Source organism: Rhinolophus hipposideros, assembly GCF_964194185.1.
Source record: "Rhinolophus hipposideros genome assembly, chromosome: 10".
In the NCBI taxonomy this organism is placed as follows: Eukaryota; Metazoa; Chordata; class Mammalia; order Chiroptera; family Rhinolophidae; genus Rhinolophus; species Rhinolophus hipposideros.
In genome coordinates, this window is record NC_138056.1 from 12,277,855 (window position 1) to 12,399,750 (window position 121,896).

A 121,896-nucleotide genomic window follows, 5' to 3' on the forward strand; every position below is an offset into this window, starting at 1 on the left:
TCTGAGGTTACCCACAGCCAGAGGACGGGCCAAAGTCTTCTCCACATGTTCTTCCCACCTGATAGTTGTGGTTTTATTCTTTGGATCTGCTACCATTACCTACTTAAGACCCAAATCCGATCATTCTGCAGGAATAAACAAACTGCTCTCTCTTTTCTATACCATAGTGATTCCATGTTTAATCCCATGATATACAGCCTTAGAAACAAGGATGTTATTGCAACTCTGAGAAAATTATTACTTAAAAAATAATGTAACTGTAATTGTTGTACTGCTTGTCACAGAGTTATCAGAGAAACATTTCAAATCTCTATATTCCCCTTTTAAGATGTTAACCACTTCCAGCTTATGATGTACTTTTACATACTTTTAAACACTAACCTACAATTTACTGTGCCTGGATATATAGATATAGATATAGATATAGATATAGATATAGATATAGATATAGATATAGATATAGATATAGATATAGGTATAGGTATAGGTATAGGTATATAGATATATAGATATATAGATATATAGATATATAGATATATAGATATATAGATATATAGATATATAGTAGGCCAATTTATCTATCTTCAGTGCTCTATGTCTAAAGAAGAATAATCCTGCCTCGTGAATAAAATAGTATTGTGCATCATATTTTCCATATAAAAACTAAAAACAGAATTCAATCTGTTAAGATTTTGGCTTAAATATACCAGGAAGTGTACAAGACTATTTACCTGAATAATTTCCCATATCTTGACACTTGTACTTGTTAGTGTTCTCGCATTCTATGGCACAGACACTGGACAATAGCAGCTGAGTAATGAATGTGTGAATGAGTAATTACATGAGTGAATGGATAAATGAATATTGTTATGCCCTACCTCAGACTCCTGCCAAAATCTAGAGATTTTAGAGCATCAGTAAACATCAGGAGCATATTTATTTAACCTACTATGCAGCCATGTGAAATTACTCCAATCATAATACCTAAAGAAAAGCTTACATGACTTAGTTTTCTTCCTAATAACTTCCTGCAAAAACACATGATACAACAGAACATTCCTACCTGTCTCAGCCAGTTTGCTTGGCACATATTTCTATGTTCTCATTAGCAATTATGATCCTAAAGTAATTTGCTTTAAGTTATTTTATCTCTTTCGTAACTGTGCTTCAAACAGCTACTCCCATACCAAGTCATATTTCTGAAAGAAAACATCTATGAGTTTAAAACTGAAGACAAATGTTAGAAGTTATTTTCCAGATACCCAAAGCCCAGCACAGTTGCATTTACATTAGGGTGCCTAAGCTTCCATGTCTTTAAACTTTTCTAATGGGTTTGAAATTATCAAACCTTTGCACTGGTGTTATCAGGGAAAGGGAACATCTGTCAGCAGAACATTAATGCCTATCCTCCCAATTCCAGGTTCTCGAATCAGCAACTCTCATTAAGAAATTGTTTAGTGCATCTGTCTCTGGGAACTTTTGTTAGCAGTTTTTTTTTAACACTTATGCTGTTCTATAGTTTTAGTTATAATTGTACACCTGTGGATAAGATAATGTTAGCTCCTGCTCTATGTTTCACTTCATCAACCCATTACATCATCTATCATCTAACATGATTTACCACATTAATTTACTTATGCATTTTATTCATGACAGTATATAGATGTATATTCCTTTTCATTTAAGGTTTCATATACTTTTATACCTGGTCATGATGAAGACCATCATGATGATGAGAAAAGTGATGACAAAGATTATGATTATGGTGGAGATAGAAATGGCAGTAGTTTATGTTTCTGTAAATTTAGTAACGCTGGAATCACAATGTTATAAAAACAGTCTGTCCCACGAGTTCAGATACCTGATTTTTCATCTTCTCTTTACCAAGTTCTTGAACAAGTCATCTAGTTACTTTCCTCGTAGGGGTCTACAGGCAGATTACCTAACTAACACTGACGAGGTGATTCTTGACTGACAGATTTAAGGTTCTATTTATGGGAGACCCAAAAATGTAACTAAGTTAAGTTTAAATTTAGTTATTTGGGAATTAACATAAGCCACTGTATCGATAAGTATTATCGATTGCTGTGCACAGACTTATTTTCAAGGCCTGATACGCAAGACACACCACCACAAGCCGGGATGAAGGGGTTAAAGAGTTTTATTACAAAGTGAAAGTAAGTAAGACAAAACAGAGATTAGAGGAATATATTATCATACCACTAACAAGCAAGGAGGCAATTCATCATACCACCAGGGCCCGGTCAATTAGAGTCGTAGAAACAGCAACAGCCTTTCATCAGCAGGGCAAAATCCAAATCGAGTAAAGTTATCAGCACGGGCAAAACATCATGCGCAGAAACAGCACCGGTAAAAAAAAAAAAAATCAACACGGGCAAAACATCATGCGCAGAAACAGCACCGGTAAAAAATCAACACGGGCAAAACATCATGCGCAGAAACAGCACCGGCCCTTCATCAGCACGAGCGAAACACCTTACAGCAGCCCAGGCGGCCGGGGAACAACTGTTGCTGTTGCTCCTCCGCCTTCTGGGGTTTTGAGGACTTCACTAACACCAGCAGCAAGGAGCAATAAGCATACGTGTTAACAACACAAGGAACTGGTTTCGGATCTGGCTAGGAGCCGGGACCAGTCCTTGGTACGAGATTAGATGTATCAGAGCTCGGCCCACCTGTGGCAAGGCGAAGGCCAGGCTCCACATCCTGTAAATATTTTCTTGGTCCTTGGGAGGGTAGCCAATCCTTCCAAGGCCAAGCACGTATCCCAGCCACTGTGAGAGTTTACATCCCCAAATGTTCCCAGGCAGACCTTCATATATTCTATTCCTTACAGCCACTCCATTTGGGGCCTCTTGTCTTTAACAATTCACAATTAATAAAATGGTGAAACCATACTTTTTCTTGGGAAGTCTGGGATTATTACAAGGGTCAATCCATAACCACCTAGTATGGAGAAGCATTTGAAAAAGTTTAAAGCACCAGAAATTGAAGTGTTGGCTGGATTTCAGTAAAATTCTTGGGTCTATTGTATTTTGATGATTGGGTCGATTGTATTCTATATTCAGATTTTATATTCAGATTTTATTGTATTTTATATTGTATTTATATTTTATATTAAAAATATAAATATATTTATATTTATTGTATTTATATTTTATATTCAGATTTTATTGTATTTTATATACAGTATTTTATATTCATGATTGGGTCTATTGTATTTTATATTCAGATCCATAGAGATAATCATTATAGTGTTATTTTTGAGGAAAGAGACATTTCACAGTATCAATTACCTAGAGGGGAAACCTTATTTGTTTACACATTAGAATTATTTTCTTTTCACTAATGTTTTATGTTTAGGTTTTTTTAAATGTGCTACTCAAATTTTTTGCTCATCTAAACAGGAACTATGAATGGAGCAAACCCTTTGCTAATATTAAAGAAAATATTAATAATATGTAGATCATTATAAAATCCACTCCAATTAACCTGTGTTAGGAGTATGACTTTATTTTTACAAATTTCCTTCAGATATTTGTAGTTTCTGTTTTTAGCTCTCTATCCCTTACCTTCCCAATCTTTTAATTCACAAAGAACCAGAGTCTAGAAATTACTCTCTGGACTCATTTATCTGCTCTCCATTACCAGCAAATATAACTGAGGCTGAGTGGAAAAAAACCTGTGACATCGTTTATAAAAACAGTCATCTGACTTTACATATAATTCTTGGGCTAGTCCATGGTTGCCAGCTAGGACTCCAGACATTTATTGAAGTAAAGATTAAAAATTATTCTCATGTATTTTTCTTTTTTCTGATGTTTATATTATATCAGTGTTCTGGATAGTAGCATTTTCTGTCTTCTGGCCACTGAATATATGCGTGATCCAATATATGACTTGGTGAGCCATTGCTGAAGACTTGCATTCTCTGTTATGTCAAAATAGTGGTTTTAATACATATATCGTCAACTAATATATTTAATGAGAAAGAGAACATGGAATATTCCTGTCTGGATTCATTGTGGAGGAGTTGTTGTCTCTTCCCTACCTCTCACTGGGGCTATTGCCACGTCATTTCCTTAACAATAGTAACAACTTTGGCATAATGTCCTCCTAAAGAAAATACTTGTGAAAATTAAGCAGAATTATCCATAAGAATGTAGTAGTGATTATATTTTACAAAAGCTTACTTCATCAAAGAATTTTATGAGATGAAAAATGTTGTCCTTAGAGGATACAGAAAAGATTTTAACATAGTGACACTAAGCTATAAAATAGCATGAGAGCTCTTTTCTCTGAAATACAATTCCTAACACCCCCCTCTATCCTAATTGTCTCATTCAATAAATCACCCTCTGCCAAAGATGTAATAAATTTTAGAAATAAGAATTTAAGTTGTGGTAAATATATTCATATTTCTTTTCAGAATTCTTGCTGTAGTGCCTTGGAAGAGTTGTAAAAGAAGACTGGTTCTTAAGTGAAGATAAAAAGTACTATGTAAGCTAAAAAGTGGTAATGGCCACTGCTTTAGATGAACAATTTTATATATACAATTTACATTACAATTACATATACATAACTTACATTATGTTACATATATACCATAGTATATCAAAATATATACATACCAAAGGTCATCATATATAATATGATGCTATTATATACAATCATATATAAAGCAGTGCTTATTTTGACGTGATGGAGAATTTACACTAATGACAAGACCCATTCCCAAACAATACCAATTACACATTAAATCCACTTGAAACCATTTTCCTATTCACTTTGAATGGATTTTTGCTAGTGTAAAGCAGTATTTCAGTATTTGTCCATGTGCCTTGGTTGTCACAAATTATTGCTTGCTTCTGACCCACTAAGATCAGTGGATTTCATTTGATAATGTTTCATGAAATTTATTAAATCTTCAACTCATATGTCATATGTACATGTCACTTGATTTATGTCACCAAGGACCAATGGATTAGACAAGACAAAGTGAACATCTCCATTCACATAAAATGATATGAGAGACGTAAACCAGCTCAGTATATACCAATCTACATCTTTGATGCCATAAGAAATTAACTTTAGAGTTTGGGGATTTGAAATACTCAGCTTGCCAGCCTCCCTTCCAGCTGAGTAGATGACTCAGTTCTTCCTAATGAGATTAATGTGGATGTCAGCAAGGGCTGTGTCTTTTTCTTCCACTTCCATTCATTCTTGAAAGGTTACAGAAGTCAAATCTAAGAACAGAAAAGTAAGAAAACAAAAGAAACTTGGGTATCTGATGTCATTATTTTAAAAGCCCTGGTCTATCTACCCCATCTTCCAAATTGCTCAGACTTCAACAGCCATCTCAGTACTGATTTGTGCGAACAATAATCAGTCCTTTTTCACTTCTTATTAGACTCTTGGACCATTGTCAGTGGTCTGTCTGGTGTGCATAATGGCAGTGACAATAATTCCTTATCCAAGGTTGTCCCTTTGGAGTTAAAAAAAATCATGGTTGTTTCATAAATACCCAAAATATAAATCAAAATCACACATATATCTGAGCATACTAAAACTACAATACAAGACCTCACCAAGACAATTCTTATCTCTTTCAGAGTTTCAGATATTATCGATAGTGATAAAGTCATTTAACTTCTAAGAATACATAGTACTGGACTCTTCAAAAAGGCACTCACAGAAACTTCTATCTCCATTCCCAATTTCAGGGTGATTCACTTAAACAAGTTCCAATTCAATTAAGTGAAACATGCTTCATTTCCATCATCAGCGGGCGTTGGTGGTATAGTGGTGAGCATAGCTGCCTTCCATTTCCATCATCAGTCAAACATTAGGGTGAATGGCAGGAAAGGGTCTGACTCCATTTTTGATGTTTGAACACAGTCCCACCCCATCCTCTTCTGCTTCTGCTCATCTGGGCAAGTTCATAGAAAAAGAGAAAGAAAAAAGTGCTCTTCTTTTGGCCCAGATGTAGAGTGTCGTGAGCTGAATAATGGCCACAAAAGATATCAAGTCACAATTTCTGGAACATAAAAAACTACCTTATAAGAAAAGTTTCCTTGCAGATATTATTAAATTAAGTTCTTGAGATGGGGAGCTTATCCTCGATTTGCTGGGTGGGCTCCAAATGCAATTACAAATATCCTTATAACAGGTAACTGGAGGGAGATTTGACACACACAGAAGAGGAGAATGCATGTAATTATGGAGGCAGAAATGCAAATGATGCAGATACAAGTCAAGGAATGTCAGCAATCACCAAAAGTTGGAAGAAGCAACGAATATACCCTCTCCTGGAGCCTCTGGAAGCAACACAGTCCTGCCAACAACTTGACTTTAGCCCAGTAAAACTAATTTCCCACTTCCATCCTCCAGGCCCATAAGATAATAAAAGCAGGTGTTGCTTTAGCATTAAGTTCGTGACAGCAGCCATGGGAAACTAATGCACATGGTAACCCTCATTCCAGCTCTACCCCCTCCCTAACTACTATGAAAACCACAAGCCAGTCTTTTTCCTTTGCTCTTTCAAACCATTTTTGAGCTTCCTTGGGAGCCACCCTTCTCTCCCTAGAGAGAAGGGTGTGATTTCATCAGTCTCGACATCTGAAACAAATTTTATGTACTAGGCAGTATTCATCTGACTCTGTGACTGGATCTCACAAAAAGGATGACTCAGCGGACATTGGGACCAAGAGTCCAGAGGGTGGAGCTGAAAGCCAAAAAAAGTCATTCCCTTGGAAACTGGGGATTTGCCTGGTTGTACTTCACAATTGCTATGGACCTCTTTACATCTTCCATTTTTAACATATCTTACCAAAATATCCTCTTTCTTTTGTTGGTTTTGATGAAGCAAATAGAGATGTTGGGATCCAATGTGGCAAGGAACTGAGGACAGCCTCTAGGGGGTGAGGAGACAGTCCTCCAGCTAATAGCCAGCAAGGAAATGATGCTTTCTTCTTAGAATAGCAAAGAAATGAATTTTGCCAACAACTTGAGTGGCCATGGAAAGGAATCCTTCCCCAGTCAAGCATTCAGGTGATACCCAACCTCAGCAAAGGCTTTGATTGCAGCTTTGTGGAGAAACCAGCTAAACTGTACTCACACTCGTGTCCCACAGACTGTGAGATGTTAAATACGTATGGTTCAATCTTTTAAGTTTTTGGTAATTTGTTATGCAGCAATAGATAGCTAACATAGATGTCCTTTATCCACTTGAGAAAGTTTCCTTTCTTTTTCTAATTCAATTCAATATTTTATTTTTAATGTGTATTGAATTTGTCACATAGTTTTTCAGCATCTATTGAGATAATCTTATGACTTTTTTCTTTAATCTGTTAATATGTTTAAATAAATTAATTGATTTTCAAGTATTAATCAACATTGACTTTCTGAAATAAATCCATCTTGGTGATGTCATAAAGTCTTGACTGTTCCTGTGTTAAGTGATTTGTTTATTATTTGCTATATAGTGACTATATGAGAGATGTTCCAGATGATTTCTCCCTCCAAAGAGGGTCAATCATTCCACTAATGAAGTTAAGGCTGATAAACTCAATCCAAGCATAAGTTGATCTGGATAGGACCTTCCTTATGATTTTGGCAAGAGGCAGTGTACCTCCAGTTTACCCCTATTCCAAAGGCATGGCAATCCAGGGTTTTCACTTAAGAACTTGAGCTCTCTTTGTCTGTTCAACAAGAAGAGAACCATATAACTTCACTTACATGTGGGATATAGAACTGAAAGCAACACACAAAGAAGACAAACAAAGAAACAAAAACTCATAGACACAGACAACAGTTTAGTGGTTACCAGAGGGTAAAAGGGGGTGATGGTAGAAGAGGCTAAAGGGGATCAAATATATGGTGATGGATGAAGAACTGATTCTGCGTGGTGAAAACACAATGCAATATACAGATGATCTATTACAGAAACGTACACTTGAAACTTATATAATTTTACTATCCAATATCACCCCAATAAATTTAACAAAATTTTTTTTTAAAAGAAGAAAGTGTAACATTTCCACTCTTGTGTTTCAGTGGTTTCTGGCTTGTATCTTTCATCTTCTACCCCAAGCAAGTTTAGAAATTGGTAAATGTTGTGAAAGGAATATCGCTGTGTGTTTCAGCCACACAAGTCTCCAATTTTGGTACTCTAATCCTATACAATTACCAAAATTACTGCAAGTTTCTCTGAGCTCAGCTGAAGCCCTCTTCCACAAGCCATACATGTATTCTTTGATGCCAGGTTGCCTAGATTTTCAGAGAAATGTGGTCAATGATTGTCAGCATCAAATATATACATATACATACATATACATATATATGTATATATATATATATATGTGTGTGTGTGTATATATATACATATATATATATATATATATATATATATATATATATATATATATATATATATCTCAAAAGGTTATTCTTGAACTATATATACCAACACAACCAGTTGATAAGACAAAGCTGAATTTATTGCTTACCTTAGTAAGGAAGACCACCACTTCACAGAGTATTAGGTGTTTCTAGGGAGAAGGGCAGGAGGCAAGGAAAAATTTAAGAATTGAAAGTTTGGTTTAAGGTGGATCTTTCAAAGCAAGGGTTCGATTAGAATTAGCTAGAGGTCAAGAGATAGCAGTCCTGGCTGGTGGAAACAAGAAGACAAGGATATGGTGGTGAGAGATTCAAAAAATTTAGTAAACTGTCTGTTGATGTTTTCTGGTGAAGAGTCCATAGGTTGTTCAGGAAATTTCTGTAATGAGCAATTTCTCCCTGGGCAAAAAAACACCTGGTGAAAATTCAGTCACGCTAATGAAAACAGAAGAATAGCGAAGTCATGTTAAGGTAGACAGCAAGGTAGGTTTTAGTTCTTAGTTTCTTGGTTGAAAATGGGAGTTGACAGTTTCTATTCTACGTGATAACTGCAATTCATATCTCTTTTCTCTAGAAGTTCTCAGTGGGAGCAAAAAACTGCTAATAGTCATCACATTCTACCTCAAGTGGAAGGCTTTTGGACATTTGACGTTTTCAATGTAAGTAATAGAGGCTATTAAATTATATATATATATGTACACATATGTGTGTGTATATATATATATATACGTATATATGTGTGTGTATATATATATATGTACAAATATACATTTCTTTCATCTCTCAGCATCCATACATGGAAGATGTCTAATCAGCTGTCAATAAAGTCTTAATTTTTCTGATATCAGATAATATAAAACCAAATCTAGAAAAGCAACGTCATCTGCAGTGCAGTCTTTGTAAACTCAAATCTAGAACTGACAGCCAATATCACACTTGCCATACACCAGCTGATCTGATGCTAAAAAGTTAAATTTCAACTATACGTGTATGCCTCACCGCTGTGCTTGTCTAGAACACTTGAGTAATGAGTACAATTAGCTTACTGTGTTAAGAGAGTCCCCCTTCATCCTGCCTTGCCGTCCACCTCTCCTGGACACCACCTGGGACATTCTGAATCACACTCAAGAGTAGAGCAAAGTCCCAGGAAGTATGCAAAGATTGCGAGTGATCTCCCACAGATACGATGTTATTGTAACTGGGGAGCATAGTCCCTTTTTACAACAGCCTTAGAGGATTGGACCCCTCTGCCCACATCTGAGATCATTCAATTAGTGTTAGGTAATTACTAGCCTCTCTGAAGACTAGGAGTAGGGGACGAGAAGGGGTATTTTAAGACTTAGTGAGAGAAATTCTAAATAAATGCATTTTTAAAATGTAAATTGCAAAGGAAACATATTCAGAAAATTAGTAAAGTTTTCAAACATTTCTCAAATTATTTCATTACCATCATTATTATCACAGTAAGTAAAATATTTGTTAAATTCTCAGTATGGCCATATTATGGTAAAATGACTCATTTTTGCTAAAAGAGTTAACTTGCATTTCATCAACTCTGTCCTTAAACTGTCCCAAATGACAAAATAAGTTCACTCTTTTGTACACACAGGTAGAAGGTTCACACTGCAAATAAAGGGGGAAAAGAAATTTAGATTGGAGCTCACTCTAATGGAGATTTTTCTGAATAGTTAGAACTTCCACAGTGGATTAAAGAGAAATTCTTGCCTTTAGAAATAAAACTGAAGTTGTCTGACCATTTCTCAGTCTTGACTTAAGAGTAGAAGAAGGAGAACTGACTCTGGGTGGTGAACACATAATAGGAGATATAGATGACATGTTACAGAATTGTACACCTGAAATCTATGTAACTTTACTAACAATTGACACCCCTAATAGAAAATAATATTGAATGTCAACTGTAATTGAAAAATTTTTTTAAAAGGGAGGGATAGGTGAAGGGGAATAACAGGTCCAAATTTCCAGGTATAAAACAAATAAGTCATGGGGATGTAACATACAGCATGAGGAATATAATCAATAATATTGTGATAGCATAGTAAGTTGTCAGATGGTTGCTGGACTTACCATGGTGGTCACTTTTTAAAGTACATGAATGTTGAATAACTGGTGTACCCCTGAAACTAATATTGTATGTAAGCTGTATTTTTAATAAAAAAATTTTAAAAATATATTTGAAGTACAGGGAAACACAAAGTATTATTGTACTGCCATCTTTTGGACATACTTTGAACTACACCCTTGTATATTTAAATAAATTGTTTCTCAAAAAAAAAAAAAAAGAATAAGTTAGTGATTTCTAAATTAAATTCGTTCTTGTCACAGAAAATATTCTGAATGATTTGAGTCCTTTGAAACTTGTTGTGACTTACTTTATAATCCAGCAAATGATTAACTGATAAATTTTCTATGGGCACTGGAAAACGTGTATGCTGGTTTTGTTGAAAGTCATATTCTATAGAAACATTAAGTAGCTCAAATACAAGGTGTGATCAAAAAACATGGTGAATGTCTAAATTTATTTTTAAATTATTACAGTAAAAGATAATTGCCATTAATCTTCCTCAAAATACTCCCCATCGAATGCAAACTGGTGCAGCAGTTATGGAAGGCAGTGTGGAGGTTCCTCAAAAAATTAAGAATAGAATTACCATATGACCCAGCAATCCCTCTCCTGGGTATCTATCCAAAAAATTTGAAAACATTTATACATAAAGACACGTGTGCTCCAATGTTCATTGCAGCTTTGTTTACGGTGGCCAAGACATGGAAACAACCAAAATGTCCTTCGATAGATGAATGGATAAAGAAGTTGTGGTATATATACACAATGGAATACTATTCGGTGGTAAGAAAAGATGATATAGGAATATTTGTGACAACATAGATGGCTTTTGAGAGTATAATGCTAAGCAAAATAAGTCAGACAGAAAAAGCAGAGAACCCTATGATTTCACTGATATGTGGTATATAAACCAAAAATAACAAAAGAACAAGACAAACAAATAAGAAACAAAAACTCATAGACACAGACAATAGTTTAGTGGTCACCAGAGGGTTAGGGGATGGGGGGAGGGAGATGAAGGTAAGGGGGATCAAATATATGGTAACGGAAGGAGAACTGACTCTTGGTGATGAACACACTATGGGACTTATAGATGATGTAATACAGAATTGTACACCTGAAATCTATGTAATTCCACTAACAATTGTCACCCCAATAAACTAAAAATAACATAAAGACCAAATAAAAAACAACACAAACAAACAAAAAAAAAATATTCCCCATTCCTTCAAACACACTTATCCCATCGTTTTTGCCACTTTCTGAAGCATTTCTGGAAGTCCTCTTTCTTGAGTGTCTTTAGTTGCACTGTTGTGGCTGCCTCAATGTCCTGAATCGATTCAAAATATTTACCTTTCATGGTTATTTTGACTTTGAGGAAGAGCCAGAAGTCACACAGTGCCAGATCTGGTGAACAAGGTGGATGAGGACACACTATAATGTTTTTATTTGACAGAAATTGCCATACCAGAAGTGATGTGCGACATAGAGACTTTCTGTTGTGATCAAACAATTTGGTGAATGCTGCTGCCATCCAATAGAAGGGCAGGGATCTTTATTCAGGAAGCAGTGCATCAACCTAGTAACAGTGTGTGATAAGTTTCAACTTGTTTTGTGCAGTCAGTCAGGTGTGAGCTACGATTGAGAGAAGGTGTGTTTTTAAGTGTGCCATAAATCATCCTCCATCATAATAACATTCGGTGTCACACATCACTTCTGGTATAGGGCAATTTCTGTGAAATAAAAACATTATGGTGTGTCCTCATCCACCTTATTCACCGGATCTCGCACCATGCAATTTCTGGCTCTTCTCCAAAGTCAAAATGATTCAGGACATCGAGGCAGCCACCACAGCGCAATGGAAGACACTCACAAAAGAGGACTTCCAGAACTGCTTCAGAAAGTGGCAAGAAAGATGAGATAAGTGTGTTTGAAGCGAGTAGTATTTTGAGAAGGAGTAATGGCAATGTCTTTTACTGTAATAATTTTTTTATTTAAACATTCATTGTATCTTTTGATCATACCTCGTATGTTAATTATACCATGTTGAACTTCTGTATCCTTAGACATTCTATTGTATTGCTTGCTTACTCATCAATTAAACAAGTATGGTAAAGTCTCAGAAATTACGTTTCTGAATAAAGTGTTATAGGAGGAATACTTTTATAACTGGTTAAGCTTCTTAATACAAAAAATCCTAATGACTACAAACACAAACACACACGCACACACACACGCATATGCACACACTATTAAAAACAATAAACAAACACAGTAAAGTTGCAGGATACCAAATCAATGTACATAAATCCATTGTGTTCCAATAGACTAACAATGAAATTTTAAAAAAAGAAATGAAAAAAATATTTTGCAGTTGCAACAAAAGAATAAAATACCTAGGAATAAATGAAACAAAAGATATGAAGGACTTACACACTGAAAACTATAAGACACTGTCGCCACACAACAGCTTAACCGTTTGTACCTGCCCCCAAAGAAAGGAGAGTCTGTAAGACCAATCCTTTCAGGGACTTTGCTAAACCTTTGTGTTTGCACCTTATGCCTCCCTGTTTAGTCCCAGAAAGATGACTGGACAGTCAATGACGAGTAAGATTCCTCATGGAAGGAACAACTCAAGCCAGACGCAGTCGCATAGAGACCAACAGGAGAACCCACGGGGTTCACAGAGGTGGGCACAGCCCCCCACCTTCCTCAGGCTAAGGAAAGCCTCAGCCTTTGTGGCTGCATTCCTTCCCAGAACCTGCAAGGGAAGTGATTCGATGAGGTGCTCTCCATCTATTCATATGCATGTAGGTTTTGTCCCTTGGGGAAGTTGAGACTTAACGGTCCAGCAGTCTGCAGGCAAGGGTGATTGACTTAAATCGGTTTCCTATTATGATGTATAGGATTCACAGATCTTGAGATTTATAAGCTTTATCTCTTTTACTTCCCCACCAAACTAATAAAAGCTGATGCAAGGCTCGATTCAAAGCTTCCAGTCCTAGAGATTGCGGGTCCCTTGGTCTGCTTAAACTCTATTCATGACTACTGTCTTTTCTTAACACTGCACTGCCCTCCTCGCTCCCCACAACTCTCGTTGCGCGGGACGCAACAAAACACTTTTAAAAATTGAAGAAAACACAAAAAATGGAAAGACATCCGTATTCATGGATTGGAAAAAATCAACATAGTTAAAATGGCCACATTACCCAAAGCAATATACAGAGGTAATGCAATCCCATCAAAATCCCAATGGCATTTTTTAAAGAAATAGAACAAAAAATATCAGATTTGTATGGAATCACATAAGACCCAAAATGGCCAAAGCAATCCTGAGAAAAAAGGACATGGCTGGAGGTATCACAAACCCTGACTTCAATTTATACTATAAAGTGACAATAATCAAAACATCATGGTATTCGCAGGAAAACAGACACATAGACTAGTGGAATAGAATGAGAAATAAACCCACATATATGTGGGCAGATAATTTTTGACCAAGGAGCTAAAAACATACAAGGAAGAAAAGAAAACCTCTTCAATAAATGGTACTGGAAAATTGGAGAGCCACATGCAAAAGAATAAAACTAGATTGCCATCTATCACTATATACCAAAATTAACTCAAAGTGGACCAAAGACCTAAACATAAGACCTGAAAGAATAGATTGCATAGAAGAAAACATAGGTGCTAAACTTATGGACCTTGGGTTCAGAGAGAATTTTATGAATTTGACCTCAAAGTCAAGGAAAATAAAAGCAAAAATAAATGAATGGGACTATGTAAAACTAAAAAGCTTCTGCACAGCAAAAGAAACCATCAACAAAATAAAGAGATAACCAACCAAATGGGAGAAGGTATTTGCCAACAGCCCCTCCAATAAGGGGCTAACATCCAAAATATATAAGGAACTCATACAACTCAACAACAAAAAACAAACAATCCAATTTAAAAATGGACAGAGAACCTGAGCAGATATTTCTCCCAATAAGACATATGAACAGCAAACAGATACGTGAAAATATTCTCAACTTCACTAGTAAAATTATTAATATATAGATAACATATAGATAATATATATAGTAAAATTATTAATATATATTATTAATATATACAATTGTATATCAAGTGTACAATTGTATAATACATCATCTATATATTGAATTGTGTGTTCACCATCCAGAGTCAGTTCTCCTTCCATCACCATATATTTGACCCCCTTTACCCTGGGTGTAGTGGTGAGCACCGCTGCCTTCCAAACATGGCTCTTTTAAGGATAAATCTCCAATTATATTTCTCCATTTGAACTTCTCAAAAAATTTTCATCATACACTGTGCTATGACATTTATTTTGCCTTTCCATTTATGTATTCATTTATGTATTCAGTCTGTGTTCACTTTTTCTCCTTCACCTGTGCAATATAATGACTTACTCCATTCCATTTTGTTGTTTTATGGTGTCCAATGAGTCTTATTTTATTAAATAATTAATAAAATTTTGATTTAATCAATTATTTAAAGACTTCAATTCTAGGCTATCTAGATGCACAGAAGTTCTCTACAAACAAGAAATTTGTAGTTCTCATTTTGATGGTAATGAGAAAAAATAAATTTAAGCATGCTCTAGATCAAGTAATTTCAGCACCAGCATTTTCATTTGTTTTTACAATCCCATTGGTCCAAGTACTAGTAAGTGAAGATTCTACAATGCCATAGTTCTCAGACATTTCAAAGTAGTCAGACATCTTACTTTTCTTATACAATCCCATTAATGTCTATTATTTCTATATAATTAGAATTACACTGCCTCTTTTATACTCTAGTGTGGCTCAGTTTGGACAATAAATTATATGGCTACCCTATTTATTACCAATACTACCACTTTGTTACTATAGAAAGTGGATTTTTCTGGCAAATTTGTCTATAATTATTAAAACTTATTTTAACATGATTTTATTAAAATCAATAGAAAAACTCTTCCAATTTTCATAACCATTATTTATTACATAAATATTTTTATTGTTTAGACTCCACAGAGACAACTGTTGCTTTTTAAATTGTTGTGATGAATGTAGATAGTCATGAACTGTGTGAATTTCTGATACTCCTTTTTGATGAGAATGCAGGGAGGATGACAAGGTTATATGGACCCTCTAGGTCTAGGAGGATCAATATGAGTATAGCTTATGTACATTTGGAGACTTATTCATGGAACCGGAATACAGGTAGATTAAAAAGATGAGCTCCAGTTAGAAACTTATACATAAAATCTAAAGGGAAAAAAATCAAAGAAAATTGCAACAGAACTTGAACAAAGAAATGATGTCTCAAATTATTAGAGGAAGCTGTAAATAAGAAACAGATCAAAACAGAAAGTACGTTAAAGTAAATTACAATATTAATGAACTGACACCAATGTCTATGATTATTTTTTATTACAGCAAAGTTCCTTGTTTAGTAAACTTAAATCAAGCAAACATCATTTGAACAGCGTATGCAATGAGGAGGGAAAGTGACTTTCAGTTGATTTGCCTTCCAATCAAAAATGGTTTCTGGCACCATACTTTCCTCAAAGCATTCTTCATCTCCATGTTTCTGAGTGTGTAGATTAGAGGGTTGAACAAGGGAGCAATGATGGTGTAGAAAAGAGCAAACACCTTATCTTCTGGAAAAGTTGTGGCTGGTCTAATATAAATAAAGAAGACAGGCACAAAAAACAGGACCACAACTGTGATGTGAGAACTGCAAGTGGAAAGCGCTTTGGTACGGCACTCTGCAGGGTAAGCCCTGATGGTGTAAAAAATCATAAAATAAGACACCATCAAAATCACAAAAATCACCAGAGCAATCAGACCTGAATTAACAGTTACCAAGACACCAATTCTGTATGTGTCGGTGCATGCCAATTTCAGCAAAGGATACACATCACAGAAGTAATGATCTATCTCATTGGGGCCACAGAATGGTAAAAAAATGGTGAGAAGACACAGGCCGGCAGCGTGTATAAATCCCCCAGTACAACAAGCTATGATGATCATATTACACTTTTGCTTGTTCATGATGACCGCATAGTGCAGCGGCTTACAGATGGCCACATAGCGGTCATAGGCCATCCCCGTGAGGATAAAGATCTCTATGCCACCAAGGAAGTGAAGGATGAAAAGCTGTGTCATGCAGTTATTGTAGGAAATGGTCTTCCTTTTTTTCAGTAAATCACTCATTAGTTTGGGCATCACTGTTGATGTATAGCAAAGGTCGGCGAGTGAAAGGTAATTAAGGAAGAAATACATGGGTTGGTCAATTAGCAGACTGCATATGATAGAAATCATTATAAGCAAATTCCCCATCCAAATAGCAATGTAGCAAAGTAAAAATAATACAAAGCAAAGGATTTCAATGTCCTTGTTTTGAGACAGTCCCAAGAGAATAAACACAGTGACATTACTCCTATTTTCCATGGTCCAGGGCAGTAAAAATGCATTAACAGTTCTCTGAAAAGACATAATGCATACGTCAATGTAAGAAATGTTCATAAAGAATATTGATGATAATACTAACATCATGAAGTTATGTTTAATGGATATAATTTCCCAAATTAATATTCAATTTTAATAATTCCTTTTTCTAAATAGTCTCATGATGATTTCTATGTTGGTCTTTCAGGACATTATATTCAATTTCAACATTAATAAAAATGAATGCACTCAATCAATCAAAAGATGAAATAGTGCCATTTGTGACAATATGGATGAAACTTGAGATTGTTATGCTAAGTGAAATAAGTCAGAAAATGTCGAGAACCATATGGTTTCACTGACATGTGAGATATAAAACTGAAAGCAACAAAGCAACAAGAGAAACAAATACAGACACAAAAACTCATAGACATACACAATAGTTTAGTGGTTACCAGAGGGTAAGGGAAGAAGGGGGTAATAGATGAAGGTAAACAGGACCAACCATGTGGTGATGGAAGGAGAACTGACTGAGTGTTGAACACACAATATGATATGTAGAACTGTACACTTGAAACCTACGTAATTTTACTAACCATTGTCACCCCAATAAATTTTAATTAAAAAACATTTTTAAATTATCGTTAGCTTCCAAATATTTTCCAATTCTAAAAGAATATACAACTAAATCCTTGGAAACGACATTACTCTGGATCCTTTCAAACTCAGATTTGTTAAAGACACGAGTGTAAGGCATACAAAGTTTTTGTTCAATGACATAGAAATGAATATAAAATTTAACAGTCATCACTAGTAGAATACATACTATCTCAAAATAATTTTAGAATGATATAGAAAAATATTTAAAGATTTATAAAATGATACATCTATATTTATATAGTGGAAGGTAAAATCTTTCTGCAAGAAGTCCACGCAATTGGTCTGCATAATTTTTTGATTGCTTGTTTACTTTTTTCTTAGTGATTTGTGACAGTAAAATGCTGACATTTTATAATAGAAGTATAATATTTCTATAGGGACGTCAATAAAAATCATATACTTAAATGAATGGCAGAATAAAGCAGTTAAAATTTAAAAAGAGGAGCAGATGGCAGTTATACCTTCATGGTTTTGCTCTCGACTCGCTGTATCCTATTATGCAAGTCAATTTCTTCTTAGTGGTTTGAATCAAAGTTTGAATTTCTTTTCTATATATGTCCAATTTATGCCTTTTTCCAAACCCATAAAGAATCTTGACATACATGATTCATAGAAAAAGTTTATGGGAAGTATGTGGGAAAAGGTTTATGTGAAGACGAACAGTGGCGACCCAAGTTCTATTACTTATTATACCAGTGTGTGAATCAGGGTACCAATCACTTTACTTCTTTGAATTCAAGTTATCTCATTTGTGAAATGAGGAAACCTTCCAGGACTTTGTCACAAAATGGTCATGAAATTCAAACAAATCAATAAATGGTCATTGATTTATTAACCACAGAAGTATTCATTGCTGATTTTCTCTTAAGGTCAGTGTTACCAAATCAGTAATCTAAAGTTGTCAATAAAAGTCCACTAAACATGACTCCCATATAGAAAATGCAATTATTTTAATTTTTTTTTTTTAAGGAGGGCGTAGCTCACAGTGGCCCACGCAGTAACCACCCAACAACTTTAGTGTTATCAATACCCGGATCTAACCAACTGAACTAACCGGCCACCCCAGAAAATGCAATTTTAAAATCATAAAATTATTTTGAACAGAAAGCAAACTTTGAGATCTACTAGTCAAACCCCCTAGTTCTAAAGAGAGGTATTTTAATTAAAAGTATATAGAAAATGTATAGCATAATAAGGGTAGGTTGAATTTCTTTACTATTTATTAATTATATTAAACCCACAGGACTTGATGTATTAAAATGTAGTCAATTCAGTAGGGATTGATCATAGCTTCTACTAATTTAGCTTGCGTCTCAGTGCTGATGAAAAAATAATGCAAAACTGGTAACCACATGGTCCAATTCTCTTTACTATAATTTTTGACCCCAAGTTCTATCATTAATACTCATCACACTTTCTTAAAATTTGTGATATATCTCTGCCCTAATCTTGTAGTTATATTATCTCATCAATTGAACTAATCAGAGACAGTTTTGAGGGCACAAAGAAAAAACCGAGAGTTGTTAGATGGGAGGGGGCGGAGGGGGGTTGGGGATAAGGGGAAAGGTGAAGGGATTAGGAAGCAGCTGGTAACCACAAGATGGCCTCAGGGTTTTCTGAAAATTAATTTGGGGAACTTATTCATCAATTGATTTTTAAATTCTCTCCTTATCACTCTCTTTTACAAATTAATTGTGTCACCTTCCAAATAAAACATTCCATTGCAATAGAGCTTTAAAACAAATGAAACTTATCTCTATGGTGCAATTTTAAGATTTAGTATTAGCTTCTAGAGAAGCCATTGAAAAGTCAGGTTTCATACCTTCAATTATACCATGTAACTATTTCCTTACTTATAAATAAATATACTATTTTTTAAATAACATTTAAAATATTGGTGTTAAAATTTACTCTTAAAGTAATTGCTTGTTCATTTGAATGGACATAAACAAAAGCATTATTTTAATCATGTAAATGGAAATAACACCCACCTGAGTTTTTTTCACTTCCTTCTCCAAAATGAAAGCAGAGAATTTTGATTCATACATTCAGTTAGGCTGCTGAAGAAACTAAGGTTGTTAGAATACTCAGGCAAAGCCAATCATTCTGTCTTCATTTGACACAAAATTAATTTTCCTGAGAATTAAATGTGGTCAGATCTTCTAACCAAACAATTTTGCTAAGTATGTGTTTGAATCTCCAATTTTCTCCATCCTCAGGACCACAGATAATGCTTTATTTCCCTTCTTGTCAATCTCCTCTTTTTCATTTCAGCTTCCCCATACACTTGTGGTTTACCATGTACGAACTACCACCTACGTTTCTAGCTTCTCAATTTTACAGTGTGAGATCTCTACTTTCTATTCTTGACTCAGTCATCAATTTTAAATGTGAACTCCTAACTTTATATCTTTCAACACTTTTCTTTATCTAAAATATAGAGAAATAATTTTTCTCCTAAGTAAATCACAGTTATGAATTTCAAATTTAAAAATGTATATAGATATTTAAAAACATAAAATGTATGCAAATGAGTGTGGTATTTAGTTCAGAGCAATAATACTTTAGAGAGGAAAAAAGTACTTGAGGCTTTTCTGATAAAGTATATGTAGAACACCTAACTGGAATTTAGTAAACCAGAAGTTGAAAGCAGAGTCTATGTAGAGTCAAAGCCACAGAATAAATTGATGTTAACAATTCCACTTTTCCACAGTTACCTAATTATATCATGGAAAACCAGATAACCTCTAAAGTTACTGCCCTTGAACCATTTCAGCCATTCTAATTTTGATATGCAAATGACAAAGAGATAAAAAAATTAAGCCAAATTCTCTAAGTCTATAAAAATAATGGGTCATAATCAAACAAAACTGTGTTAACTCAATTTGTTTGTCTCTTCTACATATGGAGCCCATTCATAAAAAGTAAAAAAGTTACACTCACATACACGAATAAATTGTACTGAATCTCCTCACGCTCTCAGACAGGAGTGATGCCACTGCTGCCACAAATATTCCCTCTGGTAGAACAACCGCTAGAAAAAAAGAGATTGTAATTTATCCTCTGCTACAGCTCTACATTTACTTTAGGGACTTGTATGCACTTATTCTAGAGTTTCTATCTTTAAAATGATAAATCTAGTCTTGATGATTTATAAAATATGCTTCAGTTAAGATTTTGCATAACCCTTGCACTCTCTGCTATTGTTCAAAGATTTGAAAAACCTGGAACATAATGAAATGAAATTGCTTGGGTTTATATTCGAGTTTTGTTTTGAATGATCACATGACCTCAGTAGGTTACTTAACTACACTATCAGTAAGTAGGTCTAATCAGTCTCATATTAGCTTACAATTTCAGCATTCTCATGTGCCTAACATTCTTCTAAACATTTTATAGGCATTAACTTTTTCTAATCCTCACAATAACACTAAGAAGTAAATATTAATAGTAAATCCATTTTACAAAAGAAGAGAGTCATACAGAAATTAATTAATAGTCAAGATCTAAAATCATATACATCTCATGTAGCAAAACGTTATGCCCTTAGCAGTTTCTGATGCAGTGTGTACTCAATAAAGATTTCATACTATTAGTACTTAAAACAACGGGTCTCACTGACCTCAATATTTCACTTGTTAATCTATCCCAAAGTAAACTCTATACACCCTTAATTTGCACGAACCTAAATTCCACAAAGGTAGAGAGACTGTCTTATGTTCTGCCTTGAAATATTAAGAAACACTTACACAAATTTCATTTTGAATTCTAGCCATTTCTCCCTGATCTGTGTGATTTTGGGCAAATACTGTCTTTTCTCAAATCATCATATTGCTGATGAGTACATCTCCCAATACTGTTGGGAGAATTAACCAGATAAAGTGTATGTCACTTAGTACATGATAGGGGCGCAAAAACTATTTCCAATTAGATTACCTTTGTTCTACCTCTTGTCAAATACAGGCTACCATTCATTTGACCAATAATCAGTAAATGTTTGTTGAATGATTAAAATAAATCACTTCAATGATTTCAAATGATATATAAATAAAATATTCGATAATCAAACTCATTACCATCACAATTATTACAGGCAACAAGGGCAGGCAACAAAGTAAATAGAGATAAGGTAAACAGAGACTCAAAATTTGAGATACTTCCAGATGATTTTTAGTGACCTGCGTAGGGTCCTTGATTAACTTAACTCTTGAGCCAACTTCTTTTTTGGAGAAGAAAATAGTGAGCATGGTACTGGTTACTGCAGGGAGCTTATTTGTCCTTTCAATTTGGGTTGTCTCACTTTCTTGGTAACTAGTGAATTGCTGTTATACTTAGTCAATGCTTTGTTAATTTTTTACAAATTTCAGATAATGATTTCTTTTTATTTGAAATTTGCTGTTTAGCTAGGCATCATTTCTCTGTCACTGTCTGCCTGTCCCTTTAGAATGTCATATCATAGCTCCAACTGCCAACTCCTTGAATTTATCGTGCCCTAATCTCAAAAAAAACTAGTCTATGAAATTCAGAGAAGATGCTTGTGTTTACTTTAACTGGTAGCAAATCTGGTTTTTATACAATGAAGGCAAAAATATATTCAATTGATATCACACATTCAGGCAGGAAATTGGAAAGGAAGGAGAAATAGTTCACCACACATAGGCTTCCATTTCAATTGTCAATTTATTCCTATTCCTTCCTTTCATGGTCGTCTCTCTTTCCTCATTGAAATTCTGGTCATTCACCTGTTATTCAGAATATGTCATTTCAGCTTCTTGAATTCACATTTCACTCAGCATAGTTTCGTAGCCATTCATAGGAAAAAAATCAAAAACAAACAAACAAAAAACCCTTGTATCATTTTGATAACTGACACCTGTCACTCAACCAACGTTCACATAAGCAATGAGAGGTCTCATGCTCAGAGCAACAGTTTCAAGACAAGTGGAATAATTTTAATATTCAAACAAGTCAAATCACAACCTATATTTTCAGCACTAAAATTATGCTTAGAGACGTCCAGGCTCACATGATTAGCTACATAGCAACTTCATTGTAGAGAGAATACATTGTAAAGCTGCATTTTATTCTAGAGCATTGACTATTCCTTGCAAGACGTTTGGAATAACCCTCCCAAATCATAAGCTCACCAACTGGATTTCCTTTAGATCCAAGTTATCAGAACTGCATGCTGCTAGGATAGAATCTAGATTATAAATAGTATGTAAGCCACAATTAACTGTGCTTGCAACTTAGGAATCTCGGTCATTAGACACGCCTCCTGGGCTCCAGTGACTGAATTCCCCTGAACTTTCCTCAGAGAATTTTGTGATGAAGACAAATGTGAGGTGCTTTTGCTTTAAATACCTTATCCTTTTTATAACCTCCATAAACGAAATGAGGAGTAAAAAACAGACCTGCTCCTTATGGTAGCCAGTGGCCTTCATCTCTCCTCCAAAAATGTCTTTATTGCATTCTCTGAGAGAATTTACATGAGTTTTAGTTTATTTCTAAGTATTAGGTAGATTTCACAAACAATAATAAACTTATAACGTTTAATAGTATTTTGCGTGGCTTTACAAAGTTTTTCAAAAAATTATTTGGAAAAGAAAAGTGTCGGTTTATCATGTTTTAATCCCCCCAAGTACTTATAGCATTTCTGTATGGCTTTCTTTCTCCCTTTTCTCTTGTCACATTTGTATCCAAAGATTGAGCTAATTTTCATGTGCCGTGTGAGCAAAATAAATCGTAATAAATGCACATTGAGGGTTTGCTATGGATCATATATGAAGTGTTCTCATTTAATCTTCACAAGGACCCTATGGGATGGACATTGGGTCCTTATTTTACCCATGAGGACACTCTGTAATGAACAAGATAGATTATACTTAGCCTAAGGTACCAGAACGGCTGCTATTACCAATAAAGGTCAATAGGATAACTCATTCTAGGGGAAGGGAAGGAGTGAGGACAGGAAGGGACAGATCTTCGATTTTGTAGGTGATAGCAGTGTTCTATTTCTTGATTCATGTCATTACAAGGATATTTCCATTATAGCATTTTCTCTCTCTCTGTCTCTCTCTCTCTCTCTCTCTCTCTCTCTGTCTCTCTCTCTCTCTCTCTCTCTCTCTCTCTCTCTCCCTCCCTCTCCTCCTCCTACCCCCTAACCCCCGCACCCACCATAGGAAAGACCACGTGAGTACACAGAAACAAGGTGGCCTTCTATAAGCCAAAGAGAGAGTCCTCACTAGAAACCAACCTTGCTGGCACTTTGATCTTGTACATTCAAAGTGCAAGACTTCTTATCATCTTTTTGATGATAGTCATGCTAACAGGCCTGAGGTATTATCTCATTACAGTTTTGATTTGTATTTCCCTAATGATTAGCGATTTTGAGCACCTTTTTTATGTACCTTTGTTGTCATTTGTATGTCTTTAGAAAAATGTCTGTTTAGGACCTTAGCCTATTTTAAATTAGGTTATTTGCTTTTTGGTACTGAATCATATAAGTTCTTTACATACTTTGGATATTAACCTCTTTTCAAATAGAGGTTTGCAAATATTTCCTCTCATTCGATAAGACGACTTCTCATTCTGTTGATTTGTTGTGCCAAAGCTTTATAGTTTGATATAGTCCTACTTGTTGATTTTTGCTTTTGTTGCTCGTGCCTTTGATGTCATGTCCAAAAACTTATTGCTAAGACTGATGCAAGGAGTCTTTCCCTGTTACTTCCAGGAATTTTATGGTTTCAGGTCTTCCATTTAAGTTTTAAATATATTCTGAGTTAACTTTTGTGAGTGGTGTAAAATAAGGGTCCATTTTATTCTTCTGCACATGTTTATCCAGCATCTTTCTTTTGCCCATTGAGCAGTCCTGAATCCTTTGTCAACTATTAGTTGACTATATGATTCAGGGTTTATTTCTGGGCCCTTCATTCTGCTCTATTGAGCTATGTGTCTATTTTTATACCAGCCCCATACTTTTGTTTTGTGATTTTAAACTACTAAATTTTGAATAAAATTTTGTGGTTATAAGCAACTAATTTTTGGCTTACTGCTGTTTGTCAGTATACAGTAATATGTAATTTATATCCTATTCAGTTCACACAAGGCAGACAGTGGAAGATAAACTGTGAAATTTCAGGAGACTGTCACATGGATGGAGTCCTTAGGAGTCCTGTGTCTAGGGGATACAGAGACTTCCTGAAGAACAATAACAAAAAGTTTTCTATTCACATCTCTTACCAGTAGGCAACAGACACAACACTTGATGGGAGATAACATATACTGTATGTGAGGGTGCTGCTCCAAATCATTTATTATGTGATGGTGGAAACTGCTAGTCTTCTGTAGGATTCACTGACAAGGGCAAAGCAAGGAAGAGTCAAATCCCTTTGAGGTAGAGGTGAGTGTCACCTAAGCAGTTATGCAACTGAGAGCAAATGAAGGGAGATCAAGCCCAGCTGACTGGAGGAGTAAGTTGATGAGTATCAATTATCGCCCTGAGAACAGCTGCCGCAGTAGGAAACCCAGCTTGCTTTTCTAACCCACTGTAAGACTTCTCAGGAAACTAGAAATGGCCACTGCATTATTTTTTAAATTTTTTTTTTAAGGAGGGCGCAGTTCACAATGGCCCATGCAGGAGGATCGAACTGGCAACCTTGGTGTTATTAGCACCATGCTCTAACAAACTGAGCTAACCGGCCACCCCGCCACTGCCTTGAAAAAGTTGACTTTTACCTCTGATCCCCTCTCCATTCATGGAAGAAGGTAATGTATTTCATTCTCCAATAAGACCCCATATCATTAGAAAATACAATCTTGAGCTTATCATGCTAAACAAATAAGTTAGACAAAGTCGAGAACGCTATGATTTCACTCATATTTGGGATTAAAAATGAAAGCAACAAACGAACAAACAAAAACTCATAATCACAGACAACAGTTTAGTGGTAACCAGAAGGTAAGGGGGGGGCAGTGGTAGAAGAGGGAAAAGGGGGTCAAACATAAGTTGATGAAAAGAGAATTGACTTGGAGTGGTGAACACAAAATACAATATACAGATAATATATTCTAGAATTGTACACTTGAAACCTATATGATTTTATTAACTAGTGTCACCCCAATATATTTAATTTTAAAAAGAAAATATAAATACATATAAGTGGTGAACTAGACTGGACTACATTACACGTCACCCAGGTTTCTGTACTTGCCTTGCTTATAGCCAGCCATGCCCTAGCAATGGCCTGCACTTCACCATGATATAAATAGAACACAGATAAGACTTGGGAACTATTCTCCATCTTTAGGTCAAGCAGGGGCCTGACTTGATAGGACCTTGGCTCACACCCATGTGGGCACTTCTGGAATCCTTCCCCCAGAGATTCTCTATTGTTGCGGAGGCATGATTATAACTTAGATATGCCCAATGGCTTTCCCTTCAAGCTGGCCTCCTGCTATGAATGCCCTGATACTAATTTGGACTCTGTCTTCTCCTATAACTGCAGGAAGGATCCAGTGACATGGCCAGAAACTGCAGAGAAAATGGCCCACTGGGAGATAAACTTTGGCCAGTGGGATAGATAGGGAACTCAATGGATACATTTTCCCCTCTTCTTAGCGATTTACAGATTGTTTGGAAAAGAAATACTTAGTCTCTCTTAAAAGGTCCAGTGAGATCAAGAAATCAGCAGTGCTTACTACCATATGGTAGGAAGCTCATATTTTCCTTCTAACAGTTTCAACAAGTAAGAGTATGGCATTTGGACATTGTATGAAAAAGGAAGAAGGAGATGATATGAAGATAGGTAGGGGAAAAAAAAGAAAGAAAAGCAAGAATGAAGAGAAAGGACACAATAGGAATAGGAAATGAATAAGAAAGAATATTGGTGGTCAAGAGTCAATCTTAAAGGTTAACAAACAGAAAGTAAAAGAATAAAAGCCTACACTACTCTTCACCCCAGGTATAGGCTGGAAGTGAACTTCCCACCTATTTCTCCAGAAATCAGCAGAGATTCAATTAAAGAAAGCACCCACTAACTCCACTTCTATTCAACATAGTGCTGGAAGTTCTAGCCACAGCAATCAGACAAGAAAAAGAAATAAAAGGCATCCAAATTGGTAAAGAGGAAGTAAAATTATCATTATATGCAGATGATATGATACTATATAGAGAGAACCCTAAAGACTCCACCAAGAAACTATTAGAGCTGATAGATGAATTTAGTAAAGTAGCAGGATACAAAATTAATATTCAGAAATCAGTTGCATTTGTATATACCAACAATAAAACATCAGAAGGAGAAATTAAAAAAACAATCCCATTTACAATTGCTCCAAAAACTATAAAATACCTGGGAATAAATTTAATCAAAGTAAAAGATCTGTACTCAGAAAATTATAAGACACTGAAGAAAGAAATGAAAGAAGATATAAATAGATGGAAACACATATCATGTTCATGGATAATAAGAATTAATATAGTTAAAATGTTCATACTGCCTAAGGCAATAAACATATTCAATGCAATTCCTGTCAAACTACCAACGACGTTTTTCACAGAATAGAACATATAATCCTAAAATTTATATGGGACCATAAAAGACCCCGGATAGCCTCAGTAATCTTGAGAAATAAGAACAAAGTGGGAGGTATAACAATACCTGACTTCAAATTATACTACAAGCCTACAGTAATAAAAACAGCATGGTACTGGCATAAAAACAGATACATAGATCAATGGAACAGAATAGAGAGCCCAGAAATAAATCCATGCCTATATGGCCGTTTAATCTACGACAATAGAAGCAAGAATGTACGATGGGGTAAAGACAGTCTGTTCAATAAATGGTGCTGGGAATCCTGGACAGACACATGCAAAAAAATGAAACTGGACCACTTCCTTACACCATATACAAAAATAAATTCAAAATGGCTTAAAGACTTAAATGTAAGTTATGAAACCATAAAATACCTAGAAGAAAATATAGGAAGAAACTTCACAGACATTACCCGGAGTAGGATTTTTTACTGATATATCCCCTTGCGCAAGGGAAGTAAGAGAAAAATAAACATGTGGGATTACATCAAACTAACCAGTTTTTTCACAGCAAAGGAAACCATCAATAAAACAAAAGCGGATCCTACTGAATGGGAAAAGATATTTGTCAACGATATATCTGATAAGGGGTTAATATCACAAATCTATAAAAATACTCACTCAACTCAACTCCAAAAAAACAAACAACCCAATTAAAAAATGGGCAGAGGAAAAAAAAAATGGGCAGAAAACTTGAAGAGACAATTTTCTAAAAAGGACATACAGATGGCAAACAGACATATGAAGAAATGCTCAACCTCACTAATCATCAGAGAAATGCAAATAAAAACCACAGTGAGATACCACCTCACCCTAGTCAAAATAGCTATCATCAATAAATCAACAAACAACAAGTGCTGGCGCTGATGTGGAGAAAAGGGAACACTTGTGCACTGTTGGTGGAGTTGCAGATTGGTGCAGCCACTATGGAAAACAGTATGGAGGTATCTCAAAAATCTGAAAATGGAACTACACTATGATCCAGTAATTCTACTTTTAGGTGTCTATCCAGCCCAAAACTCCAACTCAAAAATCAGTATGCACCCCTATGTTTATCGCAGCACTATACACAATAGCCAACACATGGAAACAACCAAAATACCCATCGGTAGATGACTGGATTAAGAAACTGTGGTACATTTATACAATGGAGTATTACGCAGCCATAAAGAAGAAAGAAATCTTACCATTTGCAACAACATGGATGGACCTAGAGAACATTATGTTAAGTGAAATAAGTCAGACAGAGAAAGACAAGTACCGTATGATCTCACTTATATGCGGAATCTAAAGAAGAGAATCAGTGAATGAACTAATCAGAAACAGTTTTGGAGACAAAGAGGAAAAACTGAGGGTTGTTAGATGGGCGGGGGGGGGGATAAGGGGGAAGGTGAGGGGATTAGAAAACAGTCGGTAACCACAAGATGGCCACGAGGTTTCCAACTATAATTTTATATATATATATATATATATATATATATATAAATGTAGTTATGGGGATGTTGGGTATAGCATACAGAATATAATCAATAATATTGTAATAAATATGTATGGTGTCAGAGGGATACTAGATTTGTTGGGGTAAAAGATGGGAGAGGGTTTAGAGTCAGGGTGAAAATGGTGAAGGGATTAAGAAGTACAAATTGGTAGTTACAAAATAGTCATGGGGATGAAGGGTATAGCATAAGGAATATAGTCAGTAATATTGTAATAACTATATATGGTATCAGATGTGTACTAGATTTATTGGGGTGATCACTTCGTAAGTTATACAAATGTCTAATCACTGTTATACACCTGAAACTAATATATTATTGTATATCAACTATAATTGAAAAATAAAACAATTATTAAAAAAAAGAAAAGAAAAGCAGTGAACTCCAAGAGCATTATTGAATCCACTATTTTCCAATAAAATAGACCTTTAAAAAAGTAGAACAATTAAAATTCAATAAAGTAATACCCCAAAAAGAGATATTTAACATGTTATACTAAATATCTTATAATTTTATGTATATTTAAGCATATTAATTTAACGAACAAAATAGCAATCATAAAACAATTTTGTTTACCAAAATGCTTTGGATTAGTGTTATGGTCCTAAATGCAAGAATTCATTGGGTTTCCAATATAGCAAATAAAGAAAAATTTTAAATATTTTTTAACAAATTGAAAGGGCATCTGGAAATTAAAACTCATTGTTAGTTCTCTGATGTGGTTCTGCTTAAGGAGAGACACTAGTGGAAAGGTTCTCCCCAAGGTCATTAACATTTTGCATCATTCTCTTTAAAGAGACGTTATAAAAAATAGAGAAAAGACCATTCGATGCCAAAGATACTGTGAAATGGCAAACTTCAGTAGGTGAGAGACAGAACCTGAATAACGAATACTTGATTTGTACCTGCCTTTGAGTTTTTAGGATCTGCAGTTCTCTGGTATTAATTATTTGCAAAGCATCATTCTTACTTTATTTTGGACAGCTGCACTCAAATTATGTCAGGAGAGAGGAAAATAAAGTAAAACCCAATCCCTGGACAAGACTGGTGAGCTTTCTTTTTCTTCTAAAACTAATAGAAAAGCTTTGTGAAAAGGGGAATTCAAACAAAATGCAGTATTTTGAAAACCTGTAATATAATTGCAAGACCCTGTTCTCAAAATAAGGGGAGAATAAAATTATTAGGATGATAAGATAATAAAGTGTATCTAGACATGTCTGAGATAGGGTAGCATGATTGTGATTAAGAAATACGAATAATTTCAAAAGAACTTGAGACATCATGTTTGAAATGGTCAGAAAGTGGAGGAAGGAATTCTTTGAGATGGGTCTTGATCCAAGGAGAAGGAAAACTTCTTCTAGAACCTTATGGTATGGACAACGGAGGCACAATTCCCAGGCTTGTGTTTAAATGCCCAGTTCCTTCTAGATGAAAACAAGCAACACAATTCACAGTTGTCAAAAACTACTATAATTTGAGATCTCTTAAATTAAGGGGTTCCCTCTGAAAAATAGTACTCTTTTTTTTAAAATTCAGAAGGAAAAACCAAAGGAGAATGAGCATGTAAAAGCTGGGGATGTGCTTGAGTCGGCATTTGAATTGTTATTATTGCAATTATCACTATTATTATTATCACTACTTTGTACTGTATAAGAGAAGGTACACCTATAATGACTTTCTATCAACTCAAATATACGGACCTGAGAAAATACAGCCCCACAGTTTCCCAAAGCTAGACGTGCCAGGCACAATATTGCTGCAAAAGGAGAGCTGAGAGCAGGGTTCAGTACATGTCACAAGCACTGAACTTGCCAGAACTTGAAGGGATGTGGTCTCAGGTGGACAAAATTCCTAATTAATACCTAGACACTGTGTAATCCTATTCTAACTTAGAACTAAAAGGATCGTGTACATCTGTGACTTGGTTTGATGAATACCTTGTAGCCCTTTTAATCAAAACTATGTCCCATACCCCTTTCCACACATAGTGACCTCACTAGAGTGCCTGAAATTTCACCACTGAAGATTCATCCATTTAAATTATTTTTTTTTAATTAATTTATTTATTAGTTTCAGGTGTACAAAACAAGGTAATACTTAGACGTTCATCATTTATATCCCTCATACTGTGAACCCCCCTCCCCCCATCCACTATCCCTCCGACCTCACACTGAACCATCACATTATATATATAAAATTATAGTTGGCATTCATTAATGTTTAGCTTCTTCATCCATTTAAATTAAATGTTGTCCTCTTCCTAAACCCATTTAAAGTATCTTTCAATGATGACCTCTTCCAGAAATATTCAATTCATGCTAAGTGGGAGACCTAATATAAACTAGCATAAAACTTGAAAGATTAAAAGGATGCATGAAGGAACAGTGAGATGAAGGGCAGAGTCTTTCCTTTTTGTCTTTGTCTTTTTCTTTTTTTCACTTGTCAGATAAACATTTAGAATACAAAAGCAAAGTATTTCCTAGGGAATCCTCAAACATTGAGTTTGAAGATGGAGAAATTACCAGAGACATCAGTTCCCCTCCTTTCAAATCAATCAGGTTTCAATGTGTCCCCAGAGGTTTCTTTTATTCTGTTTTCCTCTCTTACCTCTGCCTCCTTACCAGGGTTTTAAGGCTATTCCAGGCCAACAGAATCTATTTAATTTCATTGTAGAAATAATTGTTAAAATGATAGATGACAGTGAGGTTAAAACCTCCTCATTTCACAAAAGGGAGAACAGAAGCCCCATGAAGCTAACTGATGTTCATGGGGCTTCTGTTCATGGGGCTTCTGTTCATGGAGTTGTAGCACCATTTTCTCAGAACCCAGTTTGTATAATGTTGGCCCTCTTTCTATTACAGCACACAACCTCTTGACTATAAGAACTTGCTATCAACTAGCGGACCATAAATTCATGTACACAAAGATCAGTTTCAAAAGTTTGAGAACCTGCAGAGTTCACCCTGGCCCAACTACTTGAACACTCCTGGCAATATTCAGAAGGGAAAATGTGAGTAGATGTTTTTGTTTCTGTATCATAAAGAAGGAACTTTTCCATAAATATAAATGTTACAATATCCCCAAACACAGAAGTTGTTTCAAAATTAAGTTGAGTGCATTATACAGAATAAGAACTAAGTAAATCTTTTTTTTTTCGCATTTTCTTTTTTTTTTTAATTTATTTATTTATTTATTAGTTTCAGGTGTACAAAACAAGGTAATACTTAGACGTTCATCATTTATATCCCTCATACTGTGAACCCCCCTCCCCCCATCCACTATCCCTTCGACCTCACACTGAACCATCACATTATATATATAAAATTATAGTTGGCATTCATTAATGTTTAGCTTCTGGTGTACAATGCCATGATCTGGTATCCACAGTATCCCTGAGGTGGTCTCCCAAATAGGACGCATGTCCATCGGATACCCAACAAAATCTTTACAACATTATAGAACACCTTCCCCAAATTAATTTTCAAAAAAACCCTGAGGCCATCTTGTGGTTACCAGCTGCTTCCAAATCCCTTCACCTTTCCCCTTATCCCCAACCCCCTCCCACACACCCATCTAACCACTCTCGTTTTTTCTCTGCGTCCCCAAAACTGTCTCTGATTAGTTCATTCACATAGTCTTTTCTTTAGATTCCATATATAAGTGAGATCATATGGTAAGAACTAAGTAAATCTTTAGAGACGGATGAAAAAACCTTACTAAAAAGTGAGGGAAGTAAGACTCTTGATTAGATATATGACTAAGAGGATTATGCTTTCTCTCTCAGGACTTTGTCACCTCATGGAAGTGAATGAATGAGCTATCATACTGCTGTAAGATGATCAGAATATGCACACTTCAATTTCTTTAAGAGTATATGCCAACCACAGTAAGTACTTGTTTTTTCTATTTTAAACTACTGTGATTATCCATTTGTTTTGAGTTAGAAATAAATGTTGGTCTTTGTTATGTTTTCTTTTCAGATAATTTAATTGATCTTGAGAACTTGGCCCACTAGACAAATTCCATGGAAAACATAAATAATGTAACAGAATTTGTTTTCTGGGGTCTTTCTCAGAACCTAGAGGTTGAAGAAGTGTGTTTTGTGGTGTTCTCTTTCTTCTACACAGTCATTCTTCTGGGAAACCTTCTCATCATGCTGACAGTTTCCACAGGCAACCTTTTCAAGTCTCCTATGTATTTCTTTCTCAACTACTTGTCTTTTGTAGACATTTGTTACTCTTCAGTCACAGCTCCTAAGATGATTGTTGACCTGTTAGCCAAGAGCAAAACTATCTCCTATGAGGGGTGCATGTTGCAACTCTTTGGGGTGCATTTCTTTGGCTGCACTGAAATTTTCATCCTTACTGTAATGGCCTATGATCGTTATGTTGCTATCTGTAGACCTCTACACTATATGACCATCATGGACCGGGACAAATGCAATAAAATGCTGCTGGGGACCTGGGTGGGTGGGTTCTTACACTCCATTATCCAGGTCGCTTTGGTAGTCCAACTACCCTTTTGTGGACCCAATGAGATTGATCACTATTTCTGTGATGTCCACCCTGTGCTGAAACTTGCCTGCACAGATACATACGTTGTTGGTGTTGTGGTGACAGCCAACAGTGGTACCATCGCTCTGGGGAGCTTTGTTATCTTGCTAATCTCCTATACTGTCATCCTAGTGTCCCTGAGAAAACAGTCACCAGACGGCAGGCGCAAAGCTCTCTCCACCTGTGGCTCCCACATCGCTGTGGTCATCATCTTTTTTGGTCCCTGTACCTTCATGTATATGCGCCCAGACACTACCTTTTCAGAAGATAAGATGGTGGCTGTATTTTATACCATTATCACCCCCATGTTAAATCCCCTGATTTATACAATGAGAAATGCAGAAGTAAAGACTGCAATGAAGAAACTGTGGGTCAGGAAGGTTTTCTCTGAGAAGCTAATGATAAATAATTGGAAGTAACAATTTAAACTGCATAATCTTAAATGTTCTCATGTGTACAATGAAGACAATAATAACAACCTCACAGGGTTTCATGGGAGGAACAAATGGGAGAATAACACATTCTACTGGAGCAAGGTATTATTCATCACCATTATTAGTATACTTGTTCTAATATTTCAGAAAGAGATCATTTTCTGAAATATCTAGGGCAGAAAACTCTTATTAAACTCAGAAGCTCAGCATGATCATACTCAGCACCATTATTTTCTCCTCCCTATTTTTGCCTTTTTGCCATTTTCTTCCAAGAATGAGAGTACTGTGAAGTGCGTAAGGCTATATTCTAGTGTTTAGAACTGTGACTGGTATATATAACGCACTCACTATGTATATGTTGTATGAACAAAAGAATAACAGCGACCAGAACTAAAGCACTTTGATAAAAGGCCTCCAAACCAGAGTGAAAATTAAACCCAGTTAAGTTAGAATGGAAGGGGAAGTGTGTGCAGAATGTGAAAGAGACAAAACAAAGGTTTAAAAAATAAAGGACTTGTTCTCATCCTCTGGTCTTGGGGGGAAAAAAGCTTTTCCTTTCTCTAGGACACTTTTTTTTTTTGACCCAAACAATAAGGAAATTGAAAAAAAAATGCCTTAAAGATCCCCCTTTTAATTGTACCATCCTATTAATATGCTCCTGCTAAAGCTAATCTTATAGTTTGTAGCCTGCCATTCCTATTAATGTAAAGCAATTAATAGGAAAAACTAAAGAAACTGATTGAAAATAAATCCATCTGTGGTTAATAGGTGACTAGGACTCAATCAACAGAGTAAATACAATTTGCTGAAATGCACGGTTGGTAACCGTATTTTCTCCAATGTTTGAACCAAGCAGCTCTGCTGAATACAGGGAGCCACTTGTCACCACTTCCTTGACTAACCTCACCTGATTTCCAACTGTGAATTCCAGAAAGACTCATTCTGAACCAACAAACATGCGTTTCTAATGTGAACTGATGTTTGCCCTGGTGATACTTTTCTCTTTCATTTCATACAATCTGAGCTTTATTTTTCTACAGCAAATGAACACGGCACTGATTACTTCTCTGCAATTGTTCCATTGTCTTTTCCAAAAATATGATTATTTAAGTTACTGCCTATAGTTATTCAAGTTACTGTGAGTGTGTGTATGTGTGTGTGTGTGTGTGTGTGTGTGAACTTTATGTTAAGACCTGTACATAGTGCTTTAAAAACTTATCTCTGATATTGATGCAGTCATGAAACTAAAGATTGGAAAGATCAAAAGACAGCAAGACATCTGGATTAGAAGTTATAATTAAGAAACCCTTGCCCTGGAACCATACAAATGCATTTATTGGCCCAGCTTGGACTTATACTCACTGGGTCTCCATGGGCCTCCATTTGCTCAATTTTAAAATAATGACATCAGTGCTTCTCAAACTTGGCTGGTCATTGGAATAATCTTGAGAGATTTTTGAAGATAATAGCACATATTCTAAGAGTTTCCAATCCATCAAAACAGAGATAAGGGATATACAAAACCTGTATTTGCAGTAAGTTCCTCTGGCAATTTTTATAGCCAATGGCACATGTTGGAACTTCAATTTGGAAACACTGGAACTAAATAATACTTGATGTTCTTAGAGCACAAGAAGCCTATGAGTCAATAAAATATCAAAGCCCTACCTTTGGATATATAAGCCCATCTGTTCTGCTAACCAACACAAAGAGAGCTAAACTTGAACTGAATTTAGAAAACTGGGAAACAAATAAATGTAATCCATTTGATAATTTTTTTCTCCACAATACTCTTTCCTTTATGTCTTTGCACTAAAGTCTTGACCATCCAGGAATTTTAGTGATATTAGAGGTCTGAAGTCCCTAAGAAGGTAAAAGCTGACAGGTTCATGACTCTCAAAGACCAAGTGGAATATCTGAAAAAGTATTCAAGTTTCCACCAGTGACTTTATAAACTTATTCTGATTCACAAAAGTTCCTCAGAGTCTATCCCAGTCAGAGGATGGCAGAAAACCTCTTGTTTCTTTGTAAAAAGATGACCAAGAATCATGAGAAGTGAGACTCTCCCCAGTTTCAGTGCGGCTAAGTCTGGTTAACAACATCATTTTAATTCACAGATGCATGATCACAACATCGGCTGCCAGCTTTGTAGTTTTGAAAACTTGTTACAAGGTAGAAGATGTGTTCACCACCCAGAGTCAGTTCTTCTCCCATCACCATAGATTTGAACCCATTTACCCTCATCGACCACCCCACCCTCCACTTACCCTTTGACACAATGTGATATATAGATGATGTATTACAGAATTGTACACATGAAACCTACAGTGTTTTCCCAAAAATAAGACCAGGTCTTATATTAATTTTTGCTCCAAAAGATGCATTAGGGCTTATGTTCAGGGGATGTCATCCTGAAAAATGATGCTAGGGCTTATTTTCTCATTAGGTCTTATTTTGGGGGAAACACTGTATGTACCTTTAGTAACCATTGTCACCACAATAAACTTTAATTACAAAAAAAAAAAAAGATGGAAGATGTGACTTTGCTTAGATCCTTCACTGAAGAAAATAAATGGCAACCCTTCTCATTTTCCAGATAAATAAATTAGTTTACTTCATAGCGGAAATCTAAAAATATGTCTCCCTGTATTTTCTAACTAGTTGCATTTCTGTCCCCTGGTGTTGTCTAAAATGTGTTGAATACGTTTCCACGCACTGCTCAATTAAATATGTAAAGATAGCTTTCTTGTGCCTCCATAGGTCATCCTTTTTCTCATTTAAATATATCCAGGAGATTAAAACATTTCTCACATGTCCAAGGCACCATACTTTTACCACTTTTATAGTATCTAAGTGGGAAAGACTCATTTTGACCGTGTTCTGATATATCCAATATTTGCATGGGGATCAGCTATGTTTTGTTTTGGCTTTCTTTTGTCTTATTTTGTTTTGAAGTAGAATGAGACCTTGCCATAGCATACAAATCTTCAAAATAGTCTTTATTCTACAATTTTAGTATAAAAAATCCACAAGTTAAGTGTACCACAAGATAAAGAGAGAGACATACAACACTGAACTTCCATAAAACTCAATGGTACAGTGAAACATCACAAGTATAGAACATAAAATTTCAGTGTCAGCAAAAACTAAGATATCACTTCTGTTTTATCCATGAGAAAAATCAGAACTACATGAAGTATATCGGAACCTGCAGTTAGGTCTGAAATGAAGCTCAGTCAAGCCCAACCTAGACCAGCTGACCCCCAGCTTACCCAGAGACACGTGCACAGCAATTAAATGCTTATTGCATAGGCCATGAATTTTGCAGTGGTCTTCTACATGGCATTATTAAGCTGGCTGATCAGTGAATGGAAGTTAATACATTCTGTAATGCATGTAGAGAAGTAGCTAAGAACACTTGTAATAAATATGTTTCTAAAGTAATATCTTTCTAAAGATGTATGCTAGAAAAACAGACATTAAAATAAATAAATGCATGTCATATTACTATGACACGACAGTTGTCATGTCGGTCAGCTCGCAATTCTTTTAGTTGGTCTTTTTTAAATCTCCAATGGAATATGAACATACTGATTACATACTTTAAAAAATCCCCAACTAGAAAATTTGGGATCTAATTTCTCCATGCAATTTATGTTGGGAACCTTTAAATATGAATTAAATTCAAAATCATATTCACTCCTAAGCTACCATACCCAAGAATAGTACAGATTTTTAACATAGTGACTATACCTAAGATAAAAAAAGAAAAATTGACTCCTAGGTCTTTCATACTTATGGTAGCTCTGCCTTGTATTTCATTCCACAGATTTAACACAGTTCTGTGAGTAAAGCCATCAACAGAGTTTCTCAATGAGGCATTTCAAAGATTTGAGTCTACAGAAAAAGCCCCATCGGGACAGACCTCAACTCCAGACATATTTGCCATACTTTCAAGATCCATTTTCATGGTCAAGTGCTCCTCTGGTAGGCACGTCCTGCAATTCCTTCATGTGTATCATTTCTTCCTAGAACAAGATTGAACTTTCTGGCGACTTGCCCTGGTTATGTGTTTGGAAGTGATAAGGATTAAAAGAAAGCTCATGAGGAGAACAAATATCGTTGCATGATGACTTCTTCAAAGGAGGTGACAGGGTGGTATCTAGGCTAGGGAAGACTTCTTTCCTCTTTCAAGGGAGAGGAAGCTACTTTTGACAACCATGAGAATGCAAGATGTGTGACTTCATGGTTCTCACTCTTCCCCACACAAATGTGTCTATTTTAGATCTCAGAGTCCTATTCTTTTCCTATCAGAACATTGACTTCAACAAAAAAATCCTGGTGAGGTTGCACTTTCAGTCATCTCTGCAGCTCTCTCATCTTTATTATAAAATTCTGGACCAGAATAAGATCATAATCCCTGTCTGGAAGAGATGTAGCCACATTAGCCATGGGATCTCTATATTAAAAGATGTCTGTAAGACATAAGATAGAGTGTATCTGGAGAGGCACCTAAATTGGATCCAATAGGCACTGTTTTTCATATTTCCTTGTCTTGAAAAAGAAGAAAACGTCAACTAAACTTTGCCCTCTGGATTCTACTACTGCGCAAACCTTGCAAAAGCAGAATCCAACTGCAGCAGCCATGATCAATGATAAACTGATATGGATTAAAGTTAAAATTTACAAAATCTGAAAAAAAAGAGTGATGTATATATGTCACTAAAGTTCTCTGTGGAATTCACAGGTTTCCATTCCTACACAAAGAAATAGATTACCTTTTCTCAAGCTACAGAAATTCTAAAGTTCCTTGTAAAATAAATTTAACTAAATCTAGTCATCTTAAAATAATTTAGTAATTTATAAATAGAAATAAAAGTGCCACTAGAGGGTAAGGGGGAAGGGTGTGGTAGATGAGGTCAAAGGGGATCAGCTATATGGTGATGGAAGGAGAACTGACTCTGGGTGGTAAAAATGTGATATACAGATGATGTGTTACAGAACTGTACAACTAAAATCTATGTAACTTTACTAACAGTTGTCACCCCAATAAACTTTATATAAAAAAAAGATACAGAAGTGCCAAATTAAAATATATATATATGTATATGTATATAGATATAGACATATGCATATATATATATGTATTGACTTTGGATAAAAATAAGAAAACAAATCAAAATCAGAAAGATTCTTAGTGATAATGTAATTAGAGACTGTGGTATTGACGGATGATGACAAAAGGTCCAGCTCCATTGCATTAACATATTATTCATCCAAAATCTCAGTCTCTCTCAAGTTATTCTCTTTTCTGGATTGTTTCAAAACTCACCAAAATAATTCATAGCTGTTATGCAACTCTGTTTCAAAGCTTAAAAATTACCTGGCTTATAATATTTTTGTTGAATTAGTTATTATTTTTAAATTCCCTACCATCAACTATTGTACTTTTATTTCTAGCCCACATAAATATATCTACCTTAATTTGGGCCCTCTATGCCATAATCATAACTCAATATTATAGATAAGTTATTCTAATTGTTATGATTCAAAAAAACATAATACTTCCCAAAAATTTGAAGGAATCATTTCAGGAGAAAAAGGGAATTTTTACAAAAAGGATATTGAGTATGACCACAATAGTCAAAAACCTTCCTAAGATAAAAAAAGACTCCCTCAAAAGAGTGAATTTTCTCACTGTGTTCTGTAACTGTTCTAGAAGCATCTAGGTAAACATGGAAATAATTCAAAGTGTAGTCCCAAGAAATAGAACGGAGATTACCTAGATTATGTACATTGGTCCTTAAACTATACAGAGCCTACTATTATTGAATCTGGTGCTTTCTCCTGAGTCAGGAAGAACAACCAACTTGAAGGTCCATGGTCAGACATTACGAAAACAGTGTCTAATAAATAAATCATTAGGAAGGAAAAGCTGACAGGCTGCGGATATAAGCATACAGAAGTGTAACTATAAACAGAGAACACCAGACGTCAACATGAAGAATGGCAGTGAAAACACCAGATCAAAACCACAGTGATACTAGGCAGGCAAGAGAGGCAGAGACGCAGCGGTGGTTTTTACTTGGCTGTTTGTACCTGGTGCTGTATCTTCTTCTACTTAAAAATGACTCGACACTACCTAGAGTATGTGTTCACACTGCCTATTTTCCTGAAGAAACTAATTCTCATGCCCAAGTTAGGACTATATTACCTCCACAATATTAAGATAATATTCTCTATGAACTTCTACATCAATCCAAACTCTGAAGAAATACTAGAAACTTCCATTCATTGGGTGTCATCTAAAATCAAGTTCTTGCTCCACAGCTTCCTCATGGCATTTTTCACTTCTGCATTCCTCAGTGTATAAATCAGAGGGTTGAGCAAAGGCGTTCCAAGGGTATAAAACACAGCTATCATCTTATCCATGGAGAAAGTGGTTGCGGGGCGTGTGTATATAAATATACAAAGACCAAAGAACAAGATGACCACGATGACGTGGGAGCTGCATGTGGAGAGGGCTTTTCTCCTTCCTTCAGCACTGTGGTTTCTCAGAGAATGCAAGATGATAATATAGGAGAACATCAGCATGACCAAATTCACTGTACAAATGGCCCCACTGTTGGACACCAGGAGTAGATTGATCACGTAGGTGTCTGTACAAGCAAGTTGCAACAAGGGCTGCAAGTCACATAAATAGTGATCAATTACATTGGGACCACAGAAAGGTAAACTTAAGGCCAGAAAAATCTGAGCTAAAGAATGTACACAGGACCCCACCCAGGCCACAGCCACCAACACACCACAGACCCGCCGACTCATGATGGTCATGTAGTGAAGGGGCTTACAGATGGCCACATAGCGGTCAAGGGCCATGAGGATCAGGATGAAAATCTCCAGGCAGCCAAAGAAATGGAATGAAAAAACCTGGACTATGCACCCACTGAAAGAGATAGTGATATCCTTTTTTATTTTCACTTTATTTTTTTTATTAGTTTCAGGTGCACAAGACAAAGTAATACTTAGACGTTTATCACTTATATCCCTCACACTGTGGACCTCCCTCCCCCCAACTATCTCTCTGATATCGCACTGAGCCATCACATTTCCACTGTCTCCACTCCCAATGCTGTACTCTGCCTCTTGTAAGTATATACATATATATATGTATAACATTATATATATAAAATATATGTATAAAATTATAGTTGGCATTCATTATTGTTCAGCTTCAAGTGTACATTGCAGTGATCAGGCATCTACATCTTCCCTGAGGTGGTCTCCCAAATGGGACATGTGTCCATCGGATATCCTACAAAATCTTTATAACATTATTGATTACGTTCCCCAAATTAATTTTCAAAACCCCGTGGCCATCTTGTGGTTACCGACTGTTTTCTAATCCCCTCACCTTCTCCCTTATCCCCACCCGCCCCGCCCATCTAACAATCCCCAGTATTTCCTCTTTGTCTCCAAAACTGTTTCCGATTAGTTCATTCACTTATTCTCTTCTTTAGATTCCGCATATAAGTGAGATCATACGGTACTTGTCTTTCTCTGTCTGACTTATTTCACTTAAAATAATGTTCTCTAGGTCCATACATGTTGTTGCAAATGGTAAGATTTCTTTCTTCTTTATGGCTGTGTAATACTCCATTGTATAAATGTACCACAGTTTCTTTTTTTATTATTATTAGTTTCAGGTGCACAAGACAAGGTAATACTTAGACGTTCATCATTTATATCCTCGCACTGTGGACCCCCCCTCCCCTATCCCCCCTTTCACTATCCCTCCAACATCGCACTGAGCCATCACATTATACATATAAAATTATAGTTGGCATTCATTATTGTTCAGCTTCAGGTGTACAGTACATTGATCAAGCATCTACATCTTCCCTGAGGTGGTCTCCCAAATGGGACCTGTGTTTTCTTTTAGGTATGAAACATAGAGCAGATTGACATTCTTACAATATTAATTTCTTTTCCAAAATGAACACAGACACAACAGCCACAGCAGCAACTGACCGTAAATCACCTCAAGAATAAGTGCAAACAAGACTACAAAGCAAAATGAAATTGTGCCATTATTTCTTCATTCATTTCTTTAATCCTAAAACACCTCATTGATAAAGAATGGAATCCTATCTTTTTTTGCTTGCCTCAAGCTAATTAATTATCTGAAAGGGCTTTCACAGTTCCTTAATATTTAACTGGATGTGTGAAACACACACACACACACAATCCCTTAAAGTACACAAAATGTTTCTTTAAAAATTATTTTTACTTTTTGTTTAGTTTCGACTTTTGTAGAGAGTGATGACCAGTGGGTCTTGGAGATTTCTTCCAATGAGATGTTGAAGAAAGATTCCAGGATAAGTCAGGAAGGAGGAAGAGGAGAAAAAATAGTTAAGATGTGGGACACTGGGTCAAGGTACAAAGGCACCATCTTTAGAGGGAAAGAAATTAAGCTCTTCCTGGAACTACGTGGTCATTGTGGATGCTTTAGGTACCAGAGTACCCACAAAGGTTTCAAAAATGATCTCTTCCTAGTGCTTCCTTGCAGGGCACGCTACAACAGAAATTGACCTAGGGTTCACAACTACCAGAATAAGAATGAAAAACTAACAAATGCCAAGATTTCTGTTCTTGCTATGTGACATCAGAGAAGGGTGCTAGCACATCTGAGTATGTAGGTCATGTTAATATCAGCAGTGTGTGGTAAAGTTAACTCATCATGACTGATATCTGGAATCAGCTCTGTGGGGAACATTTTGTGGGGAAGGAGGCTTCTGGGATCATGGGATCAGAGCTCCCCTCATTAGGTCAGAGGAATCCATAATAAAATGTGCTCTCAGATTGGAGTGGACTTTGGTTGGATTTGAAGTCATCATTAGTTTGCTGTTTGTCATTTTAGTATTAGCTTTGGCAAATTCTAACCTCAGGGACTATGGATTCTTGGAACAGAAGCAAATGCCATTTAACACATAATTGGGCACTTCTGCTCCCATCACAGTTGTCAAAAGTGACAAAACCAACCAGCTGTCTGGATGTAAACTTGATTAATGCTCTTAAATAACTTATTTTTTCTAACATTTGTTCATGCTTTTTGTATTATTTATTACATCTGATTTTTTTGTAAATATGATTTACCATGTTTGCTGTTGTACATTTTGGGAATATTCCTCCTTTGATATTTTGAGAAAGCACAATGGACATTTTGTTTTGTTTTGTTTTTAAATTTATCACTATCCAGTGTGAAGAATTTCCTTTACAGTGTCTTTTTCTTGAGGGATCCTGACCCAAATGTTTCTCAAATTGGAGTAAATGTATCATCCCTTTCTAAATGAAAATAAATTCTCTTGAAGGCCAGTGTTAACGCAAATTCCTTATGAATTAACATTTCTCATGTAACAAAGTATTTGAAAAGTAATAAAAAGAACTTTTAAGATTAATTAGCCAGTAAACAAATAACCATGTTGGAATACCTTCCCTACTCACCTGATCTGGCCCCAATGATTTTTTTCTTTACCCAAAGATAAAGGAAAAATTGAAAGGAAGACATTTTGATGACATTCAGGACATCAAGGTTAAAACGACGACAGCAGCTCTGATGGCCATTCCAGAAAAAAAGTTCCAAAATTGTAGATTTCCCTGTCTTCAGAAAGTGTTCATAAGTTGCGTGAATTTTTAACCAATCTGTGCTCACTTTTTAAATTCACGGCCTGGATTTCAAGGGAGCTGCCAGACCATCACACTGCAATTCCAAGGTCAGAGCAGAGATACATGGATGGCTCCCCATGGACTGCCATAGTAGAGCCATAAGGAGCTCTTCTCAGGACGGGTCCAAGAAGGCCACTAGGAAGGGTACACAATTTTGAAGATAATACTGGTTTTCTAAGGGCTAAGCAAGGAGTCAGCAGGGATCATAAGAAATAGACATTTGCTTTCTACATCAAGGTTACTAGAATTAGAAGGCTTAGAAAAAAAATCCCCAAAAAGAAGGAAACAAAAAGCTTTCAATGTCTGCCAAGCCCAGACAGAGTAAGCCAGCTTGTTAAGATACCAGGTCAAGTAAAATCTTTCTATCCCCTGACTATTTCTTCCACCCTCTTTAGTTAACCCCTTGTCTAAAATCGAAGCAAATCTGGGCTTTTTCATTGTCTAATAATGAGAATAAAATTCCTGAAGCTTTCTGGGTTTTCTTTCAGGCTTAAACACTTCTCCATTACCGTGTTTCCCCAAAATAAGACCTAGCCCCAAAAATAAGACCTAACCAGACCATCAGCTCTAACGTGTCTTATGGAGCAAAAATTAATATGAGACCTAGTCTTATACTATATAAGACCCAGTATTTATGATATGATATGATATGATATGATATGATATGATATGATATGATATGATATTTAAAAATAAGACTGGGTATTATAGTGATTTTTGCTGCAAAACATGCATTAGAGCTGATGGCCCGGCTAGGTCTTTTCGGGGAAACATGGTATATTAAATTTCACTGAGAAAGAAGAGATAAGAATTAACATTTTATTTTTATTATGTCTTCATTACTTAAAAGGCAATTATACCTAAACGTAAGTGTAACTCATAGGACCAGAATCTAATGCTTTAAAAACAGAACTGTAAGACATAAAATTAGGAAAACTTAAAGTTTTCATTTGGAAGAAGTGTGAAGCTAAATTGCCATCTGGGAATATGGTATTAGGAGCTCTGATAAATTTCCTACTTGGGACTTAAATATTTCATCTGCCACTGCTTGTCTAAATCAGAACTATTTGGAGTCTTTGGTGCAACATAATGTTTTGTCTTCAGTTGATGGAAATGCTTTACATACTTATGAAGTTTGTCGTGTTCCTTTCTCATTAGTCCATCTGACAAAAGTAATACTTTTGGGTGCCAATTTGATGGCAATTATGAACTTGGGTACTGAAACAGCATGACAGTACTTGATTATGAGATGATGAGGTGGTGGTAGGTGTGTATTATACATACAGTTTAACATATTCAAAATCAAAAATACACATTTTAAAAGATTCTTATGTAAAACTAAAAGACCAGTGTTGAGAAGTACTAGACCTGACTTGCAATCCCAGCTTCTCCCCAGAAATCTGAATTTTGAGTTTTGAGATACTATGAAAACAAAAAAAGAAAAGCTTCGTTCCTGATACTCTAATAAACATAACAGCCAAGAAAGGTCAATGATATAGGAATACCCTGAAACTTCATTTTCTCCTGCAAATGTTCATGTACCATAAACTGATATTCACAATGTAAGGAAGACAAAGCTCCTTCTCTCCCATCTAGACAAAATTGCCACTTTCCTCTCACTTTTTCTCTCTTGATCATGCATTGTTCTCTGTCCCCCCTTCTTCCCTTTCCCCTCCCTTCTGCAGATTCTTGCTACAAAACTCTCTTACTGCCTCTTCCCCTCCTTTGTAAACAGAGTGTGAAAGACACTAAAGAGCAACTGCCTGATGGGACCACCCGTCTCATCCAAATGTAAGCCTCCTCCCTCCCTCACCACTCACAGAATGAATTTTGAGAGGTTTTCCAGTGGCAGTCTAGGTTTTCCCTGATGCTCCCAGCCTTTATTGGAGTTTGAGGGTCCATCGTGGTAGATAACCTCAGTGAAGTGGGCACAGATTCCCAGAGTAGTATCTTCTCAGAACATTGTCCCTAATCCTCAGGTTGTCAAGACAGCAACCTTGATTCTGCAAGTTTCCAGTCCCGATGGGTTAGCTCTGATGACCACATTCACTAGGACTAGAATTACATCTAGAAAAAAAATTGATGCCTGTGTGCGCATATACCCTCCAAACATGCGCACGGACACACACAATTATTCTGTCACTAATCAGTATATTTCTTTCTGAAGAAAGAAATGTACAGGAAGCCCAATTACCATGTGAATATGGCCAGATAGTGATAGAATTCAAGTAAGGGTCATCATAGGTTCTTCAAAATATTTATGGATTTAAGTAGTAATCAAATTCTGATGCAATCCTCTGAGATTTCTTAATTGCTTGCTTCCCAACAAGAATATTATTTTTCCTATCCACAAAACAAAACTAAGTTGTTAAGGAAGTATACAGTTGAATCCTCATGCATCATTCATCAACTGAAGTCATATTTGCTGCACCATAACTTCCTTATGGCGTTTTTCACTTCTGCATTCCTCAGTGTATAGATCAGAGGATTGAGCAAGGGTGTCCCAATTGTATAAAACACAGCCACCATCTTGTCTACTGGAAATGTGGTTAGTGGGCGTGTGTATATGAATATGCATGGACCAAAAAACATGACAACCACAATGAAGTGGGTGGAGCATGTGGAAAGGGCTTTTCGCCGCCCTTCTGCACTGTGGTTTCGCAGAGAGCACAAGATGACAACATAGGAGATAAGGAGGATTATAAAACTCACCATGCATATGGCCCCACTGTTAGTAACAACTAGTAAATTGATCACATAAGTGTCCATGCAGGCAAGTTTCAACAAGGGCTGCAAGTCACAGAAATAGTGGTCAATCACATTGGGGCCACAGAAGGGCAATCTCAAAGCCAGGAGAATCTGTGCTGAAGAGTGGATACCAGATCCACCCCAGGCCAGAACCACCAGCACAACACAGACGCGCCGGCTCATGATACTTGTATATCGCAAGGGCTTACAGATGGCTACATAGCGATCAACAGCCATGAGGATGAGCACAAAGATCTCCATGCACCCAAAAAAATGGGCTGCAAAGACCTGAGTCATGCACTCATTGTAGGAAATGGTCTTCCTCTGAGAAACAGCATCCACAATCAACCTGGGGGCTGTGGTTGTAGACAAACAGGCATCAACAAAGGACAGATAGAACAGGAAGTAGTACATGGGACTCCGAAGGGTCCTGCTTGTTTTAATAGTCACTACAATGAGAAAGTTCCCCAACAGTGTCACAAAGTAAAGAATCAAGAAGACCCCAAATATTGCCTTCTGCTTTTCTGCATCCTGTGTCAACCCAAACAGAATGAATTCGGTCACACTGTGATTCATTGTCATCCTAGTGGATGTAGGTAAGATGCAGTTGACAAAGGTTTAGTCTGCAGAGATAAGAAAGGAAGTGTCATGTTGAGAAAAATCTGTAGGCTGAACTCTGAATTCCTTGCCTCTGCTCCATCCTCTTACCTCCAACTACCTTTAATCCCCTATGAACCTTTGCAAATCTGCACATGACCAAGCCTCTCCCCAGTCTCCCTGTTGGTTCACAAACTCGCTCCATTGGACTAAAGTCTTGCATTTGGGAAATAAAACAATAAAGGTCCTCATACCAGGGATATAAAACTAAAAGCAACAAATGAACAAGACAAACAAAGAAACAAAACTCGTAGACAAAGACACAGTTTAGTGGTTACCAGAGAATAAGGGGGGAGGGGAGGAGGTGAAGCAGGCAAAGGGGTGATGGAAGGAGAACTGACTTCTGGGAGGTGAACACACAACGTGATATAAAGATGGTACATTATAGAATTGTACACCTGAAATCTGTGTAACTTTACTAACCAATGTCACCCCAATAAAGTTAATTATAATAAAAAGAGAAAAATAAATAAAAGTTCTTTAAAATTTTGTATTCCTACCATGACTGCGAACTGCAGAAATTATAGTTTCCTTGAGCAAGTGACTTAACCACTTTGAAATTTAGCCTTCATATGAAAAAATAAATGTAAATACTTGCCCTACCTTATTCTGTTTTCCCCAGAATTAAAAATAGATTTTATACACACACACACACACACACACACACACACGTTTCATATATTGTGCATCTTATCTGTGAGCTTTGAAATGTGAACAGCATTAGTCCAATATAATGAAGCACTAATGTCATTAGAGAATCCCTCTTAAAGAAAACATCCTCAGTTCAGCTCACTCATTTTTGTGTCTGTTATCCCTGATCCCTTCAGGATATTGGATGAAATATGCTGTATTTTCACAACCTTTTACAGATGCCTTTCGTGTTCTAGATGTCAGCTTCACTGGCGGTCTTGATATAACAAATGTCTGGATAACACTTTGAGGCTGGCATAATTTGAGAAACTACTCTTCACTCCTGAATTTATCCCATTAGAATAGTGATCCTCTCTGCCTATGAATTCGACCTGGTATAAAATTCCTAATATAATCTAAATAGTGTTTTTACTCATACATGTCTCCCTTTACCCTGAATTCCCCAGAATACCTCTTCTAAAAGCATTATTTTGGAAAGAAAATCCCATAATTCCAATACGCAATTTTATGATTTTCCTATTTCAAGTTCTAATTTATACCATATACAGTTTATGTGATTCAACTCATCATATAATGTAATTTTGTGTTTTGATTTTGTTTTAGAATTATTTTAACAGTCTTCCCTTGTTATTATACTTTCCATAGTTTCATTATCAATTTAATAGTATGATAAAGTATAAATTTTTATAAGAAGCACTTATTTGACTATTTGCCAATTGAGATATATATGTTGTTTCCAGTTGTCACTTTCATAAAGAACAATTTTACAAACAACTTTAGAATAATTTCCCAAGTATGATATTGCTGCACCAAATGCTAGAGATTATTATTGCTATTGATAAGAATCAAATGTTTCCAATATTTTATATACTTGTTAACTATATTTTATTGTAGAATAATTCATAATCATGATAAAGAATAACATAAAAGAAAATATTAAAATCACTCTCCAAATTATTCGATTCTATATTCCTATTCTCCAGAAATAACTCCTTTTGGTTTCTTCTATGTCTCATAATATGAACTAAGTCCCAGTCCTTAGTTGGGACTATTATTATTTTGATATTTTTCTGTATGTTATTCCTCTTTTTCTGTGACATTTTTCTTTTTTATATGGTCGAAGCTATAATGTCTCCATTTTAATTTAGTCTGTTTAAAATATTCTTAAGATGATGGTTATTTTCTTTTCTTCCATAATTCCTTAATTATCTTTCATTACAAACATTGAATCAAAATTATCTAGATTTGTGAGAAATGTGAAAAATACTCCCTTGTTCTTAATAATTCAATATACTTTAAAATTACCAAAGGTAAAACCATTAATGATGTAAGGCACTGTGTAATTGGTAGTAGAAGAATAGAAACCATCACCAAGTGAATAGTATAAATTCCCAAAGGAAAGAATGACCGGGTCAAAGAAGAAATAAGAGGAGAGAGCAAAAGATACATAGAAACAAATGAGAATGATACATCCTACCAAAATTTTGGGGATGCAGTGAAAGAAGTTTAAGAGGGAAATTTATGTCGTTACAGGCCTATCTCAAGAAACAAGAAAAATCTCGGTGCCGTCATCTTGCTGCCCACTTTTCTGCCCAGTGCTTCTCCTTCTGCATGCTCCAGCCAAGGCTGACACTACTCTCTCTCACATATACGCTCAGGCCATCTATTCTCTGAATTTTCCATATCTCATGGTGGCTAAATGACCTTCCATTTCTCTCTGAATACAGGGTAAGCTGTTCAAATGCTATCATCTCAGCAAAGCCTTCCAGGTTTTTCCAGTCAAATCACTTTCTTGTTAATGGCCTTCCAATTAAAATGTGTGTGTGTGTGTGTGTGTGTGTATTTACTGAATCATGAGATACCCAATTATAACCTCTCTTTTTTGCTTTAATAACTTTTGTTATTTGATTTTACACTATCTCATAAGGCAAGTTCACATTGTCCTATTTTGTGCATTTCAGGCTAAGCCAGCAGGCAGAAGTTAGCAGAGTGTAGTCAGAGAGGAGTCAGCCCAGAACTCAAACCTTCATGCTCCATGGCAATCTCTCTAACACTCAGTCCCATACTGTCATGCAAAGCACCAGACTCAATGTGAAGCCAAGAAACCATAAACAGGTAAACAAAACCACTGCCATCTTCAGTATATGTTCTCACTATCCAGTAGATGCACACTCAGGATGGGTCAAAAAAATCAATATTTTATATGTATATTTGAAAAATAATAGTGAGGAGGAGGGAATAGAGAGGGTAGAAGGTTAGAAGATGACGGCAGGAATCAGAGTCAAAGCGGAAAAAATATGATTGTGGGGAAAAGCTAGCGAAGGAAAAAGAATCAAGGGCTGAGACAGGGAAACCCCACAGTGCAAGGTGAGCAAAGAACCATGTGAGGGAGAAAGAGAAATTTGCCCTAAGATTTCACTAGATGGTTTTGCTTCTCTCTCCTCCACTCCTCATATGATCCTTTACTCCAACCCCAGAAAGAAGATGTGGTCTTTTGGCTATAAGCAGAGATGATGGTGGATCTTGGACAAGCAACATTAATATCATTAATATTAGGCTAACTGGTATCATAATGTTATACAATTATAGTATCATCAGTATCAATGCTAACTAATCATATATTACCAGTATACATCCCTATTCTTTTCCTGACCCTAAGCTTTGCAAATAAGAAATCTGTAGCTATAGGATACTATACCTCCGCCCCCTTCAATGTACCCCCTGATTCAATGAGAAGGAGGCCTGAGACAGTGTTACATCAAGCAGACGCCAGTGAAAGCTGGGGAACCCTGACACATCAGAATCTTCTTGTAACTGTGGGAAAGTATTCCTGGAACATTAGGTTTTTCAGGAGACAGAACTGGATGATGGCAACTGCCCAAAAACCTAGTCCTGAATGGGAGGCAAGAAAAAGGAAACAGTTTGGTTGGACGTAAAGACTTACCTTTTTCTTATAAAAAGGAGGGGACATTCACTAGAGAACTCACAGTTTTCACTTTGTTAATTCTAACCTACTTTGAAGATGAATCACGGGCAATTTGGTTGCAACATATAAACTGTACTTCAAATACACCCTTTCTGTTGCAGGATCTTTGGGGAGGGGATATACTCCATGGATAGACAACCCCTCCTAGAAAGCCTGAATTAGATTCTTCAAAAGGGTATGGAAAACCCCAGCAGAAAGTTTCTTACTCCTACTCCCAGAACTTCCTAGAATAAAAAAGGAAATACCCCTACTATTTTGTGATAGAAACATCTCTAAAACCAGCTCAGTTACCTCAAAACATTCCCTGGCAGCGCACATGAATGAAACATTTCTTTTTCCTCCATCAAATATTTATAGGGATGGCATATAACTTCACAGGTCCCCAGCCTCGGGAGGCAGGAGGACGCCACCCTTCCCAACCAAGCCTGAACAATTTGCTCAGTGAGCTAATTAGCGCAGTTAACCCAGGATCACAGCAGATCATGGGCCAATTAATCCCATACAAGGCGGTGAACAGGCAGATTCTCTCCTCCTCCCCTCCTAGTCCATCCTAAGGGACACCTCCCACGTCACTTACCAAGTGCTCCACCATGCACCCTGCTCTAAGGAGCAGCATGCTTTCAAAGGCACACCGAGGCATAGACCACTAAGAGTGACCAAAGGCTCTGTCCTTTTAGTCAAATCTTTCCTAATGGCAGACAAAGCTCTGAGCCCAGGCAAGATTCAAGTAGATGTGTTTGAATACAATTGAATTCTAGCTCCATTATTTGTTTCTGTGACTTTAGGAAGTTTCTTCTCCTAGTTTCCTCTTCTACAAAATGTTATTGTTAGGTATAATAATTATTATAAACCCTAATGATACTAATAAAATAGAATATGAATAATATGAAAATTGCTAATTTAAATTTCTATAATTTCTCAAATAATTTGAAGTCAGTAGGTAATGGAAGGGAGAAGAGAGGGAGAAAAAAGTAAACAATTTTAATATCATATTTTTAAATCGATTCTTAAGGTATAATTTGCATACAATAAAATGCCCATTTTTAATTGTACAGGAAATGTGTTTTGACAAATGTATGCACCACGTAACTACTACCAAATGGTAGTAGTTTATTAATTTTATTCTTCTGTTCAAAGAAACAAATTTTGGCTTTGTCTGTGTTCTCTTCATATTTATATTCCATTTTTTCTTTTTTGCCTCTGCTCTTTTTATTTGGTGTTATAATATGGTTTCTTCAAATATTTTTTACAGGACCCCTGACTATATAAACGGATTGACAGAAAAAAGTTAATAATAAACAATGTGACTAAAGAGTATATTACAAAATTCACAGGTCAGTATGAAATATAGTGATTTATTGATGGAGATTTAGAATCATAGATGGAGAGGAGTTACTTATGTATTTATTCATTGTTCAGTCAGAGCACAGAAAGATTCTTTCTGGTATCCAAGCATCTCCCTTCCTGTTTGTTTCCAAAATCAACCTTTTCTTGTTCTTTTCAGAGCCTTTATATGTTGGAATATTGCCTCCAGAGTTCCTTAATACCATCTATTTAATGGTGTTTTATGTCATAACTAATTATGCTGCATTATTTATTGGACTGCCCATGAATGCTGGTTTCCAGTATTGAGTCCAGGGACTCAACAATATTTCTTTCCTAATGAACACAAATACAAATCTGATGACCAGAGTGTGCAGAAAAAATGTGAACAATAATTCATTCCCTGTTCACGTTAAACTGACTGTTTGAAATTGTGTAGTGTAAGTATAGAACTAAGCATCTTCCAATTATGTCTTCTCTTGAACTCTTTTTTTCAGGATTTTATACTTTAACTTTTACAGGTTAAAAATACAAGCAATACATGTATACAAAAAAATATGAGCTAGTAATACTTGGTAAACTCATTCAATCACTCTGCTTTTGAAATTATTTGAAATAGAGCATGATAACGATCACAGCGAAGGCTGTGGCCATGAGTATGGGAATGGAGGGAGAGTGCTGCAAGCCACGCTCCATGTTATGGACCTAAGTGACTATGCATAGAAACAAGAACTTAGATTCATATGAAGAGCCTTGCATTGAGTCTACAGAATCAATTTTGACATTTTAACTAATTTTAGAGCTTCCTCTATTTTTTTATTACATTTATTGGGGACATTGGTTAATAAAATCATACAGGTTTCAAGTGTACAATTCTATAACACATCATCAGTATATTGCATTGTGTGTTCACCAACCCAAAGTCAAATCTCCTTCTATCACCATGTATTTGACCCCCTTTACCCTCTTCTGCCACCCCTTCCCCCGGTAAGCACTAAACGGTTGTATGTGTCTAAGTTTTGTTCATTTGTTTATCTTGTTCGATTGTTGCTTTCAGTTTTATATCCCACATATGAATGACAGAAAACGTTGAGAACCATATGATTTCACTCTTGAACTCATTAGGCCATAACCACTGAATTTCTGGAATATGATGTTTTTCAGCACTGACCACAGTGACCTGCTTTCCACGCACCACCACAAGCAGAGAGGACAGATGAAGGACCTGACTGCAGACCAAGAAAAGTGGTCACATAAGTCATGTCCCTCATCACGTATAATTTACAGTAAACACAGAAGAGCACAATCTACCACATCTCTGGGAGGCAAGAGAGGGCATTGATCCAAGGGCCAGATGGCACTGCACAGCGAGTTTTTAAAACCCACGAAGGAGATAAGCTCAGTCACCTTTCAAGAACAGCCTGACACATGGCATAGAGCCTGTGGAAGGGCTGGGGTGATCTCCTTGGGTGTCAGCAGGAGGGATGCACAGGATCAAAAATGGCTGCCTCCACCGCCACCATCTGCAGTGCTCTCTATGGTGACACTGCAGTCAGAGCAGAGACAGGTGAGAGTGAGAAGCACCCAGAACCTGGCCTAAGCCAAGAGTCAGCAAGAAACTATTTGTAGCCCAGTTCCTTGAACTTGTCCTGTGTCGCCCCAAATCAGCCTGTAAACATCCATTCTAGTAATCAACTTTGTATGATATCATAAAAGAAATAATGAACCAGCGTACGGAAGCCATTTGCTTGCTAGACTGCCTCCTGGAACCAAGGTTCTGACCACAGGGTCTGGCATAACTTCAAGAGTACAGAATCCAGAGAACTAACTCTGGGTGGTGAACACACACTGGGATTTATAGATGATGTAATACAGAATTGTACACCTGAAATCTATGTAAATTTACTAACAATTGTCACCCCAATAAATTTAATAATAATAAAAAATAAATAAAAGAGTACAGAATCCAGAGCTTCTGGGTGCACCTGGTTGTCCCCATGGATGACATAGAGTGTTGGAAAGTACCCAGAAGGAAAAAACGAAAGAGTACAATACCAATCTAAAAAACAAAAAAGGAAAGAAAGGAAGGAAGGGAGGGACGGAGGGAGGGAGCGAGGGAGGGAGGGAGGGAGGGAGGGAGGGAGGGAGGGAGGGAGGAAGGAAAGAAAGAAAGAAAGAAAGAAAGAAGAAAGAAAGAAAGAAAGAAAGAAAGAAAGAAAGAAAGAAAGAAAGAAAGAAAGAAAGAAAGAAAGAAAGAAAGAAAGAAAGAAAGAAAGAAAGAAAGAAAGAAAGAAAGAAAGAAAGAAACAAACAAACAAACAAAGAAACAAAGAAACAAAGAAACAAAGAAAGAAACAAAGAAAGAAACAAAGAAAGAAACAAAGAAAGAAATAAACAAAGAAAAAAAGAAAAGAAACAAAGAAAGAAAAGTAACAAAGAAAGAAACAAAAAAAGAAACAAAGAAACAAAGAAACAAAGAAAAGCACCCAGAAGGGAGAAAACAGGGATGAGCCTAGGCAGTCTGGTCTGGGCTGGAGGGCCCTGCCCAGAAGACACTGGAGGAAAACTTACGACAATTTCACAGAAGATACTTCAAAGAGTAGAGACAACAGCGGTCCTGCCTGCCAAGGTCTAAGGTTAGTACTATCTTAAGTATCAGTTTTTCCCATATGTGAGTATTCAGTTAGTGGTCACACAGGTGATTGGGAGAAGTGCCAAGAGAAGAGCCATCAGTGTCCCTCTAGTGACAGCCAAAGCAAGATCTGGGAGAAAATAAACATCTTTTGAATTTAGAAATTCAAATCTAGAATGTAACGATAAGAGTCATTCACTCATAGTAAAAAAAAGAAGAAAGAAAATATAATAAATTAAATAGTTCTACAGAGTTGCATTCTTCTTAATAAAGAATATATGACTTCAACATACAGATACTACATTCTGAAGTATCTTGACTCCAGCATGAGAGATTCTTATTCTGCTTCACAAAAGGATGAAAAAAGGTAGTGGATAATTTTGGTAAAGTGGTGACCTCCATATTAAATAGCAAACTAAACTAATATAAGATTGTACTTGCTTCCAAACGCTTCCAAAAATGGACATCTGGCAGCACGAAAACTGGGAAAATTCTAACTCCTAAAGTATTTATATTTATTTATCCTCCCCTACTCCTTAGCCAATCTATGAAATTGCAAATATCAAAACAGGTCTGTTTTAGACATAGTCATTAGGAATATTCATTAAGCACCTAGTCGGTGACAGGCAGGGCTCTACCTACAGCTTGAATAAATAAACACAATCCCTGCCCTTACAGGGATTTCAGTCTTGTGGGGAAAATGGAGAAAATAAAATAAATAATTTTTTAAAGTATAATTTGTGACTGTTGATATTAAGGGTATAACCAGATGAAGAGTTAGAGAATAACTAAGGAGACTGACTACAGAAAGTCATCAGGAAAGACTTGTCTAAGGAGGTGGGAGTTATCTGAAAATGGGGGAAAATGAGTAGGAGCCAGCTAAGCGAAATCTCTGGGAAAGAGAATTCCAGCAGTGAGCAGAGTAAGAATAAAAGCCCTGGACTGGGAAAGACAAATTATTCAAAACATTTAGAAAAAGTGACCAGAGCCTTGTGAGAAAAGCAATGTGGAGTACAAATGCACGAGACAGGTGGGCAGTAACTTGATTGTGGTATCTTAACCTGATTTGCATGTTTGAAAGTTGCCTTTGGTTGCTGTGTGCCCAATGGATGGGACTGAATGGGGAGAGTAAGACCTCACTGTCCGTGTAGGAATGATTTGTTCTTAGCGTGTACACTAGTGACCACCCCGTGTCCTTTGTCCCACCCACAGTTTCCTCATAGCACTTCTCACCTCTGGATTCCTCAAGGTATAGATTAAATGGATTTAGCATGAGTGCGACAATGGAAGAGGACATGACCATTGCCTTGTCTATGGGTTAAGTGCCCACGGGCCTCATGTATAAGAAAATGCATGGCATGAAGAACAAGACGACCACTGTGAGGTGACAGCCATAGGTGAAGAGGGCTTTGCGCCACCCTGCAGAGCTGCATGACTTCAGAGAGCAGAGGATGATCACGGTAAGAGGCGATGAGGATAAGGAAGATGGCTGCACACATCACCCCACTGTTAAGGATGACTAAGAGGCCCAGGGTGTGGGTGTTCATGCAGGCCAGTGTCAACAATGGAAACAAATCACACGTAACGTGATCAATGACATTGAGGCCACAGAAGGGTATGGTACATGAAGAGAAGCTGTATGGTCGCGTGCATGGATGCCCCGAGCCAGGCTCCTCCCAGCCGCAGGCAGCACATGCAAGCGCTCATGATGGTCACGTACCGCAGGGGCTGACAGATGGCCACGTAGCAGTCATAGGCCATCACAATGACGAGAATGATCCCCACACCACCAAAGAAATGCTCTGCAAAGAGCTGGGCCATACAGCCACCGAAGGAGATGGTGAGGCTTTCAGAGAAGGAGTCCACAATCATCTTAGGGGCGATGACAGAAGCGTAGGAGACATCCATGAGGGACAAGGAAGTGAGGAAAAAATACATAGGTGATCTCAGACTCTGACTTGCGATCATGGTCATCACAATGAGCATGTTCCCCAAAACTGTGGTCACATACATGACTAGAAACACAGCAGACAGTATTTTCCGCAGCTCTGGGTTCTTTGTAATGCCCAAAAGAATGAATTCAGTCACATTGTTTGGATTCTCCATTTTCTGTGAGCTGATGTAAGCACTTCACTCAGAGCTGAAAAATCTATCAAAGAGTATTATTTTTAATTAGTAATCACTGAGTGTGTTGGGCATTTTTTGTACCCAGTCTCACCCTCTTGACCTACCTTTTTCTCCGCCACTGATACAGCAACCAGCTGCTAACAGTTATAACCTGACAATAACTTGATCTCACTGATGCCCCCAACAACACTTTCCCTCACCAGTGTCTCACTTGCTTTCTGTCCTGATACTTGGCTGCTTGAGACACTTACAAGACCCTGCTTCATCTTTCTGGCACATAAACACACCTGGAAATATGAAAGAATTAACTTAACTTTAAGGAAACCCTGATCATTAGTAAATAGGAGCCAGTGGATAAATTGTAACTAGCCTAACACAATCTTGGGTTAACTTTCTTTCCTTTCCTGTTATTCTCCCCATTCACTGCCTCCATTCTGCTTTCCAAAAGAAACTACATACATACAAGCCCTTCTCTCAGTCTCTGCTTTTTGGGAAATTCAAGCAAGAATGCTGATCACTGGAAACACCTAAGAACCAAGAACTGGGAACATTTCAAATCTCCATTCATTTATTCCATATATTTACTGTGCACCTAGAATGGGCTAGTTGAAGAAACTACACAAGAAACAGGCTATATCTCAAAAACTTTCCACTTATTAAAAGCTATACTCTTTCTACTTACATTTCTTTCTTCTCAAATTGGATTATTATTACATGTTGCTAATATCCAATGAGTCCCTACTATGTCAGTGGAATATCCTATGACATTTTTTTTTCATTTTAGAGATTAGATACTGAGGCTTAGAGGGGTGAACAAAATGACATAAAGTTCCCACAACCAGTAAACACAGAAGCCAAATTCAAATCCAGCTATTTATTCCTCGTTCAAAATCAATACCACTAACAAGCTATATTCCTTCTCTAACAACAAGTGCACAATATAAATGCGATATCGTGCTCCATGATATAATTTCACTTTCATAACAAGCCAGTAAGATAGATTTATGCATCCTGAGCTAGTTTCATTCACCAATTCTGCGATAAAATTCGGTGGCAAAGTCAATGACAATTCTACAGTAAAGAGCACATTCTAATTATATACATTATATATGTTTTTATATAAGTATATAAAATCCAATTCTGAAGCTAAAAGTTACAATCATTAACTAAGCTTCGAAGATTCCAATCATTTTCCAGATCTGTAGATAGAAGAAAATAAAAACTTAAACCTTTTTCTCTGCTCCAGGAAGACCCATATTCAACTTAGCTGACATCATCCCTGCACATGAACCTGAATCAGTGTAAATCATTACTTCCATGTTTTCTTGTGAAGGAATGCTTCCAGATGAAACAAAGAATTCTAAAGAACAATAAAAATTATAAAGCAACTCATTTCTTTTGCACTCACTATGTACCAGCAAGGTGTTAGGTCTGTTACACACATTATTGCATTTATTTTTCATATCACATGAGACAGGTACTATCACAAATCCCATCTTGAGGATGAGGAAACTGAGGCTTGGAGTTATTAAGCATCTCATCTAAAATGAATGGCAAAAAAATAAAAATAAAAATAAATAAAATAATAAAATAAAATGAGTGGCAACTGTGAACCCATGTAATCTCTTTTTGAAACACAAGTTCTTAACCATCACACTATACCACTGAAGAAATGAATAGTGGCTTCAACTACCTAAATACGAGTCTAATTGTTACTGCAGCCCAATAATACTGTAAAAGAGCTGCTTCGATAGCAAATTTCTTCACTAGGGATACTTAAACAGAGGCTGGCTGTCACTTGGTGGGACTATATTATGGGGGATGTCAACTATATGTTCTCTAAGACTCTAAGTACACCCGAAAGTACCCAAAGACCCATGCTTATTCTTATCCCTCTTACTAAACAAAGTACACAGCTGGAAAGCACTCTCTGCAAATCTACTCTATGGACTAACCCCAACCTCTCCCATCTCCAGCCCAAGAACTTCAGAAATTCTTTAACAGTCCTAATGAAATAGAAGGAACACATTCATGGAAATTAGGATAATTAGCTTTTATTCCAGGTTATCCCTCTAACTCCTAGTTTACATTGTCACATTGCTCACCATGCTGGGCCTCAGTTTCCTCATGAAGAGTATGAGACAGTTGTGGTAGATGAGTGGAACGATAGAGGTTCAGAGGAGCCAGCCCAGGGATTCTTTTCCTTTTAGACACAGCAGCTCGGTTCATATCTGCGGTAAATGTTTGCACTTCCAAGTAAGATTTTCTTTGAGCTATCTCATAATTTAAAATATTTTAAAACATAGTGCTCTGGAATAGGTAATAATACCCCTTGTCTCTTAAAATTTATTAATTCATCACAATTCTCTGACTATTAGTACACAATTCAGCTTCTCAGTCTGCCATTCTAGACCCTCCCCCACAGTAATCAACCTCATCTTTTTGTAGGCCTCCCTCCTTCTGCAGTCAAGTCCATCTCTTACAGCCAGAGCATGCACCTCAGTCTGTTTAGTAGAGTGGGAAAGGCCATGGGTTCAAGAGTGAGCAGACCTAGCTCTCTGCCCCAGTCAGGCTACTTCCTGACTATATAACTTTCAAATCCTGCAAAAATAAAACAATGTAATAACAACTAAAATCAACATGTGTCTAGTAATTATTATTTGAGGGTGCTGTGCAAAGAGCTTAATGAATTTCTCTTTCAATCACCACAGAATCCACATGAAATAGGAACTAGTATTAGCCTGATTTTCTGATACAGGGATAAGGCTTAGAGAAATTGTGCAACTTGCTCAAAGCCTTTTGGTAAGTAAGTGATCAAGCTCATAACACAGATTACAAACCACTATACTCTGCATCCTCTCCAAGGATTTTATTCCCCCCTCATAACACTTTCGTGAGGATGAAAGGAAGTAACAGGCATGAGAATGTTTGAAGAGCACTACTCAAATATTTATCATGATTATTTTCCATTTCTATAAGCTTCTGACTTCCTCCTGCCTCTGCCCGCGCTATCTGATATCAACAAATCCATTACCACTCCTTCTTCATGCCTCACTTCCTCCCCAATGCCACTTTCACCACCATCATCCTGGATATTTGTTACATATACCTGTATAGGCTGCATATCAGCAATAATTTAATTACCTTAACTAATTTTTTAAAATTTCATGTTGGTTTTAGCTCCTTATGTGGATACCTAAGGATAGCTAATTTATTCTCTTTCCACCAAATTTCTAATTTTGTGCTGTGTACACTCTAGTCATCTAATGGAATTTAATTAAATCCATGAAATTAAATTCATCCAAAGAAACCTGCATTGAACCATGGGCTCAGGCAATACTGGTGCCAGTCTCTGCCTCCAGATATGGGAGAGTGCCATCGTCAGAGCCTGGCTGCTAGTCCTCTGGCATTCAGGCTCAAATATCCCATTTACTGTCTTTCATCTTTGGCATTTCTTCTCCTAGTTGTGCTTTCACCAAACCCATGACCTCAACCATTCTCTGGACTTAGAGTTCAGGGTTCAGTCACTGTTATCAGATCCTCTTTGTAATAATTCCTTTGTCTTTCCAGTGTTCCTGTGAAATACCATCACTCAAAAGATTGTTTGTAAGAAGTGAGGAATTACATTTCATCATTTATCTAATTATTACCTAGACAGCCCATATTTCTCATTTAATAACATGTCTGATAGTGCAAGATACAGGAAGTGCTCTATCCATAAAGAGGGAGATGGAATGAGCACCCCTGAAACAATGCACGTACAATATAATTTACAGAAGAAAATGTATTGGAACGATCTATAGATTTCAAAGAAGAGGAAATGAGCTAAGCCTTGACATAAAAATTCAGAAAATTCAAAATTTACAAATTTATAATTTAGAAAATGAACAAGTAGGATAACAGCATGAACGAGGCATGAAGAAAGAAAAAGTATAGCATACATAGTTGAAATATACAGACTTTGACATCACAAAATCCTATATTTCATTATGGACCTTCCAGGGACGTCATTAAACAGATTCTCTCTAAATCTCAGTTGCTTTTTCCAAGTTGTTATATTAAACATAAGTTTCTAGCATTATAGTTTAAATGTTAATATTTAAACTCAAACATTAAAATGTGGTAAATATTAATTTAAATTATACTTAAATGTTTATTAAATATTGTAATACTTGGCATATTTTTGGCATCTCATAAAACTTAGGCACATACAACCCTACTACCCCAAGTATGAGGTGCCTTAAGTAGATGAGCTTAGCTAGACTGAAGTTTAATTGGGAATAGGAAGTCAGAGCTATAATCTTAAAGAAACCTACATAAAATTCCTGACTTGCCACACTACAAGATTGAATACACTTACTCTGAATACACAAAATATGTCCAACGACCTCTCTGTGCCTTAGTTTCATTCTCTATAAAATGGGAAAGTAATGTTACCTATCCCAAATGGTTGTTGTAAGGATTAAATAATGTCGTAAATATAAAGGGATTGAATCAGCATCCCCAATTCTTTTCCCAGGATGAAGAGAATGAGACCATAAACTATTTTAAACCACATCATGTGCCTTTGAATTGTGTGTTTGCATATGCTTCTCTTTAATGCTCCATTGGCTAGCAAGGGATCAGCTTAATGACTCCTCAATGCAACAGGACTCACATTTTTGAATTGTCTTTAAAAGAAAAATCTTGCAAAACCATTTTCTAAAACAACCTGCAGTTCTTAACCAAAAGTGAAAGAGCTTAAATAAAAATTATTTTTATAAATTGTAAAAGTAAAGCATGGCCCTTGAAAAACATTTTATAGAGCTAGAGAGAGTGATGTAAACTTTTAAGTCAAAGGACCACTACCAACCATAAGCCTCCATTTTACCCTCTATTAACAGTTTAGTTCATGCTCGTCAGATGTGCATTTCTACGTAGGTGTACTATAAGTGTACAGTCATTTATGTATTTCACTCTACTTAAATGTTTTATTCGTGAAATTTTAATTTAATAATAATTTAATAAATGGTTATATTTGTTAGTAGTTATGATTTTTTCATTTTAATTGCTATATATTATTCCATTTTATGATTGCAGCATAATTCATTTAACCAACCCAGTTTTGTTATTTCTAGTATTTATATTACTTATGTCATTTCGAGTATTCTGCCTTATATATAATGATGCAAAGAACATTACTTTACAGACATCTTTACTTACTGGCTTGAATATTTCTGATGGAGAAATATTTAGAAATATCCTCACCAAGTCAAAAAATATGCATGTTTAAATTTGGTAGATTCTGTAACATTGCTCTTAAAAAATCCTGAACCATATTTTATTCCAGTCAACAGTATAGTAAAGAATAATTTCCACACAGCCTTACTTGCACTAAACGTTATCAAACTTGATCATATTTAACCAAGTGATAAAGTGAAAAAATCGTGTCACTTTAATTTACACTCAATGACTCACTCATAAAATTTCATTGATGACATAAACACTAAATATTGGTCTTCAACAATGGAGGAAAGACAGCCTCTTCAATAAATGGTGCTGGGAGAATTGGATAGCCACGTGCAAAAGAATGAAACTGGACTGCTATCTGTCACCATGTACCAAAATTAATTCAAAATGGATCAAAGACTTAAGCATAAGACCTGACACAATAAACTGCATAGAAGAAAACATAGGTACTAAACTTATGGACCTTGGGTCCAAAGAGCATTTTATAAATTTGACTCCAAAAGCAATGGAAGTAAAAGCTAAAATAAACAAATGGGACTATATGAAACTTAAAAGTTTCTGGATAGCAAAAGAAACCATCGACAAAATAAAGAGGCAACTGACTGAATGGGAGAAGATTTTTGCAAACAGTTCCTCCGATAAGGGTCTAATATCCAAAATCTACAAGGAACTCATGAAACTCAACAACAAAAAAACAAACAACCCAATTGAAAAATGGGCAGAGGACCTGAAGAGACATTTCTCCAAAGAGGACATACAAATGGCAAATAGACATATGAATAAATGCTCAACATCACTAATCATCAGAGAAATGCAAATAAAAACCACAATGAGGTATCACCTCACCCCAGTCAGAATGGCTATCATCAACAAGACAAATAGCAACAAGTGCTGGAGAGGCTGTGGAGAAAAAGGAACCCTCATACACTGTTGGTGGGAATGCAGACTGGTGCAGCCGCTATGGAAGGTAGTGTGGAGGTTCCTCAAAAAATTACGAATAGAATTACCATATGACCCAGCAATCCCTCTCCTGGGTATCTACCCAAAGAATTTGAAATCATTTATACATAAAGACACGTGTGCTCCAATGTTCATTGCAGCTTTGTTTACGGTGGCCAAGACATGGAAACAACCAAAATGTCCTTCGATAGATGAATGGATAAAGAATTTGTGGTATATATACACAATGGAATACTATTCGGCGTTAAGGAAAGATGATATAGGAACATTTGTGACAACATGGATGGATCTTGAGAGTATAATGCTAAGCGAAATAAGTCAGACAGAAAAAGCAGAGAACCCTATGATTTCACTGATATGTGGTATATAAACCAAAACAACAAAAGAACAAGACAAACAAATGAGAAACAAAAACTCATAGACACAGACAATAGTTTAGTGGTTACCAGAGGGTAACGGGGGTCGGGGGAGGGAGATGAGGGTAAGGGGGATCAAATATATGGAGATGGAAGGAGAACTGACTCTGGGTGGTGAACACACAATGGGATTTATAGATGATGTAATACAGAATTGTACACCTGAAATTATGTAATTTCATTAACAATTGTCACCCCAATAAATAAATTTTAAAAAAAATTGGTCTTCAGATAAAGCTAAGTTAATGCAATGTACTATTTATATAAAGATATACAGTCTATACACAGATACCCATACAAAATAATAATAATAAATTATTTAGTACATGCAATATACCAGATATTTTGCTACTACTTTATACATTTTTTCTCATTTAATCCTCACATGTGGCTAAGTTTAGACATGTTTTTATGGCTGAGAAAAGCAGAATATAATTTGCATAAGGCTATACAGTTAGAGCTGGATTTTAATCCAAGAAGCTGACTTTATAGCTAATGTGTGTTTCTTGTGACTGAATCTCTTATGGAGCTAAATAATTTCTTCAATAAAATCCTGGACAACAAGAAAGTGATCGCAATGTGTTTAGGGATTGCCCCTGTGTCATTTTTAAAGAGTTGTCAGCGGTGCTGTGTTTCTCAGAATACCTGGGTCTAGAACACATGCATCTTCAATGGAATACACTTCTAATTAAGGGTTTTGAAAGGATTATCCCTGTCAGGGAGGCTCCCTAACTCACTTTGCTTTCCTTGAGAGATGAGGGGAGATTGAATGATCTACTGTAGCACTTCATAGGATGGAAATTGTTAGTCCACTGTCAATATGAAAATTAATGTTTTCTTGGAGTGGTTTGGGAGGGAGGGGGCTGAGTCCCCAGGCAACTGTCTTGGTTTTACCATCCCATCCCCTTTAGCACCAACACCAACACCACCCCTGAGGACAGAGTAGCTCACAAACAAATGAGTGTTTTTATATAGACAGAGATAGATATTTTTAAAACCCAATTCATCTTTACATTAAAAATGTTTTTTGAGAATTACTTTGGGGAACTTATTCAATTGTGTTTGGGGATTTTGTTGGGTGTCCGATGGACATGTGTCCTGTTTGGGAGACCACTTCAGGGATGCTGTGGATGCCTGGTCATGGCATTGTACACCAGAGGCTGGACATTAATGAATGCCAACTATAATTTTATGTGTATAATGTGATGGCTCGGTGTGAGGTCGGGGTGGTGGTGGATGGGGGGAGGGGGGTTCACGGTGTGAGGGATATAAAAATAAAATAAAATAAAACTATAAAAAAAAATGACAGCCAGAAATCTGAAGTATCATTAACTAATTAAAAACAGACAGGAAAAGACCATGTAAGTTCTTTCTCAAAGGTGATTACAGAAAAAAAAATCAAGATTAAAAGAAGCTGGTACAAATAGGAAAGCAAAAATATGTATATATAGGTATGCACACACATGGTTGGAGAGAGAGAGAGAGAGGAAGGGAAGGGAAGATAAGAGAAAAATACATGAAAATTGATCAAAAAGAGGCAAAGAAATTGCATCAAAACTTAAGATTTGATCATATGCCAAATAGATTAAAATAAATCAAGATAAAAATCGCTGTAGCTCAAGACTCCATCATGAGCCACAATTTGTACATATAGATAAAAATAGGTGAATCACTGATACTTTTCATGTATAATTGTGCATGTGTGTGATTCAATTATTTCAACTCTTTCAAAATAGTAGCCCAAATTAATAGGAAAACGTTTAATACTCAAGCAAATTTGGAAGGTCATCTCCAAAACTCAGTCTGATGTCGTCTCTGTGACCTCCAAAAGCCAGTTAACCGACAGTACCAGTAAGTAGAAAGTAAAGATTGTGCAAATACTTTTTCTTGAGTCACATAAAGGTAACCAAAGATCTGGCCCGATCCACGATGTACTCACAGGAACTTACCTCTACAAAAGAGCTAGGAGTCATGACATATTAGTTTCAACTTAGCAAATCCAAGAGTGGAAGCAAGTAAATCAGGACCTTTGCGGGGAAGAAATCATCCAGTAATTTAATGGGGACTTGTTTTGATAGCACCAAAGTTTCTCGTGATTTTAAAGAGATTTAAAACAGATGGTCTAGGTGTCCAAGGATTTAAATAGGAAACAACCCTTGTGACTGGCAGAGGAATTTAAAATTCTTCTTTAGAGGAAAGGTTGCCAAAAAAAAAGGCAGCCAACTAAGCTATTTACAAAACCATTCATGGATGGATGCCTGCAATTTTGCTATATTTTGAGCTTAATTTGTAAAGTTTCCAATCCACATCTCAGAAGAAACATCACTAATAAGATGATCTCCTCTAGGTAACACACCTGGGCTAAAAGACTGCCATCTTCAAATGTGCAGCCTTGCATCATTCCAATTACATCCCTTTGAAGCTGTATCTCTCCTGACTGAGGAGCTAATCACATACCAGTGAATTCCCACCCACCCCTGCAATAATCTGTTTTCCCAGAAGCAGACTTTCACTGGAGCCAGGCCAAGCCAAGGCTCCATGAACACAAAAGCAAATCAACCATCCAATTATTTTTTTCCACAACTATGCTTTCTTCCTTGACAACGGAATGCATACAGAATGATCCATCTGCCTAGTAATATAGTTGAAGAAAAGTCAATATGACTTAATTTTGGCCACCCAGCAAATACCAGAACCAATTTTTTTTTGTCCCTTAGTCTGGTACTCTCTTCATCTAGTAATACTATTATTAAAATTGTGTCATATCTAACTGTGGGACAGCTGCCATTATTCGGGATTTAAGAATGTGCCTCAGCCAGAAAAGAATAAGGACTACGTTCTTTCTCACTCTGTAACACTTAGTATTCTCAAATAACATGCTTTAATGTAGAAATCTTTGGGGTTGTAGCCTTCATTCTTTTCCCATCTTCAGTAGTACGAAATATCAAGAGCCAACATTTACAACATACTTTACAGATTATAACTGGTTCATTAACACATTTGACCATACTCTCTGGGAAGTCTCCTGAGAAGGTGGAGTCTCTCAGTTTTACTTGATAGATCCTCACAGGTGATAAACCAATGTCTGCGTTTGGATTACCTTTACTAACATTCTCAAGTTACTCCATGCTCTCACCATTTAGACACGGGTTAGAACAGAGTTCCTCCATGTTTTATCATCACTGCCATCTGAAAGTGCCTTTCAAGACATTCTGGTCCCTTAATTACACCCCTCGAAAATATTAATACCACAGATATACTACTTATTTATGCACTTTATGTATATCTGTGCTTTATATATAAAAACAGTAAGGTATTCTCATCCTCCAAGAAACCATTTTACCTACTTGGGGGAGATAGTGTCCCCATTTAAGATGCATGTTACAGTAACCTAGTTTTTTTTAAAAGGGAAGGGACATAATGCGGTTATTTAAACTTAGACCTAAAATTTTAGCTGTGCTTCAAACAACTACACAAATCTATATCCAATTCATCTCTCCTACATCACACTCTTCAATAAAAATTTTTCATCATACGCAATACTAACAAAATTATTCATTTATTTGTTCACTTGTTTATTATCCATTTATTCCCCATTGTGTGGAATTTAAGCTCCACACAAACACAACTCTTCTTTGTATTATTCAATATTGTATACCCAGCTCCCAGAACTCTCTGACACACAATGGGCAATAAACAGTATTTTGGATAAATGGAATAAGTCAAAATTTCCTAAGCTTAATTAACTACAGAGTCATTTTGTAAGTAATAAATATTAACACAATATTAACATTACAGTGTTAATAAGTATTAAGACTAGGGAATAACAGTAGGAAAAGCTCTACAAAAACAACATTTAGAGGCAGTCGGGTGGCTCAGTTGGTTGGAGCGCAGGCTCTGAACAACAGGGTCGCCAGTTTGATTCCCACATGGGCCAGTGAGCTGCGCCCTCCACAACTAGACTGAAAGACAACTTGGAACTGATGGGCCCTGGAAAAACACACTCTTCCCTAATGCTCCCAACAACAGCAACAAAAAGTTAAAGGACAACATTTAGCTCTTCAAGGTTCTGCCCTCATGCCCAGGGTATCATTCTCCTCAATGATCAAATTGCTTATTTTTCCCCCAAACATCCCTCTCACTCATGTGTCACCTTCTTTCAAGTTCAACCATTTGAATTTCATTTTTTGAGCCCATTACATCCCACTTTTCATGATGCCCATGAAGGGAAATACATCTGTGGAAATGAGATCATCCAATGGCTTTTCCCCAACGTAAGAGGAATCAAGAGACTGAAAGTGACCTGGGAAGCAGAGTTCAAGGGAGAGCTGAAAGGAAGAACGTGGCCCCTCAAACAAGGGATGAAAGCCTCAAGGACAACCTTTTCAATGTGCCCAATGGTCACTTCTGTGTTTCGATATTTTCACAACATACTAGCAAGGAGTATTTTGAAGTGGGAAGAATAGATGACTCAGAGTCTAAAAGACTTAATATTATTGCTTAGCTTCATTAAGTCTCATTTTTTATTTGTATAAAATGGAAGGAATAAAGGCCTATCTAATAAAACTTGTTTCTACAATGAAAGTATGTAAATAACATATCAAAATGGATGCCTCATAGTTGGCCTTCAACAATAGTTAGCTCACTCCCTTCACCTAATGTCTAATATTTTCATTGAAATTAGACCAACGTATCCTTATACAGTAGATCCAACCATTATTTTTTCTTACTAATTTTTTGGAGTAAACATACTTGTTTCCTTATATGTTGTTTTAAGTATCAAAAATAATCAGATGGCAGAGAAGTTCTTAATGATGAGTGCAAAGGGACATCTTAACATTCTTTAAATTATCCACACACCAGCAAGACTCCATCCACTGAGAATGTCAGTCTGCCTTACATTTCTTCCTTCAGTTCTTATGCCTTCCAGCTTTGTTGTTGACAATTTATAATTCTCATTAATCTCACCACTCCACAGAGTACTTGGGATAGCCCCTGAGGCATAATCATTGGCCTTAGCTTCCTTCTTCAAACTCTTATTTTGTCTTAAAGTAGAAACATTTACTCAATACTTTTCCTACCCTTACCCCCAGCTTACTGTTATCTCCTAACCACATACCATTTACATAGTTTAGATTCTGTTGAACTGTTTCTCAGTAGCAATCACAAACTTGACCATTTTAATAGACTGTGTTGATTATATCCTTTTCCAGGCCTAGACTTCGTGAGAAAGGTTCTATTTCTTATGGATTTAAAATAGCCATGCATCAACTATAACACACAGTCACCCCACAGAACAGGTGTACCACATTCTGCCATTATTGTATGGTCAAATTATGGAAGAAATACCTCCAGATAACCAGTGAGTTTGAGAAAGGGTTATTTGGAAGACCTGGATTCCAATTTTTTAGCTGAAACTCTTAGATGTGTGAACTGAAGCAAGTAAATTAGAAAAAAATCCCTTGTCTTCAATTTGCTTCTCTGTAAAATAAGGATAGTAGTATTGGAACTACCAATTCAGTACATAGATACATAACCTACAGATAAATCATAGGTACAGAGCAACAGCTTTGGAATCTAACGACAGGCCTTTTTGTTGAGATCAAGTAAAAGAATGTTTACCCTTGTCATTTCAAATGGTTCCTCAAGTCTTTGTATGGAGAAAAAAAAAAACTTCCTTTATATTCAAGAAAAACTGTGAGCCATAGACAATTAAGAAAATAAGAACAAGTTAAAAGTAATTTCACATTTTCTGGCTTATTATTTTTGTGCCAAAAAAATTTGAGATAGGTTATGAATTATTATTTTTTCCTTTCGTGGGGTGGGAGTCGCTCTTTTTGCTTTAGGTAGATTATAATGCCCCCCAAAAAAACTCAGCAGTGATTTTCCCACTCCCCAGCTGTCCCTACCCCATATATCTAAGAATTTTATTCTCTTTATTGCTCTACCACAAGACAAGGAAAAATAAAAGAAGTTCTGAGACCAAAGTCCTATGAAAAAGCCAATTTCAGCCGGGTAACATATGTATGAGGAGTTTAGTAAAGGATCAGTGAGACACTGGAGAAAAACATACTCTAGAATCATCAAACTATGGATTTATGGTTGTTCTTTCCATTGTGTATCCTGACTATATTACGTATATCTATATGGATGTATGTATATCATTGTTTTTGGCATTATGAACAGCCTGTTACTCTCCTCTTCAACAAACTCCTCATGGCATTTTTCACCTCTGTGTTCCTCACTGTATAAATGACTGGATTAAACATGGGAGTGAGGATTGCAAAGAACACAGTCACCAACTTGTCCACAGGGTAGGTGACCACAGGACGCATGTAGGTGAATATGCAAGGCACAAAAAAGAGTACAACTACAGTAAAGTGGGAGCCACATGTAGAGAGGGCTTTGCGCCGTCCTTCGATACTGTGGGACTTCAGGGAGCTCAGGATGACTACGTAGGAGATGAGCAGCATGGAAAAAATGAGCAAACACATGGCCCCACTGTTGGCTGCCACTACCATTCCGAGCCTATAAGTGTCCCTGCAGGCAAGTTTCAGCAGTGGGAAGAGATCACACATGAAGTGGTCAATGACATTGGGACCACAGAAGGGCAAGTGGACTATGAAAAGAATCTGTACTGTGGCATGCAGTAGCCCCCCAATCCAGGCTACCATCACCAGGAGGTGGCAGAGCCCCTGTCGCATGATGGTCATGTAGTGCAGGGGCTTGCAGATGGCCACATAGCGATCATAGGCCATGACAATGAGGAGGAGGATCTCTGACCCTCCCAGGAAGTGCTCCACAAAGAGCTGAGTTAGGCAGCTGCCCCAGGAAATGGTTCTCCGCTGGTACAGCAGGTCGATGATCATTTTGGGGGTGGTGACAGAAGTGTAAGAGGCATCTATGAAAGACAAGTATGTGAGAAAGAAGTACATGGGAGCCAAAAGTGTGGGGCTGAAGGAGATGGTAATGACAATGAGCAGATTGGCCAGCACGGTAAATAGGAAAATGAACAAAAAGACAATGAAGAGAACTTTCCGCAAGTGTGGATTCTGTGTGAGTCCCAAGAGAATAAATTCAGTCACATTGTTGGGAGGCGTGAGGCGATCCATTCAGGAAGTATTAATAACACCTTCCTGGGCCAAAATTACCTACAAAGAGATAAAGAATGATACCTGTGAATCATGAAAGGATTTTAGTCTGAACTTCATAGTTCAGACACAGGATAGTCTCTGTAACTGGGGAGCATGTCCTTGGCACCCCTCACCCCAGTAATTGTTTCAATTCTTTCTCACTTCCTCCATAACGCTTTCCAACTCTTCAGAATACCTAGTATCTGTTACCTAGAAAACATCTATAGGACAACATTTCATGTATAATTTACTGAGATCGGGATTCTCTTTCTGGTTCCAACTCTCCATGACGATGCTAAGTCAGTTCAGCTCCCCATGCTGACAAGCTCTCCTCTGTGTCCGTGAGCTTACAAATTGCAACTCTCACATGTATTTCGTAAGCTGTAAAGTGCTGTATACAGTAAGTTATTTCCTCTTCTAGAAGAATTTACATGTGAACTCATAGCTCTAACTGCAGAAAGAAAGATGTGGTCGATAAATATGTATGATAAGCAGGCAGTTTAGAGAAATGCATAAGTGGTTGGAGACACACCCTCCCTGGTACCTACCATAACACATATATGATCGTGTGTGTTTCTCACTGTGCCTGTACAGTCCCTGGCATCACGCCTGCAGTGTCTGGCACCTATTGAGTGATGAATAAGTGGTTGGTGAATTGCCATACTTCCTTCATCTCCACGTGTAAGACTATGCATGCTTTCCCAGCCCTTACGCCTAGGAATTCAAGTGCTCTCATCCTCATGCTGGTTAGCATTGCTCTCTACTTTATGAGAAACATAAATAAACTTTTGAGAGGAAGCTGCATTCCTGTTAATAGTTTCTGACACATTTTATAGGGTAAGTATAAAAATATTAATTGCCTCTAGGAAAGAGTATGTTACTGAGGTACTTTACTTTCAGGATAATTACAGTGTTAATTAATATTTTTTATTCTTCAAAATTCTGTTCCAAATACAATTTTAACACAGTGACATGATGTAAATTTACAGCTTCAGTAGCCTGGGATATTAAAAAAAACAATTGTTGGATAGGTGTTCAATACATGAGGATTTATCAAGGAAAGGAAGCCCTGTTTTCAAAGTTTTAAAAATAGAAATGTAATGCACAGAATGGAAAGAAACAGTCTATAGATAAGATAAAGTACTATACATCTATACATAGGTACACTCACAAACACATATAAAATCTATTATTTCCTATAAATACTTATTACACATTTAGTTATTCAATATTTATTGCACATTTACTATGTAAATTAATGTATGTTGGTCCATATGAAGTCATGAAAAGTGTACGTGTTAAATGCCTTCAGTAATCCATCCCTCAACATTTTATAACCAAACAGCAGCAGCTCATCCACCCTGATATGAATGATCCTCCCTCCTCCCTTAAGGTTCTGCTATAGGCATTCTCATGCCTCCTTCTCCCACCCTCCAATCCTCCCGTACCATCCATCAGCCATCGTTCCTGGTTACAAGATAGATTGGTTAATTCCTGGTTAATAGAATGAGGACATTGGGGGACATAAATTTCCCGAAAGAAAGAAAAGAAAAAAAAGGAAATCTAACAAAATATATTCTGCAAAAATCATTTCTTTTCCTTTTAAAGGTAAATGGATAAATTACCCAAAATGAAAACCATACACATATGTGAAAACAAAGAGAAGCAGCCCCACCCTTACTCTGAGGTGGACTCGCCTAACAGATAGAAAAGATACAGTGCACACAGTAAGATTAAGATAGAATCAATAAAAGTGATTCAGAAATAACTATGAATAGAAATTACTTTGTCTTTTTCCTGTGACTTCACAATATTCTGTCTAGGAATAAACCATAAAGGAAAATATTTTAAAAAGACAAAACTCACTATGTACAAGTATGCTCAACACAATTATAAAGGGCTGTGGAAAATTAGAAATTGCGTGGAATGTCCAAAATTAGAGAAATGGATAAGTAAAATACAGTGCATCTCCTTGAATAATGTATAGTTTTAACAGAGATATTTATAAAAAATTTTGCAATATACAAAAGTTCTTATGTTGTAATATTAAGTGGGGAAAATTTGGATGCAAAGTTGAATATATAATGTGACTCTAACTAATTTAAATACATATCAATAAAAAAAAAAGACCCCAAAATATGTTTAGTTCTCAGTTGGTAGTATTACACTTGGTTATATCTTTCCTGATGCTTGACATATTGAAGAAGATATTTAATTTCAGATTGGTGGGTTGAGGGGTGATTAAATGATTTGTAAGATCCATTTAAACCCAAGATTCTGTAATTATATGATTTTTTTGGAGGGGGGGGAATCTCACCTATGAACTTGTCTGACATAGCTCCATGGCCAGGGCCCCAGGCAGCTGTTCATACACCACAAAAGTTGTAAAATGCCAACTAGCTCAGCTACAATAAGTGTCTTTGTTGACTTGTAAGTGGCCTCTTTGGCTAAGTCCTTTGTCTTGAGCCTTATAAGTGCTACCGCATATCCTATTTGCAGGCAAACACGGTAAAGTTTCTTAGCTGTGGCTAATTAGACCTCACGGGGATTTCTCCATCATTAGCAGATCTGGCCAAGAACCCAATTATTTCACATAACTGCACTCAGAAGAGAACTTTTATAATGTTTATCTTTAATGTTTAACTCCCTCCTTAAGTCTACATAAAGACAAAAATGCCATGGACAAGAAGAAAAAAGTTGACCACTTATGAATTTGGATATTTAATAATAAATGAGCTAAATGTAGAGTTTGTGTATTTTGGTATTGGATAAATTAAACATGTAGGTGGGTATTTGGCTTTTAATTTTCTCTTTATAATACTTTGTTTTTAAAATTGATCTACCGTTCATGGTGATCATAATTTTAAAATATTACAAATGTGTTATGAAGGTAGATTCAGCTGAATTTTCTGACGGACTTGATGTGAATGTGAAAAGAGTAAAACTTGCTTCAAAGGTTTTGGACTACATCACCTGAAGACAGTGTTGTCATTTACTGAGAAGATTTCAAGTCTAGATGCCACAACTAACACAGCCAACATTTGCTTGAGTGCTTACAAGTGCCAGACATACTTAATCTTTATATCGTCGAGTCAGATACTATTATTATCCTTATTTAACAAGTGAAATAACTAATGCTTGGAAATGGTAAAGAAGCTGTGCGATGGAAGTCAGTAGGCTGGGCTGTGACCCCTGACTTACATCGAAATAAAGAGCAAAGGTGATTCTACAAAATGTGTTGAACCTCTAAAACTCTTGACTATTTACTGCAAAACAAAGATAATTGGCTCAAAGAGTGGCTGTGAGAGTGAAGGGACTACTAGCTTAGTAACTGGCCCAAAGTTGATACAAAGTAGATATCTGGCAATCTCAGCTATTTTAATTATTATTGAAATTGTTTTAAAAGTGTAGGTTAACATCATTGAAAATGTATGACATTTGACCATGACTATTAAAATTATGTTGTTTCTATTATGCCACTCAAAACAATGAATTATTAAAAACCATGAGAACATGATTGTCTATCATCTATTTGCATGGCTTTTAACCACCCAGCACAAATTTTTTTCTTCCTTCTTTACCAAAGTGACTATTTAATACACACAAACACATATACACACACACACAAGTATTATTAATTTTGGCATTAGGCAGATAGAGACAATGTTTGTTGCATATGATTACAGTTTTAACATGAATGTTAAACATATTCTGAGATAAAGAAATATATTTACTGACAAGTGTTATTCACTGATACTCTTCCCTTCGAACCTATTTATTTCCACTTTATTGCTCAGCACCATCCCTCTTCCATAAGAAAAAAAGAAAAATGATCTCTACGTGTCCACTGCTCTCCATCCCCTTCTTATGTCTCTAGATTGTTCCCCTAGAGTTATCCTTTAATATATAACAGTAAATACTCAAGGAGTAAAACATATTTCTCCTCTATGAGTTCCAGAAAATATTCCTTCAGTCCCTTCTGAAGAAAGACTGGTGAGAATAACCTGAGTAGCCCCTCGGAGACACCAAGATATCCAGAGGGCCAGGAAATGTGAAGATCCTAGTCTGCCCATCAGTGATGAATGTCATGGAATAGAAACCAGGGCGGCTATATTGCAAGAACTTTAACGAGCCTGCTTTGTCAGCCTCCAGGCTGAAGAATAAGGGTGTGTTAACAGGCAGTACCATGATAGATAAAATAAGGCAAGGAAATAAGTTTTTTCTATATGAGTCTATGTGAACCAAAGAGAGAGAATCCAGTTTTCTTAAACTGTTTTCTCTCTCGCAAACATGGTTGCCTTGGTCTCCTGGCTTGCTCTTGCAACAATATCATCTAAACATCCTGGAGAATTAATAGAGACATTATTAAATAAGATGGAGTTGCAGTATTATCACGACCAGATAAAATTCACTTCTTCCTTTTATGAAAAACACCGTATTTCTCAGAACCTTTTATTTCTTCATTCATCCATTGATCCTTCATTTGCTCTACTGTCCAAACCTTCATTGATTCCCATACTAATTCAATAACCATTTACTAAGCCCCTCATGTAGAGTTTCCACATCCAGAGCTTTTTTTTTTGTCATTTGATCAACACCACAGTTTACTTGTAAACATATTATATGTGTCAATAATCAAATTGACAACACTTTATACATTTCATTGTATAATATTAACAACATACCAGAAAACAATCCACTGTACTTACAGTTTTGGTACTTTAAAATCTTTAAATACGAACGGTCTTTTGAATGAAGGATTCAGCAAGTGTCCTTGAATAAGAACTCTGCAATGTCACCACAAACGGGCTGGAATGGGTTCTACAAAGAAGGATGCAGAGACATATGTCTGCTCTCAAAGATCTCCTGGTCTGTGTTATGAAACACCAACATTCTAATGAAAAAGAGAGAAAACTTGAGAAGTGTCACAGATGCACAGAATGTATGCAGAGAGGCCACAGAAGCAAATGCAGATGCCCAGGATGACGTAGCACTGGGTCATGTCCTTGTGACTGACATGTTGACTCAGACACTTCAGCATTTTGCACTGAAGATAAAATCTCTACACTTAGTAGAGATTAGTAGTCTAAATGCCTAATCTTGAAAGCACCACCTGAGTTTCCCCTCAGTTCTGAAAGCAAAAGACTATTATTTTTTGTATAAAGAGATTAAAAATTTTGAAGCAATGAGGTTGCAATTCTTTTCTATATTTTACCAAGTATGATCATCTCAACTCTGGCAGAGAGGAATTCCTTAGGTATGATTGCTCGCAAATGTGATGCAAGAAGACACAGCTTCCACTAATAACCATATGTTTGTTTGTTTTTTAATTTATTGGGGTGACAATGGTTAGTCAAATTATATAGATTTCAGGTGTACAATTCTGTATTACATCATCTATAAATCCCATTGTGTGTTCACCACCCAGAGTCAGTTCTCCTTCCATCACCATATATTTGATCCCCTTCACCCTCATCTCCCACTCCTCACCCTCCTTACCCTCTGTTAACCTCTAAACTGTTGTCTGTGTCTATGAGAGTGGAGCAGACAGCCAAAAATATGAAAAACCTTTCATTTGAAAAGAAAAATAATGTGAATACAAATTTATGAGCTTCATATTAGGAAATGTTTGGACAAGGCAAATATTTAAGCTACATGAAGGGAGAACCTTTCTCACGTTCCATTATTCAATTGTATTCCTAGCAAAGTAGGTACTTACTCAAGCTGTTAGAGTCTCTGCACAAGAGGCCCTGAGGCTCAGATGTCTTGGGGCAGGCGAAGTTAGGAAGTTGATGTTTCAATTCTTAGAAAGACAAGTCATCACAGTTATATTGTTCTGAAGGCCAGAATCTATGTCAGCTAGAACCATATGATTTTCAGTCAATTAATTCACTTCTTTATTTTCAGTCCAGTAGCTAGTGGGTAACTATTCCTACAGGAATAGAATTTTTTCCAACAAGAGCCTGCCCCTACATCTAATCTCCGAGGGGTTCGACTATAATTTCCTTAACATGGCTTACTATGAGCTCCATTAAGCATCTTCATCTCTACATATATTTAATTTAGTATTCCATTTTCTGACTCATAAGGGCCTTAGATAAAGAGGCATTAAGTACCTATCTGAACCAGCTGAAGATTTTAATTATAGGCTGAGCTCCACGAAAAGTTGGTCATTTTCCACTCAACTAAGAAATGGATGAAATCCAGCAATTCCAAATGCTACATTGATTACTTCTAAGATTTAAAGGGTACATGTAAGTACCGTTCTTCTCTTAAAGGACAGTGGCAAAAGATGGAGAAGTTATCCTTCATCTACAACTATCAGATATGATCATGGTTACTGCAGACTAAATTATGACACAGAACTGGAAAACTAATATATGCATCAGTTTAATTCTCTATACCCCTTTCAGCTGAATGCAAGGAACTGCTTACTAACGCTTTCTGCTTATCTGAATGAAGTAAAAGAATTTGCCAGATCAGACGATGTTTACAATAACTCAGAAGCTTAATTTATATGCTCCAATGAAATGATACACTGAAATTAATCACTGATATAGATGTTGCCTCAAAATATGCAATAATCCACAGGAATTATAAATTACATCTATTGCCATAATTTTTCAAATGAAATTTAGACATGAATGCACTCAAAATAAGTAAATTTATTACATTCATAACATCATAGTAGTTTCTTCCTTAAAGGAAAAATCTTCGGAAGATATGAGAGCTATGGTAAATATGACTAATCAATATAGCCAAAATACAAAGCCTACACCATTCAGGCAAGTTTCTGGGAATAACATGGTCCATGACTTTTACAGACATTCCACAAACCCTACAAAATCATTACTGTCCCTTTCCCATCCCAGTAACAAGAAAGAAATGACAGTGACTCTAGAGAGAAGTTACTCATGCAATGCCACAGAAGCCTCATAATCCTAGTGTTCGGACATTCTCAGAAGTGTCTATTGTATGAACATTTGCAGCCTGGAGACTTCAGCTGTAGCCTAATCCCACCATTCTAATGAATACTGGGATTGGGATTCCATAATTCCTTGATATAGTAGCCAGACACAGCTCATTTGAAAGACTACTAATGGAAGTCATTGGATCTTCATGGGAACACAATTTAATGGTATCACAAGAGTCCTTTATGCCACTGGTGATGTCAGAAGGTCTATCTCAAAAGGACAGACTAGCATAACAAATCTCCTTAATGAAATGGAAATAGCTTATATAGAAATATGTTATGGGAAGACATAATAAAGATAAAAATCAATAAAATAGAAACCTAAAATAGAAAAAATCAAAACAACCAGAAGTTAGTACCTTTATAATAAAACTGATAAAATTCTAGAAAGAGTGGGACAAAGAATAGAGAGAAAATCCAAATTACTAATCTCAGAAATAAAAGTAAATAAACATCACATAGATTCTTCATATTTTAAAATAACACTAATTAAAAAAATAAAAAATAAAAAAATAATAGAAAAAATTAAAAAAAATAGAGAGGGAGAGCATACAGGCCTTGAATAGGAAAAAAATAATAATAATAATTGCCATGAAAAAAAATGTTATCCCAATGAATTGGATAACTTACATAAAATGGGTTAAATACAGAAAAAAACACAATCTCCTGAAATGACTCAAAGAAATTGAAAAGTTAAATACTCCTGTATCTCCCAAGAAATGAATTATTCTTTTTTGTAGATAAGATTGTAGTGAATTTAGCAAGTTTGTGAATTTCAAGGTCTAAAAAAAAAAGAAAAAAATCAATTATATTTCTATATATTACAATCAATAATAATTGAAAAAAAATTCAGCACCTTTTACAACAGTATCTGAAAATATAAATACTTAATGGTATCAAAAGTGTCCTTGTAAAAAGATGAGCAGGATCCATACATCAAAAACCACAAACCTTTTCAGAATTAAATTTTTAATAAAACAAATAAATGGATATATCATGATCAGGAAAAAGAAATTTGAGATTGTTAATATGTTATTTACCCAAAAATGATCTACAGATTCAACTCAAGTAGAATAAAACTCAGAGCATGGCCTTTTGGAGATGTGAACAATGGTATTTTCCAATAGCGAATACAATTCTTCATTCTACATGCTGTTCTGCAATGTGACTTTGCCACGTCCCCATGAAATGCTGTCATCTATTTCTCTACCACCTCAGATCTGGGCAGGCCATGTGACTGCTCTGACCAATAGAAGATGGTGAAAGTGACATACTAGTTTGGGACATAGTCCTTAACTGGCCTCACAATTCCTGCTTTCTACCACTGGGATCCCTGAGCACCATGTAAAAAGACTGTCTATACTGCTGGAGAGAACTTACAGTCCTGTGAATAACTGGATGGGGATTGGAACCCTGGCACTCCCTTCCAGTCGTTACTTCCAAGATACAATAGATATGAATTAAGCTGTCCTGGATCCTATAGACTACTCGGTTATCAGATGAATACAGAGTGACTTCAGCCCATACCACATGAATCAGAAGAAATATCCAACCTCTGCCTCCATTCCTGGCCCAAAAAATTTTCAGATAAAATAAAATGGTGTGGTTTAAAGTCAAAAAAATTTGGAGGATTATGCCATGTAGCAAAAGCTAACCAGAGCAAAAACTGGAACCTCAAAGTGTGGTGTTTCTGTAACAAAAATTTAAAGGATGTGATATTAGCTTTGGTTCCAGGACATTAACAGAGCTTGACTTCAAATCTTCTGTAATTAAAGGCTTAAAAGATACGAGGAAGTACTCTTGGAGGCTGAAGAAAAAGTGATTCATGTTACCTAGTGCTGGAAAAGTTTGGCAATACCATCACTGATACTAATGTAGAAAACAGAAAATGTACCTAAATGAACAGTGGAGTCAGCTAAGATTTCCAAGTACACTATTGATAAGGACGGCTGTGTCTTTTAGCAGTGTACGGTATGTTAAAGTGTGAATAAGGAGAGATGAGTTTAAAGAGTAAATGTTAATTTTCAAGCAAAATTGGAAACATTTAAAGGAGCCAAGAATTGCTGATTTCAAATATAAAACTGGTCCTCATGCCTAGCCTCTCCCAACAGTGAAAAACTCTCAAAGAAATGACATAAAAAAAATCATTTCATAGTTCTATCTATAAGACGTTTCTTAAGACTTCAGAAAGAATGGATATGTGTATCATAGACTCTATTAACTAGACAAAAAATATTTCTAAGAAGCTTAAGGGTAGTACGCCACTGCACACAGTCTTTCAGCCCAAACCTGAGAAGGGAGAGTCTAATGATATTTGTGGATATGGCCCTTTATAATGAAGTAAACTCAAAACCAACCAATAAACAAAAAAGCCTACAAAATTTTTAAGAGAATTATACTAAAGGAAGCACCATAGCCTTCCTTTATGCATTCATCCATCTATGGATACATACATTATTTTCATGTCTTGGCTATTGTGAAAAATGCTGCAATGAGCAGGAAGGTGCAGATATGTCTTCCAGATACTGATTTCATTCTCTTGGATATACACACAGAATTGGGATTGCTACATCATATAGTAGTTCTATTTGAAACTTTTGAGGAACCTGCATACCATTTTTGATACTGAACACATTTATATTGCCACCGACAGTATACTGAAGTCCCTTTTCTCTACATTCTTATCAGCATTTGTTTTCTCTTATATTTGGTAACAGCCATCCTAATAGGGATGAGATGGTTTCTCACTGTGGCTTTGATTTGCACTTCTGTGGTGATTCACAATGTTGAACATCTCATGTTCCTATTGACTATTTGTCCATCTTTTTTGGAAAAATATATATTCAGGCCCTTAGCTTATTTTTAATTGAGTTACTTGGGTTTTCTGTTATCGAGTTATAGAAGTTTCTCATATTTTGCAGATATCAACCCCTAATGAGATACATGATTTGCAAATATTTTCTCCCATTTCATGGGGTTCCTTTTAATTTTGTTGGTTGTTCACTTTGATGCACAGAAGCAGCCTGGATTTAGAACTTGAGAACCTGGGCTTCATTCTGATGTCATGATGGGATGAGATCTTAACTCTCCTGATACCTTTCACCTCCTCCCTCTGGAAACCCTGAGCTGCAATCTTACAAATGTGACAGCCTCACTGGAGAGACCTTGTTTGTATAGCCAATTACCTACATGGAAAAGGAGAACGGCACAGTAGAGCCTGATCTTCTAGCCATCCCTGCTAAGGCACCATTCATGTGCGCAAAGTCATCTTGGAACCTCCTTAAAAGCCCAGCAATCAGCTGAAAACTAGAGAGTAATCTCAGTTCATGCCACAAGAATTGTTCAGTCAAGTTTTGCCTCAACAATCAGGAGGAGGAGGAGCGGAAACAGCCCCAAATTTAAAGTTCTAGATATATGAAACTAGACATATTAAATAGAAATTGTCAGGTCATTACTGAAATTAATAATGTTGGCAGATTATTTTACCTGTTTTGGGGAAATAAGCTAAGGTATTTTTTATCATAAAAATAAATTCTACATGGGTTAAAAAAGTTTTTAAAAGTAACTTTAAAAAAATCAAGATATTAAAATTTATAAAATCTTATAAGAAGGAAATAGAATTTTGCAAGAGTGATATGATAAAAGAAATCAGAAAGCAAAAGAATATTCAAATGAAACATATTTATATTAAAAAATCGATACGTATAGCATAAATAAGGTAAATATATGTAGCAAATATCAAATATATAGATATAGATGTATAAATATAGATATAGATATATAGATATAGATATAGATTAGAATGAGTTTATCAAAATTCATCACTCCAACAGATCAAGTGAAAATTCTCACTCCAGTAGATCAAGAATGCAAGAAAATAATTAACAAAGTTTATAAACTAGATTTTATGTGCCAGACATTGTGCAGGAAATAAAGCACAAAGACAATTAAGTAACTTTCCCTGACTTCAGGGCGGTTATATACCAATGAACATGGACAACTGACCAAGATTTTTATCACATCTCTTGAAAAATTTACACAAATTTGAAAATTAACTAAAAGTCTTAGTCCATTTTGGCTACTATAACAGAATACCACAGACTAAGTAGTAGACAACAAACATTTACTTCTCCAGTTTTAGAAGCTGGGAAGACCAAGATCAAGTTGCTGGCAGATCACTGTTTCATAGAGGCCTGCTTCTTATTTCATAGACAGCCATCTTTTCACTGTGTCGTATAACATGGCAGAAGGGGCAAGTGAGCTCTCTGGAGTCTTATAAAGACACTAATCCCATTCATTTGGGCTCCATCTTCATGATCTAATCACCTCCCAAAGACCTCACCTCCAAACGCCACCATATTATAAAGGATTTAAGTCATGAATGGGGGGGGTGGCACAAACCTTCAATCTACAGCAATGTGAAAAAGTGGAAAAGTTATTTAAATTCTGATAAAATCAAATGTTTGACATTACGAGGAATGATCTAACAAACTTTGAATGTTTAAATAAAAGCAATTTATTACAATAAAAGACACATTGCTGTTAATCACCCTCAAAATACTCTCTCTTGCTTTGAAAACATTTATCCCATCGTCTGGCCACTATCTGAAGCAGTTCTTTTGTGAGTGTCTTTAGTTGCACTGTCGTGGCTGCCTCTATGTCCTGAATCAATTCAAAACGTTTACCTTTCATGGTCATTTTGACTTAGGATAGAGCCATAAGTCAGAAGGTGCCAGATCCAGTAAATAAGGGGGATGAGGACATACCGTAAAGTTTTTATTTGACAGAAATTGCCACATACCAGAAGCAATGTGTAATACGGTGCCTTTCCATCGTGATAAAAAAACAACAGTGAATGCTGCTGCCAAGTACCATCCACTGAAAAGGCAGGGATCTTCAATACGGACAGTGGTGCATCGAACCTTACTAACAGAGTATGACAAGTTTCAACTTATTCAGTGCGGTCAATTGGGTGTGAGCTGCAGTTGAGAGAAGGTATGATTTAAAGTGTGCCGTAAATTATGGATCACAAATGACGCATTAACATGAAATGGAAAAGTGGTTTCATCCTCCATCATGACAACTCTCCATGTCACACATCACTTCTGGTATGCCAATTTCTGTCAAATAAAAACATTACAGTGTCTTCATCCACCTTATTCACTGGATCTGGCACCATGTGACTTCTGGCTCTTTCCCAAAGTTGAAATGACCACGAAAGTTAAACGTTTTGAATAGATTCAGGACACTAAGGCAGCCACGATTGCACTACTAAAGACACTTATGAAAGGGGACTTCCAGAACTGCTTCAGAAAGTGGCAAAAATGATGAGATAAGTGAGTTTGAAGCAAGGAGGAGTATTTTGAGCAGAATTAATGGCAATATGTCTTTTCCTGTAATTTTCTTTATTTAAAAATTCACCATATTATTTTATCCCACCAAGTATGTAGTGAATAGTGTTATCTTTGGGAAGCCTTTAAGATGGTATAAGAAATCTCCATGTAATAATAACAGGGATTAAACTCAAGATATAAGGTTTTCATACACTGTGACTTACCCTTAAAAAGGACACACTGACCTATAGCCTTAGCCCCTTATGAATTCAGACTACACAGAGAGACAGAATCACGACTACATGCTTCCTACCATTTTTGAGGCAAAAATATTCTTTTTCAAGCTTGATTCATAGAGAGAATTTTATGAATGAGATATCTGTCAAATGAAACAATGCATTCTGGCCTCTTTGTAACCTAATAATCTCTGTTCCATTAACAAGAATGATTAGAATAGCTATAAGAATGTTTGAATAACATATACTGTCAGCATCTTTCTGAACAATGATATCACCCAAAATATCTGGCGTCAAGCTCTGTATTTCATATTTTAAGCTCACGGATTATGGGTTATTCTTACTTTAAATACATAAGGCAGGGCCTGGGTCTCCATAGAAGCCTATAAAACTGTAAGCGAAAGAGGAGATGGGATATTGAAAAATGGCAGGGGAATTATGAGATATTCTGAACTACCTGGGAAGACTAATGGATCACATTCATGAAACTATAACACCAAACAAAGTTGATTAACATGAGGAGATAATATGATTTCCCAATCAGGAAAATACATAAGACTTAGTTATTTTTCTACATGTCTTCCTTGTTCATTCAGATTCTTTCTATATACTTAGCCTACTCCTGATGAATATCACAAGCCCAACGTCACTCTCCTTCAATCTTAGCATCCTAAGCAATATGAAAAAAATTATACATTTAAATATTTTGCAGATACAAAACTGTGATATAGGTATACTTCAAATATTAATATGAACTATCTTTCTGTGGAGAGAAGTCAACCAAGTTTTCATATCTTATTTCTTATTTTATCTCCTATAATCTGTAATAAGCACTATTAATTGAAAAAGATTACATTATTTAAGAGAGAAACATGAGAAACATCTTCCAAAATTAACACAAATTTTCAGTATTAACTATAGCAAACTCATCACAGAAAAATCTATAGTCTCAACAGAGACATTTTACATACAAAAACTGAATATATATTTTCCTAAGTTATGAATAAATTTAAAATATATTTTAAACTATATATTGAATTATGAAATTATGACAATCTTAAAAATATATTTTGATCATCAGAAGTATTCACATAATAAATGTTTGCTTTCAATAAATGACTTTTATTGCATCTTTAAAATATCACAAATAAGTAGGAGGAATCACTCGACATTTTGTTGTTTCTATAGATGGACAGTTTACATCTCATTCATCAGCCTGCTGAACTGTTCCTTTTTCAGAAACGTAGACGGCATCCAAAAATTTTCTGATATCTTTGTTTTCTAACTTCTGTGGCTTGTTGAATCAAAACAATTAATTGAATTTGATACAAGTTCAGTATCATTTCGTTCAAGAATTAACTCATCTTTCTGGGCTTGAGCTACCGAGCAAACAACACTTGACCTCACCCAAACTCTGCAGACGTATTTTTCACTCAAGAAATTTTGGATTCAACAAGAGAACCATTCTCCTTAATAACGATGTTGATGGGGAAGTGAGCACAAAGACCTCATCTTATAACAGAAGCCCAATGTAACATCTTTGTGTTCTGTCTGTGACAACAGAGAGTATGAAGATTAGCTAGCTCTCTTCTATTTCTTCAACATTTGTCAACCTGGAGCCTCTTCTTTTTCTTTCCAAATATACTGAGTTGATGTGATTGAAGTCCTCCCACAGGGTGCCTCTGAGGCCCTTCACAGTAACTGTGGTCCCTTTAGAGCAATGTCCACATTTTCCAGAATGTCCACAGTCTGATTGCTGAGAATGCTCTTATCCTCACAGTAGATGCAGCAAAGAGCACATAATAAAGGATTTTAATCATACCCAAGTTATAGAACCTGAGGAGAAATTAGCTACAGTTCCATAATCACACAAGATTTCCTAGAAGGAACAATGCTTCGTTCAGAGAAATGATACATTTCTCTGCTGCCTCATTTTCTTTTTCTGGTCCACAACTTTTTCATGGCATTTTTCATCTCTCCATTTCTCAGAGTATAGATTAAGGGGTTCAACATAGGGGTGATAATGGTGTAAAATACAGTCAAGGATTTATCAATCGGTAAGGTAGAAGGAGGTCTCATATATATAAAAATACAAGGGACAAAGAAGAGGACCACCACAGTAATGTGGGAGCCACAGGTAGATAAGGCTTTGCGCTTCCCCTCCTGACTAAGATTCTTCAGGGAGTGCAGAATGACCCCATAGGAGATGAGTAACAGCACCAAGATGACCACACAGATCCCGCCATTATTGGCAACCACAGTGATGCCAATAAAGTAGGTGTCGCTGCAGGCAAGTCTTAATAAGGGGTACATGTCACACATGAAATGGTCAATGACATTGGGGCCACAGAAGGGAAGGTTGAGAGCAAAGAGAAGCTGAACTACAGCATGCAAAAACCCTCCCACCCAAGCCAGCAGCAGCAGCAGAATGCACACTCGTTGATTCATGATCGTCAAGTAATGCAGGGGTTTGCAGATGGCCACATAGCGGTCATAGGCCATGACCACCAGGAGTAGAATCTCAGCACCACCAAATAAGTGCTCCATAAAAAGCTGGCTCATGCAAGCTTCAAAAGAAATGGTTTTCTTCTCATGGACTAAGTCTATAATCATATTTGGAGTAATCGTAGTAGAATAAACAGCATCAATAAAGGATAAGTAGCCAAGAAAGAAGTACATAGGGGCGTCCAGGGTTGGGCTGACCATGACAGTCACAACAATGAGTAGGTTGTCCACCATTGTCACAATGTAGATGAACAAGAACACGACAAACAATATCTTCTGACCTTGAAGGTTCTGGGTGAGCCCCAAGAGGACAAACTCAGTCACATTGTTCCTTTGTTCCATAGGTTCTTCTGTATGTCTTATTTCAGGGCTCAAGACACAATTACCTGTAAATATTTGTATTACTTCCTGAAATCTGAAGATAATTTGTTTATTCATTTAACAAATAAGCATTATGATTTGCTATGTTGCAGTACTTTCAAAGATTATAAGACTATAAGGCTGTTGAAAACATGGTCCCTAACCTTAACCATCTTACAGACTATTGGAGAGGCAAGTAATTAGAGACATATGTGAGAAAGGACACGTTATAAAAAGAATGGGTTGCCACACGTAGCTTTTCATCTGGAAGCTCACAAAGTTGACAATATAGCTAATACCTTATGCAAAAATAAAAATTGATTTGAGTTTTAATAAACAACTAAAGAAAAATTTACTTTATGTTTACTTTCTATTTAATAAAGGAGATGACTTTCCGTATTCAAGAGGTGGAAGAATCTTCTTATTAATCACTGAAATCCCAAATAGTCAACATCAAATTCTGTTAAGGATTTAGGAATACATACCATAAAGTTAATAGATGAAAGTAGTTTGTGAAAAAGATTTACATTTTAGAGGACATACACAGAGTTAATATCTAAAACAGAGAAAGAGATTTAGGGAATTAACTAATGAATGACAAACACACCAACAGTACTGTGGGTAAATTACATAAACAGGCAATTCAAGAAGGAATAGTTTAAAATGGCCAATAAAAATATTTAAAATAGTATGATAAAATGCAAAAACTCACCTGTACATTGAAATTGAAGTAACAGCTTGTGAACTATAATTTTAACTTGGATTTTTGAAAGGCCCTCAATCAAGTTCTACCTTATCTGCTAATTTTTAAGATTAAACAATGCTTAGAGTACATATTAATTGAACCTATCATAAGATCTCGAAATATCTGCCCATTAAAATATCCGAAATAGTTACACTTAAAATTAGTTTCCAATAATACTGATGTTTGAAAAAAATAAATTTATTCTGGATCTTTATAATATGAAAATATCCAACAGAGTAATACGGAATTGAATTAATCCCCACATACTTCAGTACTCACAGAGGATGTGGTTTTTGATGAGAATCACATCAGATAACTTTTATAAGACTGTCAATTTTCACACCATCAATGTCCTCTTGCAAAATGTAAAGTCTATCTCAGAATCTCATGCATAAATGCATTCCCTGGGTTACCTGCATAACAAGAGAGACTTTCAACCTATGTTCTGGGCTGTGGTGCCCTCTCCCTTACCCTCCCCACACTGATGCCATCTCTGTGGACACGGAGAGCAAAACAACACATGTCCCATCACTGGCCCTGAACTGTTTCCATGGGACCAAATCTTTCCATGCTTCTGGGAAATCTGACTCATCTCAGTCTTTCTGAAAAAATCCTGCCTTTCAAATTACTGGGATTTTCAAAAAGAATACGAATGTCCTTTTACTAAAGAACTCCGAATCTGATTGTGAACAGAGAATCATAACATTCATTGTTGGCAGAATTTCCCTAATAACAAAATATTGTTAATTAGACATTTTTATAGGTGAGAAAATTGTAACTTGCGTATGAATTATTTAGTAAATATTTTACAGCTTGTGTTTAATAGCAACAAGAGGTGAAATAGTGAAACAGCCTTTACAATATCATGATGCCTAGTCAGTTAGGCTGGCCTGCCTTCATACAGCATTGTTGCACTTGGGTTACCTAAAGGATGGAGAACAGTTTCATGTACACACTCTACGTGGTGAGTCCATCATTTCAATTCCTGAAAAAGTCAGCCATGTGAAAACCCATACAAACAAACACAATCTGAGAAAAAGACAAAGACCTGAAAACACTTTATCTACACTGGAAATGCAACACAGCATATTGAGTCATTCGGTTGGTGCATCTCCAAGGGTGATTTTTCTCTAATTAAATTCATTGGGACCTTGATCATAATTGTGAGTACTGCACATATAATCACTGTGTAGAACAGCATTTACAGAACCAAGTCCTTGGGGGAAAACCATTAAAGAATAACTTGAGGTCAAATGACCAAAAGGGAAAAGTCCAGTCTGGGCAGAAGTGAAATACGTAAAAATCATGACCTTCAAAATAGGCAGACCTGTTTAATCTTTTTGTAATTTATTGGGGTGACAATTGTTAGTGAAATTACATAAATTTCAGGTGCACAACTCTTGTCTACAGCCATACCACCCTGAATGTGCCCGATCTCGTCTGACCTGTTTAAATTTAAGCTATGTCTTTGCAAATGACATCTGAACTGACTTACAGAAGTTGATAAGTGTTAATTTCAGAACAAGTGATTCAAAACTTATTTCAAATGCAGACAAAGTGTGGCAGTTTGTCACATAGTTTCAGTCAGGCAAGTAGATAGGATCTGTGCTGGAATGGGAGAGGGGACTGCTCACTCCATTTGTCTCACAGGCTCCTGGAACGTTCACCACAATAGATAGTACACTAGACAATAAAACAAGTTGCAATGCATTTCAAAAAAGTTACATCATGTAGAATATGTATTTTATAAAAAGGTAATTCAACTAGAATTAGTAACAAAAATGTAACCTTTCCCAGTGATTTGTAAATTAAGCACCACAAGTCCGAATCACTCTCCTTCTACCCCTCTAGCCTCTCTAGTGTTCCACCTGCAGAATTTCAGCTGCCTTGGTCTCCTGGGACTCTCACCTTCATCTCCTCACTCAGGGCATCTACCAGGATTTTCCTGGGTATCCTTGTCTGTACCACAGCAGTACACATTGTAAAGGCAACAAGCTGGGACAATCCCAGGGCTCAACTTGTTTGCTTCCCCTCTCTCAGTGATCACTATCAGTTGTTTCTGAGGGCTAGTGTCTTCAAAATCATTATTTCATATACTTTTTATTTTTGATTTATTGGCTTGTTTCAGGCAGCAGAGTGAATCTAATCCCTGTTTCCCACCTTAGCCTGAATTAACCTTCCAAGTATAATGATAATGAAATATTTTGAAATTTACCTATATTTTATGAAAATAGGTTAAGGGGAAAAAATGATCATATTTATAGGTTTCTAAGCATAGTAAATTAATTCTCACTTTCTGAGAAATATATGGTTATATTATGATAATAGATTTTCCTTAATGTAAATTTTTTAGCTCAAAGTCTGTATTATGCTTCATAGTGAAACACTAAAAACGGTCTTTTTTTATTTATGATTGTTTTTAAAGCACAATTTTCCTCTTCTTTATGTGAGCCTTTATGCTTATGTCACAATAGAAATACATGAGATACAATTAGAATAATAAAGGTTTCAGGATGCCTCTGATCCTCTTTAGCACTGCTAGTGAAGAGCACTTACAATTTCTACCAAAAAACAGAATTATAAAATAAAATTCTCACAACTACTACCAAAATGTTTACACTTCAATGGAAATGACAACAGTAAAATGATACAGAAAAACAAATGAGATGAAGAATAAACTATCAACAAAATAGATAAATTTTTAGCCAGACTGATCTAGAATGAAAAGGAGAGAACACACAAATTACAAATGTCAGGGATGGAAGAGAGAACATAAAACAAACTTACAGACATTAAAAGGATAATAAAGAAATACTACAGATGACCCTATGCTCATAAATGTGACAATTTAAAGGGACTAATTCACTATAGCACACAAATTGCCAAAGCTCACTTTTTTAAAAAAATGATAATATGAGGATCTCTTTTGCTACAAAAGAACTTAAATTCATAATAAAAAATCCTTTCACGAAAGTAGAATCCAAAGGTAAATCACACCATTGATGAATTCTACTAAGCACTTAAGGAAGAAATACAATCAATTCAATAGAAAAGTTTCCAGAATATAGGAGATTATGAAACACCCCAAATTCATTTATGAGGCCAGTGTTACCTTGATGCCAAAATCAAAGAATGTAAAAGAAACGTGCAGATTCATACATGAACACAGGTGTAAAATACTCAATAAAGTTCTAGCAAATCAATAGTTATACATGACACCAGCTGGGATTTCTCCTGAGAATGCAAGGCTGGTTTAGTATTGGAAGATCAATGTATATAGTTCACTGTATCAGCAGACAAAGTAAAATTATATGATCATCTCAATACCGTATTTCCCTGAACATCAATCAGATCTAACGTGTCTTTGGAGCAAAAATTAATATTACACCAGTCTTATACTATGATATAAGACCAGGTATAATATAACATAACATAACATAACATAACATAACATAACATAACACTAGTTCTTATTTTACTATAATATATGTTATATTTATAATATAATATAATACAAAGTCTTATGTTAATTTTTGCTCCAAAAGACATATTAGAGATGATTGTCTGACTAGGTCTTATTTTAGGGAAACACAGTAGATGCAAAAAATACTGAGACAAAATCAACTTTCAGTTTTGATAAAAACCTTTGACAGATGAGGAACAGACGATAACTTCCCCATATGATACCAGACATTTCCAAAACCCTACAGTTAGCATCATACTTAATCACAATAACCCAAAACCCTTCACCCCAAGATTCACCACTCATATTCAAAACCAGATGTAGGTCCTAAATTAACTGGAGCAATAACACAAGAAAAAAATAAAATAAAATTCATCACATTTGAAAGGATGGAATTAAAATTATCCTATCCCCAGACAAAACAGTGATATACTTAGAAAATCTGAAAGAATCTACAATAGCAGATACTATAAGTGAGTTTAGTAAGGTCACAAGATACACAGTCAAAAAATTAATTATATATCTTTATATATTCCTACAAGTAGGAAGAAATGCAGAAATAAAGGACTGCAAGGAAACTGAGAACAGAAAAATTATTGATACCAGAGTTATTCATAGATTCATTTATTTTTACTGAATACCTGCTATGCTAGTAATTGTGGTTAGTGCTGAAGTAGAAACACAAATGAATAGACACTCCTTACCCTTCGGGCACTAGCATAGTATAGCATATGATTAGGTAGCACTTCTTGACTGGCTCTTCTACTTTAATTGAGATGTTTATTAGAAGAAAGTTTTCCTCAATTAAAAAAAAAAGTTTGTCTTATTTTACACACTCATATTTTCTAAAAACCACCCACAAGTATATTGTATAATAATGTGTGCCAGGCACTATGTTAACACTCTCCATAAACGGTGCCATTTAAACATCACAACTTTTTTCCATTATTAAATGAACATTATTGAGAACATTTCTGTTACTGGAACCCCAATGCTGTTGTTTTGTTTGTTTGTTTGTTTGTTTTTAAAGTTACTGGGGAGACATTGGTTAGTAAAATTATATATGTTTCAAGTGTACAATTCTATAATACATCATCCATATATTGCGTTGTGTGCTCACCACCCAAACTTGGTTCTTCTTCCATCACCATATATTTAACACCTTTTACCCTCTCTTACCTCTTCCCTTCCCCCTTACCCACTGGTTATGACCAAACTGTTGGCTGTGTTTGTGAGTTTTTCTTTGTTTGCTTTCCTTGATCGTTTGGTGCTTTCAGTTTTATATCCCACATATGAGAGAAGTCACATGGTTCTCGACTGTATCTGTCTGACTTACTTCACTTAGCATGGTAATCTTAAGATCCATACATGTTGTCACAAATAACTTCTTAAAGTACATATTTTTCGATTCATTTAAGAGGTTAAAAAAAACTGAGGTGTAGAGATGTTTAAAATAACTTTCTCAATGTTACACTATCGTAAGTAAGAAAGTAACCCTGGTCACCTCTCTCCAACATATTTGGAATTCTGATTAAACCCGTAGTTGGCTATGTTCCCAATGGTGAGCTCATTTCATCTCTGTTTGTCTGGACCTCGGCTCCAAATGCAGACGCCTGAGTCATCTACTTATCTACATGTACTTGTGTGCTTCTTCCTGAACACTTGTCATGTTAAAAAAAAAAACTAACCAAAAGAGAAATGCAAATGAAAACCACAATGAGATTATCACCTCACCCCAGTCAGAATGGCTATCATCAACAAGACAAATAGTAACAAGACAAAAAGTAACAAATAGTAATAAAATATGTAGGAAGAAATTTATTAAAAGATGTAAGAAAGAACTTTTAAAAAAAATTTTAAAACTTTAAGAGCATTAAAGACCTAAATGAGTACAGAGTTATGAGTTGTTATAATCATGGGTAGGAAGAGTCAATTGTCAATAGCGTCAATGCAATTCCAATATAAAAATCCAACAGCTTTTTTATCATGACAAGATGAATTGATATGTATATGGAGAAACAAAGGCCCAAGGTAGCCAAATCTCTTTTTAAAAAGACATGTTGAGAGACCTGTCCTATCAGATATGAAAACTTATTATAAAGTTATATACATAAACACAAGCTTAGAAAAATTGATTATTTCACCATAATAAATAAATCAGAACTAAACTCAGACATAAATAAAAAACTCAATATGTGAAAGGATGAACTATTTGATAAATGATGCATAGACAATTGGTTCTCTACATTAGAAAAAAATTTGAGCATTTACTTCACAGTGTACACACACACAAAAATCAATAGTCAGTTGGATTAAATTTGAAAATTAAAAAATGCAATATCTGAAATCCTTAGAAGACAACATAGAATGATACTTTCCCAGCCATATGACAGCATTTCTCTTACTTAACAAATTATTTTCTAACCATAATCACAAAGACTGAGAAATTTAACTACATTTCTGACTGAGAAATTTGACTACATTTAAGTTCTTATTCATCCAATAAAATTATAGAAGTGTAAAAATGAAAATTTTGCAATACATATAAACAAAAAAGAAATGCGTACACAGGATTCCTAAAGAACTCCAACAAATTAATAACGACAGAAAAACAGCAGTAGAAAAAAATGGCAAAAGACACGAACACACATTTCATAAAAGATGGTAAAAAAAAAAATGTCCAATAACCATGAAAATATGCTCAACTTCAATAGTAATTAGGATTGCAGAATAAAGCCACAATGAAGTCAGAGTCATACTTGTTAGAGTTGCAAAAATATCAAACATCTGACAATATCAAGTGGTAGGGATGTGGAGTGATGGAGCTGTTACACACTGCTGGTAGGTATGCTAATAGGTATGGTAGGTATAATAATACAACTCCAAGAGAAAATCGTTAACCATCTGTAAAAGCGAATGTGTAAACACCCTACTTACACAAAAGAATCCTTACAGGATGTTTACAACAGCAATCTGTGCAATATCAAAATCTAGCAACAACCTGAATGACCACTGAAATGGATACATAATCTGTGGTATATGCAGATGTGGAATAATATACAGCAGGGAAATGATGGGATTAGAGAGACAGGCAACAGCATAAATCTTAGACAAAAGTAAGTTTCAGAAAACTATGTCTTACATCGTATCATTTTAATGAAATTCAGGAGTATGAAAAACTAAACTATATACCTTAAGGATACATACACACGTAGTTAAATTCTTTTTAACTGTGGTTAATGAAACATTCAGCATTGGAATTACCTACAGGAGGAGGCAGAACAATGGTATCAGGGAGGTATGGTATACACAGTTGATCAAAATTTAGGCAAGAGGCTACAAAATTTACATAAATTGCATATATTTATTGGTATGCATGAAAAACACATAATAAAATTTTAAAGTAAGAAAAGTTCAAAACATTTTTTAGTTAGAAAACTCTTATAAAGCATACATGATGCTCAATATTATAATGAAAGCAATTCCATTTTCTTCCTAGTTTGTGATGTTCCAGGATGGGCTACAGAGTGAGAAAAACCTGGTTTTTAAACATAAAATTGGAAAACAAAACTCTGTACCAAAACAAATCATGAATTAAGTCTAGAATTAAAATTATTTACGTTTAATTCAACTTTTAGAGAACAGATTGCTGTGCAAAATAACACATTTCTTTACCTTTATTTTCAGTATCATAAAGGTTCTTATTTTCATAAGAACCTTGTCTATTCTTTGAAGAATGGCAAAAATGCACATAAAAACTAGTGAGCTAAAGCATGAAAACACGTTTACAGCTTGGATTAGTATGGTTCTCCATCCTTTAATCAATAACTAGAATCTGTTTTCATCCTCAATCATCCCAAATAAGCTCACCCCAACCTGTGAACACATCCAACATCCCATCTAACAAAATTGCTCACTGAGAGTCTTTAACCAAATATGATATCATCTCCCATCTAAATATCCTGAACTACAAATTCATGGACGTTGACCTGATGAACGGAAGTATAATCTTAAAGACAAAAATGCATAATGCAGCTACCAAAAGCTGCTGTGTGGATAGAATAACAAACATTAAAATTTAAAAAGTACTCTTTGGGCCCCAGAAATTTTTTCTAAATATTAGCCAAATTGCTTTCTGATTAGTTGGGGGTAAAAGTAAATTTTCAAAGGTAGCTTGTTTTATCACTTTTGAAGAGAAAAAAACTTTCTGCTAAAGTCCCATTTTAATATAAACTGAGAAAAAAACAAAGTTACAAGGTGAACTTAGTTTATTTTTTCTTGTAACAGGACAAATACCTGTGCTTTCTATTCATCCTCCAGAATTTCTCTATTAGATTGGTTCTAACCTCAAAGGACAATTTATTGTACTTTTTTATGCCTTTGTATAAAGAAAAGCATCCCTAGAGAACCGACTGGATTGACTAAATTGTCCATTGCTAGGATTTACTGCCTGTTTGTTGCTTCATAATTTGTAACAAATGTGTTCAGGATGGGTGACACTTTCTCATTCTACGTAAACTTTTTACACCAGAGTGTTTTCATAGCATTTTTCATCTCCATGTTTCTCAAGGTGTATATTAAAGGGTTCAACATGGGAGTGATAACTGTGTAAATCACAGTGTGGATTTATCAATGGGGAAATTGGAAACAGGTCTAACATACATGAAAATAAAGGGAACAAAAAAGAGGGCAACCACTGCAATGTGGGAACTGCAGTAGACAGGGCTTTGCTCCTCCCTTCCTGCCTGTGAGTATTCAGGGAACTTAGGATGACTCCATAGGAAATCAGCAGAAGGATAAAGATGACCATGCTATTGCTCCGCCATTGGCAACCACAGTGAGGTCCACAAAACGGGTATCAATGCAGGCAAGTTCCAGTAACGGGTACATGTCACAGATGAAGTGGTCGATGATATTGGGGCCACAAAATGGGAGGCTGTACACAGAGAGAAGTTGAACCACAGAGTGCCCCAAACCTCCAACCCAGGCCACTGCCAGCAGCAGGAAGCAAGCCTGTCTATTCCTGATGCTCAGGTAGTGCAGTGGCTTACAGATGGCCACATAGCGATAATAGGCCATAGCCACCAAAAGGAAAACCTCAGCGCCCCCAAATGGGTGTTACAGAAAGAGCTATCCCATGCAAGCTGAGAAGGAAATTGTCCTGTGGACATAATTGTCCTGTGGACATATGTCCTGTGGAAATAATTCTGTGGACTTATTCTGTCCACAGAATAAGTCTATAATCAATTTGGGTGAAATGACAGTGGAATAAACGACATCCATGAGCGACAGACAGGCAAGGAAGAAGTACATGGAGGAGCCCAGGGAGGGGCTGGCAAGAACAGTCGCCACAGTGAGCAGGTTGCCCACCATGGTCACAATGTGGGTGAGTAAAAACATGACAAATAATGCTTTTTGCCCCTCAGGATCCTGAGTGAGGCTCAGGAAGAAAAATTCTGTCATATTGTTACTACATCCCATTTACTCTTCTGTAAGGGTTGTTTCGGGGATGAGAGGTCAGGAGAATGGGACCTGTAATGAAATGGTGACCACGACTATGAGTACATCCCTTATTATGTTGTGGAGTACATCTTCATCGTTTTATCTTCTCCAGTGGTTTACACACAATAAACATTTAGTAAATATCTATGTGTTCTTCTTCCAAAGAGCCCATTACATCTTTCCTTGACAATTGTATTTCTCCTCAGATGATTTCAGTGGTGCTACAAGGAAGAGATTCTATCTCTAAGTCTTAGCGGATGTCTACAGAGAAGAATAATCAAAGGCCCAACAGTCAGTCACACATTTCATAGAGAATGATTTAAAGTATGTCAGCCGGTAACACAGAAGTCAGCAATGATGAACAGTGAAAGGGTTCCTGCCCTCCAGAAACTTACTCTCTGATGGCAAAAGAAAAAAAGAAAAAGAAAAAAACCCAAAACCAACAACTCTAAATAAATTGGCACAGAGTCAGTCCTTTGAGTTGGTAGTATTTGTGGTGAGTCCCTTTACAATATGATTTATGTACCAGCAAAAATAATGCCTCTTCTGGAATAACTCACTTAATACTCTGTGAATGCATTATTAGATGTTCAGTCCTTTTTATCTAACGGATATTCAGTCATCATGGATCTCTCAGTACATTTCAAGAGACTTTGAACTGTATCAAATAACTACAAAATTATTTAGCACATTGCTGTCTACAGCAATTACTTGGTCTGACTGTGTGACTGCCAGGTGTTTGGGGTTTTTTTTGTTTTGGAGTTTTTTTTCGACTGTCAGCTTTTTAAGGAGTTGTAATTCTGTCCATTTCATTTATAATTACAGAGGCCAAATAATGACCACAAGTTACTCATTCAGTGTATAACTGAAATTAATACCTAAAACATCCTTGGGAGAGAATGTAGCAAGTAATGAATAATATGGACTCTGGAGCTGCACTGCCGGGGCTGGGATCCTAGTTTCACCACTTACTTTTTATGTGACCCTGGGCAACTTAATGAACCTCTCTGTGCCTCAGTTTCATCAGTTTTAGAATGGGTATACCAATAGTGCCTACCTCTTAGGTTATTATTACAAGTATCTAGAAAGCTGCCTGGCACCCACTAAAGGTTTGATAAATGACAGCTATTATTAATGTTCTTGAATGCTTCACCAAGAACACAATATCAGAAGAAATCATCTTTGTCATCAATTTGATAAGAATTACAGACAACAGTCCAGGATAAAAGGAATATTATTCCTATAATTTATGAATCCCTATTTGGGCATAAGATAAGATTGTACCTCAGGAATTATCTATTTTATGATATATGAGTAGTAGCATTTACCTGTGATGGAATGTATTTTGATTAGAAGCAAGCAGAATAATAGACAAAAAATGGGATCTATGCATCATAGGGAGAGCTAAATAGTAGAAAACGAAAAAAGGATCAAATGAATAAAGAGAAATTATATCTAGAAATGAATATCTACAAGCAATAAGAATAGTAATGTGATAATTAAGTGAGATTAGCCTTCTTTGAAAAATCTTCAGAAATATATCCTTTAATGAAGAAGTGCTGGAAACCCACTCCCCTGAGGTTTCCAGGGGTTATTCAGGAGGCACCTTGAAAAGCCGTAACAAATAAACACAGACCACATCTTAGTAAAGGAAAGAAAATTCAAAAAAGAAAAAAAAATGTATTCTTAGTTTGTTGAGGAAACTCCATGCTGTTTTCCACAGTGGCTGTACCAATTTACATTCCCACCAGCAGTACGTAGAGGTTCCTTTTTCTCCACAGCCTCTCCAAAAATTTTTATACTTGTCTTAATGATAGCCATTCTAACAGGTATGAGGTGGTATCACATGTGGTTTTGCTTTGCATTTCCCTAGTAGCTAGGGAAGCTGAATAGAATTACCACATGACATAGTAATTCCTCTTCAGGGTATATGCACACAAAAATCTGAGAACTTTTATCTATATAGATATATGAACCCCTATGTTCATTACAGCATTATATACATTGGCCAAGACATGGAAACAACCAAAGTGTCCTTCAATAGATGTTTGGATAAAGAAGATGTGGTACATATGTACAATGGAATATTACTCAGCCATAAGAAAAGATGAAATACTGCCATTTGTCACAACATGGATGGATCTTGAGATTATCCTACTAACCAAAAGAAATCAGAGAGAAAAAGTCGAGAACCATATGACTTCACTCATATGTGGCATATAAAACTGAAAGCAACAAACAAACAAGACAAACAAATAAGCAAAAATTCATAGATACAGACAACAGTTTAGTAGTTACCAGAGTAACCACTTTAACTTCAACAGTTTAGTGGTTACCAGAGAGAAGGAGGGTGGTAGAAGAGGGAAAAGGGGATCAAATATATGGTGATGGAAAGAGAATTGACTCTGGGTGGTGAACACACAATGCAATATATAGATGATGTGTTATACAAATGTACACTTGAAACCTATATAATTTTATTAATCAATGGCACCCCAATACATTTAATTAAAAAAAAGGGATGGACTTAGAGAACATTATACTCAGTGAAATAAGTCAGACGAAGAAAGACAAATACCATATGATCTCACTTATATGTGGAATCTAAAGAACCGAATAAATGCGCAAACTAAACAGAAATACTCTCAGACATATAGAGAAAAAAATGATTGCTAGATGGGAGGGGGTGGGGATGAGGGAGAAGTTGAGCTGATTAGAAAGTACAAATTGGTAGCCATGGTATGGCCACATGGATACGAAAGGCAGGTTGGGGACTCTAATCAATAATGTAAAGATTTTGTAGGGTGTCAGATGGGCACTTGTCTTATCAGGGAGACCACTTCACAGACGGGGCAGATGCCTGACCACGGCGCTGTACACCAGAAGCTGCATAATATTGAACATCAAGTATAATTTTGTATATATTTATAGTCACGGGATGTGAAGTACAGCATAGGGAATAGAGTCAATGGAATTGTAACAGATATATACGATGTCAGAGGGGCAATCGATGGGGGGAGGGGAGTTATCACTTTGTGAGGGGTGAAATGTCTAACTATTACATTGTTTTGTACACCTGAAAATAATTTTTAAAAATCTTAAATAATTAATTTAATTTAATAAAAGGGAAAAAAGAAATGACTCCTCAGAGTCCCTACATTTGATGGTAAGGGCAGTTAAACAAGAGAAAAGAAGTGAACAACTATAGCTACAAACACAATCTTTTTGCTTATTCACGGCTGAAGAAAATTACAGGATTCCTAAACCTCAAATGTAGATAAGCTGAGTCCATTCACATAGATCTGGCAGGGGGAGAGAGGGGGACGTGTAGAGAAAAAGCTGAGCTTTCTGTAGAAGACAGCTATGAGCACTGTAAATGCTTCCATCACCTACTGCTTCCAGGTGATTCAGGAGTCCCATCACTGAAGTTGTAGACTGATAAAGGCTCCAAGAGCATAAAGGTATGAGGTAGTCTCTGGGAGTCTATAACCAGTTCTTTCCCACTTTTTACTTTCGGCAGGCCTATCTATTGCCCTTTCTCTTTTTAATCAGCAATGTTTGTCACCAGGATAAATCTTCTACTAGCCAGTTAAATTCTGTAGATGTAAAAATTAGGTATATACACTATTCTCAGTCATTTAAATCATCAAGGATTCTATACTGTAAAAACTGAAAGATGGTGTTACTGGGCTTTCAACTTAAACCACTAAGGTAACACTTCTTTATTTAAAAACCATTATTTAACATAGCTTCTTAAGAATATGGCCTTTTAAAAAGACAAATTAAAATTCCACAGTAACCAAAAAAACCCTCTATAGTACTTGAAAATTATAGTTTTATGATCCTCTAAGTGGCAGTCAGCAAGGTACTTCCCTGAGCACAGGTTTCTTGATGAATCTGCACAAATAGGGGTTGCTGGCATCATTTTAAAAGGTTCACACATATCAAGCTTACAAATCAAAATCCCCAAATCCTATATGAAGCTTCCAGAACAGAACAGGCATTTAGTCCTTTATATTTTAACACATGTGGTATGTGTACAATTTTAAATTCTCTAATTTAAAAGCCTTAAATTATAAATATTAACATACCACGTAAACTATAATAGCCTATGAACCAATTACAAATCCATTCAGTAATCTGTAATGTATTATGTGTTTCTCTTTGCTATTTAACAAAATGGGCAATAAACACCCATCAGGCTGTAACACTGAATCCAAATACATTTTGCATATTCTGATTAAGTTCTGTGTTTGACTAGTTTAATTTTCTCAATTCAGACTTCCTCCAATGAAATTATATATTTAAGACATTAGATATATTTAAATATATTGTATATGAGTTTTCAATGAGCGTCCCTTGTTGGTTGTTTTAAGAACTCACCTTGAGTCTTTCCCTTAGTCTCTGAAATCAGTGTTCCTTTCACCGAGAGTAGATACCTCACTATCTGTGTGGCCACAGAACATGTAACGACGTATAGCTGATCAGTAGATCTAGAACTAGTTTCATGTGGTCACACTTTCCATATATCCACACAGACTCCCCACCATCTCAGTCCTTCAGATAAGTGTAGCAGTATGCAACGTGGATGTCTAGACTATAAAGACACTCAAATAAATGTTTTCAGATTTTTGGGATAGATACCCAGGAGAGGGATTGCTGGGCTGACTCTGGGTGGTGAACACACAATGTCATACATAGATGATATATTACAGAATTGTACACCTGAAACCTAAGTAACTTTACTAACAATTGTCACCCTAATAAACTTTAACTAATAAGAAAAAAAAAATAAAAGACATCTAAATAAAAGAAATATTTACTGTGCAAAAATAGTTGAACATTCTCACCTGCTGGGAAATTTCCTTCACAGAAAAACAAAGCTGCTAAGTTTTCATGGCTATGTAAAAACTAATTTGTGGAAATAACCTGGCAAAACCCATTATTGGCCAACACAAAATTTTAAAACACTGACAGTGGTTATTTGAATGCACTTTTTCTCAGTAATTATGGTGAGGCAACCAAAAAGCACTTTACTTTGAGGATTTGGGATAACATTCATGTCTCTGGCCATTACTCTCTCTCTATAGTATCTAAAGAGACAAATGCTGGGATTTACCTTCCTGAAATAGCCAATGACTGAGCGTTCTCACAGATAGTATTACAACTCTTTAGCCTTTCAGCCATTCAAACAGCTTATCACTAAGGACTCTCCCTCCCTAATTAAAAGTGTCTCTACCCCTCCCCAACTTTATCCCAGATAATGGTGACCATGCACAAGTTTCTACAAGCAATGAGAGATATCTATGCAAAGGAAAATTAACAAAAAGACAGGACCAGATACCAATTGAAGATAGAGTCCAGCCTAGGTAGAAATTTCAGTTTCAGAAATCTCCCAGGTATTTCTATCAGAAAAATAATCCTCTCATTTCTAAGTTGCAGAAACAGCCTCTTGCTTTTTACATTATTACTATTTTAAATGAAAAAGCATGTAGGGTCATTATAGATTAGTTTATTTGACTATTTTGAACAAATTCAAACAAAGTAACCTCTTCTGGGCAGTTTTCTTTCCTAGAACAATCCCTACAGGATTTGGGTTTTGCCAAGAGAGTGGAGCAGACAGCCAAATATATGAAAAGCCTTTCATTTGAAAAGAAAAATAAACGTGCTAGCTTCAGCAGCACATATACTAAAATTGAAAAGAAAAATAAAGTGAATACAAATTCATGAACTTCATATTAGGAAATGTTTAAACAAGACAAATATTTAAGACAAATGAAGGGAAAACCACTTTCAGTTCCCTTATTCAATCGTATTCCTAGGAAAGGAGGTCCTTACTCCAGCTGTTTAGAGTCTCTGTACAAGAGGCCCTGCAGCTCTTGTGAGGCTCAGAGGCTTTGGGGCTGAGGAACTTAGGAAGTTGATGTTTCAATTCTTGGAAAGACAAGTCATCACAGTTACATTGTTCTGAAGGCTGGAATCTATGTCAGCTAGAACCATAATGATTTTCAGTCAATTAATTCAGTTCCTTATTTTCAGTCCAGTATCAAGTGAGTAACTATTTCTACAGGAAAGGAAAAACTGATTCATGTTATGTAGTGCTAGAAAAGTTTTGGAATACCATCACTGATACTGAGGTCGAAAATAGAAAATACACCTCAAGGAGCAGTGGAGTCAGCTAAGATTTCCAAGCAGAATATTGAAAATGACAGCTGTGTCTTTTAGTGTACGATATGCTAAAGTATGGATAAGTAGAGATGAGTTAAAAGAGTAAATATTAAGTTTTTAAGCAGAATTACAAACCTTTAAATGAGCTAAGAATTGCTAATTTCAAATATAAAACTAGTTCTCATGCCCAGCCTCTCCTACGAGCAAAAACTCTCAAAATAAAAAATGGCATAAAAATGAATGTCATCTCACAGTTCTAGATATAAGGTCCTCTGTTAAGACTTCAGAAAGATTTGATGTGTATTTCATAAACTCTGTTAACTAGACAAAAAATATTTCTAAGAAGCTTAAGCATATTACACCACTGCACATGGACTTTCAGCCCAAACCTGAGAAGGGCAAGTCTCATGATATTTGTGGATGGTGGCCCTTGTATAATGGAGTAACTGAAAACAAAGAAAACAAATAAACAAGGCTACAAAATTTTTAAGAGAATTACACTAAAGAAAGCACCAGAAGCGATGTGTGATATGGTGCCTTTGTGTTGTGAGCAAAAATTATGGTGAATGAAGCTGCTGAGTGCTACCCAATGGAAAGTCAGGGATCTTCAATACGGGAAGTGGCTCATTGGGCCTTAGTAACAGTGTATGACAAGGTTCAACTTATTTGGTGCAGTCAGTCAGGTGTCAGCTACGGTTGACAGAAGGTATGTTTTAAAGTGTGTCATAAATAATGGATCACAAACAGTTCATTAACATGAAATGGGAAAATGGTTTCCTCCTCCATCATGACAACACTCGATGTCACACATCGCTTCTGGTGCCGCATTTCTGTCAATGAAAACATTACGGTGTGTCCTCATCCACCTTATTCACTGAATCTGGCACTGCATGACCTCTGGCTCTTCCCCAAAGTCAAAATGACCATAAAAGGTAAACGTTTTGAATTGATTCAGGACATTGAGGCAGCCACAACAGCGCAAATAAGAAACTTACAAAAGAGGACTTCCAGAACTGCTTCAGAAAGTGGCAAGAATGATTGGATAAGTGTGTTCAAAGTGAAGGGGAGTATTTTGAGGATTAATGGCAATGTGTCTTTTCCTGTAATGGATTTTTTTTTTAATTTAAACATTCACTGTATTTTTTTTTTAATCACACCTCGTATTTAGTGAATAGTATTACATTTGGGAAGATTTTAAGGTGACATAAGATATTTCCATTAATAACAACAGGGATTAAATTCAGAATATAGTTTCCGTACAGTGTGATTTACCCTTGAACAGAACTCACTGTCCCTAGCCTTAGTCTCTTATGAATTCAGACTAAATAGAGAGGCAGAATCATGACTACATGCTTCCTACCATCTTTGAGGCAAATAATGTATATAGTTAAAGTTTATTGGGGTGACAATTGTTAGTAAAGTTACATAGGTTTCAGGTGTACAATTCTGTAATACATCATCTATATATTCCATTGTGTGTTCACCACCCAGAGTCAGTTCTCCTTCCATGAGGCAAATAATATTTTGTTTTAAGCTTGATTCATAGAGAGAATTTCATGAATGAAATCTCTGTCAAATAAAACAATATATTCTGGCCTCTTTGCTCCCTAATAATCTCTATTCCATTAATAAGAGAGGTAAGACTAGCATATACTGTCAGCATCATTCTTAACAATGACATCACTCCAAATATCTGGTGTCAAGTTCTGTATTGCATATTTGAGGATCGTGGATTATGGTTTATTCTAATCATATATATATATATGTCAGGGCCTGGGTCTCTATAGAAAACAATAAAACACTATAAGCAAAAAAGGAGATGGGGTATTGAAAAATGGCAGGAGAATTATGAGATAGTATAACCTATCTGGGAAGATTAATGGATCTTCGTGAAAATATAACACCAAACAAAGGTGATCCACATAAGAATATAATGTGATTTCCCAATCAGGAAAATGCATAAGATCTCGTTATTTTTCTGTGTATCTGCCTTGATCATTCAGATTAATTTTATATAGTTCGCCTCCTCATAATTAATATTAGAAGCCCAAAGCATCATTCTTCTTTAATCTTAACATGCCAAGCAATATGAAAAAAAAATTATATATTTAAAATATTGCAGATAAAAAAATGAGATATAGGTATACTTCATATATTAATATGAACTATCTTTGTATGGGGAGAAGTGAACCAAGTTTTTATATCTTATTTCTTATTTTATCTCCTGAAATCTTTAATAAACACTATGAATCTGAAAAGGATTACATTATTTAAGAGAGAAACATGAGAAAAATCTTCCACTAACAAAAATACATTTATAGTACTTACTATAGCAAACTCGTCACATAGAATATAAGTCTATCATATCAACAGACATTTTACACACAAAAGCTGAATGTATATTTTTCCAATAAGTTATAAAAATATTAAAAACATATTTTAAACAAAATACATATATAGAATTAGGAAATTATGACAATCTTGAAAATATATTTTGATTATCGCAAGTATTCACATAACAAATGTTTGTTTTCAATACATTACTTTTATTTCGTCTTTAAAATATCACAAATAAGATGGAGAAATCACTCGACATTTTGGTGTTTCTGTAGCTGGACAGCTTACATCTCATTCATCAGCCTCCTGAACTGTTCCTTTTTCAGAAACATAGACGACATCCAAAAAATTTCTGATATCCTTGTTTTTTAACTGTTGTGGCTTGTTGAATCAAAGCAGCTGAATTTGATACAGTTTGGTATCATTTCGTTCAAGAATTAATTCATCTTTCTGGGCTTGACCTATGGACAAACAACACCAGACCTCATGTGAACCCTGCGGATGTATTTTTCACCTAAGAAATTTTGGATTTCAACAAGAAAACCATTCTCCAAAATAAAAAGATTGATGGGGAAGTGAATACACACAAACCTCATCTTACAACTGAAGCCCAATATAACACCCTTAATCATGTTCTGTATATGATGACAGATACTGTAAACAGTAGCCAGTTTCTTTCTATGTCCTCACCATTTGTCAACCTAGAGCCTCTTCTCTTCTTTCCAAATATATTGAGTTCTACGCTGATGTGATTGAAGTACCCCCACAGGGTTCTTCTGGAGCCCTTCACAGTAACTATGGTCCCTTCAGAGCAATGTCCACATTTTCTAGAATGTCCACAGTCTGATTGCTGAGAATCCTCTTCATCCTCACAGTAAATGCAGCAAAGAGCACATAATAAATGCTTTTCATCATGCCCAAGTTATAAAAACTGAGGAGAAATTAGCTACAGTTCAATAATCACACAAGGCTTTCCTAGAAGGAACAATGCTTCCTTGAAAATAAGTGATACATTTCTCTGCTGCCTCATTTTCTTTTTCTGGTCCACAGCTTTTTCATGGCATTTTTCATCTCTCCATTTCTCAGAGTATAGATTAAGGGGTTCAACATAGGGGTGATAACAGTATAAAACACAGTCAAGGATTTATCAATCGGTAAGGTAGAAGGAGGTCTCACATATATAAAAATGCAAGGGACAAAGAAGAGGACCACCACAGTAATGTGGGAGCCACAGGTGGATAAGGCTTTGCGCTTCCCCTCCTGACTAAGATTCTTCAGGGAGTGCAGAATGACCCCATAGGAGATGAGTAACAGCACGAAGATGACTACACAGATCCCGCCATTATTGGCAACCACAGTGATGCCAATAATGTAGGTGTCAATGCAGGCAAGTCTTAATAAGGGGTACATGTCACAGACGAAGTGGTCAATGACATTGGGGCCACAGAAGGGAAGGTTGAGAGCAAAGAGAAGCTGAACTACAGCATGCAAAAACCCTCCCACCCAGGCCAGCAGCAGCAGCAGAATGCACACTCGTTGATTCATGATCGTCAAGTAATGCAGGGGTTTGCAGATGGCCACGTAGCGGTCATAGGCCATGACCACCAGGAGTAGAATCTCAGCACCACCAAATAAGTGCTCTATGAAAAGCTGGCTCATGCAAGCTTGGAAAGAAATGGTTTTCTTCTCATGGACTAAGTCTATAATCATATTTGGAGTAATTGTAGTGGAATAAACAGCATCCATAAAGGATAAGTAGCCAAGAAAGAAGTACATAGGGGCATCCAGGGTTGGGCTGACCACGACAGTCACAACAATAAGTAGGTTGTCCACCATTGTCACAATGTAGATGAACAAGAACACAACAAACAATATCTTCTGACCCTGAAGGCTCTGAGTGAGCCCCAAGAGGACAAACTCAGTCACATTGTTCCTTTGTTCCATAGGTTCTTCTGTATGTCTTATTTCAGGGCTCAGGATACAATTACCTGTAAATATTTGTATTACTAGTGACTTTCTGAAATTGAATTAATTTGTTTATTCATTTAACAATTGGCATTATGATTTGTTATGTTGCAGTGCTTTCAGAGATTATAAGAAACCGTGCTGATTAAAACATTGTCCTAACCTCAACCATCTTACAGACTATTGGAGAGGCAAGTAATTAGAGACATATGTGAGAAAGGACACATTATGAAATGAATGGGTTGCCACAGGTAGCTTTCCATCTGGAAGCTAAAAAAAATTGACAAGATAGCTAATACCTTATACAAAAATAAAGATTGATTCAAGTTTTAATAAACAACTAAAGAAAGATTTACTTTCTACTTAATAAAGGAGATGACTTTCTACATTCTAGGGGTGGGAGAATCTTCTTAACTAATCACTGAAATCCCAAACAGACAATATCAAATTCTGTTAAGGATTTAGGAATGCATACCATAAAGTTGATAGGCAAAAGCAGTTTGGGAAAAACATTTACATTTTAGAGGACATACAAAGAGTTAATATCTAAAATAGACAAAGAGATGTAGGTAATTAACAAATGACAGACAAACACACCAATAGCAAAGTGGGTAAATTACATAAACAGGCAATTAAATGAAGAATGTTTTGAAGTGGCCAATAAAAAATATTTAAAATATTATGATAAAATGTAAAATCTCACATGTATATTGAAATTGAAGTTAACAGTATGAATGCTACAATGTGAACTTTGATTTTTGAAAGTCATTCAATAGAGTTCTATATCAGCTAATTTTTTAAGATTAAACAATGCTTAGAGAACGTGTTAATTGAACCTATCATAAGATCTAGAAATACCTGCCCATTAAATGACCCCAAATAGTTACACCTAAAATTAGTGTCCAGGAATACTAAAGTTAGAAAATATAAATTTATTCCAGATCTTTATATATGAAAATATTCAAAACAGTAATACAGAATTGAAATAATCCCCATATATTTCAGCACTCACAAACAATAGGGTTGTTTATGAGAATCACATTAGAGAAGTCTTATAAGACTGTGAATTTTCAAACCATTAAAATCCTCTTGCAAAATGTAAAGTCTACTTCAGAATCTTATGCATAAATGCATACCCTGGGTTTCCTGCATAAGAAGAGACCCATTCAGTCTACGTTCTGGGCCGTGGTGCCCTCTCCCTTACCCTCCCCGTACTGATGCCATCTCTGAGACACGGAGAGCAAGATAACACATGTCCCATCACTGACCCTGAACTGTTTCCATGGGACCAAATTTTTCCATGCTTCTGGGAAATCTGATTCATCTCAGCCTTTCAGAAAAAGTCCTGCCTTTCAAATTGTTGGGATTTTCAAAAGGAATATGAATGTCCTGTTACCTAAAGAACTCTGAATCTTGATTATTCACAGAGACCCAAAATATCCACTGCTGGCAGCATTTGTCCTAATAACAAACACTTTAAATCAACATTTTGATGCGAGAGAAAATTGTAACTTCATGTGAATTATTTAGACTAATATTTTACAGTTTTTGTTTTATAGAAACAAAAGATGAAATAGTGAAACAGCCTTTACAATATCATGATGCTTAATCAGTTAGGCTGGCCTGCCTTCATACAGTATTGTTGCATTTGGGTTACCTAAAGGATGGAGAACAGTTTCATATACATACTCTATGTGGTGAGTCGATCATTTCAAGTCCTGAAAAAGCCAGTCATGTGAATACACCTACAGACAAACACTATCTGAGATAAGGACAAAAGCAAGGAAATGCTTTATCTACACCGGAACTGCAACACAGAGTATTGAGTCATTCAGTTGGTGCATCTCCAAGGGGGATTCTTCTCTAATTAAATTCATTGGGACCTTAAATTGTGAGTACTGCACACTCTGCATCTCCAGAGATGCCACCACGATGATCACCGTGTAGAACAGCATTTACAGAACCAAGTTCTTGGGGGTAAATCATAAAAGAATAACTTGAGGTCAAATGACCAAAAGGGAAAAGTCCAGTCTGGGCAGATATGAAATATGTAAAAACTCTCTTTTTTAAATCATGACCTTCAAAATAGGCAGACCTGTTTAAATTTAAGCTATGTCTTTGCCGATGACATCTGAACTGACTACAGAAGATGATGAGTGCTAATTTCAGAACAAGTGATTCAAAACTTATTTCAGATGCAGATAAAGTGTGGTAGTTCATCACATTGTTTCAGTCAGGCAAGTGGATAGGATTTGTGTTGCTATGGGAGTGGGGAAAAGAAAACAGTGAGACTGTTCACTCCATTTGTCTCAACACGCTCTGTGAACATTCACCACAATAGATAGTACACTAGATGATAAAACAAGCTGCAATGAATTTCAAAAGACATAATCATGTAGAATACGTATCTTATGAAAAGGTAATTCAACTAGAATTAATAACATAAATGTAACATTTCCCAGGATTTGTAAATTAAGCACCACAAGTCTGAATCACTCTCCTTCTACAGCTCTAGCCTCTCCAGTGTTCCACCTGCAGAATTCCAGCTGCCTTGGTCTCCTGGGACTCTCAGCTTCATTTCCTCACTCAGGGCATCTACCAGGATCTTCCTGGGTATCACTTTCTGTACCACAGCAGTACACATTTTAAAGGCAACAAACTGGGACAATCCCAGGGCTCAAATGTTTGCTTCCCATCTCTCAGTGATCACTGTGAGTTGTTTCTGAGGGCTAGTATCTTCAAAATCATTATTTCATTTTTTTTTTTTTCTGATTTGTTGGCTTGTTTAAAGCAGCAGGGTGAATCTTGTCCCTGTTTCCCCATCTTGGCCTGAATTAACCTTCCAAGTATAATGATAATTAAACATCTAAATGATCATATTTATATATTCTTAAGCATAAACTAATCCTCACTTTCAGAAAAAAAATCTATTGTTATATTATAATAGATTTTTCTTATAAAATAAAGTATATTTGAACCCAAAATCAGTATCATTCTTAATAGTGAAACATAAAAAGTGTCTGTCTTACTTATGATTGTTTTTAAAGCAGAATATTCCTCCTCTTTATGTGAGTCTTTATGTTTATGTCACAACAGAAACACAGAAGATACAATTAGAATAATAAGGTTTCAGGATCTCTCTGATCCTCTTTAGTATTTCTACTGAAGAGACTTACACATTCTACACAAGAATTACAATTCTTACACAAGAATTATAAAATACAAATTCTCAGAACTCCCACCAAATGTGAATGCTTCAATGGAATTGACAACAAAAAAAGGATGCAGAAAAACAAATGAGATAAAGAATTTAAAAATCAATAAAACTGAAAACCTTTAACCAGACTGATTTAGAATGAAAAGGAAAGAACACACAAATTATAAATATCAGCAATGAAAGAGAGAACATAATACAAACCTACAGACATTAAGTGGATAATAAAGAAATACTACAGATGACTCTATGCTCATAAATGTGGCAACATAAAGGGACTAATTCCCTGTAGTGCACAATTGCAAAAGCTCACTCAAAAGAAAAGATAGTGTGAATATCTCTTTTGCTATAAAAAAAAACATAAATTCATAATAAAAATCCTTTCAACAAAGTAGAATCCAAAGGTAAATCACACCACTGATGAATTCTACTAAACACTTAAGGAAGAAATACTAACAATTGAACAAAAATTTTTCCACAACATACAGGAGTATGAAACACCCCAAATTCGTACATGAGGCCAGTGTAACCTTGATATCAAAATCAAACAGTTTAAAAGAAATGTGCAGATTCATATATGAACCTAAGTGTAAAAATACTCAACAAAATACTAGCAGATCGTAATCACAATTATGATACAAAGTGGGATTTTTCCTGAGAATGCAAGTCTCGTTCAATATCTTAAGATCAATGCATGTAATTCACCATATCAACAGACAAAGTAAAATTATATGATCATCTCAATATGCAAAACATACTGAGACAAAATTCAACTTTTAGTTTTGATAAAAACCCTTGACAGATAAAGAATAGACAATAACTTCCCATATACCAGACATTTCCAAAAGCCTACAGTTAGCATCATACTTCACCCCAACATTATGAATAAGAAGAGATGGCCTCTCTCAACATACATATTCAACACCAGATGTAGGTCCTCCCTGGAGCAATAAGGCAAGCAAAGGAAATACAATTCATCATATTTGAAAAGATGGAATTAAAATTATCCTCTCCCCAGACAAAATAGTTGTATGCCTAAGAAATCTGAAAGAATCTACAAAAGCAGCTATGATAAGTGAGTTTAGTAAGTTCACAGGCTACACAGTCAAAAATTAATTATATATCTCTATATATTCCTACAAGTAGGAAGAAACTCAGAAATAAAAGACCTTGAAGAAGCTGAGAGCAGCAAAATTAGTGACACCATACAGTTATACATAGATTCATTTATTCTTACTGAATACCTGCTATGCTAGTAATTGTGGTTAATGCTGAAGTAGAAACACAAATGAATAAACAGTCCTTAATCTTCGGGCACTAGCATAGTATAGCATATGATTTGGTAGCACTTCTCGAGTGCCTCGTCTACTTTAATTTTGAGATGTTTATTAGAAGATTTTCTCAATTAAAAAAAATGCTTGTCTTAATTTACTGACTCTCATCTTTTCTAAAAACCACCCAAAAGTATATAGTGTACTACTGTGTGTGAGACACTGTGTTATCACTTTCCATATACTGTGCCATTTATTTATAACTTTTTTCCATTATTAAGTGAACATTTATTAAGCACATATCTGTTCCTGGGATCCCTATTTTTATTACATTTATTGGGGAGACACTAGTTAGTAAAATTATATAGGTTTCAAGTGTACAATTCTATAATACATCATCTACTTACTGCATTGTGTGTTCACCACCCAGAGTCAGTTTTCCTTCCATCACCATATATTTGACCCCCTTTAACCTCTTCTACCTCTCCCTTCCCCCTTCCCCGCTGATAACCACTAAACTGTTGTCTCTGTTTATGAGCATTTGTTTGTTTCCTTTCCTTGATTGTTTGTTGCTTTCAGTTTTATATCCTACATGAGTGAAATCATATGGTCCTACACTGTTTCTCTTTTATTTATTTCGCTTAACATGATAATCTCAAAATCCACCCATGTGCCGCAAATAACTTCTTGAAGTACATATTTTTCTCTCATTGTAGAGGTTAAAAAAAAAACTGAGATGTAGAGATGTTTAAAATACATTCCATCTCTGTCTGTCTGGACCCCAGCTCCAAATGCCGACACCTGAGTCATCTACTTATCCACATATACTTGTGTACTTTTTCTACCTGGACACATTTCACATTAAAAATAATAATAATAAACTTTATTTTTAGAGCAGATTTAGGTTCACAGCTATTTGAGCAGAAAGTACAGAGAGTTCCGGTATCATCTCTGCCTCCCAAACATGCAAATCTCCCCACTATGGACATCCCACACCACAGTGCTGCCCATACAACAATTCATGAACCGGTGTGGAAACACCACTATCACATTAAGTCCACAGTTTATATTAGGCCTCATTCCTGGTGCTGTGCATTCTATGGGTTTGTACAAATGTATAACGATACGTATCCATCATTATACTAGCATACACAATCATTTTGGTGGCCTAAAACTCCTCCCTGTCTTACCTAAACGGACCTAAAATTCTCCATTTCAATTTATCACCAAGAATGAAAAGTCATCAATTTGAGAATCTTGCAGTTAACAAAGGTCCCTTTTAAAAATGCATTTACTCTTAAGAGGGCTCAATGGAGATGGTAGCCTTTTATTCAGTAAATATCTATTAGTCATTTACTCTGTGCCAAGTCTATTCTATGTGCTAAAAATGCAACAGTGGAAAAAACAGTCAATGCCTCTGCTGCTTTTGTGTAGTTTACATTCTAGTTACAAGAGACAGAATAAACAAGTAATGAGATGGTGAAGATGCTGTAGAGAAACCGTAACACGTTGATGTGACAGAGAGTGACTCATGTCGTAAAGAAGACCACTAAGGTGGTCGCAGCTAGCTGCACTGAAGACTGAGTGGGTACAACAATCCAGCCCTCTGAAGTTCTAGAGGAAGCGTATTTGGGGAATAAAGAACTAGTTCAAAAATCCTGGGCAAAAATGAAGAGCATGACACAGGATAAGGTCAGAGATGCATGTTTGAGTAGAGACAACTGTACAATCTGATAGGCCATAAAGAAGAAAATTATATAATTTAGCATAAACTGGATTAAACTGATCGTTTTCCTTCTACCAATCAGTTTACCACAGCTCCTCTCTGTGAATGCTTTTACATCGGAAAAAAGGTAGAAATTTAAAAAACCCGAGGAGAGAAAAAGTGGAGATCAATCCTGTTTATTACACCAGAGTTAATTAAAGAAAACACCTGCCGGGAAGCAGATGGAACTTCTGGGGAAAGGTGGTTACTTGACTCTACATGTTTTATTTTCCTTCATTCTGATTTAATCAAAGCTGGATTAATTACAACTTTAAAGTTGCTTGGTGATCTTTGAGTAAGAAGACAACAGTTAATGATATTCATCCAGGTCAGATAAATTCCCCCTCCCACATATAGAAACTGCTCTCTAGTGGTTTTACGCATGGCCTTCATTGTCTCTCATCCCTGGACACAGGTAGAGAAACACTATAAATTCTTGCTCTTAGGTCTTCCTTGAAGACACAACCTAAAGTGGCTCCCTGCTTTCTGAGTCACTCTATATCACATCTCTTTTTAAGCCCTTTTCATGCCAAATGCAGCTTGTTCTTTTTATGTTTGCTTACTATCGCCTACCTCCCCTCACTAGGAAAGTGTTACCTGGTATATGTCATTATTATGATATATAACACTGTGTTTAACAGTGCAAGTTACAAAGCCAAACTACATGGGTTCAAATCCCACCTCAGACCTTTTCTAGTTCTGTGACCTACAGAAAACTATTTACATTTCCCAAGTATCAATGAACTCTTCTGGAAAGCAGAAATAATAATATATATTTCATCAGGCGCTTATGGGGATTCAACAGCAACTTACCTTTGTAGCACCAGCCAAATTGTAGTAACTAAGAATAACTTTAAGTATAATTCCTAGTTATTGTGTACACATCTTATTTCTCATAAAAAGTTTATTAAATTTTGAGGTCTTCTTTAACCTGATTTTAACTTTAGAGACATTCACTTTCAAGATGAATTATTTAGAGAGTGAATTTCATCCATCTTGCATCAATCTGGGGCAAGGGAAGGGAGTTTACTCAGAATCCTGAAAATTCCCCAGGACCTCCTAATATACTATCTATATAGAATTGAATGCTAAATATAAATCATAGAGGTTTTTAAAAGTCAGACTGAAAATGTCACTGATGAAGAAGTGAGGGAAGCCACAAAGATAGGTGACATTTATTAAGTACCCCGAGTGACAAGTACTGTCCTGGATAGTTTACATGACAGTGTCTCGTCTTATGCTAAAAATAACCCTATGAAACATTTACTACTATTTCATTCTACATATAAGCTGAGATTACAGTAAAATCCTGAGTTTGTGTAATACATACAATGTTACATAAACTAATGAGAGAAAATTCAATACCAGTAGTGTTGACTCCGTCATCGAAATGCTTCCATATCACCCAAAACTTTGCTAACAGAGGCTGAATTATAACCCTGAAAGTCAATAAAGTTCTTGCCTGAAGTTCAAGGGAAAAGTTGTCTGCCGTAGTACTGGTCATAGGAGGAGGTACCTTTTACACCTAAGGAACTAGGAACCAAGGCAAGATCCCTACAGGTCCTACTTCAAACAGAATGATTATTCACGATCAATGATTGTTCAATGATTCTTGCTAGTTCAAGAAGAGACATAAGCCAATATTGGTCAGCACTAGTCAAGATTTTTTTCCTTTTAAACACACTTTTATAACATATACTACGTGCCAGAAACTTTCACAATCACTTAACACATATAAACTTACTTAATAGTCCTCAAAACTTTATGAGATAGGTATTAGTGTTATCATTTTTATAGATACAGAAAATAAGGAGCAGAAAAGGAATGCAAAAAAAAAAATAGAAACAGTTCCTGTTTGCTAATGCCACTATTGTTACAGGACCTAAACCACCTGTATTGTGCCCTAAATGCCAAAAAGCAAATCATTGGGCTTCTGAATGCATATCAGTTTTCGTAAGAATGGGGCCCCTCTTCAGGAAAACGAGAGGTGAGGCCGGACCCAGGCCCTGACAATAACCGGGGCATACAGGACACAGGCTGCTCTTCAGAATTATCAGGCAGTAGTTCTCCCCAACTTTCAGTACAACAATTAAGTCCTGCTATGGAGGGGAGTTCCGTCGTAGATACCTGTACAGCACAAAATATTTTACTACTTCCTGGAGAATCTCCTTTACATGTACCCACTGGACTTTTTGGACCGATTCCCCCAGGTACTGTTGGACTTCTCCTTAGTCACTCTAGTTTAACATCCAAAGGAGTTACCATTCATACTGGTATTGTTGACTCTGATTGTGAAGGAGAAATTCAGATTATAATGTCCTCTCATCTGTTCCCTGGAAAGCAAAAAAGGGTGAATGGGTTGCTCAGTTATTTCTGTTGAGTTAATCCATATATTCTTCCAGGAAAAAAGGGAACTCAAAGAAGGGGAATGGGAGGTTTTGGAAGCACTGGACAGGCAGGAATTTTTCTAGCAGAAAAGATATCAGGAATTTGACCAGTTTGTCAAGTTGAAATATAGGGTAAGAGATTTACAGGTCTTTTAGATACTGCAGCAGGTGTTTCCATAATTAGCTTTCAGGAATGGCCAAAGAATTGGAAAGAACAAGAACCAAACATTAACATTGTGGATGTGGGCCGAGCTTCATGCTTGCATCAAAGTGTCTGCATTCTTCCCTGCCTTGGGTCAGAGGGACAAAAAGGATTTTTACAGCCCTGTATTGTGGATGTTCCAGTTAATGTGTGGGGTTGAGATCTGCTTACACAATGGAAAACAGAAATTTGGATACCACCTAGACAATATAGTCCTCAAAGTCAACAAATCATGAGTCAAATGGGATATCAACCAAGAAAAGTTCTAGAAAAATTTAATCAGGGAATTACTCAGACAATTCAGCCCTGTTCCAACAAAGACGAGCTTGATTGGGATATCTGAAAGAAACACAAAAACCTTTTTTATAGGGGCCACTGTTGAATGGCTACAGACCCCTGTAGCCCTTAAATGGATAAATAAAAAGCCTCTATGGATAGAACAGTGGCCCCTCTCTAAGGAAAAATTAAAGGCGTTAACAGAACTAGTACAGATTCAATTAAAACAAGATCATATAGAACCTTCTACTAGCCCTTGGAATTTTCCTGTATTTGTTATTAAGAAAAAATCAGGAAAATGGCAAATGCTCACTGATCTACGAGCTATCAATGATATAATTGAGCCCATGGGTGATTTACAGCCAGGGCTCCCGCAACCTTCAATGATACCAAAAAAATTGGCCTTTAATAGTTATTGATTTATAATATTGTTTTTATGCAATCTTTTTACATCCTCAAGATTGTCCTCGATTTGCATTTTCTGTTCCTTCAATTAACAATAAGCAACCCATGAAGAGATTTCAATGGAAAGTTCTCCCACAAGGAATGCTTAGTAGCTCTACAATTTGTCAGCTTTTTGTAGCCAGATCATTACAACCTGTTAGAATTAATTTCACAGATTGCTATATTATTCATTATATGGATGATATTCTGTGTGCTGCGTCCTCTATAGAGCTCTTAAGGGCATGCTTTGAATTACATTAAAAACAGCTTGATTTGGCTGGACTTTGCACTGCTCCAAATAAAATTCAAACGTCAATACTGGTCCAATATTTAGGAACTGTGGTGGACCACCAGTCTATCAAACCTCAAAAAGTCCAAATTAGAAAAGATCAAATTTCTACTTTAAATGATTTACAAAAATTTCTAGGAGATATTAATTGGCTGCATCTGACCCTAGGCATTCGCACATATGTTCTCAGTAATTTATTTGGCTCCTTGTGGGGGCCCCCCCTCAACTGGATAGCACCTGCACACTAACTCCTCAGGCCAACAAAGAGTTAGAATTGGTCGAAAGTAAAATACAACAGGCTCAAATTCAGCATGTAGATCTTTCCCTACTTTACAGATCTTAGATTTTCCTACTCCACATTTGCCCACAGCAGTGATTATTCAACAAAATGACCTGGTGGAATAGCTATTCCTGCCTAACAACTTTGTTAAGTCCCTCCCGAGCTATGTGGAATTAATCTCAGAATTCATATCACGAGCTCGCAGCAAGGTGCTTCATCTAAATCAGGGGTGTCCAAACTGCGTCCTGCGGGCCAACTGTGGCCCACGATCCATTTTTCATTGGCCTGCAGCAAATTCCAAAAATATATTTAATTTACTTAAATAAACCAGGTGAGGCAATACATACTTCACCTCAAGTGAGTGGCCCGGCTGTTTGTGTATTTTACTGCATATGGCCCTTGGTGAAAAACATTGAAAAAAGTTTGGACACCCCTAATCTAAATGGACAGGAACCCAGTAAAATCATGGTTCCCTTTAAGAAACAACAAATAACACATTTAAACATTCGTTCTGAATCTTGGCAGGTTTATTAGTGATTTTTTTGGGGACAATTGACACTCATTACCCAAAAAACAACCCATTCCAGTTTCTCCTGAAAATTAATTTGATTTTACATAAAAAACTCAGACAGGCTCCTATTCCCCAAGGCTTTACAGTTTTTCACAGCTGGATCTAATAATGGTAAAGCAGCAATAGTTAGCGAGAAAGTCATCAACTTATTTACAGCAATTGTACTTCAGCACAAAAGACTGAATTAGTAGCAGTTTTAACTACTTTACAAATTTTCTCAGATCCTTTAAACATTGTTTCTGATTCTGCTTATGTTGTTCATGCAGTACAAAGTATTGAAGTAGCATATCTTTCCAATAATTCTAATCAATCTCTTCAGCTGTTGTTTACCCAACTCCAACAGATTATGAGAAACCATCAACACCCTTTTTTTAACACCCACATTCGGGCTCACACTACATTATCTGGTCCTATGACTCATGGTAATGCTATTGCAGACTCAGGAGAGTGTGCCCATGTTACTGAGGCAATGCACTTTCATTCTTTAATTCATACCAATGCTGGCAGCCTTTGCTCTCGGTTCCCTATTACTAACAAACAGGCTCAATGGATTGTTCAAACCTGTCCAACTTGCCAGATTCTTAATGCCCCACAAGAATGCCCTGAAGGAGTAAATGCTAGGGTTCTTGTACCCTATGCTCTTTTGCAAATGGCTGTAACTCACATTCCCTCTTTTGGGTGTTTGTCCTTTGTACATGTAACAATAGATATTGCCTCTGGCTTTCTTGTTGGCACAGCTCAAACTGGTGAAACTGCCGCCCATTCTTATTGAGAGTTGTTTGTCTGCTTTTCAATTATGGGGCTTCCTCAAGCAATCAAAACAGACAACGGCCCTGCATATACCAAGTTTGCAAAACTCTGTGCTGAATGGCACATTAATTACACCACTGGTATTCCTTACAATCCACAGGGTCAAGCCATTGTCGAACATGCTAAAGCCACTTGGAAAAAACAACTACAAAAACAAAAAGGAAGAGAAATAAGGGGCTCCCCACAGATACAGTTAGCAAGAGCTATGTTCACTTTAAATTTTTTTAATTCATCTGGCTCAGATACTAAGGCTCACCTTGGACACACTGCAGCTGAAAGACATTTCAATAGTCTCCAGAGTCCAAAACCTCTGGAAACATCCCCATTTGGTGGATGGACTTTCTAACTAATCAATGGCCATCTAGGAACTCCATTGACATGGAGACAAGGCTTTGCTTGTATTTCTCCAAGTCCTGAAGAACGACTGTGTGGATAACTGGTTGGTGTGTTAAGCCATATCATGAGCGGCAGGCCGCAAAAGAGAAACCACATTTGGCTGAAACCCCTCGCAAGGTACATGGAGACAGTGGAGCTTCCAACAATCGAGATGTACAACCTCTCCTTTCAACCTGTTCGCATGACCATTTGTCCAGTGCCCTCAATCTCCATTCAAACCGTGATTCCATGGAAAACCCTGCAGAACCCCTGCCCAACCTCCCAACTGAAAAGGCTGACTCAAACGGCTGAAAACAGGTTGATTGAAAAAGGAATTCCCAAAACTGACGTCTGTCACATCCTGTGCGACAAGAGTTGTGGGGAGTGCAAAGGACAGCGCAGGGTCAAGACAGCATCCAAGAATAGAATGCAAGCAGGGCCAAGGGATTCAAGCCTCAAGGACTGAGCCCCGAATCAGGCCAATACATAGCTTTTATTAGTTAAGTGAAGAAATAAAGTTTCTTCAGCTCAAGATCTGTGAATCTCATGCATCATACTGGGAAATTGATTTAAGCGAATCACCCTTGCCTGCAGAAGCCAGAACCTGAGAGCCCCAGGATATCTTTGTAATGGTGATATGTGCCTCCCAAGGGACAAAACCTTTGTGCAGGAATAGATGCAGAGCACATCATTGAGTCACCTCCCCTGCAGGTTGTGGGAAGAAATGCAGCCACAAAGGCAGAAGTTCTCCTTAGACGGGGGAAAGTGGGGGTCTGTGCCCACCTCTATCAACCCCACGAGTTCTCCAGATGGTCCCCACATGACTGTGCCTGGCTTAGGTCGTTCCCCCCGTGGGGAATCTTACCCGTCATTGGCTAACCAGCCATCCTTTGGGGCCAAACAGGGAGATGGCACAAAGGTGAAGCAAAGTCCCTGAAAGGATTAGTCTCACAGACTCTTCTTTCTTTTTAGGGGTAGGCACGAGGGAACAGACGGGTAGGCCTCTGCATGGCAACATCTCCCCCTTTTTGTTTTTGAAGCATGAGAAACACAGACCTCATAGATTTTTCATTCCTTGCCCGTCAGAGGGCTGTTTGTCCACTTCTGAGGACTAAACAAAATAAACTTAAAACAATAAACAGAATAGCAATAGCACCAGCATATCGTCTACCTAGGGTTTTCACCCAAGTGAGTGGATTCAAATGAGATAGTTCTTCCGCAGCCACGGAAAGCATCTCCTCTCCTGGGAGGAGTGAGGGCCTTCCCACACCCTAGGGGCATGGACGGGTATCTTATAGATGTCTTCTCTTCCATGGGTTGTCGCTCATGGTATGGTTTGACACACCGACCAGGTATCCACAAAGGTCATTCTTCAGGACCTGGAGAAATACAAGCAAAGCCTCGTCCCCATGTTAATAAAGTTCCTAGATGCCATTGATTAGTTTGAATGTCCTTCTACAAAATAGGAAGATTTTCCTATTGGATTTGTTTTGGATTCTGGAGACTATTGAAATTTCTCTCAGCTACAGTGTGTACAAGGTGAGCCTTGGTATCTGAGCCAAATGAATGAAAAAAATTTAAAGTAAACATAGCTGTTGCTAATTGTATCTGTCAGGGGTCCCCTATTTCTCCCCCTTTTTCTTTTTGTAACTGTTTTCTCAACGTAGCATTAGCACATTCAACAATGGCTTGACACTGTGTGTTGTAAGGAATACCAATGGTGTGAGTTATGTGCCATTCAGCACAGAATTTTATAAACTTAGCCCTGGTATATGCAGGGCCATTGTCTGTTTTGATCGCTAGAGGAAGCCCCATAATTGAAAAACAGACAAACAAGTGGCGTACTGTGTGGGCAGTGGTCTCACCACTTTGAGCAGTAACAACAAGAAAGACAGAGGCTGTATCTATGGTTACATGCACAAAGGATAAACATCCGAAAGAAGGAATATGAGTTACATCCATCTGCGAAAGAGCATTGGGTACAAGACCTCTAGGGTTTACTCCTTCAGGGCATTCTTGTGGAGCACTAAGAATCTGATAAGTCAGACAGGTTCGAACAATATGTTGAGCTTGTTTGTTAATGATAGGAAACCGACAGCAAAGACCATCAGCATTGGCATGGGTCAGAGAATGAAAATGTGTTGCCTCAGTAACATGGACACTTCCTACTAATGAGTCTGCAATAGCATTGCCTTGAGTCATAGGGCCAGGTAATGTAGTGTGAGCACGATGTGGATGATAAAGAGAGGGTGTTGATGATTTCTCACAATCTGTTGGAGTTGGGTAAACAAAAGCTGAAGAGATCGATTAGAATTATTGGAGAGAGATGCTCTTTCAATACTTTGTACTGCATGAACAACATAAGCAGAATCAGAAATAATATTTAAAGGATCTGAGAAAGTTTTAACGCGGTTAAAACTGCAACCAACTCGGCCTTTTGTGCTGAAGTACAATTAGTGTGAATAAGTTGATGACATTTTTTGCTAACAATTACTGCTTTACCATTATTAGATCCATCTGTAAAAACTGTATGGCCTTGAGGAATGGGAGTCTGTCTGAGTTTTTTAGGTAAAACCCAATTCGTTTTCAGGAGAAACTGAAATAACTTATTTTTTGGATAATGATTGTCAGTTCCAAAAAAATCACTAATAAACCTGCCAAGATTCAGAACGAATGTTTAAATGTGTTATTTGTTGTTTTTTAAAGGGAACCACTATTTTATTGGGTCCCTGTCCATTTAAATGAAGCACCCTGGTGCGAGCTCCTGATATGAATTCTGAGATTAACTCTACATAGCTTGGAGTGACTTAGTGAATTTGTTATGTAAAAAAAGCCACTCCACCAGGTCATTGTATTGAACAATTACCACCTCAGGCAAATGTGGAGTAGAAATTAACATTTGTAAAGGCAAAGAGGGATTAATATGTTGAATTTGAGCACCCTGAATTTTCTTTTCAACTAATTCTAACTCTTTGTCGGCCTGAGGAGTTAGGGTGTGGGGGCTATCTAGATGAGGGGGGACCCACAAAAGACCAAATAAATTACTGAGAGCATAAGTGGGAATACCCAGAGTAGCCAATTACTATCTCTCAATAATTTTTGTAAATCATTTAAAGTAAAAATTTGATCCCTTCTAATTTGGACTTTCTGGGGTTTGATAGAATGGCCGTCCACAACTGTCCCTAAATATTGGACCGGTGTTGTAGTTTGAATTTTATTTGGAGCAATGCAAAGTCCAGCCAAATCAAGTTGTTTTTTATGTAATTCAAAGCATGCCATTAAGAGTTCTATAGAGGACGCAGCACACAAAATATCATCCATATAATGAATAATATAACAATCTGTGAAATTAATTCTCACAGGTTGTAATGATCTGGCTACAAAAAGCTGACAAATTGTAGAGCTACTAAGCATTCCTTGTGGGAAAACTTTCCATTGAAGTCTCTTTATGGGTTGCTTATTATTAATTGAAGGAACAGAAAATGCAGATCGAGGACAATCTTGAGGATGTAAAAGGATTGCATAGAAACAATCTTATAAATCAATAATTATTAAAGGCCAATTTTTTTGGTATCATTGAAGGTTGCGTGAGCCCTGGCTGTAAAGCACCCATGGGCTCAATTATATCATTGATAGCTCGTAGATCTGTGAGCATTTGCCATTTTCCTGATTTTTTCTTAATAACAAATACAGGAAAATTCCAAGGGCTAGTAGAAGATTCTATATGATTTTGTTCTAATTAAGTCTGTATTAATTCTGTTAATGCCTCTAATTTTTCCTTAGAAAGGGGGTAGGTACTGCCTGATAATTCTGAAAAGCAGTCTAATTTACATATGCCCCAGTTTTTGTCATTGAGGCCAGGGGCTGGCCACCTCTCATTTCCCTGAATACGGGTCCCATTCTTATGAAAAACTGATCTGCATTCAGAAGCTGAATGATTTCCTTTGCGGGATTCAGGGCACAATCCAGGTGGTTTAGGTCCTGTAACAGTATTAGCAGTAGGCAAATGGGAACTGTTTTTATTTTTCTTTCTCCATTCTTTTTTGATATGGCCTGGCTTCCCACAATTATAGCAGGTACCAGGAAATTTATTTTGACCTATTTTGAATCCAGTCATGGTTTGGGCTAACATAGCAGTTTTTA

At 36.3% G+C, this 121,896-nt stretch overlaps 5 protein-coding genes and 2 pseudogenes across 7 annotated transcripts in view; 2 read left to right on the forward strand and 5 right to left on the reverse strand.

Annotated features, from left to right (window-relative positions):
- LOC308504343 (olfactory receptor 10AG1-like) overlaps nucleotides 1-252 on the forward strand; it is an 847-nt pseudogene extending 595 nt beyond the window's left edge. Inside the window, exon 1 of the transcript in view lies at nucleotides 1-252. This exon is cut by the window's left edge and continues 595 nt beyond it. The product of the transcript in view is annotated as an olfactory receptor 10AG1-like (transcript).
- Nucleotides 253-16,017: 15,765 nt separating this feature from the next.
- On the reverse strand, nucleotides 16,018-16,956 carry LOC308503365 (olfactory receptor 4P4-like; the record flags this gene model as incomplete). The annotated part of the gene is made up of 1 exon (XM_081062683.1): nucleotides 16,018-16,956. One exon carries the CDS (start codon nucleotides 16,954-16,956, stop codon nucleotides 16,018-16,020), a length of 939 nt encoding a protein of 312 aa, XP_080918809.1.
- A 15,775-nt stretch (nucleotides 16,957-32,731) lies between these two features.
- Nucleotides 32,732-33,669, forward strand: LOC308504316 (olfactory receptor 4S2-like; the record flags this gene model as incomplete). The annotated part of the gene is given in 2 exon segments (XM_081064664.1): nucleotides 32,732-33,649; nucleotides 33,652-33,669. Coding segments are annotated over 2 exon segments (936 nt in total).
- Nucleotides 33,670-39,985: 6,316 nt separating this feature from the next.
- LOC308503367 (uncharacterized protein) lies at nucleotides 39,986-70,261 on the reverse strand (the record flags this gene model as incomplete). The annotated part of the gene is made up of 4 exons (XM_081062689.1): nucleotides 39,986-40,674; nucleotides 45,832-46,751; nucleotides 56,042-56,472; nucleotides 69,344-70,261. The coding sequence occupies 4 exons, from the start codon at nucleotides 70,259-70,261 to the stop codon at nucleotides 39,986-39,988; spliced, it is 2,958 nt and encodes a 985-aa protein (XP_080918815.1).
- Nucleotides 70,262-84,753: 14,492 nt separating this feature from the next.
- On the reverse strand, nucleotides 84,754-85,677 carry LOC308504339 (olfactory receptor 4A15-like; the record flags this gene model as incomplete). Its single annotated transcript, XM_081064684.1, has 1 exon — nucleotides 84,754-85,677. The coding sequence occupies exon 1, from the start codon at nucleotides 85,669-85,671 to the stop codon at nucleotides 84,754-84,756; it is 918 nt and encodes a 305-aa protein (XP_080920810.1). The 5' UTR covers nucleotides 85,672-85,677.
- An 8,729-nt stretch (nucleotides 85,678-94,406) lies between these two features.
- Nucleotides 94,407-95,270, reverse strand: LOC308503368 (olfactory receptor 4A5-like; annotated as a pseudogene). The gene has a single exon. The product of its transcript is annotated as an olfactory receptor 4A5-like (transcript).
- Nucleotides 95,271-104,930: 9,660 nt separating this feature from the next.
- On the reverse strand, nucleotides 104,931-105,854 carry LOC308504338 (olfactory receptor 4A15-like; the record flags this gene model as incomplete). The annotated part of the gene is made up of 1 exon (XM_081064683.1): nucleotides 104,931-105,854. Exon 1 carries the CDS (start codon nucleotides 105,846-105,848, stop codon nucleotides 104,931-104,933), a length of 918 nt encoding a protein of 305 aa, XP_080920809.1. The 5' UTR covers nucleotides 105,849-105,854.
- Between the last annotated feature and the right edge of the window lie 16,042 nt (nucleotides 105,855-121,896).